This window comes from Oryza brachyantha, chromosome 6 (assembly GCF_000231095.2).
Source record: "Oryza brachyantha chromosome 6, ObraRS2, whole genome shotgun sequence".
NCBI lineage: Eukaryota > Viridiplantae > Streptophyta > Magnoliopsida > Poales > Poaceae > Oryza > Oryza brachyantha.
Genome location: NC_023168.2, coordinates 707,237 through 813,578, shown reverse-complemented (window position 1 = coordinate 813,578; position 106,342 = coordinate 707,237). Strand labels below are relative to the sequence as shown.

The 106,342-nt window shown below is 43.2% G+C and overlaps 15 protein-coding genes, 1 long non-coding RNA gene and 3 pseudogenes across 20 annotated transcripts; 9 read left to right on the top strand and 10 right to left on the bottom strand.

The window, feature by feature from the left end:
• Positions 1-244: 244 nt before the first annotated feature.
• LOC102711891 (BAG family molecular chaperone regulator 3-like) lies at positions 245-2,318 on the bottom strand. Its single transcript, XM_040525646.1, has 4 exons — positions 1,753-2,318; positions 1,393-1,649; positions 1,156-1,302; positions 245-1,060 (listed from the first exon to the last, which is right to left on the bottom strand). Exons 1-4 carry the CDS (start codon positions 2,048-2,050, stop codon positions 722-724), a joined length of 1,041 nt encoding a protein of 346 aa, XP_040381580.1. The 5' UTR covers positions 2,051-2,318; the 3' UTR covers positions 245-721.
• A 7,547-nt stretch (positions 2,319-9,865) lies between these two features.
• Positions 9,866-11,585, top strand: LOC121054783. Its single transcript, XM_040525477.1, has 3 exons — positions 9,866-10,006; positions 10,121-10,513; positions 11,185-11,585. The coding sequence occupies exons 1-3, from the start codon at positions 9,899-9,901 to the stop codon at positions 11,275-11,277; spliced, it is 594 nt and encodes a 197-aa protein (XP_040381411.1). The 5' UTR covers positions 9,866-9,898; the 3' UTR covers positions 11,278-11,585.
• Positions 11,586-12,982: 1,397 nt separating this feature from the next.
• LOC102702571 (probable receptor-like protein kinase At2g21480) lies at positions 12,983-15,710 on the top strand. The gene has a single exon (XM_015838899.2). It carries the CDS (start codon positions 13,103-13,105, stop codon positions 15,626-15,628), a length of 2,526 nt encoding a protein of 841 aa, XP_015694385.1. The 5' UTR covers positions 12,983-13,102; the 3' UTR covers positions 15,629-15,710.
• Positions 15,711-18,351: 2,641 nt separating this feature from the next.
• LOC102711624 (probable transcriptional regulator SLK2) lies at positions 18,352-24,666 on the top strand. The gene is made up of 10 exons (XM_040524876.1): positions 18,352-18,473; positions 19,356-20,119; positions 20,204-20,332; positions 20,697-20,745; positions 21,573-21,787; positions 21,892-21,960; positions 22,435-22,535; positions 22,688-22,781; positions 22,988-23,057; positions 23,545-24,666. Exons 2-10 carry the CDS (start codon positions 19,406-19,408, stop codon positions 24,447-24,449), a joined length of 2,346 nt encoding a protein of 781 aa, XP_040380810.1. The 5' UTR covers positions 18,352-18,473; positions 19,356-19,405; the 3' UTR covers positions 24,450-24,666.
• Positions 24,667-25,455: 789 nt separating this feature from the next.
• LOC102711353 (E3 ubiquitin-protein ligase BIG BROTHER-like) lies at positions 25,456-27,880 on the bottom strand. Its single transcript, XM_006655668.3, has 8 exons — positions 27,779-27,880; positions 27,253-27,453; positions 26,842-27,028; positions 26,653-26,723; positions 26,421-26,468; positions 26,182-26,306; positions 25,958-26,066; positions 25,456-25,803 (listed from the first exon to the last, which is right to left on the bottom strand). Exons 2-8 carry the CDS (start codon positions 27,403-27,405, stop codon positions 25,762-25,764), a joined length of 735 nt encoding a protein of 244 aa, XP_006655731.1. The 5' UTR covers positions 27,406-27,453; positions 27,779-27,880; the 3' UTR covers positions 25,456-25,761.
• Positions 27,881-29,413: 1,533 nt separating this feature from the next.
• Positions 29,414-33,850, bottom strand: LOC102711072 (pentatricopeptide repeat-containing protein At5g08510). Of its 3 annotated transcripts, none has more exons than XR_005811997.1 (3): positions 32,813-33,850; positions 31,714-32,598; positions 29,414-29,772 (listed from the first exon to the last, which is right to left on the bottom strand). XR_005811997.1 is itself a non-coding variant. In XM_015837952.2 (2 exons), the coding sequence occupies exons 1-2, from the start codon at positions 33,767-33,769 to the stop codon at positions 32,008-32,010; spliced, it is 1,548 nt and encodes a 515-aa protein (XP_015693438.2). In that variant the 5' UTR covers positions 33,770-33,850; the 3' UTR covers positions 31,369-32,007. The 3 variants fall into 3 exon arrangements, 1 of the variants encoding a protein (XP_015693438.2); XR_005811996.1 differs by lacking the exon at positions 29,414-29,772 and adding an exon at positions 30,000-30,660; XM_015837952.2 differs by lacking the exon at positions 29,414-29,772 and having other exon boundaries at positions 31,369-32,598.
• A 1,471-nt stretch (positions 33,851-35,321) lies between these two features.
• LOC121054811 lies at positions 35,322-40,322 on the bottom strand. Its single transcript, XR_005812097.1, has 3 exons — positions 39,577-40,322; positions 36,757-37,969; positions 35,322-36,290 (listed from the first exon to the last, which is right to left on the bottom strand). It is a non-coding gene; the product is annotated as an uncharacterized LOC121054811 (long non-coding RNA).
• Positions 35,579-39,351, top strand: LOC102702016 (annotated as a pseudogene).
• A 3,053-nt stretch (positions 40,323-43,375) lies between the features above and the next one.
• On the top strand, positions 43,376-47,696 carry LOC102710790 (oligopeptide transporter 7-like). Its single transcript, XM_015838700.2, has 7 exons — positions 43,376-43,590; positions 43,681-44,156; positions 44,391-44,488; positions 45,414-45,983; positions 46,066-46,321; positions 46,407-46,589; positions 46,693-47,696. The coding sequence occupies exons 1-7, from the start codon at positions 43,485-43,487 to the stop codon at positions 47,308-47,310; spliced, it is 2,307 nt and encodes a 768-aa protein (XP_015694186.2). The 5' UTR covers positions 43,376-43,484; the 3' UTR covers positions 47,311-47,696.
• Positions 45,343-49,805, bottom strand: LOC107304319 (pentatricopeptide repeat-containing protein At5g16420, mitochondrial-like). The gene is made up of 2 exons (XM_015837951.2): positions 47,995-49,805; positions 45,343-46,018 (listed from the first exon to the last, which is right to left on the bottom strand). Exon 1 carries the CDS (start codon positions 49,758-49,760, stop codon positions 48,156-48,158), a length of 1,605 nt encoding a protein of 534 aa, XP_015693437.2. The 5' UTR covers positions 49,761-49,805; the 3' UTR covers positions 45,343-46,018; positions 47,995-48,155.
• A 1,114-nt stretch (positions 49,806-50,919) lies between these two features.
• Positions 50,920-54,730, top strand: LOC102701457 (oligopeptide transporter 7-like). Of its 2 annotated transcripts, XM_040524950.1 has the most exons (7): positions 50,920-51,143; positions 51,217-51,695; positions 51,792-51,889; positions 52,527-53,096; positions 53,180-53,435; positions 53,531-53,713; positions 53,821-54,730. In XM_040524950.1, exons 1-7 carry the CDS (start codon positions 51,056-51,058, stop codon positions 54,436-54,438), a joined length of 2,292 nt encoding a protein of 763 aa, XP_040380884.1. In that variant the 5' UTR covers positions 50,920-51,055; the 3' UTR covers positions 54,439-54,730. The 2 variants fall into 2 exon arrangements, with proteins under 2 accessions (XP_040380884.1, XP_040380883.1); XM_040524949.1 differs by having other exon boundaries at positions 50,920-51,695.
• Positions 53,322-56,479, bottom strand: LOC121054666 (annotated as a pseudogene).
• Positions 56,480-58,366: 1,887 nt separating this feature from the next.
• On the bottom strand, positions 58,367-59,615 carry LOC102710500 (FCS-Like Zinc finger 15-like). The gene is made up of 2 exons (XM_040524951.1): positions 59,143-59,615; positions 58,367-59,027 (listed from the first exon to the last, which is right to left on the bottom strand). Exons 1-2 carry the CDS (start codon positions 59,310-59,312, stop codon positions 58,784-58,786), a joined length of 414 nt encoding a protein of 137 aa, XP_040380885.1. The 5' UTR covers positions 59,313-59,615; the 3' UTR covers positions 58,367-58,783.
• A 6,413-nt stretch (positions 59,616-66,028) lies between these two features.
• On the top strand, positions 66,029-71,377 carry LOC102710211 (putative disease resistance RPP13-like protein 3). Of its 2 annotated transcripts, none has more exons than XM_015838745.2 (4): positions 66,029-66,237; positions 67,754-70,649; positions 70,745-70,880; positions 71,347-71,377. In XM_015838745.2, the coding sequence occupies exons 1-2, from the start codon at positions 66,122-66,124 to the stop codon at positions 70,632-70,634; spliced, it is 2,997 nt and encodes a 998-aa protein (XP_015694231.1). In that variant the 5' UTR covers positions 66,029-66,121; the 3' UTR covers positions 70,635-70,649; positions 70,745-70,880; positions 71,347-71,377. The 2 variants fall into 2 exon arrangements, with proteins under 2 accessions (XP_015694231.1, XP_006655728.1); XM_006655665.3 differs by having other exon boundaries at positions 70,740-70,880.
• A 2,355-nt stretch (positions 71,378-73,732) lies between these two features.
• Positions 73,733-74,451, bottom strand: LOC102709933. Its single transcript, XM_006655664.2, has one exon. The coding sequence runs from the start codon at positions 74,349-74,351 to the stop codon at positions 73,926-73,928; it is 426 nt and encodes a 141-aa protein (XP_006655727.1). The 5' UTR covers positions 74,352-74,451; the 3' UTR covers positions 73,733-73,925.
• A 1,716-nt stretch (positions 74,452-76,167) lies between these two features.
• LOC102700906 lies at positions 76,168-78,838 on the bottom strand. The gene has a single exon (XM_006656517.3). The coding sequence runs from the start codon at positions 78,829-78,831 to the stop codon at positions 76,393-76,395; it is 2,439 nt and encodes an 812-aa protein (XP_006656580.1). The 5' UTR covers positions 78,832-78,838; the 3' UTR covers positions 76,168-76,392.
• Positions 78,839-86,237: 7,399 nt separating this feature from the next.
• LOC121054665 lies at positions 86,238-87,287 on the top strand. The gene is made up of 2 exons (XM_040524855.1): positions 86,238-87,124; positions 87,245-87,287. Exon 1 carries the CDS (start codon positions 86,277-86,279, stop codon positions 87,105-87,107), a length of 831 nt encoding a protein of 276 aa, XP_040380789.1. The 5' UTR covers positions 86,238-86,276; the 3' UTR covers positions 87,108-87,124; positions 87,245-87,287.
• A 3,139-nt stretch (positions 87,288-90,426) lies between these two features.
• On the bottom strand, positions 90,427-92,025 carry LOC102700348 (annotated as a pseudogene).
• A 6,366-nt stretch (positions 92,026-98,391) lies between these two features.
• LOC102709652 lies at positions 98,392-100,825 on the top strand. The gene has a single exon (XM_040525375.1). It carries the CDS (start codon positions 98,436-98,438, stop codon positions 100,713-100,715), a length of 2,280 nt encoding a protein of 759 aa, XP_040381309.1. The 5' UTR covers positions 98,392-98,435; the 3' UTR covers positions 100,716-100,825.
• Positions 100,826-106,342: the final 5,517 nt, after the last annotated feature.

The following is a 106,342-nucleotide window of genomic DNA, read 5'->3' as shown; positions in this document are numbered from 1 at the left end:
AACAGCTTGGACTCTGATGGTTTGATGCAACACCAAAATGTGGCACAGCAATAAAGTATTTTAGCTGCACACCAACCCCTGCACTATTTATTTCTGAAAGGAATCAAGCCTGACAGATAGGCGCCAACTAACTCAAGAACAGAGACCACAGCAACAACAAGAAGAAAGAAAGAAACATTTTTTATTTGTAACAACAAAAAAATTAAGAATTTGCTCATCCACAGTCCAAGTCCATGGCCTCCTATCAAGAACGGTATGTATTGGTATCTGTATCCATATGGGTACAACAATTCTTTTCTCCTTTCTTCAAACCCCAATTGGAGACAACCCTTTTGACTTATTCCCAATCTGAATACACTTCAATTTCCTTCCCCTAATTTCCCCTCTCTCTCTCTCTCTCTTTCTCAGAATATGCACACAAAAGAATTATCAAACATTTGATGGTGAAGAAGAAGAAGAAGAAGAAGAAAGAAAAAGAAATATAAAAAAGAAGATAAAAAAATTACTCTCACATGATGAACTCAACTCATCTAGAAGTGGTAGTACCATGTAATGTGGCCAACCAAATTGCAAGAATTTGATGCAATCATCATCATCTTCTTCTTCTCATCAGGACATGACATGACACCCTTGCTTTCAGATTTTCCGGACATGGGTGCAATTCTTGCCAAGCAAGCACCTTTTGCATTCTCTGCCCTTTCTTTCTGCTTCTGCGTCGTCCTCAGAACAGCATCCAGTCGAGCCGGTTCGCCGGCGGCGCGCCTGACGACGCCGTTGAGCTGACGGTGGTATTTGAGGAGGCCGATGACGTCGATGGCAGCGAGGACAGCAGGTCGAACATCTCCCACCGCGTCTGTGTCGGTTGCTGCTGCTGCTGCTGATGGTGTTGGTGAGGTTGCTGCTGCTGTTGCCTCGCCGGCGGTGGCTGCTGCCTGGCTGGTGGTGGTGGCGGTTGGTGGTGTTGTTTGGAGGACAGCTTCTCGCCGGACTTGCGCACGATGGCGGCGTTCTTGGCCATGACGGCGTCGAGCGTCTCCACGTACTTCTGCACGCGCTTCACCTGCAGCAGCGGCGTCGGCGTCAATTAACTCGTTGCGCCATTGATGGTGTGAGCCAGTGGAAGTGGTGGAGATGGGAGGAGGCAAGAAAGCTCACCTGCAGCCGCCTCTGAGCCTTGACGTCGCCGTCGGCGACCACCGCGTCGAGCTTGAGCAGCTCGTTCATGAGCAGCTCCGTCACCTGCACCACGTCGTTCTCCGCCACCTTCTCCCCCTTCCGCACCGACGCGTCCAGCGCCGCCACCTGCTCCCACCCACCGGAACAAGTGAGCCTAGCTACCTCGGCCGTCGCCATGGCTGGATGATGGAATTGTCCGGCAATGCGGGTGCTTACCTTGGGGGCGAGCTTGTCGACCTCGGCGGTGACGGCGGCGACGGCCTTGGCGGCTTTCTCGAGGTGGCCGTTGCGGCGCTCCTCGATGAGGCGGCGGGCGCGTGCCTCGGGGTCCTCGACGACGACCAGCTTGGACCTGTCCTTGACGCCGGCCATGTCGAGGAATGCCTTGGAGTCCCTCTCCTTGTCCTTGTACATCACCTTCTGGTCGTCGGGATGCAGCCCCGTCCGCGCCGCCACCATCTTCTTCAGCTCCCCTGCACCCATCAACACCAATCGAATCAGACATGGCTGTCGAATTGGCACCACAAAGATTGACCACACTTCGACGGCGGCGGCGGCGGCGGCGGCGGCACTGACCGAAGGACGCCTGCGAGTTGATGTAGATCTCGTGGGTGATGCCGGCGTGCTTCACCTTGACGCGGATGGTCGGCACCGGCTTCACGTTGACGGGCTCCTCGTCGGCCGCGCCGCCCCTCTTCTGCACCAGCATCCCACCCGGCCGCACCTCCCACACCTCCTCCGCCGGCACCTTCCCACCTGCCGCCGGCGCCGCATCCACGGCGGCGACAGCAGCCGCCGCCGGGGGAGGAGGATTCTTCATCGATCCGAACTTCACCGTGGCGCCTTTCTTGGCCTTCGGGCTCGCTCCCAGCATCGCCGCCGCCCTCCTCTCCCCTCTTTTGCAGCTGTAAAGAGCTCTTCGGATCTTTCAAACAGCCCGGGCAAGAAAGCAAAGAACCAATGCCGGAAAAGCAGCCGGAGCAAGCAAAAGCAACGGAGCTCGTGAGGAGAGAGTAGCAAGGGAAATGGCTACTGAATAAGAGAAAGCTCAAAGCTGAGGAGATGGACAGCGAGGAGGAGGAAGATGGAGAAGAAGAAGAGTAGAAATAATGGTGGTGAGGTTGATGAGAGAAGAAACGAAGACGCATGGACAAGCCGAATATATACGCCAATTAGATTACATGCCAACTCGCCACATGACAAATTCATTATCAAATTCGTAATTATGGGAGATTTTATTTATTTACTGAAAACTATGGCCATGTTCTTTCTTCTGAATACGATGGATTTCTGCGATATCTAATTTTTTATACCTATCTGAGAGTATAAAAGACTTGATTTAAGAACTTATGATGAACTTTTATATAAAAAATACTTTCGTATAAAAAAATTGTTTAGAAAATTAGGGTTTGTTTAGTTCACGAAAAATTTTGGGTTTAGGTGTCACATCGGATGTTTGACCTAATGTCAGAAGACTATTTCGGTAACTAATTAAAAAACTAATTATATAGAGTATTAGGAAACTAATTGTATAAAGATTTGGCGAGACGAATGAACACGAAAATTTTTGGAACTAAGAGCATGTACAATAGCAGGCTATAAGCCAGCTATAAGCATATTTTTAAAAGATAAGAGGGGAGAGAGAAGAGGGGTGAGCTACTAATTTGTAGCCAGCTGCACATGAGCACCAAAACAAGATATGTGTATGATATATGAGACTATGTATTGATGTTTTGTAGATAAATATTGTATGAGTTAGCTATTAGATTGACTATAGATAAATTGAAACCAGTAGTAACGTGCTCTAAACACGGCCTTGAAAGTCCTTGAAAGGCATACTCGCGAAAATATAAGATCAGCATAGAGACCAACCTGGCCGATATTGATATAATAATATATGTGTGCCCGTTCATGGCAGAGTTGATTTGATTCTACTGTAAAATGAGAGAGGGAGGAAGGATGCTTTCTAATGGCGCTATCGGAGATGAATACACTTCATTTATTTATTTATTTGCTAAATTATTTTTTGGTGTTTCCTCCTTGTCTCTACTGCTCCACATGGCTCAGAATTATTTATTTTATTTGGGTAGAATTTAAAACCAAGAATTCGCAGCAATGCAGGCTGGTCCAAGTTTTGATTCGTTTTCGTTTGGTTAGATGGTGATTCGTATTGTGTCGGCTGCGGCTGATGCAGAGCCTGCATTCCTGTTTGATTTGCTTGTCGATATAACGTCTCAACCATCGCCTAATTGAGATTTTAAATATACAAATTTTGGCGCGAGTACGTGTAATTAAAGCAAAAAAAAAAACAGAGATAACGATGTAACTACCACTTTAAAAACAGTTAGGAGTAGCCAGTGTAGTAGATTAGCAGTGGCAGTACAGTTCAGCAGATGATCATCAGTTGGGGAATACGCAGCAGCACATGCACGCAGCTTGAAATAATCGCGGGAGCATTATTCGCGCCACGGCTTGACAATAATAATTTGTTGGTGCTTTGTTAGCTAGATCCAACCACCGGTTACAAATTGGCTAAATTTGATTAGTTTGAATTGTCCAAGATAATAGGATATTTTTGCTTTTTTAGAAAAATATCAGCTAAAAATAAACCATTTCATAGGGTATGGTAGGACAACACTTAGGCCTCCTTTGAAATGCAGAAATTTTGTTGACGATCTTGAAGGAAATGAATTGTTTTCTATAAAAATCTTGGAAAAGTCTTGCGTTTCAAATGAGCCCTAGGTATGGTGTCAAGTAATGTACAGAAAAAAAAAAGAGAATATGTTTTTAAAGTTCATTTTAAAAGGTTTACAATCTAGTAACAATATAACATAATAGTGGTCATATAGGAAGGCTTTTGTGAGCCAGGAGGGACAGGAATAAATACAGAGATCACATGATCCTAGAAAAGAAAAAGACACTATTCAAGGGTCATGAATCATGCTTGTGGAATTCATCTTCTATGATTCAAAAGTGTAAGTGCAATCGTTCAGACATCAGTATTGGCCACAGCTAGATTTGTTGTTGCTGAAGGTTTGCAGGACAGCTACAGTAGCGCTGGCAATCAGCTTTTTGATGCATGACATGAATTGAAGTGGCTCCTGAATTATGGTTTCAGAACGAGCTACGTACCTCTTCGTTTATTTCAGTTCAAAAATCAAAATATATAAAAGAGTTATAACTTGGTGTACCTCTCAATCAGGGGCGGGATCCAGTCTGGAGGCTACGGGAGCTCCAGCCCCCCTATATGTTAGATCTCCCTTAGAAAAGAGGGGAAAGAGGATGGGGAAGAAGAAAGGAAGAAGAAGAGAGAGGGGCTAGAGGAAGAAGAACGTAACCAACCCTTTTAACCTTTAAATTCTGGATCCGTCCCTTCTCTCAATTGTTCAAATTACAAAGGAGCTATAAACTTATAACTTGGTGTGCATTTGTTATCAGCCAACCGGGTAAAACTACTCCTGTCTGTATGTGATTATGTGATTCTTACACAAACACAGCTGACAATATCAGCCAGTATGCAGTCTCTGTCTGAATGTGATATCATCCGCCTGATAATTACTTGTTTGTACCTCCATTTGTTAAGAGAAAAAGAAAACATGATTGGACCATAGATGTTTTCATGACAAAAGAAAGCAGGAATCATGCTAATGATCTCCATAATCAACCATTGATTCCCAAACAGTGGAGCAGGAAAAGCAAACAGTTGAATCCAATCAGGAACGCAAGGCATTCAGCGATACCGGTCAATCTTTAATGAATGGCCGCCACTCTAACAGTTCTACGAGTTCGCCACCCTCTCAATACTACAAATTAGTCTAAGTACATTTTCGTATTGATTATTTTCGACACTTGATCGTCTATCTTATTTAAAAAAGTTTTATGATTAGTATTTATTATTATTATACGATGAAACATGACTATTTTTTTATTTTTCATAAACTTTTTAATAAAAAAACAGTTAAAAGTTGAACGCGGAAATCCACGAATACAGTTATACTATAACGGAGTTTGTACAGTTTTAGTTGGTTTGTTGTTTTTATTTCACGGTGTCAGTCGCAGCTGAAATAATCAGAATTACAGTGTGTGTTTGTTCTATGTGAAGATAATCTAATAGGTAAAACACTAGTGCAAGATCGCTCGCATTGTTTTGTTAATCACAACTGTCACTGAATTTTAAATGGCAGTATTACATGTGCGTGGTGCTGTGCAGTAGTCGTTGGAGGGTGAGCTTAGTTTAACTGAAGTAACTACTATGCCCTCATGTGCACTGCATTCAAGTCAGCAGCTCGGATTGGTAAACTAAAGCCTCTGAATTCATCTAAGGTGTTGTTTAGATTGGAAAAATTTTTGGGAAAAATGTCTCGTTAAATGTTTGATCGGATGTCGGAAGGTGTTTTTGGACACGAATAAAAAAACGAATTTTACGGCTAGCCTAGAAACCGCGAGACGAATCTTTTGAGCCTAATTAATCTGTCATTAGCATATGTTGGTTACTGCAGCACTTATGGCTAATCATGGGCTAATTAGGCTCAAAAGATTCGTCTCAAGATTTCTTTCATAGCTATGCAATTAGTTTCTTGATTCATCTATGTTTAATACTTTATTTAGATATCCAAAAATTCAATCAGATGTTTTTGGAAAAAAAATTTGGGAACTAAACAAGGCCTAAAAATACTACGAAGATGAACAAGTTGCTAAAAATAATAAGAGATCAAATTCTCTTTCTTTTTTTCCTTTTTGTCACCAACTCTTGAGCAGTCCGAGGGATGTTTGGTTTCCAGAACTTTTTTTAAGTCACTGTCATATTAAATGTTTGGACACTAATTAAAAGTATTAAATATAGACTATTAATAAAACTCACCTTATACTCTGGACTATTTCGCGAGACGAATTTATTGAGCCTAATTAGTCCATGATTAGCGAATGTGATACTACAGTAAACATTTGCTAATTATGGATTAATTAGGTTTTAAAAATTTGTCTAATAAAATAGTCTTTATTTATGTAATTAGTTTTGTTATCAGTTTATATTTAATACTTCTAATTAACATCCAAACATTCCATGTGACAAATAACTATAAAAAAGTCTCTAAATCTAAAAAGCCACGAAAACACGCACGCAATTGGAGCACAAGGTAACAGACAGCCTGAGCTCCACCGACAGTCAGAAGTGTAGCCGGTGGGGCCCACATGGGCTGCCACGCTGGCACTGTCAGTTCTCTCCTTCTCTCCTTGCCTGCGTTGACCGAGGAAAGAGACGCTGTAACCCACGGGCCCACCATAGGGCCACGTCAGCTTCTTTCCTCTGCTTCCTTCCTTCCTTCCTTCGGTCCTTCCTCTCTTCTTCAGTTCTTGAGCTTTCTGATGAAGAAAAGACAGGCATCTGATTCGAAACGCAACCAACCACGTTTTGTTTTGATCTATTTGCCCATTGTTTTGGGCAGTTGCTTTTCTCTTCTGCCTCTCTTGTTCCTTTATTTGTTTGATTCCTTTCCTCTCCTTTTCGTTTTGCTGATTTTTTTATGGTTAGAGAAACTAAGTAATTTCAGTCAATGCGATCATAATTAAATGTGGTTTATGTATGTTCTGTTCTGACACTGCCATATTTTACAAAATTAAAACACACGCCTGATTGTTAAGTTTATGTGGTTCCTCGTTTGTGCAATTAATCTTAGTTTGAGATCACTTTATTGTTCTGAGTTTCTGACCTGCATTTTCCATTCAGAATCTCTCCTCGAATTCCTTTTTTTTTCATTCAGAATCAGAATACTCCATTTGGCACGTTTCGGTTAGTTGGTTTTCAAATATATATTGAATTGTCAGATTTTTATCAAGTTAATACTATATTGATAGTATCAAGACTAATCCAATATGGATACATGCATACAGAAAAAGTTCAGAACTACACAAGGAAAATCTCCAATTTTGAAATTCAATGCTGATGAGCCTTCCCATGATCAGTTGCAGCAAGGCTCAAAAGCCTTGTAGCTATACCGACACTGATGGTCAGACACTAATGCTGAACCATGTAGATTAAATTAAGCTATAACAGGGTGGGAATATGCAGAGCAGTATGTATGTATGTGCATTGCCAGTGTGACATAATAGCATATGGTTAGGGAGTCATATCAATCAGAGAGACTGAGAGGCTAAAGACAATAATAGAGCCCTCCAAAGCTGCCTCCCAGCACACAGAAAATACAGGTTAGCTATATATTGCGATGGATGGATGGTGCAGCTTCCCTGTCATTTGTCATGCTGCCCATAGCCTGGTTTGTGTGTCCATCCAAACGCACCAACTCACACCGTAGAATTTTCCCTTCCAAATGCATGATTATTCCAGCGAAATTCCAGTGAAATTCTTTTTGTTTCCAGCGGATCCGAATGTTTTTATGCGAAAAGGACGGTTATTGTATTTGTGTTAGAAAATTGTTTTTGGAAGGAATAATATAGAAACAATTCTCATGAAATTCTTTTTGTTTCGAGTGGAGCTCATAGTTTATGCTAATTACCTTTTTATTGCTGGGGTTGTTAAAAGGCAGAAGGTTCACATGCTGGCCATGCTGAAATTCAGAATGGTTTCCAAGACAGGCTGGATGCCTGAATACGACACAAAAGGTTCAGAGCAACCAAAATAAATTTATACAATACTGCTTATTAGCATGAACTAATTAAAATTAAGAGATATCTTGCGTGATCTTGGCAGGTTTGAATTGACCACAATTGTCGGTTAAATCATTGCGAGTGTTTGTCCTGCATTATAATCTGAATATAAACCTGAAGCCCTGAAAGGTCCGTAGTTCCATCATCATGCATGATAAGTATATAATAATGAGATACCATTAACAGTAGTGCAGTTGGTATGCGATCGTTGGAGTGTTAAACATACTGATCAAATAATTAATCATTTGTCACAGTTGCCTGGAAGTGAAGTGCTATTTAGTTATTTTAGAAGTATTCAGTTAGCAATTAATGAGCCCCAGAAAAAAAAGTAGAGGGAGCAATTGCCAGGTAGTAGTAGTAGTTCGTCTGGTGGTTTGTGCCATCTCTTTAATATAAAGCAGATCGATCCGGATCGGTTTAGTGAGGCATTACCATGTGCTTTGCTGCTCATTAGCTCGCCTGTTTAGCCTGGTTGCAACAACTGATCATGTGGAGGCCTGTACTGCACTCCTGCAGAGGCTTAACTTACATCTCAACTTAGGTTTTGGTTGCATAAATGCTGGTGAAATGTTGAGCTCAGGGCAGTGCAAATCAGTGTCCAACTTCTTCATACACTTCCAATGGTCTCAAGATGTAATCTAGTGCTAGTAGTGCAGGAGTTTGATAGAAGAAGTTTCAGTTCTTGGTGTCTGTGCAAGATTGTTCAGACAATTCCATGATGGAGATGAACATGAGTTTCTACCACATAAATATTATCTGGTGATGGAGCTAGCAACACCATTGAGCCTGGGTGGCCAATTTTTTAGGGATCAACCAATTTTGACGCAAATCAACAGAGATGGTATAGAAAAGTTGGTGTAAAAACTGTAAACTGCAAAGTGGGGTTGTGAAATTTGTAGTGGATCCCAGAACAGGAAGCATGATCATGGTTTATGTCGATCACGGGGCAAGATGATCCACAGATTTTGCTTTTAGCAACAGAAGAGAGATGCGTCCAGACCAATCATCTGATTCTGACTTTTTTTTTTCGCATGGTCCATACCCTCCAATGCTCTCTTTATTCGTACTAACAAAATATCCATACTTTGCTACGAAAATATATTACAAAATATCGTAGATTTTTTTTATCAACTATGCTACTATCACTTATTTGAACCAAATCTGAATTATTCCATAATATCAGGAAAAAGCAACGACTAATTTATATAAAAAAAAAGCTATACAAAGCAATGGGCTGGTAGATTTACTGCCACCGTCCACCGCCACTAAAGACATTTGAAGTATTATAGATTATAGATTTCAGAGAATTAGAAAATGATCATGTTGGTCTCCTGTTTGATTACTACTACTCACTGGGCCTTTAATTGGGCCTAGAGTTTATCTAGGCCGTCCTTCAAATGAAGCAATAAGTTCACTTGTCATCCCTCAATTTTACATCGAGTCTGCGAGATATCCCTGCGCCCTAATATCAGAAATCTTCACTCCTAAACTATATAAAACTATGCAATTTAGTCCCATAGCAGTATGTATTCCTGGTTTCGCTGACGTGACATCCTAGTAAGCAAAAAAGTTATGTGGAGCTCACATGTCACCTCTCTCCTATTCTCCTCTTTTCTTCTTGTTGACTAGGATGTCACGTCAGTGAAACCATCCGTGCATACTGCCATTGGACCTAATCTGCATGATTGCTAAGATTTATGGTATTGGTGTTTAGCGATGTCCACAGACTCGACGTAGAGTTAAGGGAAGACGGATGAACTTATTCCTCAATGAAATATGCAATGCAATTCAATCCAGGCCCAGCATGACAGTGTCTCTCCTGTTCGGCTAACTACTCTATGGGCCTTAAGTTGGGCCTGGAATGTAGCCCAGGCCCATCATGACGGTGTCCAAGTCAAAGCTGCGAGCCGAGCCGCGCGGGGCGGATCAGGTTGCCGAGTCCACGACTCGATCTTGGCTCCGGCCATGCAGCCACGCTCCGGCTGACGCTGACCTCGCCGCCGGCCTCTATATATGCTGCCGCACGGCGTCGCCTGCAGCGCACCGGTGCGCAGCCGCAATGGCCGACGTGCTGCTGGGCTCGGAGCGCCGCGTCCTCATCAGCGGCTACGGCCTCGCCCCGCCGCCGGAGAGCCTCCTCGGTCGCCTCGACCAGATCGACCTGCGGGTGAGCGGCGGCGGCGCCGCGGCGCGGCTTGATTGATCCGTTCGTCGGGTGGTCGGCGATCCATGTAGCTGTGTTGATCTTGGCGTTTGCTGTTTGTGTGTGTGCGTGTGACAGTTGCGGCAGCTGGAGGAGCAGCGGCGGCGGGGGGCGAAGGTCGACGACCACGACTGCGACTCCGACACCGCCGGCGACCATCGCGCCGTCCGCCGCGCGCCGGCGGCGCGCCACCAGCACACCAAGTCGCTGCCGTCGGCGCTGCAGCAGTTGCAGGTGAAGGGCGACCTCATGGACCGCCTCAACCTGCTCGAGTCCCGCATCAGGCAGCTCAGCTGCGAGCTGGACGGCGCCTTGCCGGCGGCGCGGCCGGCCGAGGACCGCGCGTGGTCCGAGCCGCCTCTGCCGGAGCCGTGCGAGGACCGGCCGCCGGCGTGCGCCGCCGGGAGCTGGAGCGCCACGCAGCTACTGGGTGCGCGGCAGCTTCATCGCACCAAACCAAACCCACACAAGGTGATAATTATCACATATTACAATATTAATATGTACTTGTATTGCACATTAATCTCTCGATTACTAGTAAAATTGCATAACCAATGCGCAAAGAAAAGATTGAATACTGTATTTACCGTATAATAACTTTATTCCAAAATATAACCATTTGTGTAGGTTGATTAAAAACTAAGGTTTAGAAAATACTGTCTTTTGGTTAGGTCCGCGGTCAAATTTAAATTTTAAATTGGTTAGATTCTCGTTACATGTACCAGATTGGTTGTATGAACATTATAATTGGAGAGATCATAGAATCATCATATAAATGCTAACATTACGATATAAATTTTGAACTTTAGACCCTGCTTAGTTTGGAGGGAAAACAATGTGTTTTGGTTCCTATGAAATTTCTACGAAACCATCCGGTTTGTAGTAGTGCAATATACCCAAACCAAAAAAAAAAACTTTTCTTTCCTATAAGTTTTAGAGATCAAACATAGAAAGTTTTCCATATGCTCCAAACTCTAGAAAAAATACATCTAAATCGATGTGTGCATGTATTTCTATTCATCTACATTTTCTACTCATATGAATTATAAACTTTCTAAACCGAACAAGCCCTCGTATTTTAGAATGGATGGAGTACTACCCCTGCATTTCATCTGAAACAAAAACTGTCTGAAATTAAACAGAGCCTGAAGGAGGCGAAGTGTGCGTGTGAGAAGGAGAAGAGGAAGGCGGAGCGCAGGAAGGCAGGAAGGAGGTGGTTCACTGTCGGATGCTAATCAACAAGACGCATACGGATTAACTCACCATATCATAATCTCCTTACTTATTTAATTATAGGCGCTACTATTACGTACTATATTTTATATTTATATATATACATATATATATACAGTAGCATCATGCAAGCGTTTTAATTATTATGTGTACGTATTCTGTCTTTTGCTCTGTGTGTCCGTCTGTTATTTGTTTTTTGTGATTTGTACTGGCTGTAACTTGTAAGACGTATAAAATATAAATTCTAAGTTGTTGCCATTTTTGGCGAGTTTTGATAATGGATATAAATTAGCAGTCTTCAGCTTCCAGTTCATTTGTTCAGTTCTTGATCAAATTGACCTATAATATGAAATGGATGAAGGTTATGAAAGTAAAATTTCTTCCACTCTGATCTGAGATTGTTAATACAAGGAGGTGTTTTGTGTTTGTGGAAAGGTACGAACAAAAATGGATTTGATCACCCCCCCCTCTCTTTCCCCTTAAAAACCTTTCAGACAGTTTATAGGGTTGCAAAATGATTAGGATAATTAAAGGGCTTGGGTGTCATGGTAACTCCAATTTAAAGGAAATTTTCTATAAAATTTCACCTCATGCTAAGAATACGTTGGAATTAACTCACCATGACATAATTCCAAGAAATTGGCTAGGGTCCATTTCCGTGAAATGAATGGTATTTACAGAAAAATAATAATCATGAGGTTTCAATTCCTATAAAATTTCTTTAGAAATCCATCAATCTACTAACATCACGAAACAATTACACGCATCACGTAGGTCGTAGCATAGGATTATTCGACCATCACAAACATATATTGATATATACATGTTCTTCCTAATTAATCGAATACGTTATACATGGAGATGTATTCCATCATCAAGTAGCGGGCGCTGCAGCACAAATGTTGTCCAAATTCATGCATTAGAACAACAAGAAGAAGAATAATAAAAGAAACTCATGAGTCATGAACTCATTCCGTTTCCAGGTCTGCACATCTGCACATCGGTCTCTCACTGTTTCATGGTCCATCCTTTGCCATACAATTAACATCGTCCATGCCAAAATTTGCATCTAAAATTTAATCTTGGAATTGTTTGGAGGGCTTTCCATCGCAGATTTTTTTTCAATATTGTATTTTAAATTTGATAAGAACACATATATATAAACCATAAATTATGTTTTATTTGTTGACACATCGTGAACACATTATCAACGATTGGCCAACCGACGAGGCCTTCGGAATTGGTAAAATCTAACAATTTTATCGAATCCTAGTGCGGTTATTATTACTTTATCTACTTCTAATGTATTTATTCTCTATTTTTATAAACTCAGATATAATAATTGTTTAAGAATAAATTTATTTTAGACCAAGAAGCTAAAACAAAATTAATCTTATTTTAGGATGGATATAGTAGAAAACATTATAACAACTTAGAAAAGCAAATGTTGTAGAGTAAATTATGGGAAAACAACCACGAGGTCATCTTCAAATTGAAATTTAAAATTCAATTTGTACTAAATATGAGCAGGATGAGAGGGTGTGCCGCGGCAACCTGGCCAAGAATAGGCGGTGCGGTGAGTGCGTGCGAGCGGTGGAGCGCGCGGCGCGGGGCGAGCCGGTAGCCGCGGCATGCTTAAACACGGCGCGCTCGCTGGCCCACATAACCCGCCCGCCTCTCGGCCCCCTGGCCCTCCCTCTCCTCCGATTGGCCCCACCAACCAGAGAGAGAGGCCAGAGGGCCCCGCACCTCGCCTCTTCCCCCACCCCAACCCCCACTTGCCAATAATAATAATAGTAGTAATAATAAGCGTCCCCGCCGTCCACCATGCTGGCCGTGGCGCTGCTGCTCGCCGCGGCGCTCACCACCGGCGTCTCCGGCCAGGGCCGCCCGGTCACCGACAGCGGCGCGCAGACGGCGCCCACGCCGTCCACCTTCACCCCCAAGGACAACTTCCTCATCGACTGCGGCGGCGCGGCCCCCGTCAACACCACCGACGGCAGGGTCTACAAGTCCGACGCGCAGTCCAACAACCTGCTCTCCGCCAAGGACGCCATCCGGGTCGCCGCCGCCGACGACAAGGCCGACGTGCCCTCGCCGGTCTACCTCACCGCCCGCATCTTCCGCGATGAGGCCGTCTACAGCTTCCCGCTCACCGTGCCGGGCTGGCATTTCGTTCGCCTCTACCTCTTCCCGCTCAAGAACGCCGACTTCGACCTCGCCACCGCCACCTTCACCGTCTCCACCGACGCCAACGTGCTCCTCCATAGCTTCACCGCCGAGAACAAGCCGGTCATGAAGGAGTTCCTCGTTAACGCGACCGAGAAGCACCTCGCCATCAAGTTTATCCCGCTCAAGGACTCCGCCGCCTTCATCAACGCCATCGACGTGGTGAACGCTCCCGACGAGCTCATCACCGACACGGCCATGGGGCTTGCGCCGATCGGCGAGATGGGGGGGCTCGCCGAGGCGGCGTACCAGGTCGTGTACCGGATCAACGTCGGCGGCCCGGCCATCGCGCCCGACAAGGACACGCTCGGCCGGCAGTGGGACGTGGACGCGCCGTACGTGCAGTCCAAGGAGGCGGTGAAGGACGTGTCGGTGCCGGTGGGGAACATCAACTTCCCCGACGGGACGTCGAAGCTGGTGGCGCCGGCGCAGGTGTACGCGAGCTGCGCCAAGATGGCGGACGCCGACGTGGGGAGCCCCACCTTCAACATGTCGTGGAAGATGGACGTGGACCCGTCGTTCAGCTACCTGGTCCGGCTCTTCTTCGCCGACATCGTCAGCAAGAGCATGAACGACCTCTACTTCAACGTGTTCGTCAATGGCCGCAAGGCCATCTCCGGGCTGGACCTGTCGACGGTGACCGGCGAGCTGTCGGCGGCGTACTACAAGGACATCGTGGTGAACTCGTCGATCGCGACGGACAAGCTGAGCATCCAGGTGGGGCCGATGGGGGAGGACACGGGGCGCGTGGACGCGCTGCTCAGCGGCGTGGAGGTGCTCAAGATGAGCAACTCGGTGGGGAGCCTCGACGGCGAGTTCGGCGTCGACGGGAGGAAGGCCGACGACGGCAGCGGCAGCCGCAAGGCCGTGGCGGCGGTGGGGTTCGCGATGATGTTCGGCGCGTTCGCCGGGCTGGGAGCCATGGCCGTCAAGTGGTACAAGCGGCCGCACGACTGGGAGCGGCGGAACAGCTTCTCGTCGTGGCTGCTCCCCATCCACACGGGGCAGTCCTTCACCACCAGCAAGGGCGGCTCCAGCAAGAGCGGCTACACCTTCTCCTCCACCATGGGGCTCGGCCGCTTCTTCACCTTCGCCGAGATCCAGACGGCGACCAAGAACTTCGAGGAGAGCGCCATCATCGGCGTCGGCGGCTTCGGCAACGTGTACGTCGGCGAGATCGACGACGGCACCAAGGTGGCCATCAAGCGCGGGAACCCGCAGTCGGAGCAGGGCATCAACGAGTTCAACACGGAGATCCAGATGCTGTCCAAGCTCCGCCACCGCCACCTCGTCTCCCTCATCGGCTACTGCGACGAGAACGCCGAGATGATCCTCGTCTACGAGTACATGCACAACGGCCCGTTCCGCGACCACATCTACGGCAAGGACTGGCCGGCGTTGACGTGGAAGCAGCGGCTCGAGATCTGCATCGGCGCCGCCCGCGGCCTCCACTACCTGCACACCGGCACGGCGCAGGGCATCATCCACCGCGACGTCAAGACCACCAACATCCTCCTCGACGACAACTTCGTCGCCAAGGTCTCCGACTTCGGCCTCTCCAAGGACGGGCCCGGCATGAACCAGCTCCACGTCAGCACCGCCGTCAAGGGCAGCTTCGGCTACCTCGACCCGGAGTACTTCCGCTGCCAGCAGCTCACCGACAAGTCCGACGTCTACTCCTTCGGCGTCGTCCTCCTCGAGACGCTGTGCGCGCGGCCGCCCATCGACCCGCAGCTGCCGCGCGAGCAGGTCAGCCTCGCCGAGTGGGGGATGCAGTGGAAGCGCAAGGGCCTCATCGAGAAGATCATGGACCCCAAGCTCGCCGGCACCGTCAACCAGGAGTCGCTCAACAAGTTCGCCGAGGCCGCCGAGAAGTGCCTCGCCGAGTTCGGCAGCGACCGGATCTCCATGGGCGACGTGCTCTGGAACCTCGAGTACGCGCTCCAGCTGCAGGACGCCAACCCGCCCGAGGGAGCCAACCAGCCCGCCGACGACGACGACGACCGCGCCGCCGCCCCGACCTCCTCCTCCTCCAGCTCCTCCGTCACCGTCGCGCCGCCCGACGCGTCCACCACCGACGCCGGCGAGATGTTCGCGCAGCTCGCCGACATGAAGGGGAGGTGATCGCCCGCAGTTCCATTAATCCAGCAGTGCACCGTACCGTAGTTGGCGGTTTCATCCAGCGCGCGCCACCTGCATGCATCGCGGTGGAAACTACAGAAGCTAATCAAATTCAAATTCAAATTCAAACTCAAACCTGTCGGTATTCTGTCCAAGGTGGTGGTCTGCAGTGTGTTTGGATTGGCGATGGCGAGAAGCTGATTCCGAATTGAAATTCCGTAAATATATACAAACGCAAATGTACTATAAATACGTGTTCATGAGGGATCATGGTGTGTTTACTTGTCTCTACGTTTTTTTAGATATAGGAGACGTGTCGCTTCAAATTTAATGTTTTTTTAAACTTTTTTGGGGGTAAAGGTTGATTGTACAATATCAGAAATCATACAAACATACATACATACACACTAATCGACGAGGCTCGTGTACTTCCTCAGCCTAGTTAGTTGTTAATTGGTCTTCAATTTGATGGCGCTTAATTAAGTTCCCACTTGTACTGCTAAGTTAAAGCAAATCACTCTCCGAATTTTTTTAATGTTTGACTAAACTTCATCGAACCTATTTAGGATATTTTCGAAAGAAAAACAGTTCAAATTACAACAAATTAATTAAGATATGGCGGTAGATCGTGAGAAGAACCTCGTATATATATATGCACATGGATGGGAAAGGTACAAGTAACAGATAATGACTTGTATCCTCGTCATGTATTCTTCCATGCGAAGAATGCAACCGGCACACGTCACGCAGACTAATCAACAAGTAAACCCGGTCTAGTTTGCCCGGTTTTGCAATGTGGTTAACCTGGAATGCACTCCATCACAAAAACGCTGGGGGAACCATTAATTATATATGCTGACTCGGAACAAAGTGGTTGTTTAGCTTTTCTACGGAAAAAAAGTCAAACGATATATTTGTAGATAAAAAATAATTTATAAATAAAAAATTTAATGCATGTATTCTTATAAATCTAACAACCACTAATAAATAAACACTGGTGAAAAAAAACTCAAAACCAACTCTAAAATCTAAATTTTAGGTTGAAAAATTAAATTTGTCTTATAAACATATATACAGAAGGTATGACTATGCATATTTTAAAAGCCATTCAAAAACAGGCAGAAAAAGCTCAGAGTCTCCCGGTCTATTTTTCTAAATGAAAATCTGCTTTCTATAGTTAGTTATGCATTAACAGGATATATTTGACAGGTTACTTTATCACGTAATTCCTGCGACACTACAGCGAGCATACTTATCTAAGTCCTCACAGATATATCATCCAAAATATTTGGTGGGTCAAAGAAGAAGAGCATATAAATCTTATCCAAATAAAACTGTAATCGATGCACATATTTCACGCATGTTACTATCAAGATCTCCCACATAACAACAATACTTATAAAACACCTCACACCTAAGGATGGAGTTGCAATGTTCTGCCGGGGTTAGGACGACCTTGACAACCCCCAACAAAATCATGATTAAATTATTTAGGAAACAAAGATGATAATAACAATCAAATAAGATCAGTGTATTTTGATACTAATGATATCGGTGGAACAATTTTATAGCTTCACCCTTGTTCACTTCATCACACTCTTACCATACACAACAACCCCTTTCTCCATGTCTAGCCTTCTAATAATTATTTTGTCCGTGTCAGAAGAAAACATAGTATTTATAAACAATAATATTACACTTGTTCATGTTTGTAGGCCAACTTATCGTCCATGCTTCATAATTTTATTTTTAGCGAAATACATATTAACAACAACAAAAAACCTTACCATAATCTTTCTTTTTTCTATTTTTCCAAAACACCAAAAGCATCCATATACATGTCCCATTACAATGATGTAGGCTATGTAAGCCACAATAATCAAGCTAAAGGAAAGCCTATTATGATAGTCATCCAGCCTTGCATAAACAATGCAAAGCCAGTCAAGCTCAAACAGCCATGTGGGCCCACCCTCCCTGCACAGCCACAAAAAGGAAGCTGCACTCTCGTGTGTAGCCCGGTTGTGTGCGCGGAGCAGATCCTCTTCCTAGGCAAACAGTGAGCAGTCGGTCCTAGAAAAATTAAAGGGCAGAAACTTCGCCGGTGACCCGAACACGCATAACCATACCCACGCACACGTCAACACTCACTGACAGGTGGGACAAGGATAATGCGGGCCCACCGCTCAGTGACAGTCTCGTCATCTATTAAAGTCATTCCTGTTCTGGAAAAGACCCTTCCCAATTCTCCAACCGACCAAAGCAGCCACCCGCCCTGCATGGCCCCTCGCTGACAACTCGGGCCCACTCGCTGTACAGCCGGGCCCACCGAGGGGATACCCGCGTGCTCCGAGCCAGGCCGGATCACCGAGGCTTCCGCCCCCGTACCCGCCCGCCTACGCAGCCACTGACGAGGTGGGCCCACCGCGGTGATACCCGCCCGCGTGTACGCCCCGCGGGGTGTGCGTAGCGGGGGGCCGACCTCCCGCCTCCCGGTTTCCCAGCCCCCACCGGGAGCCAATCATGCGCGCCCGCGTGTAAATATCCACCTCGCGATGCGAGCCCGGGGCGATCCGACGGCCCGGATCCGCCGCGTGGGCCCCGCCGCGACCGGTCAAGGCCGGTCAGCGCTGCGCACGCGACCGGGTGCAGCCGGTCGCCACCGCCCCCGGCCGCCGCGAATCTATTTAACCGGTTTGCTCGTCGGCGAGGACGCCGGCGCGGCGGCAGCAGCAGAAGCGGAGAGGAGAGAGGGAGAGAAACAAGGTGAAATTTGCAGCCGCGGGGGACGGGAGGAGGAGGAGGAGGTTGGGTTTGGGAGGCCATCGATTGAGCCGCCGAGGAGCACTTGGTGAGTTTGCTTTTGCTGGGGATTGATGGCTCCGGCCATGGGGGGGAGTAACCTAGTGGAGTATTATCTCGCCTTGCTCCCTTTTTTGGCGGCGATTTGTGTGGGGCTGTTTGGGTGATTTTTTTGGGTTGATGGGTGCCGATTCCTGCAATGCAGCGTGGTGATTTTTGGGGGGTCGAGATGGAATTTCTGTTCTTGGTTGATTGCTAGCTTGAAGCTTTTAGTAGCTCGGATTGGTTTTGGGGGGGCGAGTTTGGCTAGGGTTTTGTGTATCTGCTTTTGGGGGAATTTTCGCCTTGTGTTCATCTGCTTTGCTAGGGTTGGCGATCCAAACCGCCGCCCCTCCCGTTCGTTCTGGGAGAGATGGGTTCGCCGCCGTTCTTCGCCCATATGTCTCTCCGGCCCTCGGTTCTCTCTCTCCCCACCCTGCCCGGCCACCGCCGTGCGAAGCCGCCATCGATGTTTCCTCGCCCCCCTTCTCTCGCGTCCGTCGCTTGTCCTTCGGCTGGATTCGTCTCTGTGGCGGAAAGAATGCTAAAACTCTGCTAATTTCAACCAAAAGAGAAATTTTCAGTTGACATGCGGCATAACCAGCATCAATCCGTTTCAGTTCGCACTCTATTTTCTCTTCAAGGACGTATCTGTTGGATTCCAGCTTGATTTTCTGGTCATGCTATTGTGCTAACATAGTTGAAGAATTGAAATATGTTTTTTTTTTGTTTTTTCAACCATGGGAAAAATATCATCAACACTTGCATCTGTATCTGTGTGGCTAACAGTTCTTGCTGACAATTTCTCACCAGTTAGGCGATCTTAGTTCTCATCTAAGATGGAGTATTTGAAGATTTATTTTCTAAAAATGTGTGTTAATTCCTTGTGCAGGTTAGGTTCTTCAAGGTGATGATTGGGACCGAACCCTGGTAACATACTCCATGTCTGGGGCGCCACGCTCCAACCTTGGACTTGTTCCCAGGGATATGAATGGTAGCATCCCGATTAGCACTACAAATTCCTCTGGGCCAAGCATTGGTGTTAGTTCTTTGGTGACGGATGCTAACTCCTCGCTCTCCGGAGGTGCCCAGTTGCAGCCAAGTACGAGCATGAATGCTGATTCATTCATGCGCCTTCCTGCATCCCCAATGTCATTTTCATCCAATAACATCTCTGGCTCTTCAGTTATTGATGGTCCCATTGTGCAACAAAGTCCACCCCAAGAGCAGATGCAGAAGCGGAGGTCTTCGAGTGTAACATCACAGCCTGTTATTGAGGCTGCCGGTGCATTGCATGCTCAGAAGAAGTCAAGGATTGATATTAGGCAAGATGATATCCTGCAACACAATTTAATCCAGCAACTGCTCCAAGGCCAGAGTTCTCTTCATCTTCAGGGCCAACAGAATCCACAGATTCAAGCCTTGATCCATCAGCATAAACTGGCACAGATTCAGCAGCAACAGCAGCATCAGATGCTGCAGCCATTTACACAGATTCAACAATCTCAAGTTGGCATACCTCGGCAGCCACAATTGAGGCCTCCGCTAGCGCAGCCTGGAATGCAGCTAGCTGGACCCGTCAGGACTCCTGTCGAGAATGGGCTTTGTTCTCGAAGGTTAAAGCAGTATTTATACCATAAGCGTCATCGACCAGAGGTGAGGTTATGCGTTGCACCTGTTTATCACAAGCTGCATGTTCTTGGCTGTATGATTTACTATTTACTTGCTACCTTTTTGTAGAATAATCCAATAACATACTGGAGGAAGCTTATTGATGAATATTTTGCACCAAGAGCAAGAGAGAGATGGTGTGTGTCCTCGTATGAGAAAAGAGGAAATCCTTCAGGTCCTGTTCCTCACACGGCTCTGGTCAGTTCACGGTTCACGCTTAACTTTTTATCTGCATTTGTACATTGATACCATGTACTTTCCTGTTTCAACATACTTCTTATTTGATGTTCACAACAATATTGATTAGCATCTCCTGCAAGTGCTGCTTGGATATTGAACACAATATTTGTCAAATATGTTTCAATTGTAGTGAGAAATGAAATCATAGGTTTTCTATTGGAAGAATATTTTTAGAGCATGAAACAGTTATACATTTTCATTTCATTTGTTGTGATTAATCATCCACTGAGAACTGAGAAAGCTGATTTCTTGAGATTTTAGAAAAAAATGAAGCATTAATTCATATCCACACTTCACAAATCACTATTTCTCCATGTTGCAGGAGTCATGGCGCTGTGACATTTGTAATACACATGGGGGGAAAGGATATGGTTAGTTGACTTCTCTTCTGGAACTATGTCCAGCTTCCTTTTATCGTTTATGCATTTGACCTTTCAGTTTGCTCCTGTCACTACTCCTGAGTTCTTAGAGCAAGTTCAATAGTATAGTCAACTACTAGCTATAATTCATCTATAGTCAATCTAATAGCCAATTCATACAATAGCTAGCTACAAAACATACACTACTATGTCCCACATGTTATACAAATTAGTAGCCTACTGCTCTTCTCTCTCCTCTCTTATCTTTTTAAAATATGTTTATAGCTAACTTATAGCCTGCTATTGTACCCGCTCTAGAAGATCAATTACTGAATTGTGTTGTGCTTATTACTTGTTTAGTAGGTAAACTCAATATTCCAACATGTCTTGTGCTTAGATTGCCTTCTCATCTCAAGGCCAAAAAAATAAAAAATAAAATAAAAATCGAATATATCATACTATAATGCCTTGAACCATAGTGTATCTTTCATATGAAGCTTTGTGATAATGATTGGTTAGGCTGGCAGAAATTATTTTTCTTGGAACTACATAGTGATTTCCTAGTAATGCTATAGTTTTGGTTCTGCATTTCTGCTGTGCCAAGCATAGTGTATGTTATCTATCGTGCACTTAGCAAATCGCAACTACCATTTCTTCAAAATGTACCTCTCAACATCTTTTTCTTGTTCATCTTTGTATTGTGCTCCTTGCTTCTTTATAATATCAGTGTGTTCTTCTCATAAGAAGTCATGATCCATTTTTCCCTCTTAAGTCTAGTTCCATTGTATGATGTTGATCTCACTTTGTTATTGTTATTGCTCTTATCTCTTACTTGGCAGAGGCTACCTATGAAATACTTCCTAGACTCTGTCAAATTAGATTTGACCATGGTGTTATAGATGAATACCTATTCCTTGACATGGCGAATGAATTCCGGTTGCCCAATGGATTAATGCTGCTGGAGCATACGAAAGTTGTTCAAAAAAGCATTTATGAACATATGCATGTCATACACGAGGGACAGTTGAGAATCATATTCACACCAGAACTAAAGGTGAATGCTCATTTGTAATAGCTTGCTCAGAACATCTAGATTTTGCAAATAATTGGGCAGTTCAAAACCATTCTTATCTGCTGTTTGCATGTGAAAATATGCAGATAATGTCCTGGGAGTTCTGTTCACGGCGACATGATGAGTATATCACTCGGAGGTTTCTTTCACCCCAGGTAGAGTTCGACCAGCGTTCTGCTTTATTTGATTAAAGTACTAAACACTGGTCAATAGAGGGCAGATAGTAGATTAGCTGTTGTAGATTCATATAATACTCTTTACACATTAGGGGATAGTTGTTGACATGCATGCAAGTAGATTTTATAAAATGATTTAGTTCGATGAATATTGCGGATCTTGGCTAGCGGGGTTGTAAAAAGCCCTTTTCTTTTCCTGCAAGTCTGCTCCCAATAGTTCCTTCTCCATTTTTCCAATTTATGTTCTGGCTTCCTGAGGGTTGCATGCAAAAGCACAAAAGAACTTCAAATTTTAAGCCATGTTTCTTTAGTCATTGTCTAGTTTTTATCTTTGTACTGTAGTCCTGAGGGTTTCTCCCATGTTTTATCTGCACATATTGATCTATGCCATTCCGTGGTTTACTTCAGTTTTGGTGAATTGGTACCTTATCATTTAGATACTTTTTTTCCCAGGTTGCTCATCTGCTGCAAGTTGCCCAGAAATATCAAACCGTTGCCACTGAAAGCGGTCCAGCTGGGGTCTCAAACAGTGATGCACAAAACATTTGTAACATGTTAGTGAACCCGCCATGCCACTAGCTAGTTCCTTGACATGCATTTCTTAGTTCTCTTCTGGCATGACAAATCATGACTTCTATTAATTTTTTTATCTAGACCTTTTCTTTTTATTATCTAATTGATGTCATCATCCCATTTTGCTCTTTAGGTTTGTCACAGCATCACGACAGCTAGCGAAAAATATAGACCATCACACCTTAAATGAACATGGTCTATCTAAAAGATATGTTCGCTGCCTGCAGGTAAGCACAACAATACCTGTGATCATTTCCCTCATATAATATTATCCAGAATCTCCTGAATTTCCCCTTGTTATTTAAATCTTACAGCAAACAGTATCCATATTTTCCCTAGTTCTTGTGTTATTTAAGTTTTCCTGTAATATTGTCCAGATTCTCCTGTTATATACTTGTGCACCCAGCATATTGATTGAATGTGTTCTCTTCAGATATCAGAGGTGGTGAATCACATGAAAGATCTGATTGAGTTCAGCCACAAGAACAAGCTTGGTCCTATAGGTATGGTTAATGCAAATTCACCACTCAATTCTTTGTTGTTGGCCTAGGTGCTTAACTATATTTATCAATGTGATCATGTTTTCCAAGCCAGGTTTTTTCCTGGCCAATGTTTTTCATGAAAATGGTATATATAAGCATAAGAATAGAAGTTCTTTTAGTTTGGAGTGTTGAGGAATGTTCTATTGCACAGGAAAAACACTTGTGGGTCTAAAACTACAGTAAAGCCATGCCCACTGTATACAAACGTTGTTATGGTGCCACTTGATAAACATGGTTTTTGAAACACTAGTTAAGGTGTGTGGTTGCTGTATGGAAGGTTCTCTGGTATAAAAAATATTATTATTGCTGAATAGATTAAAACTACACAACAATTTAGAAAAAGAAAGTGATAACAGCAAAACAGCTATACTTTCCTCCTTAAGCAATTTTTTTGATTTACGCCTCATTGTGCTTTGAAATGTTTAATGTTTTCCCTTTTCATCTGCAGAGGGCCTGAAGAGCTATCCCAAGCAAACCGTACCAAAGCCTCCAGTACAAAATATGCACGAGTCAAAGCAACTAATGGCAGCTGCTGGCCTTCCTAATGACCAGGCTAGCCTCAAAGCCATGGGTGTCAAAACAGAAATGAACACCCATGCACATGAGACACACAGTATTGGACCCATTGGTAATGGCCCGCAGAATGCTGCTGCAATTAACAATTACCAGAATATCCTTAGAAGCTCCAGTGCAAACCAGAGTTTGCTTCAACAGGAGGCCTCGAGCATGTTTAAAGGTCCCACGGCAATACACAATGGCATTCAGCTGGAAGCATCTAGATCCTTCCGTGGACCTAACCAGGTGCAGCTTGCGCAGTTCCATCATCCGGGCTCGTTTCAGCAGCCTATGCCCCAGCAGAACAGCCTCCAGGGCTTAGGTGTGAGCCCACAATATCAGCAGCATGTGATCCACCAGTTGCTGCAAGAGGCCAAGAACACTAACAACCGTGTCATGGCGCAGCAGCAGCAGCATCAACAACTTCAACATGCTCCTGCTAACAGTGGCCTTGCATCAGGAACGGCTATCACCAGCAGCGCCGTTAGCGGAGATCATATGAATAACAATGGTGCGGCAAAGGGTGGCACCCCAATGGGCACAACAGGTCCTAGCAGTGTGATCAATAACACAGCCAGCATCCTCCCCAGTAGAAGTAACAGCTTCAAGTCAGTGAGCAGCAACCCCCAGGTTGCGGCTGCTGCTGCTGCCGCCGGCGGCGGTGGCCATGCGGCTGCCCCCAAGGCCGATCCTATGCATGAGTTGGATGATCTTGACAATCTGATCACTACTGAACTGGCTGAGAGTGGGCTGTTCCTGGGGGACCAAGCAGGTGGTGGTTACTCATGGAACATGTGAGGATTCATTGTTGGATGATGGAAACTGCCGTAGATTCTAGCTCCTCGTCTTTGTGTTCTTCTTTTCTTTTTTTTTGGTATGTGGAGTTTTTTGTTTGGCTGTTTGCAACAGTTTCTGATGACGATGATACACTGATGTAACTCCAGCGTTTATGTGCGCTCGTAAGTGAGTTGGCTTGGAACTCTGAGATCCAGAGTTGCCTCTATTAGTGCATCAAGATCATGCTCTGCTTGGCGATTACTATTTCTAAAGTATTTTCTGTATCTTTACACCACGCCTTAGATTCTCGATTAAGCTATGACTTCATTGGCCCTAAAATATAAGCATATCTATATTGTTCAGTAGAGATTAATGTTTAAGAAATTTTGTTGCTACTTAAATAAATATGTGATAATTTGAATAAAAAGTGATTGGTTGGACTAGCAGAACTTTAAATTGAAATGCTTATACTGGGAAACAATGTTAATTTGAAGTTTAAACCCTAAAAGTACTTATATTTTGACCCGTAAAATATTTATAAGTTGATGCGGAGGGAGTCTGGGAAGTGTAAGAGTTTTGCTGGAACTTTTTAAGGTTTAGTTTGTCGCTAAAATCTTACATATTGTTTGTATTTATGTATCGATCGTATAGTGTTTGTATATGCATATAGATTTATTAGAATTTATATAAATTTACATAATATTAAAAAAATATTACAATGAGCAATGGAGGTGGTAGAACGGAAGAGTTTATATGAAGTTTACGGTATTTCAATTCAGTTCCTCTACTATGAACGAGGGAGATCACAGCTGGAGGTGGCACGTGAAGTGGCATATGATATGCCGGCGTGTTGTTGACTAGCTGCTGGTGATGATCGAAAAGCACAAATTAGGAGTTGGTTACTCCTGACAATATGTTCTACTTCGTATGAACTTGACCAATTAGTCACATAAACATGGATGTACACATGCCTTTTTTTTAATGAGTGGGAGAGAAATCAATTTACCATGCATATCTAACCACACAATTGCACACTCATGAACATAAAAGCTTTATAAAGAACAAGCACGCTTGTACATTGTCGGAAATTACATGAAAAAAACACACATTGATGAAAATTCTCTTTCCAAATGCCTTCTCTCTCTCTTTTCCTTTGTTTTCTCTCTCTCTCTCTCTCTCTTTTGTTTTTTAGGTTAAGTTTTTTTTGGGTTAAGTTTTTTTGGGGGTTAAGTTTTTTTTTTTTCCCATTAACATTGCAGAGCAGAAGTTGCAACCACTACATGCCGTCTCATCAGGTCATGGTTTGTCAGCCTTTGTTGATCCCCTTCTCACTCTATGAAGGTCCAAACACTTCATATTTGCAAACTGGACAGGTCTGTTTTATAAACAAAAATGTCAGACAAACTCATAAATTCTTTTAAATTCAGAAGAAGCTTGACAAAGGGCATAATCTCTAAGATAGTATTAACCCATCTAATTTAGTTCAGAATTCAGAATTGCAAGCCTGGTGTCCTAGAAAAGGTGTTTACCCTGTCAATCTTGAGCCATCTAGCAACACAAGCTTCGTGGTAAGTATGCTTGCAGGCCAATGTTATGACAGTTTCTCGACGTCTGAAAGCGGACAGACATATAGGGCAGCTGCATTCAGGGTTGCAAGAAAGAAGAGGAAATCATCAGTGACATGATGAAGATTCAGATATCCTCTGTTAGAAATCAATATGTGATTGATTGAAAATTGAAATGGTAGACATACTCATCATGGTTGGCCTTTCTTGGGAAAAAGCCTGATTTGTACTTCCATGTCTCCAGGTAGGAGATGAGAAGATCAGATAAGCCTCTGTCCTCATTTCCTACAGATTCTACAAGTGCTTGCCTTTGCTGGATTACAGAAAGAAAAAGGGGGCAAGAATCAACAACCATTTCATAGCTGGTGTAGACCTGTTCACAAGAATTTTTTTAAAAAATTATGATACAGTTGAGTATAACACTAACCTCATATGTCATGTTGTCTGGATCATCATTATCATCCTGCACGGCAACCTGCAAACAAATGGTAGGGATCTTTACTTTTTCATACATGTTCATAAAATTATCCACTTAGAAAATGCTTATTCCGGAAAAGCTCATATTTTAGTGGATGCACAAAAGAATTGTGTATCTTTTGAAACGAACAACACAGAACGGCTGCAGGCAATTGCAATTCTGGAACAGTTGATATAATCACCTCTTCTTCGTTGTTGCCTTCTGACGGTTCATCAGTTTCAGAGTCAGATGGAGAGGGTACGCAGCTTATATCTGAACAAAACCAACACAGACAACACAAATCAGAGATGGAAATATTGAGATTAACAAGACTGGAAAATCATTTTGCACATCAGGTGCTCATCAGAACTGAATCATAAGCAATGCATACCGTCATCTTCATCTGCAGGTGTATCAATTGTCAGATTCTCTAACCCCTGCAGCTGCCTAGCGTACACCAAGTCATACGCAATCTGCTGGTCGATTTCTGATGCTGTCGAGGTTGTAGCTTCACCACCACTGCTGTTCTCTCCATGGTAGTAATGTGAACCATACAAGATTGATTGATACAGACCCTCCTAAAACAAAGTTTCAGGCAAAAAAAAATAAAATTCAGCTTTATCTCAAAAACAATTTCAGAAAACAGTTATGAGTTTACTGAACAATGTTGAGCTAAAGTACAAAGAGGCCACATCAAAGTCGCAAGATACAGATGTTTGATGATAATAACTCTCATCAACCTGCAAGACTGCAAGAACAGTATGCTTACACAATGAGGGGAGTGGTTGGATCAAAAGCATACCTGACCCTGAAGAACATCACCAATCACATAATCGAGAACTTGGTCGTCGTCGAGGCCATCGGCGGCGCTTACTTCTCCGGCGCCGGCGATAGGCGGATTGACGTAGTGAACGGTGATCCTTCGCATGGCATCAGGCTGCCCCACGGTGGCCATGAATGACCACCGGTCCGGGACAAGACGACAGGCGTTCGAACCAGTTACCTACAGGTCACGGCACACCATCACGCATAATTCAGCAGCAGTTTAACCAAGAACAAGATGCAGCCTTTCTTGATTTAACCTCTCCCCAACACCTAATTCTAAGAACAAATAGAGTAGCCAGAAATTGCAGAGGGCACACGAGAACAAACAGTAGCAGCAGAAGCTTCCAAGAACGAAAAAAAAAATGGAGATTGCAGGCAACAAACCAAGAACAGAATTGAAGCTCAAAACAGGTCTTGGCAGCAGCTCCGATGAAGAAAACAAAAGGAGAATCAATCAATCAAGGAAGGGAAAGGAGAACAAGAACATGCCAAGTGATTCTTACTCTGTTACTCTATGTATCTCTGTCTCTTGTTTCTCTTTTCTTCCTCCTATCTCTGCTTCTCAATGCTGGGTGCTGGACGGATTCTTTGTTAATAAGGGTGGTTGGCTCCATGAGTATTTATATATGTGCAGGTCGTTCTCTCTGTGTGTTCATATCTTTTTTTTACTGTCCAGTAGTTGTCTTGACTGAAAGGGGACTAGGCTAGTGTAGGTTCTATCAATTACAGTTGCTGTTACTGGTTTTTAAAACCTAGTATGTAATTAATGGTTTTGTTTAACTTTTTTCCCTCTTGTTTCTGCATGAATATTTGCATTTAGGATTGTGAGTTTGTGACTATGGATAAATATGTAACTACTGTGTTGCTAAAATTTATTCCTCTTGTTTCTGCATGAATCTTTGTATCAGGATTGTGACTATTTGATAACTCATTGTGATGGCCAAGAAAAACTTCTTCACTGTTTTGTTGACAAACTTACTCGTGCAGATTGCTTTTTCTTACTTGCAACTTGTAATATTAGCCATGTACTATCAGTGCATCACATTCACATCTAGTCCTTTTGTTTTTTTCCCCCCTAAAATCAGGTCGTGTAGTCCTTTTCTTGTTTATGACTCCAGAGAAGCAATAACAGACTGGATCACCATGTGAACCATTCATTAATTTTTTTAATTATTTTATTTGCGAATACCATTTCCCTTTTGATTTTTAAGTCAAGGTCTTCTTTGATGATGACATGTAAACATCAAGATGGATCAAAGCGTTACCATTTGCTACCCAAGAATTGACCTCAGCTTAGCGTCTCCATGGTTGCATCATCACAGAAAATGCAGCCCTTTTCTTCAGTCATCGGTGACGACCTGCAGTCTTCTGAAGATAATGATCAGCACATAATCGTGGTCTAATTGTCTGTCTCAGGACAGCTCCATCTCTTAGAGTAGGTCAGTAAATAGATAAAACATAGCTGGGCAATAAAAGTGACGAAGAAGAGGACCCCTAAAATTAGTCCTAAAGCCAAACTTCGAAATTCAAAATCAGCTTTGAATTATAATCCAGGGCAGAATCAAGCACAGCCGCAATGGAAAGGCTTGTAGTCTTTTAGGCCTGAAAAGTTGTAATCTCATTGGATGCTAAATTCTTGGAAGTAATATCCATATTGGAATTTTCATTGATACCTTATCCGAAGGTGAAGGTAAGTCTTAGAGGCTTATCTTTTGGCTTTTCGGTGAAAAAAAAACAAATGACATATTTACAAATAAAAACTAATTTGTGAATATAATTTTACATACAGGTTCTTAGTGATTTAAAAACACAGTCTGAAAAATAAACTATGATGACAAAACTCCAAAATTAACTCCAAATTTAAAGTTAAAAATTTAATTTTTGGCTTATAAGAATAAGCAAAAGTGAAAAGATGGAGGAGTTAGCATCTGAAACTTGCAACTGAGAATATTTTCTGTATTACAGCTGACACAAGAATATCCTAGTTGGTTCTCAACAAAATTTAGGAAAGATGTAACATCTCAGTGATGAAAATCGGCTTCATGCCATGTGCACATCCACAAAAAAAAAAAAAAAAAACTCTCTGATCACCAGTGATGATCTGCACAAGATCTGTAACAATGGTATAAATGTGGGAATCTGCAGGTTCCAACCACGCATCTGAATATTTTTTACACATCATTAGGTGGCAATCGTTTTCATGGCCATTAACATCTTAACACACACACACTCTCCCCCATCCAATTAGCAATTGTCTAGCAATTTCTCGTCTGGCTAAGAACCGACCATGATACTGCTCTCGTCAAAGAAATCTTAATGTCATTTTCATAGGGCGAAATTTCCAAGTAAGATCGATTCTGTGTCGACATGTGAGCAGATTGTGTGCCAATCAAGAAAGGCCAAAGACTTAGGTTCAGGTCAACCATTAAGTAATGCAATCCGTTGGAGTTGGCAAATCGATTCAGTTTCTTGTTCTTTATTTACATATTTATTTAACCTGAAAGAAACAAGAAGATAGATTTCCAACTGTTAGCTGATGGATATCAGACCCAAACCTTCTGTATGCACCGTACATTCAGAGTTGCTTTTAACTGAATTTTCTTTCTTTCAACTCTTCTCAAATGTTAACAATATGCTCCTACCACAGTGCCCAAGAATAAATAATTTTCAGAATATATGACAAGGTAATGACATCAAGAACCACTCCAACATAATGTCCTAATCTTTCTTTTTGATTGATGGTTCAAAAGGAACAGCCACCCAGCTGAGAACTCTTGAATGCAATAAGCTATCAATGATCACAAAGCACATGTGTGTTTTTAATTATACAGAAGAAGTCAAGACCCACAAGGCCTCTTACTCTTCCAAATTGTATCGAAGGAAAATGACAACGATGACCAGGATACGAAAATCTGGAATATAACAAACAAAGCTTGGTGCAAATAAAGGGACCACTCACAACTCTAACCGAGTAATAACAAAATGGTACTACTACAGCTCTAATGCAACTCTGTGCTACATTCTCCTAAAAGGACTGAAAATATGCTCTATAATGCACAGTTTTGTTTAACCAACCAAATCTTTCTCAGCTGAAGTACTCAGGAATATCCCAACTGTGAATTGTTCCAGCAAAAGAAACAGGCAACGTAAGTAAATGAAACTTAATGTATTATTGTCCCGTGTCAGTGCTTTGAAGACATGTTGAGTGTCTTTTTCTTCAATAGGTAAGCCCCTAATTTTGAAATTGGCCTGAATGGAAGTGTTTTCCACAACGGCGGACCATCCGAGTGCTGACTGAGTCTTTGGGTTTGTCTGTCTGAGATCAGACTTTTCAGCTTCTTTGTGCCTTTATGATCACAACTTAGCCAGGAGTTGCTTTCAGCATCTAGATTGATGTACAAAGGCAGAGCACATAAAAATCTGCAAATTGTCTCAAACACCAATCGGTGCCTTGATGGTATAACAAGAGAACCAAGTAATCCACACTAATTCCAAGCATGTGCAACAAAAATATAAAGTTGGTTCCATCACAAAGGGCTAAATGAGGCTGCTGATGTATGCTCCTTGCCCCAGCTCACAGCTAAGACAAGAAAGATTTCCAGGCCACTGCTGAAAATGATTGCAAAGACGGACTAGGAGAACACTATGAACACAAAGATATTAGCATATATGCTCCTCATCATACACCTGAGCAATCATAAGCACAAATTCCTATATCCTCAGAGTTCTAAATAACCATTTACATGAATTGAGAGCAGCATCCAAATAACAAGCATAAGTTGCCTAAGTCTAATTCTGTATTTTGTCTACTAGCTTATCATGTTGTTCTCTGTAATGAATATATAATGCATTCCAGCTAGTAATAACAACATATCAGCCTATAACTTTCTAGCATCAAGTCATCTTTTAAAAATGGTGTTCGAAAAAAATCAAGTTAAGCAGGGAAAAAAAACTGTAATGAGGCTTATAATACAATGGTTCAGGCTGCCGACTGTAAAGGGTAACTGAGATGATTAGAATACACCAGAGAACCCTCCCAAAAAGTCCGATGAAAGTTACTGTTCCTAGTTTCAGGCAGTGTGTCAGGGTTATTGCAGTTCCATGGTTCTTAAATACTACAGCAGGTAAAAAAATGTGTATCTTCTGTTCTAATGAGTGGGGATTTGAACCATGATCACGACCACAAGAAGTCAGCATGCATGCATAGCAACTTCTAAAAACAAGTTAAGTTTCTTCAAACAATCATCCATGCATAGAAACTTTTAAAAATATATCAAAGATCTTTGAAACAATCATCATAGATCTGAGGTATAATTATTGGGCACCAAATACACAAACATTGGAATTAGATGATTCAAGCCATGCAATAATACACGAGGAAAATCACTAAAGCATTATTCACATTCCTAATTTTCACTAGTGATCAGAAGAGATTAACCTTGTGGTATATCTGTGAATGACATACTTTAGCTGTGATATGCCTGGTAGTCTTGTACCACTGAATAACAAGAACAGAAGAGAGCCATTTTGGTCTACTGAAAAATGTGCCAGGGACTCAATATCCAGTCCATTATGTCTTTTGTCTCCATGGTACAGCCTTTTGCATGCCAATTTGTCATGAAAGATCAGAGCAAATAGTTCAGAGGAAATCTTTCACAACTTAATATTGCACTTTCTTCAAATTGCTTGTGCATTACAGCACTAAAGGCTACAACAAGTAATGACAGAAAAATTAGCCTTTCAATTCTTGCAGATTGTCCAAGCCAACCAGCTTCATGGTCATTGTGACACTGTTAAGGGTATTGTAGACCTCCTCAAATCTTGGATGCGACTTATCCTCAACAAGGAACCTGTGCATCTTACCATCTAACTCAATGAAGCTGTACCCAGCTGATTTCTTGTGGTCTTTCTCCTTCAGTAACTTCCACATTCGGGCAACACCGTCCCATTTACCATATAATGCATATATATTTGAAAGGATCACTAGGTTTGCTGTGTTATGTGGCTCAAGGTAGATGAGCTTATTCACGGCTAATTCTGCTAGTTCTATATTGCCATGGAAGCTGCAAGCACCAAGCAAGGCCCCCCAAATGACAGCATCAGGCTCCACTGGCATGCTCGCAATTAGACCGTATGATTCTTTCAGGAGACCAGCACGCCCAAGAAGGTCAACCATGCAGCCGTAGTGCTCAATTCTTGGTTTCAGGCCAAGTTCTGCTTCCATCGAGTCAAAGAACAGTTTTCCTTCATTTACCAAGCCTCCATGGGTACAAGCCAAGATGACCCCAACAAAAGTAATACCATCTGGCCTGAATCCTGCCATCTAAACACAATAAAATCAATTTCAAGCCTCTACATAAAAATGTGGATGACTATTGAACTGTTATAGTATTTGGCAATATGGTCTGCTAATTCTATGTTAAAACAAGTTTGATTTTCATCTGCCAAGTGAAAACATTGAAACCAATTTGCATGTAAATTCTCCGAGTTAGTGCAGATACTAAGAAGTAAGAACACAAGAAGAAAGAAATCCTCACCCTCAACTTATGGAACAAGGCAAGGGCCTCCCTCCACAGGCCATGCACAGCAAATGCCATGATCATTGAGTTCCAAGAACAGAGATCCCGCCGATGACCGATGCCCTGAAACACCTGCCAAGCTTGTTGAATGCTTCCACACTTGGAATACATCTCCAGTAGCGCATTAGCCACATACACATTCATCAGGAGGCCTTTTCCCCTCGCATACTCCTCCACCTTCCTCCCCAGCTCCATCGCGCCAACTGCTGCACATGCAGGAAGAACACTGCTCACCGTCAACTCATTAGGTTGTACCCCTGCCCCCTCCCACATCTCCAAGAACGTTTCCAACGCCTCCTCATGGCGACCGTTCTGCGCGTACCCGGACACCATTGCGGTCCAGGAAACCACATTCCTCTCAGGCATTTCCTCGAACAGCTTCTGTGCCGAATCAATGAGGCCACCTTTAGAATAAGCCGAAAGAAGCGCGTTGTACACAGCTGTATCCCTGCACGTCATTTCGTCGAAGGCCTTCCTGGCTTCAACCAGGCGATGGTTCTTGGCGTAGAAAGAGACAAGCGCGGAGGCGAGGAAGGGGTCGCTTGATGCGAAGTGGCCTGATTTGATGAGCAGGGAGCGGGAGCAGAGGAAGAAGCGGGTGGAAGAAGAGGAGGCGGAGGCGGCGGCGGCGGCGGCGGAGGAGGAGAAGAGTAGCGTGAATGACAGCGGAGTGAGGAGGCCAAGGCGATGGAGGCGGGAGAAGAAGGGCAGGAGGAGGGGGTGTGGACGGTGGAGGGAGGCGAGAGCGTGGAGGAGGCGGTTGTGGAGCGGCGCCGAAGGAGGCGCCGGGTAGGAGGCGAGCAGGCGGGCGGCGTAGCGGTGGTCTCCGGCGGCGAGGACGCGGAGGAGCAGCGGCTGCAGGCGGCGCACGCCGCGGCGGAGCGCGCGCGCGTGCAGCTGCTTCGCCCCCTGCATGGAGGACCATGGGAAAGCAGAAACGTGCCAGTCGTTTCAGAACGCAGGGGCAGCTGCCCGGCGAGGCCACTGACGGCGGCGGGGAAGAACGGGGCGGAGCAGAGGCAGGCGGCGGTCGCCGGCGGCGGTGCTTGGCGGCGGTGAGTGGTGAGAGCTTTGTGGCTGGAGGCCCAAGAGTAGAATCCGAAAAGAGAGGCCCAAGACCACATAAGGCCCATCTAGCAGATTTCTAGGAGAATTTCTACTGTAGTTCTCTCTCTCTTTTTTTCCTTCTCGTGGGATTATAGGACTATAGTTGTTGTTAAAGTTTGTTATATACAAATTACATTGGTCAAAGTGTGATATTAAACCATCATTTGTCTCAAACCATTTTTTTACATATGCAATGATATTAATTATCATGTACTCCCTCCGACTTTTTTGTTTGATGTCGTTGACCTTTTGATCTACGTTTGACCCTTCGTCTTATTCTTATTCAAAAAATTTATATAATTATTGAATATGTTATTATGATTTGGTTTATTATTAAAATAACTTTAAGTATGATTTAAAATTTTATATATTTAAATAAAACTTTTGAATAAGACGAAGGGTCAAACGTAGATAAAAAACAACGACGTCAAAAAAAAAACCGTAGGGAGTATGTAGTTGTTTGGATGAGTGAACAATAGAGTAAATGGATTTAGAGAAAAGGGAAAAGCATAAACAAATATGTCAAATTTCCAAATAATTCCAAAAGATTATGTACTTCTAGCACTGTTCTCAACACGAATTATCCCATCAATCACCTCTTATTTAAAATTCTTCCTAATTTATCCTCTACTTATCTTTCCAACCACATTCATTCCTCATTGTTAAAGGGTATTATAGTCTTTTCATTCAAACCTTAATCTTTGCTAAATAACTTAAGAATACTTATATTTTAGGACTAAGGTAATATATATATAACTATCACTTGTATTTTGGCTAGCATAACAAAGGAAGCCATTTGATTGAACTAGCCATCCTGCTATGCAAACGGATAGGTTAGCTAGCTAGGCATCCTCCACCTATATTCATTTATCATTAAAACCTACCAAAAAGACATGAGCTATAAATAAAAAGAGAAAATCTAACAAATACCATTGACAAACACTTAATTCTAAAAAATGTCATTGATGAGTGTGAGTTCTACGAAATACCATCGTACAAACGAATTTGTTTAAGAAATGTCATCGCCGTTAGGGTTCCGTCAACTTTTTCCGTTAAGTGTTATAGTATGAACAGTGTTTTTAACGGTGAAAATGAACGGAACCCTAACGACGATGGCATTTTTTAGATAATTTGTTTACGATGACATTTCTTAGAACTCGCATTCGTCAATGGTATTTCTTAGACTTGGACGTTTGTTAATGGTATTTTTTAGATTTTCTCAAATAAAAAACATGATTTGGCTAGCCTGTGCAATTGCACACAAGAAAAAGAAATATGGCCAAACGAGTTTAATTATTTATCTTTCTAGTGACAGTAACACTTGGCAAGTTTCTTATAGAGATTCTCCAATAGCTATCTTTTCACTCAATACGTACAAACCATTTTTAATGTATTTTCTTAGAAAGGTCAACATGCAAAAAGAAAAAAAAATAATGCTTTACCGTAAAAAATGGTTCTCCTACCGGTACAAGATACCAACCTCGTCGTGCGTCGCCTATTAAATATGGCACACAAGCATCCCTTTCGCCACTTTTTCAAATGAACAAAAATGATGAAGCCAAATATCTGATGAACCCGAGGAACCAAAAAAAAAAGTGAGCACATGCAACACAAACCATGACGACGACGACCCAAGAGGAAGCAAGTGAGCAACAGATGCAAGAAGAGGAAGAGGAGGAGGAGGAGGAGGAGCTCCGCCATGGCGACCGGATCACCTCCCCGCTCTGTAAGCGCTCGCCCTATCCAGCTAGTTCAGTTCTGGTTTCATATATGGCAATGGCTATGGCTGGCTGATGATGTTGCTCGATCGTGCGCAGTGCGGCCATCGACGTCGACGACGCGCGGCTCGCCGGAGTACGGATAGGGGAACTCGCCGGTGGAACAGGTGGCGCTGACGGTGCCGGTCGGCGACGAGCCGGGGACGCCGGCGCTGACGTTCCGGATGTGGGTGCTGGCCTGCTGGGGACGGCGTCGTGCGCCGCGCTGTCCTTCCTCAACCAGTTCTTCTGGTACCGCAAGGAGCCGCTCACCGTCACCGCCGTCTCCGCGCAGATCGCCGTCGTGCCGCTCGGCTGCCTCATGGCGGCGGCGCTGCCGGAGCGCGCCTTCTTCCGCGCCCGGGCATGGGAGTTCACCCTCAACCCGGGGCCGTTCAACGTGAAGGAGCACGTGCTCATCACCATCTTCGCCAACTCCGGCGCCGGCACCGTCTACGCCATCCACCTCATCACCGGCGTCCGTGTCTTCTACGGGAAGCCCCTCTCCTTCTTCATCTCCCTCCTCGTCGTCCTCACCACACAGGTGCGTGCATGCACACACAAGCTTCCGCCTAAACATTTTTAATCAATTTTATATGAGCCATATATTGGTTAATTAATCTCTCAACATGCTTGGTTGCAAGATAGTGCTCCCTTCGTTTTTTTAATAGACGGTACTGTGTGATCGTTTTAACATAGGTTTAACCATTCATTTTATTTAATTATTTGTTACAAATATATAAAAAATATTTCATGTTTAAAATATCTTTAGTGATAAACCAAATCATAACAAATATTTCTAATATAATTTTTTAAACAAGACGAATGATCAGACGTGAATCTAAAAGTTAACGGTATCATTCATTAAAAATCGGAGGGAGGAGGTATATTTGCAAATATTTTTTTTATATATGTATTCTTACCAATCCAAAAGTAGGCTGAAGAATAAACTACAGTAAAAACCATCAAAATCAACTCTAAATTTAATATTAAAAATTTAAAATTTAGTTTATAAGCATAAAGATGAGTGTTAATTACCTGACAATCCGAAGTGATTGCATTCATCTTGCAGTTTTACTTCTCAGATCCTATCGATATGCTAGCTTTTTATTTTTTTAATCATACTATCATCAGATGCTGGGGTTCGGCTGGGCAGGAATATTCCGGCGGTATCTAGTTGAGCCGGCGTCTATGTGGTGGCCGTCCAACCTAGTGCAGGTCTCTCTGTTCAGGTACTTCTTGACAACCAGAGAGTAGACAGTATGACAAAATAGTCTCACCAGAACTGAATCCTTACACCATTTTGATCTACTTCAGCCTCGACGCTAGCTAATCTGCACCATATGTTACACTTGTAAACACTCGGTGCTGCACCCAACTACAGAATAAATGGAAGAAAACAAGTGACATAGGAGCTGAGGGACTTGACTCTTATATGTTCTTTCTATTAATTTTACAAATAACTTCCCAAGCAATGAATGACAAGACAAACACACACCAATTTCTTTTGAGTTCATCAAGAAACCCAAGATTTAAACACAGATTAAACTAAAGATTTGCACCTATGTATGACCTCTAAAGCGACAAAGAAGTTGCATTTGCATTTCGTAATGAAAATAAGCGTAACTTACATTTTCTTTTTGTCCTAGTGCACTTCACCAGAAGGAAGCACGCAGAAAAGGTGGCTTGACGCGCAACCAGTTTTTCTTGGCGGCATTCATCTGTAGCTTCACATACTGCATCTTCCCAGGCTATCTGTTCCAGATGCTAACCTCCCTGTCCTGGATCTGTTGGATCTTCCCTGACTCTGTCCTTGCCCAACAGCTTGGCTCAGGTCTTCGAGGCCTCGGCGTTGGTGCAATCGGCCTTGACTGGTCAACTGCCTCCTCCTACCTTGGGAGCCCTCTTGCTAGCCCTTGGTTTGCCACTGTAAATGTTGGTGTTGGCTTCTTCATCATCATGTACGTAATCACACCAATTGCATACTGGTTTAATTTCTACAAGGCACAGAACTTCCCCATATTTTCTGATGGCATCTTTACCTCAATTGGGCAAAAGTATAATGTATCAAGCATTGTAGACTCTCACTTCCATTTCGACGCCAAGGCCTACGAGAAGAACGGTCCACTGTACCTCAGTACTTCCCTTCTTGTCACATATGGTGTTGGTTTTGCAACCCTTGCTGCAACAATTTTTCATGCTATCCTCTTCCACGGAAGGTAATTTCTTCTTAGATGTGCCAATCTACTATCTGCAATATTAAATGATGTAGCTAAGAGCCATGATGTTTGTCTCCAGTGAAATTTGGCTATTAAGTAAATCAGCTTTTCAAAGAAAGAACGATGGACATACACACGAAACTTATGAGGAGATATAAACAGGTCCCTGAATGGTGGTTCAGCTGCATCCTTATTGCTAACATCACAACAACCATATTTACTTGTGAATACTATAGAGAGGAACTCCAGTTACCCTGGTGGGGTGTTTTGCTTGCATGCACCATTGCTTTTTTCTTCACCCTCCCAATAGGGATAATCAAAGCAACAACAAACCAGGTATGTAGATTTAACACATTGTGCATATTATGCCATTCAGATCTAACCAGTTCAGCACTTCAGCCTTTTTTATTGTATACAGACTCCAGCCTTGAATGTCATCACAGAGTACATAATTGGGTATCTGTATCCTGGACGACCTGTGGCAAACATGTGCTTCAAGGTATACGGGTACATCAGCATGAAACAAGCCCTGGCGTTTCTGGAAGATTTTAAGCTGGGTCACTACGTGAAGATTCCACCTAGGACAATGTTTATGGCTCAGGTTAGTTCTATACTACTAGCTATATAACTTTTCTATGATTTCTCCTAAAGAGTACTACTACCTTTGGTCATGTTTGTAACGTGTGACTTAGAAACTTCTCCGAACATGGCAGGTGGTAGGAACTTCAATTGCAGCATTTGTATATGTTGGAACATCATGTTGGCTAATGGAGACAATCCCCAACATCTGCAATACTGAGCTCCTACCGTCAGATAGCCCCTGGACCTGCCCCAGTGATCATGTGTTCTATGATGCATCAGTCACCTAGGGACTTATTGGTCCACGCAGGATATTTGGGGACTTAGGCACTTACTCAGCTATAAATTGGTTCTTTCTGGGTGGAGCTATTGCCCCTCTACTTGTCTGGTTTGCACACAAAGCATTCCCAGGCCAGAAGTGGATCTTACTGATCAAGACTCCTATACTAATTGGTGCCACCTGCTACTGCCATCAACTACACAACTTGGGTACTTGTTGGGTTCTTGTCAGGTTATGTTGTCTACGATATCGTCGTGAGTGGTGGGAGAGGCACAATTATCTGCTCTCAGGTGCACTCGATGCAGGTTTGGCCTTCATGGCAGTCTTAATTTACTTGTGCCTAGGCTTGGAGAACATCAGTCTGAACTGGTGGGCAAATGACTTGGATGAATGCCCTCTAGCTTCTTGTCCCACCGCTAAAGGCATAGTTGTCAAAGGATGTCCGGTCTACACTTGAGGATCTCCTCTGGTTTCTTGTTTCATATTGCTAAATTGCTACCCTAGAACTGTAATCAGGCTGTATGGGTGCAAGCCAGAATCACATATAATTTGACAATGGCCATCTAAACATCAGTAGAACAACTTTAATGGATAGCTGGAAATTAGCAATACGGTTTTGTGGTTAGTGATTACTGGTTGTATCCTACCCAAATTTTAAATTTTGATCTCTGAGAAAGTCCATTCTTTCAAGGCTTCAAGCTGCAATCAGATTGAATGTAAATGGTAACAAGAAGACAGAAAGCATAAAAACACAATTCTAGTAAAGCAAGAAATGCTCACCATCAAGGACCAATGAGAGAGAGCCTTCATCCACAGATCATGCACGACGAATGTTATTTTGAAGAACACAGGTTTGGCAACGACTACTCCACCTTCCTCCCAGTTACATTGCCCCAACTACTGTGCTTGCAGGCAATACGGTGCTCACTTCTTCCCCTCTTTGGCATTTCCTCGAACAGCTTTGCAGTGCTCACCGTATCTCCTCTCCGGCATTTCCTCGAACAGCTTATCCACCTTGCCGATGAGGTTGCCCTCTGCGGACGCCGAAAGAAGGGTGCCGCACACGGCCGTGCCTGTGCACCTGTACCACACCGCTTCCCGTACCTCCCTCCCTGGGTTCATTCGATAGACGATTCTTGCATTGGCGTGGTGGGAAGAGAGACAAGCCCGGACGCGAAGTGGCCCGGATTTAACAGGCAAGGCGTCGGAGCAGAGGAAGAATGAGGCGCGGCAGGATGGGTGAGGCGGTTCTGAAGCGCCGCCTGGGTAGGAGGACGGCGTCGCGGTGGTCGCCGGCGGCAGCTGCAGGCTTAGTCTTGACGGCCTAAACCGCTCGTCCGTGGATGGACGACTTGGATTCACTGAAAATCGTGCGATCAGGATAAAACTTTGTGACAACGGCGTCGTCGTGTTCTCGCCCAGCGCCGGCCGCCGGCGCGCTCCACTGCCATGGCCTCGCCGCCGCTGGCCCCTTCCTCTTCCCCGATAGCGGAACCATGAACACCTGACTTCCTGAAGGATCCGGAGACTCTGTGCGCGCTCAAAAGCCTTTTAGGCCTCTTAGAGCAAGTATAGTGAGGCACAGTGAGTCAGATGGCGAAATGAACAGCCACGTCACCCGATTCCAACGTGGAGGAGCGAGATATTAGGAGAGAGAAGAAAGCGGGCGAGTCGCGAGTCGCTAGCTCGAAGCGTCGTACCCGAGGCGAAACGCCTACTCTGAGCCCGTTGCTGGCGATTGAGCCGGCGCAGCGCTCCACCAAGAGCACGTTAGAGCACTGTAAGAGGCCTTACATCTTTGACAGAAACATTCTCGATCTGCTGCTTGCTGAGCTCTTCGGGAGGCAGCAAAATTTCACATCATTTATTGGGTATCTATTCGTTTTTAAGGTAAAAGTCAAACACTATATTTATAAATAAAAATATATAATTAATACTTTTATACACGTCGTAAGTAAGCGATCTAAAAATAAAGGTTAGAAAAATAAAATGTGATAAAGAAAACGATAAGATTAACTTTAAATTTAAGTTAAATTTTGACTTATAAGCATAAACAAAAATAAAAAGACAGAGTGTCAGTGTGCTTCCGATATGTTTTACTTGTATTGAACTACGGATTGCCTTAGTTTATTTTCAATGCAAAATAATACACGAATCAACTAAAATATAAGCATGGTTTCTCAAACTGCCGGTTACCATAATTACCATAGGGTACAATTCCAGTACACTAAATCCAAACAAATTTTAAAATAATTTGAATTTGAATTCTCACGGTTTCTTATGATTTACCTTGATAACTGTGCAGGAACCATGATTACTGTTTGGTAATAGAGCAATTTTACAGTACTTGAGAAGATATCATGAGGTATCAAGGTATCAAAATTTCAGTGTAAAATTTTGGTATCTCTTGGTACCTAGGTACTACAAGGTACCAAATTTTACACTAAAATTTTAGTACCTCTCAGTACCTACTCAATACTGTAAAATTACTCTTGATAATATTAACCCCGTCCTTGACGGTATGGGAAACCCTGCACGAACATACAACATCCGTCTCAAAATAAATGAATTTCTGAGTTTTTCTATAGAATTTTTGACTCTTCACCTTATTTGAATTTTTTTACGATTAATGTTTTTATTATTATCACATGATAAAACATAACTCGTATTTTACGTGTGACTATTTTTTTCATAAAATTTTCAAATAAGACGGATGGTCAAACGCTAAACCTAGAAAACTCAGAAATGCACTTTTTCTCGGGCGGAGTAGTAAGACGGTTTCACTTACCCATGTTTCTTACCCATGTTTCTTGTAGAAGTTCAGAAGAGTTAAACGACAAGATATGTCCCTGTCCATGATCCAGCATCCCATGAGCCCTCCTGTGTTGCTGGGGCTCATTTGCATTTGCAACTTGTTGGTTCTTGGCAGAAGAGAAGAAGCTGTTGCTTGTTCTGCTAGGTTTGGACCATCTCGAGATGTTGATTGGTACTGAGGCTGCTCCCATTGGTTCAATGCTGCTCCTATGTGATTGGTTATGCTGGTTGAGATTCTCCTCCGCTCTGCTGTCAGTAAGGAACCGTCCAAAATTGCATATTCATTTGATTCTTCTTTGATCAGGAGTGTGTGATTTTTGCTCTGATTGGTCAGAGATTGAAGTTTACTGAATCTACAGAACAAGTAGTAACTGTGTTTGATACATCTACTGATGTACATGAACCATCTATTGCTATACTAAAAGACCAACAGAACTATGCTAACCCTCTCCAATTGAGAGGGCAGGGCTCCTACCATCCTTTTTCCAGAAAACTGTCTACATGAACTGAATGCACTATCAACAAGTACCTGACAATCCTGACCAAAAAATGAAATGAAATGAACCACTCTGGATTTCTTAATGTTGACAGTATTATCTTCTCCTACTAGATTACTACTGTTTCTAATCTTCAGAATACTGTTGAATTTTCAGATTTAGCTTACCGTGAAAGCAAAGAGAAAAAGAAGAGAAGAACAAGACGGTGCTTAATGTTTGCATTACACCTGTGCAGCAGTTGTTCGTCAAGTTTTTTTCACTTCATACTCACATCGCCTTATGACATGTTTTTTGGGGAAAAAAAAATCAAGGAATGCACCTGGGAAGTAAACACGTCTTGGATCATCCATGCATCAGAGGCTTCCGTAGTTGGTTCATTGAACCTGGCCGGGAATGTTTGATAAGAGAATTTGTCGGAATTTCGTCAGTGATGTAATGGATATTTTGCAGAGATACAGGCAAATATGAGAGCACATGTCTTGCTTGCCAAATGCATGATAACAACAACGAAAGCAGGCAAGAATGCTTGTCATTTTTCATCATTTCTCATACCACATCGATCTGGCGTGAAGCACGCACCTTAGACACTTTCATTAACAAAGAAGAATTCCAGCTAAGCACGTTATATACACCATCTCACGCAGTTGCATTAAGTCAACCATTTGAGTTTTCAGAGCTAACGTGAACAGTAAGATCAGGTACAATAGTAGACTATAAACCAGTTATAAACATATTTTAATAAGATAAGAGAGGAGAGAGAGTAGTGGACTACTAATTTGTAGCTAGTTACAACACGGACTCCAAGACGCAGTGTATGTATGACATGTGGGACCATGTATTAATCTTTTGTAACTAACTGTCGTATGAATTGACTATAGATGAATTATAGCTAGTGGTTGGCTATATTATTGAACTTCCTCTAATACTAGGCTAGTAGCAGTTACTCCCTCTGTTTTTTTAATGTCATTGACTTTTTGATTTATGTTTGACCATTCATCTTATTTAAAAAAATTATCCAAATATAAAATTATAAATTATACTTAAAGTTACTTTAGTAATAAACCAAATTATAATAAAATAGTCAATAATTATATAATTTTTTTGAATAAGACAAAGGGTCAAATGTAGATAAAAAATCAACGGCGTCAAACAAAAAGATCGGAGGGAGTAATAAGCAACAAGCATGCAAACAATGTTCAGATCTCATCATCACAAACTAAGTCCAAGACAACCAACTCGATAGCTTATCAATAATGGCACGCATCGTTTGCAGAATTGCAGTTGCAGAGGCGTCCTTTTCTTCCAAAAGATGAAAGAGTAAAAGGCTCAGCTTGCTAGCTATACGGCTCCAGAATTGAAGGCGTGACGAGCACACACATGGCAATGCATCCTCCGGCCATGGCATCCTCCCACCAAGAAGAGCGCGAGGAGGAGGAAGAAGAGGAGGAGCACCGCCATGGCGACGAGATCGCCTCCCCGCTCTGTAAGCTCAGCGTGATCGTCGGAGCTGCACGTACGCAAAATCGTTTCTTTTTGGTTTGACGTGGGTGCGCCGCGGCGTGTGTATATGCAGTGCGGCCGTCGACGTCGCGCCGTTCGCCGGAGTTGGAGGAGGAGGAGGAGAACTCGCCGATCGAGCAGGTGGCGCTGACGGTGCCGGTCGGCGACGAGCCGGAGACGCCGGTGCTGACGTTCCGGATGTGGGTGCTGGGCGTCGTGTCCTGCGCCGTGCTGTCGTTCCTCAACCAGTTCTTCTGGTACCGCAAGGAGCCGCTCACCATCACCGCCATCTCGGCGCAGATCGCCGTCGTGCCGCTCGGCCGCCTCATGGCGGCGGCGCTGCCGGAGCGCGCCTTCTTCCGCGGCCGGCCGTGGGAGTTCACGCTCAACCCGGGCCCCTTCAACGTGAAGGAGCACGTGCTCATCACCATCTTCGCCAACTCCGGCGCCGGCACGGTGTACGCCATCCACGTCATCACCGCCGTCCGCGTGTTCTACGGCAAGCACATCTCCTTCTTCGTCTCCCTCCTCGTCGTCCTCACCACCCAGGTACTCCATCGATCTCACATGATCAATGCCACACACACACACACACACACACCTTGCTTTCTTGCTACCATCCATGACACAAGCTCGATCAAAAGTGAATTTTGTCTTTTCTTGTCATCGATCTCTTCTTCTTCTCTTTTGGATTCATATGCATCTATCTAGAGATCGATCGATCAGGTCATGCACGATTGCTCTTGCTGTGTTCATGTCGTGTAACGCGAGCTCGTGGATCAGGTGCTTGGGTTCGGGTGGGCGGGAATATTCCGGCGGTATCTGGTGGAGCCGGCGGCGATGTGGTGGCCCTCCAACCTCGTGCAGGTCTCCCTCTTCAGGTACCTACCACTCTTCTCTCCAACAAGCAGCTCTTAGCCTCTTTCTAGTGTTATTTATTTATTTATTTCCTATTTTCTCTCTCTATATAAACGATGGAAAATTTAAAATTGGTATCATTATATATAACTACTCTTTGATTAGTTTGAGATGTTTTTAGCGTTGATTTGATACCCTTAATCAGATGGAACCTAGAGGTTGGACTTTGAATCAGTAATATGCAGTATAAAACATTAAAACTTAAAATGGATGGCTAGACAGAGCTTTCTGCCGGTAAAACCATGAAAACTAAATTAAATAAATGTATGAGATGCGTATGCTTGCACGTAGGTGTTTAATTTGATGTTAAGGCTCTCGCGTGCTTTGATAAGCGATTGATCGATCGATCGATCAAACGTAAGGTAGCTAGCTGTCAGGAATCAGGACACGTCAGACTGGTCCAGCAGTCCAGCTTGCATTCAAGAGCTTGAAAGAGGCCGTAATGATTTGGGACCTACAAGAAAATGAAGTGATGAAAACAAAAAAAGAGGAAAAAAATGGCACCCAGACCAGATATATACTAACATTTAGCAACCATTATTATTAATGGAAACAGAAAAACAAGATAAAATGCCATTATTAAGCTGGAAAAGAATGGTTTTTTTATAGGATTAAATTAGATTGGAAGTGAGATTTTATAGGTTCACGACTTGACTGAATTGGAAGGTACCCAGCCATGGAATCCGGCCCAATACCAAGGCCCAGCTTGGACAATTTCGTAGCCCAACACAAGCAACCACGCATCCACCAGCTGTCCAGCTTGTGCATTACATCACAAGTTCTTCCTCAACCATCAGCAAGATCAAACGAATTTCCGAAGACAAAGAACTTGTACATTTGCATTCACTAAATGAAACTTACAAATTTGCAAATGCATTTGCTCATCAGGGCGCTTCACGAGAAGGAACAACGGAGCAAAGGTGGCTTGACGCGCAACCAGTTCTTCCTGGTTGCATTCATCTGCAGCTTCGCATACTACATCTTCCCAGGCTACCTATTCCAGATGCTCACCTCGCTCTCCTGGATCTGCTGGGTCTTCCCTCACTCTGTGCTTGCACAACAGCTTGGCTCAGGTCTCAGTGGCCTTGGCATTGGCGCAATCGGTCTCGACTGGTCCACTGTCTCCTCCTACCTCGGGAGTCCTCTTGCTAGCCCTTGGTTTGCCACTGCAAATGTTGCTGCTGGCTTCTTCTTCATCATGTACATAATCACACCGATTGCTTACTGGTTCAATTTCTACAAAGCACAAAACTTCCCCATATTTTCTGATGGTCTCTTCACCTCAACCGGGCAAAAGTACAATATCTCAAGCATTGTGGATTCTCATTTCCATTTCGACACACAGGCCTACGAGAAGAATGGTCCGTTATACCTCAGCACTTTCTTTGCTGTCACATATGGTGTTGGTTTTGCATCCCTTACTGCAACAATTGTTCATGTTCTCCTCTTCCACGGAAGGTAACATTTTTTGCGTAGATTTGACAGTCTGTTACCTGCAACATTAAATGAAGTAGCTAAGTATCATAATGCTTGTTTTCAGTGAAATATGGCAGTTAAGTAAATCAGCTTTTCAAGAGAAAAGAATGGACATACACACAAAACTTATGAGAAGATATAAGCAGGTCCCTGAGTCGTGGTTTGTCTGCATCCTTATCGCTAACATTGCCATCACCATATTCACTTGTGAATACTACATTGAGCAACTCCAGTTGCCCTGGTGGGGTGTCTTACTTGCATGTGCCCTTGCATTCTTCTTCACCCTCCCAATTGGTATAATCACAGCAACAACGAACCAGGTAGGAATTTCAACACCCTTGTGCATATGGTGTCATACGTTCTAGAGCACTAGTCCAGCATTTCATTCTTTTGCATTGTATGCAGACACCAGGCTTGAACATCATCACAGAGTACATCATGGGGTACCTGTACCCTGGACGACCGGTAGCAAATATGTGTTTCAAGGTATATGGTTACATCAGCATGAGCCAGGCTCTGACATTTCTGCAAGATTTTAAGTTGGGTCACTACATGAAGATTCCACCAAGGACCATGTTTATGGCTCAGGTTAGCTTTAGTAACTATTATAGTTTATCTGTCATTGTCCTAAAGAACTACAAACATGGCCCTGTTGTATTGTGCCACTAAGAAACTTCTTGGAACATGGCAGGTGGTGGGAACTTTGATTGCAGCATTTGTATATATTGGAACAGCATGGTGGCTTATGGAGACAGTCCCCAACATTTGTAACACTGAGCTCCTCCCATCAGATAGCCCTTGGACCTGCCCAGGTGATCATGTGTTCTATGACGCATCCGTCATATGGGGTCTTATTAGCCCACGCAGAATATTTGGGGACTTAGGCACTTACTCGGCAGTAAACTGGTTCTTTTTGGGTGGAGCTATTGCCCCTGTCCTTGTCTGGTTTGCACACAAGGCATTCCCGAACCAGAACTGGATCTTACTCATAAACATGCCTGTGCTGATTGGTGCCACTGGCCAGATGCCACCTGCTACTGCTGTGAACTACACAACATGGATACTTGTTGGTTTCCTATCAGGTTATGTAGTCTACAAATACCGACGTGACTGGTGGGAGCGGCATAATTATCTACTTTCAGGTGCACTGGATGCTGGTTTGGCATTCATGGCAGTGCTAATTTACTTGTGCCTAGGCTTGGAGAACATAAGTCTGAACTGGTCGGGCAATGACTTGGATGGATGCCCTCTGGCTTCTTGCCCTACTGCTAAAGGTGTAGTTGTCGAGGGATGTCCAGTCTATACTTGAGGATCTCATTGTACATGGCAGTCCTGCAGAGAATTTGGACAGTCTTAAGGAGCATGTAGGAGTCAATGTAAATACTTGTTGTTTTTTTCCCCCAAAACATATAAAGGTGAGAAACTGGTGTTATGCTGTTGTATTCCTTCAATTTTCAGAAAGTTTGTAATGGCAGTTTTAAAAGTACCTTCTTCGGTCACCAAACCAATTGTTATTCATTGAAGTGTAGTAAAAAAAGAGGTACCGAATTTCAAACCAGCAATTTCTCACTCGTTTAGTGCACAACTAACTTCATGATTGAAATTTCTTGTTAATTTGTATAGATAAGATGGGAAACACTAAGATGACTCTGGTAAGGTTAAAAGGAACCATGTAACAGCATTCATTAAATAATAGAGACACTGACATTGTTTCCATGTAGATATATATCACTATATCAGTAAAAATGGAAATCTTATGCTTTGTTTTTTTTCTTGCAACTAATTAATAAGGGTTGCAGGATTCTTTTTCCTTTGGTTTTACTAATACAAAGAGTTTTCCTCAAATTTGTGATCTGACCTTGATGTACTATATTCATGCTCAACAGTGAAAATGAATGACAGTTATGTTGTCAAGTACAAATGAATAAATAAGAAAATAAGAATACCGATGCTTTGTCATCAAAAGGCATGTCCTAGAATGCTTAGTGCTTACTGGTATGACAGTGTCAATACAGCTCAAATCTTCCATTTATCCATTGTAATATACCGATCTGCACATCCCAGAAATAGTAAGCTCAGAGAACCGTGATACCCTGATTTCTCTGTAGGACACTGCCATTGATTTCCTCGGTTATATTTCTTTGCACCACAAGATTACATATCTAACACTAAATCAAGATGCTTCTTCCAAGTATCAGTTGTATTTACCACCTTCCTGATAAAAAATTCCCAATAATCACCAGTCAAGAAATCCCGACCACATAAAGCTGCAGTCTCAAGAATTTTGCTAACAATATCCTTATGTATTGGCTCAGAAAGGCTATCAAGCAAAATTTGAAAAATTAGCCTGCTCGGACTGCACCCTCTGGTCACCATCTCCTCAAAGAGTGCAGCCCCTTCATTTGGCTTCCCCGTTTTGCAAAATCCCTTGATCAAGGCCTCATAAGTCATGGCATTTGGCATGTATCCTCGTTCAACCATGTCATCCCACACCCGCCCAGCCTCTTGTAGCTCCCCATTTTCACATAATCCTGAAATAAGTGAGTTGTACGTCATCAAGCTTGGTTTAAAACCCCTCTCAAGCTCATCAAACAGGTTCCTCGCCTCACAGACCATTCCATTCTTGCACAACCAATAGATCAATGTACTTGTGACCGTGTTATCTGGTGGCACATTCTTCTTCACCATCCATCTCCACATTTGGTGTGCTTCTTCTGCTTTTCCATCCTGGCATAGAACATCAACCACCTTAGCACCTAGTGATATATCTGGCACATATCCTGCCACCAACATCTCCTGCATCAAATCACGAGCCTCAGAAGATTTTCCCTCCTTGCAGCATGCCTCGATGACCACGGAATATGTGACCTCATTTGGTTGCACCCCTACAGCCTCCATCTCGTCCATAATTCTGGCCGCATCCTGGAGCCTTCCATGCTGGCAGTATCCATCAATGAGCACAGTGTACATCATAACATCTGGTCTACGCCCATTGGCGATTATATCATCAAAGAGCTTCTGTGCACCCTCAAGATCCCCCTTCCCAGAGTAGGCAGTGAGAACCGTGGTGTAGGTGACGACATCCGGGGTGATCCCCAAGCCAGGCATTTCGTCGAGAACCTTGAGGGCGGCATCCAGGTCACCGATGCCAACAAGGCCCTTGAGCAGGATATTGCAGGAGACAAGGTTGGGCGTGATGTAGAGCTTGGTGGGCGCGGCGCGGAAGAGCGCGGCGGCGAGGCGGAGGCGGCGGGCGGAGACGAGAGAGTGGAGGAGGGCGTTGAAGGAGCGGACGGAGGGGTGGGAATTGAAGGAAGGGAGGGAGAGGAAGAGGCGGAGGGAGGGGAGGGGCGGGAGCGAGCGGAGCAGGGGCAGGAAGGGGCGGTCGGAGAAGGCGGGGAGGTTGGCGGCGCGGAGCGCGGAGAGGACGGGGGGAAGGAGTGCGGGGTCGGCAGCGGGGAGGCGGGAGAGGACGGCGGCGAAGACGGGGAGCGAGGGGGCCAGCGGCGGGGCGGCGTGGAAGAGCGCGTGGCGGAAGGCGACGACGGCGAGGTGCGGGGTCGGGAGGCGGAGCAGGAGGCGCGCGAGGCCGCGCGCGGTGAGGCGGCGCGGCCATGGGTGGACGGGCGGGGTGACGGTGTAGCGGGAGGCGGGGAGCGAGGTGGGCAGCTCGGCCAGGTGGGCCAGCGGCACGGTGGCCTTCGCGGTGGCGGAGAAGGCGCGGGCGTGAGGCCCCCAAGCGCAACGGCGCGCGGCCATGGCGGGCGCCGGCGCGGAGGAAGACGAGGAGGCAGGAGTACAGGGGGCGATTCGTAAAAATCCAGGATATATAGAAAAATGGATCGCTACACATTTGGTGGGCCTTCACGAAGTGGGCTTCCACCTTGGGCTGCGTAGAGGTCAAGCCCGGCCCAAAGTACGTCATCCATTTAATGGGCCGTGATTTCTTCCCATCTTGTTCATTTCGCCTGGCCCAATAGCATGAGGCTTATTGTTTTTAGCCCAGACTTAATCTTACAAAAATATTAACATTGCCAAGAAAGGTTTTGATTCATTTTGTTTTTTGTTTCCATACTTTTGGCAATGCCACTAGACTAACCAATGTTATCAAGAAAAAAAATTAAATTCAAAATCAAAACTCCATTAGGGGGGAGTCTGTCGAATATGCCTTTTTTAAAAATCAACTTTAAGTCAATTCTTTTGTAAACCCAAAACCACATATGCTGGCTATAAATAATGAGCTCTGCCTCTCGCAGGACAGCTTTGTTATCATCGTCTGTAATAAGACCAAATATATTCTGTAATTAGAGCTTTATTATCTTCTAGAAGAGAATTTATTCTATAAACAGCATCAGCCAATCCAATCGGAATAATAAAAACGCTCAACTTGAGATCGATCCTGTGGCCGGTGCAGAGTACTAGGTGACCCACTGAAGTCTGATTGGTTAGCAGATATATATATATATATATATATATATATATATATATATATATATATATATATATATATATATATATATATATATATATATATATATATATATATATATATATATATATGTGTGTGTGTGTGTGTGTGTGTGTGTGAAAGGAAACAAACATTTTTTTATTCAGAATTTTATTATAAACAAGTTGGCCTGACAACCAATATTCTACTTAGATTTTGGTTGGATTGCACGACATGAGCATCGCACCAAACAAAACCAAGAAATGATAGTATCTCTACGGAAATGAATTCTCGGTCAATCGGGAGACCACTCGGAAGTTAATTTATCAATTTAACTAATTAGTCATGGTTATAATACGATACTAACAAAATACAATAATTAACTTTTATAAATTGCCAGATTAAGAATCCGTGCCACTTCTACGGCAGGAGATTTTGATCTCATCGTGTACCTGTATGGATAAATGTCTTGATACATTTGTCTATGTAACTATGTTGTGCAAGGAAGTGAAGTAGTAGTAGTAGCAAGAACCTTTGACAAATCAAAAGAGGAGGCGCACAACCACGGCACAGCAGTGCAGACTGCACTGCACTGCACCGCCCCGCCATGGCAGCCTCCTCCCACCAAGAAGAGCTGGAGGAAGAAGAAGAAGCAGAGGAGGAGCGCTATGGCGACCGGATCACGTCTCCGCTCCGTACGCAATCTTCCCGCTCGTGGATGCATAAGGGCGTCGCTGATTTTGCTGACGCGTGTGTGTCTGCATCCAGTACGGCCGTCGACGTCGCGCGGCTCGCCGGAGCACGGAGGAGAGGTGGTGGAGAACTCGCCGATCGAGCAGGTGGCGCTGACGGTGCCGGTCGGCGACGAGCCGGGGACGCCGGTGCTGACGTTCCGGATGTGGGTGCTGGGCGTCGTGTCCTGCGCCGTGCTGTCGTTCCTCAACCAGTTCTTCTGGTACCGCAAGGAGCCGCTCACCATCACCGCCATCTCGGCGCAGATCGCCGTCGTGCCGCTCGGCCGCCTCATGGCGGCGGCGCTGCCGGAGCGCGCCTTCTTCCGCGGCCGGCCGTGGGAGTTCACGCTCAACCCGGGCCCCTTCAACGTGAAGGAGCACGTGCTCATCACCATCTTCGCCAACTCCGGCGCCGGCACGGTGTACGCCATCCACGTCATCACCGCCGTCCGCGTGTTCTACGGCAAGCCCATCTCCTTATTCGTCTCCCTCCTCGTCGTCCTCACCACCCAGGTACACCATATCCACAATCCCACAAGCCGCAGACCTTGCGAACTGCTATTTCCTCCATGAATTCTTGCCTACGCGCGCGCATCGTGTGTGGATCAGGTGCTTGGGTTCGGGTGGGCGGGAATATTCCGGCGGTATCTGGTGGAGCCGGCGGCGATGTGGTGGCCCTCCAACCTCGTGCAGGTCTCCCTCTTCAGGTACCTACTGCTAGCAATTCAAATTTTCTTTAGGAGGATGGAACGGCAAACTTCAGCCAAATTTCAAATTGGTTTCGTACATAGCTTCACCTTGATTGATTATAGGCCCTGTTTGGATCCCTTGATTTTTAAGAAATAGGTTCATTTTCATTTCAAGTTGAATTTAAACTCATCGTATAGCTACCTTGGTACCAGGTGGATGATTTTATAAAACCATGGTAAGGACCTTAATAAATTCATTTCATAATATAAACCTGAGAGATATCCACTTAAAAACACGATAATTTTATCCAAATATCAAATTTCTGTTTGCAGATGACTCTAGCGAAGAACTGCAAATTTGCGTTCACAAAATAGGAATTTAATTTTCTTTCACTAAAACAAGAACATATTATGTTTACTAGATGAAAGATGAACTTAGTTTGTGTTCACTAAAACTAAAATTTAATGCTAGAGTATACGAATTTTCTAACCAAGAATTAGATAAATATATTAGGATACGTTTGACTTGCATCTAATCTTTTTCCCTATCCTGTATTCTCTATATACACCAGTTTATGAGCCTCAATATATACACACACAAATCCACAATGTACATACTTCCATTTCATCATTTGCAAATGTATTTACCTGTCAGAGCGCTTCATGAGAAGGAAGCACGGAAGAAAGGTGGCATGACGCGCAACCAGTTCTTCCTGGTGGCATTCATCTGCAGCTTCGCATACTACATCTTTCCAGGCTACCTATTCCAGATGCTCACCTCAGTCTCCTGGATCTGCTGGGTCTTTCCCCATTCTGTTCTTGCGCACCAGCTCGGTTCTGGTCTCAGGGGCCTTGGCATTGCTGCAATTGGTCTCGACTGGTCCACTGTCTCCTCCTACCTTGGGAGCCCTCTTGCTAGCCCATGGTTTGCCACCGTAAATGTTGGTGCTGGCTTCTTCATCATCATGTACATAATCACACCAATTATATACTGGTTTAACTTCTACAAGGCACAGAATTTTCCTATATTTTCTGATGGTCTCTTCACCTCAACTGGCCAAAAGTATAATATCTCAAGCATCGTGGATTCCCAGTTCCAATTTGACGCAGTGGCCTATGAGAAGAATGGTCCATTGTACATCAGCACTTTCTTTGTTGTCACATATGGTGTCGGTTTCGCCACCCTTACTGCAACAATTGTCCATGTTCTCCTCTTCCATGGAAGGTAATTTGTTGTTAGATTTGCCAATTTGTAGTGTGCAATGTTAAACTCTGCAGCTGAGAACTGTATATGATACTTGTGCACAGTGAAATTTGGCAATTAAGTAAATCAGCTTTTAATGAAAGAAGGATGGATGTGCACACAAAACTTATGAGGAGATATAAACAGGTACCAGAATGGTGGTTCGTCTGCATCCTTATCTCTAGCATCGTAATGTCCATATTTGCTTGTGCATACAACATTGAGATGCTCCAATTGCCGTGGTGGGGGTTTTTGCTTGCATGCACCGTTGCCTTTTTCTTCACCCTGCCAATAGGGATAATTAAAGCAACAACTAACCAGGTATATGAAGTTATATTAGCACAAGTGCATACTATGCCATATTGATGTGGAGCATGTACATGTTCACAATCTCATCATTTTCCATTGGTACACAGACTCCAGCCCTGAATGTCATCACAGAGTACATAATTGGGTATCTGTATCCTGGACGACCAGTGGCAAATATGTGCTTCAAGGTATATGGGTACATCAGCATGAAACAAGCCCTGGCATTTCTGGAAGATTTTAAGCTGGGTCACTACATGAAGATTCCACCTAGGACAATGTTTATGGCTCAGGTTAGCTCTACTACCTCTATTTTATGTGTCATTTCTCCTAAAGAAATATATGTATGGTCCTACTGTATCTCATGCCACTACTAAACTTCAAAGTTCAAACGTGACAGGTGGTGGGAACTTCGATTGCAGCATTTGTACACATTGGAACAGCATGGTGGATGATGGAGACAGTCCCCAACATCTGCAACACTGAGCTCCTCTCATCAGATAGCCCCTGGACCTGCCCGGGTGATCATGTGTTCTATGATGCCTCAGTCATATGGGGACTTATTGGTCCACGCAGGATATTCGGGGACTTGGGCACTTACTCAGCTGTAAATTGGTTCTTTCTGGGTGGAGCTATTGCCCCTCTACTTATCTGGTTTACACACAAATCATTCCCAAGCCAGAGTTGGATATTGCTCATCAACATACCAGTATTGATTGGTTCCACTGTGCAGATGCCGCCTGCTACTGCCGTCAACTACACAACTTGGATATTGTTTGGGTTCTTGTCAGGTTATGTGGTCTATAGATATCGCCGTGATTGGTGGGAGAGACATAATTATCTGCTTTCAGGTGCCCTGGATGCTGGTTTGGCATTTATGGCTGTGCTTATTTACTTTTGTCTAGGCTTGGAGAACATTAGTCTGAACTGGTGGGGCAATGACTTGGATGGATGCCCTCTGGCTTCATGCCCTACTGCTAAAGGTGTAGTTGTTGATGGATGCCCAGTCTATACTTGAGGATTTCCTTGTGCAGTTTGTGCATGGCAGTCCTGCGGAGAATTTGGACAGTCTTAAGGAGCATGTAGGTGTCAATGTAAATATCATTGTTTTTTCTCCAAACCATGTAAAAATGAGAAATTGGTGTTGTGCTATACCTTCAATTTTCAGAAAATTTGCAGTGGCAGTTTAGTTTGGTCACGCCGATTGTTATGCAACTTCGGAAAATGAAATGATTCATACTCGCATGGTACATTGCAGTGTAATAAAAAAGAGGCACAGAACTTCACATGAGCAATTTCTCACTGGCTATTTAGCGCAAATATTTGAACTTAATGATTCAAATTTCTTGTTAATTTGTATAAATAAGACAGGAAGCACAAAAGATAACACTACTATGGTTAAGAGGAATCAAGCAGTGACAGTCATTCAAATCATACAGATGCTAACTGTTTCCATGTTAAGTTAATCTATATCTGTAAAATTAGAATCTTACTCTTTTTTCTTGCAACTAATTAACAAGGGCTGTACGAGAAAATGGTTTCTTTTGTTTTTACTAATAGAATGTGTTTTCCTCAAAATTCTGACATGACCATTATGTATTGTATCGGGATATTCATGGTTAACAGTGAAAGAAATATGCAGTTATGTTATCAAGTAAAAATAAATAAATAAAGGATACTGATGCTTTATTATCAAAACACATGTCATAGACTGCTTAGTGCTTACCAGTGTGACCGTGTGATTGGTGTCAATACAGCTCACATTCTTTCATTTATCCAATGTATTCCCATACTGTCTGCACATCCCAGAAATAGCAAACTCAGAGGGCCACAATATCCTAATTTCTCTGTAGGGCACTGCTGTTGAACTCCTTGATTACATCTCTGTGCAACATATGATTACATATCTAACACTAAGCCGAGGTAATATCCTCATGTCTTGGCTCGGAAAGGCTGTCAACCAAAACTTGGAAAATTAGCCTGCTTGGATTGCCCCCTCTGGTCACCACCCTCTCAAAGATTGCAGCCCCCTCGTTTAGCTTCACTGTTTTCGCAGAATCCATTGATCAAGCCCTCATAAGTCATGGCATTTGGTTCATATCCTCCATGTCACCCCACACCTACCTGCCTCCTGTAACTCCCCATTTTCACATAATACTGAAATAGGTAAGTGAGCAAGATTGGTTTGAAACCCCTCTCGAGCTCATCAAATAGGTTACTCAGCCACATTCTTTCTTGCATAACCAATAGATCAATGTGCTCGTAAGTCATAACCATGTTATCTGGTGCACATTCTTGTTGACCATCCATCTCCACATTAGGTATGCCGTATGCCTTCTCTGCTTCTCTGTCCTGGCATAGAACATCAATCATCTGAGCACCTAATGTTGTCTGTGGATGGCACATAACCTGTCCCTTGCGTCTCCTGCATCAAATCACGAGAACATAGCTCAATAGATTTTCCCTCCTTGCAAGATGAATATGACCTTGTTTGGTTGTGCCACCTGGTGATTATATCATCAAATAGCGCTTCTGTGCATCCTCATGCTATCCACTTCACACTACACTACAGTAGGCAGCAAGAACAGTGGCGTAGGTGACGACATCTCGGGAGATCCCAGCCCAGGCATTTCATCGAAAACCTTGACGACGGCATCTAAGTCACCGACGAGACGAGGTTGAGTGTGATGTAGATCATGATGGGCGCGGCCCGGCGCCCGGCGCGCCGTGGTGAGGAGGAGCAGGAGGCGCGCGAGGCTGTGTGCGGTGAGGCGGCGCGGCCAGGGCTGGACGGGCGCGGTTGCGGTGTAGCGGGAGGGGGTCGGGAAGCGAGGTGGGCAGGTCGGCCAGGTGGGCGAGCGGCACGGTGACCCTCGCGGTGGTGGAGAAGGCGCGGGCCGGAGGTCCTGAAGCCCAACGGCGCGCAGCCACGGCGGGCGCGTGCCGCCGGCGTGGAGGACGAGCGCAGCGCGGCGCAGCAGGATAAAAAGAGAGAAACGGAGGGATCGATCTGTAAAAATTAGGATCGAAAATGGGTCGCACGTAACTTCCAATCCCATTATCGGGCCGTACGAAATCGAAATGGAAAAGGCCCGCCTTAGGTCCACAGCTACGAGTCAAGTTTAGGGTACCATAGATTTTAAACCCAATGCAAATTGAGTTTCTACTTGGTATTGAGAGTGGTTTGGACTAATGTGTCTCTTACCTGGCTTGTTTGAGTTGGTCTTTGTCCCATATAACATAAACAGTGTCTACATGATATTAGAGGCAAACATTAAAAAATATAGAAAATATGAGTGGTCGACATGTTAGTACATATAAAATAATGGGACCCTCTATCATGACCCATCTCTCCTCACTTGTTATGGAAGAGACAAGGATGCCAACGGCATTGGTGATGAGCAACACGAAGGATGGGGGCAATAGGGGCTGGAACATACGAACAACAACTTATTGGCATGGGAAACAACATGCCGATACTTTTCTCTATCTCTGTGTGGATCGCCGAGGGCTATCATCCACGCCATCGACGCTGAGGCGCAACATCTAAGACAAAACATTCCGAACATGGAGAAGATTGTGTCGAGGACAGCTAGCCGCAATGGGATCCTCCAACTTCTCCTTGGTTTGGACTCGACAACGAAGACTTGTCCACCATTAGGGGTGGACAGAAAGCTCGTGGCTCGTTAGCTCGCTCGACTCGTGACAAACTCGACTCGGCTCGGCTCGTTTCATTTTTCTAACGAGCCGAGCTAGCATTTTAGTTTGTTAGAGATAACGAGTCAGCTCGAGTTGGCTCGTGAGCTGCTCGCGAGCCTAACGAGTTAGACCAAAGATACGCGATTCGTCGACATTCATTGATTCCACCTCGGAAAACATGTGTTCAATACTTTATAGGTTCACTATGTGATTTGTTGGTTCAAACTTTAATATTTAGATACAATTTCATATGATTTATATGTTTGAACTGAAAATTTGCTTATATAATCTATTAAAAAATTGTTTAAATTAATTTTTCATGCATGGCTCGCGAGCCTAATGAGCCAGCTCGAGCTTTGTAACGAGCTAAACTGAGCTGGGTTTTTAGCTCGTTACGATAACGAGCCGAGCCGAGCCGAGCTGGCTCGTTATCCACCTCTATCCACCATAGTGGTGGACCGAATGGTGTTCATGCTATCTCCTCTGCTAACGTACATCGTACATCATGTCACTGTGGCCACCACCCAACTAGATCCAAAGTCTGAAGAGAAAGTCGTGCCTACTACTAGTGTTGCCACTCATCTAGTCCTTCGCGCTGTGCAGAACAAGTTGTTTCCATTTAACGTGTCATGGTGTAGGTGGCTCCTTTGAGACTGCACATATAGCATCCACACCTCATGCCGTCATGTTCGTTTGACATTCATTCTTGGCTAAACAATACTAGGCTTTGTTGTTGTATTCGTTTCGGCTAAAAACAAGTATTATCGACCTCTTAACACTCTAAGATATCACATAGGATCGGATGATAAGGTAACTATAAAAAAGTTTATATATAAAAAACTTTTTATATTATATACTATAGTCATTCGTGTGAGTTGGCAGCAGCCGAACTGGGCTTGAAGTGCACGAGGCCCAATTTGACGACGCGGGCCAGTGGAGCCCAGAAGCCCAGAGACCTAATCTGTACCGCTCGTCGTCTTCGTCTTCCTCGGGACGACTCGGCTCTCGACCGTGGACCGACTCATCGCCGGCCGGGGAGCTCCGGCGATCAATAATTCCATTAAATAAACGGACTAAGGCAGGCATAGCGATCATGAGCTTAATTGGTTTCTATACTTTTTAGACGATGATATATAATTATCAACCGGATGGTTTTCTGAAAGGAAATTAACGATTTCTGTTCAGAGGAGAAACGCGGCGTAGATGACAGAAGAGATTAATTCGTCGCAGCAGCTCAAAAGGTAAATTCGAAGCGAAGTTCGTCGCTCTCAAGCAAAAGGATAAAGAAAGTTCGATCGTTGTGGGAGAGTTTAATCAAGAACTCAAACCACACCATTACAGCTAGTTAATTTCTACATATATGATCTCCTTCAACTTAGTACAGCATCCATGATTCCATCTCACCCTAATTATACATCTCTCGATCTATTTCAGTCCCTCCCTCTTCTTGATCATATATCTCATCTCCATGGCGAGGAGACCACTATACTAGTTTTCGCGTGGTCGTCTCGTCTTGTTTGGCATGAAGCTAGCAATAGCTGAGCCGAGCAAACACAACCATGAACCATCTTGCAAGGATGGCAAAAAAACATTCGCAGAGATCACAAACCGCTAGCTACGAGCGCGCGTCGACCGGACAGTGCTGTGACTGTACAAACGGGTAGCTAGCCAGACACGGCGGGAGCTGCAGCGTGGGTGGCGAGGTCAGCTGCGACGGTGGGGCGGCGGGGGATGACCGCGAAGAGGCCGGCCTCGTTGGCGGCGCAGGGCGCCGGCGCCAGCGAGGAGGAGGAGGAGGAGGGCCTGTTGCGCTGCAGCGTGCGGTGGCGGCGCGCGACGGCGGCCAGCGCGGAGTCCATGTCCATCTGGTCCTGCCTGCAGTCGTCGCTGCAGAACGCGGCGTTCCCCCTGCACACACACACACACACACACAAATACAGTAGAGAATCGATCAACACGAAGCAGATTAAATTCGACGAGAGATCGAATCCATTGATCTAAGATCATCGATCGTGCCGCGTACTTGTACATGAAGATGTGGCGGTTGAAGGTGATGTCGCGCTTGCAGAGGAAGCAGGCGTCGAGGTAGTGGTAGCACTCGCCGTCGGCGTCGCCGTTGCCGTTGCTGCTGCTGTTGCCGCCGTCGTCGACGAGGAAGAAGCGGGAATCCACCTTCACGTACCTCGACTCCATCGCCGGTCTCCCCTTGACCGCCGTCCGGATACGGTTCTTGATTAATTTTATGTGTAGAGTGATTAACTTCACTCAACCGAGTGATCACTCACTCAGTAGTAGGTACGTAGCTCATCACTGCACTGTTCACCATGGATGGCTTGGCTAGCTCGACGCCGGCGATGGATGGCTGCTCTGCTCTGGCCGGAGATGTATAACCATGGATGCTGCTAGTATCTCAGACTCAGACGAGATGGATTTCGATCGAGGCGTTTATATAGGTAGCAATCCTGTTGGTTGGTTAATTCGATGTTTGTCCGGAAACCACGGGTGCATGCATGGGAGAGGGTTGGCCGGCAGGCAGGAGGGCGATTTTCCGGCGGGCCGAAACAGACGGCGGCGCGCGCCCCTCCCACCGGTTTGGCTTCGCGCCGGATAGAGACGCGACCAGGATGCGACGTGCTCATCCATGCATCTATCCATCTGCTCGTACTGTGGCACACAGACAGGCTCGCAGGCATGCACAGGGTGATTTGTCTCGGCAAAAAGCTAAGCTAAACTGGGAAGCTAAAATAATTTATAAATAATATTATTATAAACACATTTTTAGTGATTTATTTCATACCAGAAAAAACTTTGGTTAAAACCCATAAAATTAATTTTAAATTTAAAAGCAATTTTCTCATCCTCGTGTGATCTCACAGTTTACTGTTTTCTATGATTTTACGTAGTGATACCTAATATTTTCTCTGAAAAATGAAAAAAATGCTCTAAATTTAATATTAATTAAATTTTGATGTACTACGTTATAAATAAAAGCGAGTAGACAGGGTGCATGCACGGGCATTATCGGTTTATCGCAGCGGCAAAAACGGCGGGCTATCCTGTCGGCCTCCGCGCGGGGACCCAAAGATTCCTTCCTCTCTGCTCGCTCGCTGATGTAAATTCAGGAAATTGACAGCGCCGCGAATAACATGAAACGCTCATCACTCCGCTCCAAAATAAAACAAATTTATACTGCATCCCCATCACCATACAGATCTTTATCTGTAGCTTCCATATTTATCTCAAAAAAATCATTTCTTAAGCAATTATTGTATTAAAGTTTAATAAAGCAGGAAACAAACACATTGAAATTAAAAAAATAAGGGATAAATATATTGGCATTTAAAAAAGTGAATAACATTTTAGTCCTTGTGAATTTGTATTGATGGACGGATTGAGTAGACTTTAAAATTTATTTGAAAATAAATCAATTTATATACCTTTACTATATAATACTGATACAAATTTTATTTCTTAGTTCTGAAAGATTCTAATCGGTTAAAAAGATAATAAGATGAAGAAGAAATTATATTTTAGGATAATTTTTTATTTTTGATGATACGTCGAACTACTTATCAAGATATGCTTTTTAAAATTTAAAAGGGTTCTTTTTGTTATGCTTAGTAGGGGGTATTCGGTTTAAATGAATTTTAACTTATAGGAATATAAAAAGTGTAGCAATAAGAAATATGACCACATCAATTCATACATATTTTTCCAAGAGATTTAAGTAGGCTGAAATTTTCATATGTTTTATCGGTATGATTTGAAGAAAAATAATTTGATTATATTTTCCTGTAATTTATTCATATCGACCTAATAACTTTTCATAGGACATAATTCTAACGAATTATTTTCACCAACCCTTAATGGAGCAGAGGACTCGATAGAGAGTACAAACTCTTTCAAGCTTCTGCCTCCTGCTAATTACCTCATATCAAAGGGAGTTTTTGCTTCTGCTGCATGCTCAAGGCTGACCTCGGCGATCTTGCGTCAAAAAGCGCCGAGCAGCGCTCTATTTTCAGCCAGCCATATTTGTGTCATGTTTATGGCCGATCAATTCCAGCTTGATTGATGTAATTAAGTTGCTCAAAATAGTTCAGTTAGTACTCTGCTCTGTACATGATAGAACTCCAGAGTCTCTTCATATTCTTCCACGTATTACGAACGTCTGAGTTTGTTCTACGTTTCTCAAAAGAAGACCAAACGAAAGGAAAAAAAGAGTAAAAGAGAGGCACGGGTGTTGCCCTGCATTGTGACTCAGACTGGTGTTGTTTATTTCGAAAAGATCCAAGATAAGCTGCATCAGCAAACTCACTGGAATATTATCCAGCGTCATGTCAGAGCAAAAGCACCTATTATATACAGCAATGCACATCATGAACTGAGCTGAATAAGATTACTGTCGCTGTCTCTGACTGGGTAGCTGTGTTCTTATTTGACACATATTTCTGCACATAACACCCACAAGCTGATAAACTGCACAAGCAAATCGAGAAAGATTATGCAGCATACTTTAAGTAAAAAAAGATACTGAACTTAAGATTGTTTATATGGTTGTATGACCCACTAAAGTGCAAAAGGTTGCTTTGATATTTACGGTGTCCCGTCAAATGAGACCACCTTTATTTAAATTAAGGATATCGACATCTCACACAAGTGGATGAAAACAAAGTAAAAAATGATTTGACAAACCAGTGGCTATCAGAGGCTAAAGCGAAATCGTCAATCATTTAGTAGAAATGCTGCACAGCATCGAGAAACCAGAGAGCTTGAGCCATGGGCATCGCGATTCACTGTGGAGATAGTTGGAGCTCAGAGAGCCAAAGCAACTGCTCCAGGAGGAAATTTTTTTCCCTTGTATATTGCCTTTGGCTAGTTCTGGTCCATTGCCACTCTGTCCTGCTGCCTAAGCCTCTCGCCTTCACGAGAAAGATAGCTCTGGAATTTCTCCTGCCAGAATGCAACAAATTAAGTGTAAAGAAACTCACAAGTATTGCAGGGTTATTACTTATTAGCATCCAAACCGAACGAAAAGAGACGGAAAAAAATACATGCCGCTTGGATCAGGCATTTAGTACACTTGGATTTCTTGTGAAAAAAAATGTGCAGTCACACTTTGATCAATTCTAGAAGGCAGCCCAAGAACAGGCGGCTGTGGGCAACAACTTGGCATCAACAGGTTGGTCACCAAGGGAAACTAACCTAGTTCTGGAACATGTCGGCATACTTCAGATAAAGATAACAAGACTAATGTCAAGCAGCACGATAAGAAACAAGTGTTGCCAACCATCGACTGAGCCCTCATGACTACAAACGTATAGATGTCAAAAGTAGGAGCCAAGCTGCACGATAAGAAACAAGTGTTTTCCAACCATCCACGGAGCCCTCACAAAGACATATGAATGTCAAAACTAGGAACTGAAAGCTAAAAGTTTGCAAGGACAACATGAATATATTCAATGCACAAGTATGAATCCTATGATACTGAAAATAGAAGTATACAGAATTAAGGATGACCAAGATACATGGCCGTTCTACCTCAACAGTGATGAACGATAAATTTAGAGGATCACAATCACAACACATTTATTAAATACGGACAATAGTTGCAACCCATTCCACTAAGAAGGGCCAATATAACAGAACTGTGCAGCCTCAAGCAACTAATATAGAAAAAATCTACCAACTCAACAATAGCAATTCTATCATGAGAACTTAAGAAGGCACGATGTAGTGGACTACATCTGAGAAAAAAGAACGCTTATTTCAGTTTACTAACTCTAAGAAACAGTCACCTGGTAACCTATGCACTAAAGACAATATGCCTTCAGAAGTTCAGATGCCTCAAGGAAATCACCAGAACAAATAACATTTCATGGCTATAAGCCTATATGGAGATTCTCATTACAAGTATTTCCCACAATACAACATCCCAATATTTCAGATCCAATATTCCCACAACGCACAGTTTTGACTTTCGAGGAATGCCAATAATTCTACTTGAATTTGCCTCATACATGGTTGGGATAAGCTTGAGGGTTATCATCTCATCAAAGATATGGTATTTGGCTAATATCATTGCTCGACTCCCAAAACTCTCTTTTTACACGCATGTGATTAAGGGAGCAGACCATCTAATCCTTTCATTCATCAAACAGTACTTACAGGGCAGCAGAAATATAACGGACAACACCTGAGGATTAATCAAATGACATAAATGAACTACTAAGCACTGACACATGTAATGACCATTACTGGTTCTTAGTGTCCAAATTCTCTGGTTTGCAGTGAATTGTTATGTTTCCCATAAGAATCACAAAATAAGACTAGAAATTAAGATTACATGGCATAAGCCAACTCTCCTGCTAGCCGTCGACTATAACAAAATGTAGTTACTCAACTTGATAAAATATCTCAGATACCCCAAGGCGAATACACATATTGTAAAAACTAGTTTTGTATATAGCTTCTGAACGAATCAATCAGAAGCCACGAGTCAAAGATCATTAGATGTGCTACCGAACTAGTCAATGCACCGTGAACTTATCGAACGAAAACTACTACAGTATGCTGAAAATACTACCGCGTTGCTTGCGCTTGAAATGAAACAATTTGTTATGCAAACCAAAAGGTGCAAAAGTATGCAACAATATCTTGCACCAGTCGAGATTCGAGAATTCCAGGAGTTGATAATGATGTACTTGAATCACCCACATGATGATGATCCTTAACTACATTTTACTTAAAATCAGCAACACACCATTGGTAATAGGCAGTCATAAATCAACATTTTTACATGTCTCTCCGACAGATCTGAACTAGTGAACCGAACCTACTAGTAACAGCAGCCAACAACACATGTTACTATCCTAACACACAAAATCTGCCCCAAACCTGAAGCCGCGGATCCAAGCTCACAACAACAGATATTCCACGTGTGGGGGGGAAGCAGGGGCCAGGGGGCATGACGATGGCGAGGAACCGCATGGGGTTGACCAAGTATATAGGGGGCATGGCGGTTACCTTGCCGCTGAGGAGGAAGATCCCGGTGAGGCCGGCGCTGGCGACGCCGCCCCAGATGACGACGGTGGAGGAGAGCAGCGACCAGCTGCGGTAGATCATCTTCGCCCTCCTTCCCCGTCCGGCGCCGGTGGATGGGAGATTGGAGAAGGAACAGGAGGAGAACAAGGGGGCTGCGAAACAGACTTGTTCCAAGAAGGGAAACGTAGCCGCTATGCAGGCCCAGCAGTGGATCTTCCGTAGTTTAGATGGGCCAGACATTATCTGGCCCAACGCATTCGAAGGCCTCGACGCATACAAATTTTCTTTTCTCGAGGAACGCATGGACAAAAGCTCGTGGGTCGATAGTTCACTCAATTTGTTCCTAGCTCGGCTCAACTTGAGAACAAGTCAATCCACCGTTTCAGCTCGTTTACAATAACGAACCATTTGGCTTGCATGCTACTCGTGAGCTAAAAAAAATCGTATTAAAGTAATTTTCTAGATTGCTTTATGGGTTGGTCATTAGAGTATATGCAATCTTGATCATCAAATTATAGAGGCATGAGATTAAATTAGATTATGTTTTTATATTTAAATTGAATTTATATTATGTTTTTGGTATTTACATTTTTATAGTAATGGTAGACTTGTCATGCAAAGAATTCATCTCAATGCAGTGAACCACGAGCCTAACGAGCTGCTGGCTCGAACTGTCTAATGAGCCGAGCCAAGCTGGGCTACCAGCACGCACATTGGTAAGTGCCATGAACCTATGCATTATAATCTTTGTTTTCTCGAGAAACCCATGGAACAAGTTGGCAGTGGTTCAAATGGATCGGACTAGCACGCACATTGGTTCTACTTATCCAAAAGGACCAAAACTATAATTTCTATTCGGTCAAAAAAATATAATTTCTAAATGGACTTGAAATGGATGATGTGCGGATGTAGATATGAACCGATTATTTCGGATGATAAATATGGTGCTGAGCCATCTTGGAAACAAAGTAAAATCATCGGATATGACACACACACACATATATATATATATATATATATATATGTATGTATGTATCTTTAGAATTCACATTTGATCAATTACTTTGTATTCAAATCTCTATCCATTTTATCTGTACTTCTCATTTCATGTTATCTCTTTATTTAATGAGAAACATTTGAATTATTTTTTCTTATAATTAATTTGTCTACGCATACATTTATATTGAAACTGAGTAAGTATAATCATAGAGATGAAGTTCCTCTTAATTTTCCCTGACTTGGTGGCTAATATGGACCGATGACTGTAGAACCTGTATGCCAGGAAGAAAGTAAAGTAGGAGGAGTCCAACCAATCATCACAAAAAACAAAGGGCGCGTTCGAAGTTGGTAGTGACAGCTAGTCTAATCATGCACGCAAAGCAAGAAATCTATTAGCATATGATTAATTAACGGTTAATTTTTTAACTTGAAAAATAAATTAATCTGAATTTTTAAATAATTTATATATGATTTTTTTGGTAAAAAACATCTCGTTGAACCGTGTAGAACAATATTATCTTCTCGTTTTTTATTTTTCGATTTATGTGTCTAACGTTTTGATCATTCATTTTATTTGAAAAATTTATATAAAAAATTAAAAAAATAGTCACACATAAAATACTATTTATATTTTATTATAAAAAAATAAAAATATTAATAATAAATTTTTTTCAAATAAAACGAAGAGTTAGAATATTACATCTAAAAATTACGATACGCAGAAGGTGAGAAGGCAGTAGAAACCATGCTTAAAGATAGAAAAATTTTGCTCGGCAATAATTGCGATATTTGCGATGGACAAAGGCTAGTGGAGTGGACAGTAGTACAATAATTGCGATCGTGATCGCTAAAGTGGCTGGCATATTTGTGCAAGCTGTATTCCTCTTACTCCTGCTGCCATTGCCATTGCCAGAGCCAGAGCTAGCCCAGAGAGCCCGAGTTTCGCAGGAGTAAGCGGCGAGATGGCGGAGACGGTGCTGAGCATGGCGAGGTCCATGCTGGGGAGCGCCATCAGCAAGGCGGCGGCGGCCGCCGGCGAAGAGATGAGCTTGCTCATGGGTGTGCAGAAGGAGATCTGGTGAGTATTTAGCTAGCTCCTTTAGACAAAATATCAGACGCTACTTCTTATTACCTGAAATATGGTGGATCTTCCATCCAAGTCTTGCCTCATTCCAAATCAGAGAGCAAGCAGCAAACAAATTTAACTGCTCCGTTCTTTGTATTTGACATTTTCCACTCAGAGTCAGAGCAGCCAACTCTGCCTAAAAGTGTTTAGTTGTATTTGTACCAGATCTATATCATTAGATTAAACATCACAGGAGTTTTTTTGGTCTGACAGTATCAAAGCTTGTCCTACTTTCGCTTTTTCTTATCTTTATAAGTTGAAATTTAAATTTTTAATCTTAAATTTAGAGTTTTTAAATTTCATTTTATTTTTCAGCTTTAGACTTTTAAATCAGTAAAAAACACATATATAAAAGTTTTATTCACAAATTTTTTCGTTTGCAAATACGTGGTTGGCTTTTCGTTAAAATGTGAAAAGATTATCCCTATATGTTAATACTAAAATAATGAAGAGAGTAAATAACTGCTCATAAGAGCAGCCCCCCTATCCTATCCCACCCTATTAGAGCCTTGGAGCATTCGGTCTGGGCAGGACCTGGGTGTTTTGCAGAAGCCTATATGTTAATGAGTAGTGTTGCACAGGATCATAAGAGCAAGTTCAATAGTATAGCCAACTACTAGCTCCAATTCATTTATAGTCAATCTAATAGTCAATTCATACAATAGTTACCTACAAAACATATACTACCATGTCCCACCTGTCATACACACACCGTGTCTTGGAGCCCGTGCTACAGCTGGCTACGAATTAGTAGCCCACATATTTTCTCTCTCCTCTTATCTCTTTAAAATATACTTATGGTTGGCTTATAGCCTGCTATTATGCCTGCTCTAACTCATCTTGTTATAGGGCTCATTTGTTAGCGCTCTAACTTCTAAATTTAATTGTAGGAGCGGAGTTTAGCGTAGAGCTGCTAAACCCTAGCTCCACATCTCTAATTATTTTTGTTGAGTACTGCAGTCTACCCTGCTTGTATTTTGTATGGAGTTCAATCCGTTAGGTTAGGTTCAAATTATACGAGAAAAGAAGTTGGAACCATGTCAAACATAACCTTATTGGTTATAAAGAGATACACATACATGGCATGTTCTGTCGTCACTGCCACCATTAATTGCTCCACGATTGAGCAAAACAGAGGGGAAAAAGATTTTAGAGAGGAGGTGGGAGCAGAGAGATTAGTATTAGGTGAGATTTCACCAAACTATCATAAAAAATATGATATCTGGAGCATTAACAAAAAAAACCTCCAACCAAAAACTTCGTTCTTGTTTCAAATTCTCTTTTTGAGATTTTTTTTACATGAGTAGGTCCTAAGGTATGTAAAGGTAGAGAAAAACAAGCTGAGTTACAATATCCTTACAAATTCTTCTAATCTGAATGAGTAAAAATATGAATTTATATTTCCACCCAACCCAATCTCACATGCTCAAGAGTGCTATATTTCATTTTTATTACCACTGGTTGATAGGTTCATGAAAGATGAGCTGGGAACAATGCAAGCGTTCCTGATAGCCGCTGAAGCAATGAAGAAGAAGGACCTACTTCTGAAGGTGTGGGCTGAGCAAGTAAGGAGCTTGTCCTATGATATTGAAGATTGTCTCGATGAGTTTATGGTCCATGTGGGAAACCAAAGTCTCTTGCAGCAATTGATAAATCTCAAAGGCCGTCACCGAATTACTGTCAAGATTCGAAACCTCAAATCAAGAGTTGAAGAAGTGAGCTGCAGGAACACACGCTACAACTCAATCAAGATGGAGGCAAGCAACACCTTTGATGAGACTGACTCCATGGACGATGTTTGCAATCATTCTCCTAGCAACATTGAAGAAGCAAAGCTTGTAGGCTTTGACACCTCCAAAAAGGAGCTACTTGACAAGATAAGCATCGATGCCGATGATGATGGTCATTGTTGGGTGCTTTGTGTGGTTGGCATGGGAGGATTGGGTAAGACTACTCTGGTAAGGAAGATCTTTGAAAGCAAAGAAGACATTGAAAAGAAATTTCAATATCGTGCTTGGATCGTGGTGTCACAGTCATTTTCAATGATAGAGATGCTCAAAGATATGATTAATCAACTTTTAGGTGGTCTTTCATTGATGGAATGCTTGGAAGGACTCAAAGGGAAGGCAATACGAGCACACGACCTTGGTACATATCTGCGAGATCAGCTGAAAGAACAAAGGTACTTCGTTGTTTTTGATGACTTGTGGAACACACATGACTGGGAAAGGATTAAGAAAATTGCTTTCCCTGGTACAAACAACAAAAGGAGTCGGATAATAGTAACAACTAGATTAGATGATGTAGCTAATTCGTGCACCACTGAACCATTTGTCTACCGCCTAAAACTCCTAGAGAAGGAATGTGCCATAGATTTGATGCTGATGAAAATAAGGAAAAACAAAGAAGACATGGAGAATGATGACAAGCTGAAGAACATAGTTACAGAACTAGTGAAAAAGTGTGGTTGTTTACCACTTGCCATAGTAACGATAGGAGCAATGTTTGCTAATAAACATTCATCAAAGTGGGAAGAAATGTGCAGCCAGCTTCCTTCAGAGCTTGAGAGCAACCCAAGTCCTGAGGCAATAAGGAGAGTGGTGACCCTAAGCTTTAACCATCTGCCATCTCATCTTAAGCCTTGCTTTCTATACCTAAGCATTTTTCCTGAGGATTTTGAAATTAAAAGATGGCATTTGGTAAACAGATGGATAGCAGAGGGGTTGGTTAGAGCTAGGGTTGGGAAGACCCTTAGTGATGTCGGGGAAAGTTACTTTGATGAGCTAATTAGCCGAAGCATGATTCAACCGTCAAGAGTAAATGTGGAAGGATGTGTTAAGAGGTGTCGGGTCCATGATATCATGCGTGATATTATAGTCTCAATTTCTAAAGAGGAGAAGTTTGTTTACTCAATAGGAGATAATTTGCCTGCAATAGTAGTGGATAAGTTCCGTCATGTGTCATACCATGGAAACAACTACCCAATAGTAGGAATGAATTTCAGCCGTGTTCGATCGTTAACTATCTTTGGTGAGTTTGGTCAGAGATCCATGGTGTTTGGCTCATCAATTTGTTCTCCTCAATTTACGATGCTAAGAGCCTTGGATTTAGAAAATGCAGACCTTCCATTGACACAAAAAGATATAAACAACATAGGGTTGCTACGACACTTGACATATTTGAATATGAGTACTGTAAGGTGGCCATATTTTTATGCACTCCCAAGATATATAGGGAAATTACAGAACTTACAAGTTTTGGACATAAGGTATAGTGAAGTTTCTATACTACCAACTGATATCAGTAAACTCCTTATGCTCCGTATCCTCCGTTGCAGCAAGGCAGGTTTTTACGGCTATTTTGACCCAGATGAACCGATAGAATGCTTGAAGTATACGTTTGGCATGCCCTTGCTTTTGACACCATTAGTTGGTTCTACAGAACGCAAAAGAATTATTGCTGAGCTTCATAGAGCCTACTCTAGCCATTGGTCAAAGACATGGGGTGTGAGGGTACCAACAGGAATCAGCAAATTAAAGGAGTTACAGGTCTTAGAGGTCATAGACATGAAACTAACTAAAAGCAAAGCAATTCAAGAGCTGGGTGAACTTCATCGGCTGCAAAAATTATGGGTGACAACAAAGGGTGCACAGGACAGCAAGCTCAAGATACTCTGTGAAGCTATAGAGAAGCTATCCTCCCTCCGATCTCTCCGTGTTGATGGGACACTTGAGTGGCTGGCTCCTTCCAATTTCTCACCTCCTCCCCTGCTGAGAAAGCTCAAGTTGAACGGATGTATGAGCGTTTTGCCTGAATCTTTTAGGGACCTCAAGCAGCTGCGGAAGATTTATTTGTATGAAAGCAAACTAGATGGCAGAGCCATAGAGATACTTGGGAGACTGCCCAACCTCATGCTTCTAGCTCTCGAGTCGGATGCATATGTTGGGAAGAAATTACCTCTCAAGGAGAAGGAGTTCCCAAATCTCAAGGTACTTTGTATTTGGCACATGGCAGAACTAAGAGGTATAAGATTTGAGAAGGGCGCCTCGCCCCTCATGGAAAGAATAGAAATGTCATGGTGCGAGTTGAAATCAGGGATTGTTGGCATCAAGCACCTTGAACAGCTTAAGGAGATTTCACTTGAATTTCGATGTAAGGTGGCTGCGCTCCATCTTCTGGAAGAGGAAGTGAAGGCACACCCCAGGAAACCAGCATTGTGGCTGCCTGAGGACCGAAACGACACTGACTTGGGGAGCCCGGTAGTCTTGACAGAAGATGAAGGCTCCGATGGTGAAGCAACGGAATCCATCCATAACGATGCCGGAGAGTGCTCGCAAGTGATCGTCTGATCACCGTGATGGCAGGTCAGTCATTTGTGCACTCCATCCATCTATCAACTGAGCTGACATACATGTTTAATCTTTTCTATCTCTTCTGTTAAACTCTGCATGCAGCGAAGATGATTGACGCGCGCGTTCTTCTTCACCTGGGCGACGACTGACCATGGTGGCTGCTCTCTATCGAGTTCCCTCTTGCTATACAACTCCTGCTCTGGTTTGGAGGCACTGCTCCAGTGAATCTCGCTGCTTTTGTTGGTACCATCTTATTTCTTTCTTCACCTTTGCTATGAACTGTCAATGGTAGTATTCCTATCAGCATCCTGGTTTGTTGTTCGATTAGCAGCCGCCATTGCAACACTTATGATTGGGAGATTAGAAGTGTACATTTTTTGTTGAGTCTATTCTCCATCAATTACTTTTTCAGTCTCTATATTTTAATAATATTTTGTTTCTGTTTTACTTTCTGAAATAAGATTAGAAGGTATGGTTGCACATACCATACCAGCGAAGGATTAGAGAAACCTTATTGGTCACTTCTAGACTCCTACTTGTAGTTCACATGTTAGATATTCCATACTTGAAATTTCGGATACCGATTTCATCTTGTGCCACATATTTTAATCCTGTGTTTGTCTGAAAGATAATTCATTTGCTGATAATCTGACACTGAAGTTTTCTTGTTGTTTCACTCCCTCTGTTTTTCATTAAATTTCTCTTATAGGGAACAGAGTTTGACATTCCATTTGGATGAAGCAAATGCATGCTTTGTAAAGGTTCTGCCGGAGAGGTGACACCGAAGATCTGAGTGCAAGTTGCCTTGCTGCATTTGTTCATCCACTACCCACTACCTTACATATATGAAAGTTGGATGCTTAACGGGGGTTCAAAACTTGTTTCATGTGGTTCCTCAAGTGAAGCTCTCTGCTGCTTGGTAGGCTACTACGGTACATAACGCTTGCAATATTTTAGGCAGGTTGGGTTTTGGTTAATCTCAATACTAACCCTGCAATTTTTTGTCAATTCAAGCAGAAATGAAGCTGCCATTCTGGGCTATAAGTCAGCAAACAACAACCAATGTTCAGGATCCAGTGCCATGATGTGTAGCGAAAAGAATCACGCCGAGGGCATCATCAACTGAACGAATGCAGCAACAGCAACGCCATTTTGCAACAACGCTTGATTACATGTTGCACTTTTTCATGGTTACTCGCGACTATTTCTAGAATCAGTTGCTTAATAGTTTGCCTGCTGCACTGTTTCATGAATTCACCTGATCAACTGCTTGCTCCAATGCCCAATGATCAGTGACTTTGTCCTTGCAACTGAACAATTTGAGGTTGTGTGATGCTACTGAGCTACTCTGCTTGCTTGCTGCTATTGATGCACTAGTACATGTTTTCTTTGTAAAGTGTTTTTGTTAGTACAGAAGCTGGAGTTTGAACAAAGATAAAACTCAGCTGCTACGACTGCATGCCCCGCCTTTCACAGTAATGTGTAGATGATGCTACTGCACTAACCCATATTACATCTTTTTCCATGTGCATGCTTTTTAAATGACTAAACTGTATATTTTTTACAACAAAAGTTATGAAAGTTACTTTACAAATTCAGATTTATCCATCTTTCTATTTTTTATAATCAATTACTAATTAATCATATACTAATCTGTTGCTATATTTTTCACACCGGTTACCAAACCAACACCTGAACGTGGCCTAAGGTCATGTTCTTCACTCCAGTTTTACAACACATATTTTCTCATTTTTTTACGAGTATATTTTTTAAACCGTTAAATGATGTATCTTTTATAAAAAAAGTTTCTATAAAAAGGTTGCTTTAAAAATCATATAAATCTAATTTATAAGTTTTTATAGCTAATAATTAATTAATTATATACCAATATATCATTATATTTTACGCATTGGTTACTTACCTATCAAAAGAACACGACCCTGACTTAAAAAGGTAGAACTAGAATGGAACAAAGTAGATATAGGGAGATTGGTCGACCGGGCTTGGGCTAGACAAGGAGAAACTGCAAACATGAGGGGTAAGAGAAGAATGGGCTAGGCCAAGATAAAAAATTAAAATGGGTTGAAAGCAAAAAATATAAGTCACATGTCTGATGGCAAAGCAGACTTGTCCACTATGGAATATTATTTTAGGGAGAAGATAAAAAGAGAGTCAACACAAATAAAGACAAAACACAAACTCTAACGTGAATTTTTAGAGTTCACAAGAAAAGAAAACAATTTTTTAAAACTAGTCATTTTAAGTCGTTACACCGTAGGGACACAAATATTATGTAGCTAGTAATATGCAAGTAATATGCTTATTGTTTGAGCTTTTTTACCATCCTTAAAAAAATACCTCGGAGTAACACACTTTTTAGTATAAAAATATGATATCTTGGGGTACCAAAAATTTATATTAAAATTCTTGATACCTTAATGTACTTTTAAAGGATGATAAAAAACCCTTATTGTTTTATTGATGGACTTTTTTATCATCCTTAAAAAGTATCTCAAGGTATGAAGAATTTTAGGTAACATGATGCATGCATGTCTAATAAGGAACTTGGATATCTCTAGGAGTTCTCTCTAGGATATTTCAAGAAACAACCGGAAATATCACATTGTGAAAGATTATATGTTTGCTATTTTATTTGTGCTATTTTTGTCATTTGCTCCCAACGTACTGGTTGACCAGATGCACTTTTTATTGCATTCTGACAATTATTTTTCTTGAGTAGGGAATAGAAGCACCTTGTGAAGAACATGTGTGTGAGGAAGACATTGTTGCTAGCTAGCTTGTTTTGTTCACCTCACCGAGAGGACATGTTTTTATATGTATTTTTTCTACTATGATATGAGCTATGATAGAGCTTGTTTCATCATTACCATGTCTTGAAGTTAGAGAATCTATCTTTGTTTTACCACTGTTGCGAGAATTGGTGAAATGAAGATGTGTTCTATGAGTTTTCAAATTAGTCTTGACGTTTCTACTAGCTATATGTATAAGCCTTGTTTTTCTTATCATGTGTATGCATAAGCCTTGTTTTGGGTACCTTGGGTAGGTAGGAAGGTATCGAGATAGGTAATAAAAGGGGCAATAATTAGTTTAGATATTCAATTAGCCCATTGTTGTTCATTAAAACCCCTCGGAGGAAAAATTGGTGACATCATAGAGTACATGGTACATCCTTGTCCCATAGAACTAAACATATATGCCAACCCTTAGAGGATTTAAATGCATGTACATATGCATAAAAATCATAGAGCCGATTCACATGGTCGTTTATCAACTCTGTATTGGCTTCTCCTCCTCGACGTTCTTGACCTCTGTGGCCCCCTTGGATACCTCAGTGTTGTTCACCTCTATTGTCTCCTCGACCACCTCGGTGTTGTTCACTTCGGCATTCTTCTCCTTGATTGGGGCTGAAGGTTTCTCCTCCTCGATGATCTTATCTTTGACTTCTTCCTCGACTTTTGCCTCCTTGTTTACCTTGGGAGTTGCCTCAACCTTCTGTGTGTCAATGTTAGTCGGTGGATCTGCTATCACAAGCTCCACCTTGGCCTCCTCCACCACCTTCTCAGGTGCTTGCACAACCACAACCTTAATGGAACTTGTGGTTTCTACTGCAACCTTAGGTGTCTCAATCGGGGTGGCCTCCTCAGGGGCCTTCCCGGCCTCGAGCGTCTTGGGCTTGGTTGCACAAGCACCCATGGTTGCCCCGACTACTATGTTGCAGTTGCAGCAAGCAGTAGAGGCAACCGGTTTATTAGTTAATGGAGGAGGAGGTCTATCGAGGAGGCCTTGAATGTAGAGGTGGTTTGAACGTAGAGGCAATGCTCCATATTTATAGGATGTTTCTTGTCTATTCATAAATCAACTAAATTTAGAAAAGAGTGGCGTTGATGGTTGTGAGGTGTTTACGAGTCATGGAAGCACTTCTTTCATGAACTCCTAAAAAAGGCTAACAGCTTGCAACTGTTATTTTTGGTGGGTTGACGTGAACGGTGACATGCAATTGGACTATAGGAAACACAACCAACATAATTGCTAAATAGGTTGTATAAAGCATTAATGGAGGAGGCTCCACCACATAATCATGCAAGCAAAGGACTTTTTAATTAGGGGATTTTATAAATTTGCCACTAGTTTTTCTATATTGCAAGGATGCCATTTTTGTAATTTTCTAGTGGACCGTTTTGCAATAACGATTCAAAACAATAACAAATTTGCAATTCTCCCTTTTAATTAAGGTGCTTCAAGTATATTTGAACCATTTATTATTGTTTGATTACCTTTTGCCAGAGGTAAGACCTTGTAACAAGGAAATGGAATATTTATGTTGCGAGCTTTTTTTCCCATCCTTGAGTAGGTACCATAAGGTACCACTCTTTTCAATGTAAAATTTGATACCTTCTATTACCTAAGATACCAAGAGTACCAAGTTTTACATAAAAAATAGTGGTACCTCTTGATACCTCCTCAAAGATGATAAAATTGCTCTTATGTTGCATGTGCCATTAAAAGTAACCAGCTAATAAGGCAAGTAAAATATTTGTAAATTGAACTCAGCCTATACATTATATTGACTTGAAATATTATGTACCAATTTCATGGTAAAATTATATGCACCAATATTTGAAAGATGTTTAAATTCAGATGGAATACTGCATGAAGAATTTAATTGAAAACCAATATAAATAAATAGAAGTGTTTGAAAAGTTATTTATGATACTTAATTTAATTTTGTGTTGTAACTTTTATAGTATCCAGATTTATATTTAAATCTGAACTCACATATTACAAAGTTGACATCTTCAACTTAATTACATGCAAGATCATTTAAAATTATGACTATCTGCTACGTTAGTATGTATATATCCCCTTGATTTGTTTGGTTGATGGCTAACTTTACCGTATCTCACCTTAGGAAAAATGTGTCTTGCCATAAGAAGTGTGGCTAGCAAAGTGGTGGCCACATTGTAGGCATGCAAGCTTAGCTTAAAATAATGTCTTTGAAGGTTACGTGGATTAAAAAGTATGGCTAGTCACAGCTAAGGGTGGGAATGGGCCAAGGCCCGTGGGTTCTATCACAACCCTATTTATATCACAACCCTATTTAGTTAAAAATATTTTAGCTTAAAACTCTATACAATTTTATTTTCAATCGGTTTTAAACCCAGCCTTTAAATTTTGTAGGCAAAATAGTTAGGCTAGTTCCCACCTCTAGTCACAACTATGTTATCATTCAAACAACTATGAAGAAAGTGTGCTGTGTCTGAGGTTTGGCTTGGCAACTTGAGGCATGAAAAAAAACAACTCGGAAGGAACAATTAAGAGCGTTGGTCTCTTTTCATTCTTCCAATGTGATCTTTTAATTGAGATAAATAAAGTATTTTTATTTGAAATAAAGGTCCACCTATTTGAAATAATGGACAAATATGATCAATGGCTAAGATTTGTTAGGAGATAAGTTGGAGCGATGTGAAAGAGCTCTCATGCAAACGCTGCACTTAATACTGTCCTGGAAAGAATATAATATATATTTTCTTGAGTTCATGATTGATTAATCAAGACACCCATATATGTAAACCACAAACTGCAGTCTAGTGTTGGATGAAAATATAGAGCCATGCTTGCCACAGATTAGTATCGAGAGAAAAAAAACATGCAAACCAAACTCGAACACACATGACATGCATGCATGCATGCATCTGCTTGAATCAAAGCAACAACTGGTCGATCGGTCTTGGCATCAAGCTAGGTTTTCGACCACGATGTTCTCCCATGGCTTACCACTTGGGCGTGCCACACCAGTATGGGTGGCTAGTACCCAAAGCACGGTGATGAACTCTGCGCCTCCCTGCGCCAACACATCGCCGTGTGCTTTCACGTGCAGTTCATCGTCTGATGGTGCCGAGTAGACAATGAGCTCCGTCCAAATGTCAGCCAAGATTTGCCACACGAACCCTTCTTCGTCCACCTCCCGCCCGGCCATGGCGAGGAGAGCGTCGGCGACCCTGGCGCCCTTCCACACCGGCGACATCTCCCTCTCTAGCTTCCCGGCCTGAACCGGCTGCTTCCCGACTTGCATCACCTTGCTGTACCTCCTCTCGGCTGCGGCGCTCGGCATCATCTCGTGCGGGCAGCAGTACCCGGAGCACCCGAGCACCGATTTGAGCTCCCGTTTCATGGCGTCGTACACGAGCTTTGTGCCGTCGACGACGTCGGGGAGTAGCTCCGGGTGGAAGGCGACCAGGTAAGCGCAGTACTTGGACAGCGTCGCCGCCACCGTGCTGTTGGATTGCTGGGACGTGGTGGTCGCCGCCGTCTGCTTGGGGTATTTTTCCTCCAGGAGGCCGGTGGCGACATGCCAGGTGAGCATCACCTCGGTGAGGCTGCTGCTGTGGCACGCCCATGAGAGCCGGGAGTGGCACCGGGGGTGCTTCTCTTGTAAGATGGACCATCCATTGCTGAGAGGAGCATGGCCATGGCCATGGCTGGACTCGACATCGACATGGTTCATGAGATATTCCATGACCGCCTTCTTCACTTCCTTGGGCACACTCTTGTAGGGCAGCGCCGTAGGATGCCGGCATGGGAGGAAGCCCTGGAGCACCGACAGCTGGTGGAAGCACAGCCTTGGCCGGCTCATGGAGTTCCGGATCCACATGATCCGGCCGACGACGCCCATGAAGGTGGGGCTCTTCCTCCTGTGCGGCTTGCTGGTGTAGTCGTGGAGCAGCGACACCATGAACCAGTTGGAGTTGATGAACACGACGAACTCCCAGAACTCCTCGTACACGAAGGCCATCACCAGCAGCGTGGTGATGGCGAGGTCCACGGTGGCGTAGAGCGCCGGCGCCGATTGGCTGATGTTGCGGAGGAGGCATTTGGTCAGGCTCGTCAGGCCGAACGATATGGCCAGGTTGTCACTCTTCAAGCTGTGGAACGCGAAGAACAGGTCGCCATTGTTGCAGATGATGATGGTGAGGAAGAACAAGGCGAGCACTATGATGGGGAAGAGGAAGTAGTTGGCCAGGAGGAAGAAGGGGCTCGAGAGCACGACGGGGAGGACGGAGTGGTAGTACTCACACACGAAATGGGTCTCGTCGTTGAGCACCTGGAACAGTGCGACGGCGATGGCTTCCCTGTCGGTGCCGTCATGGCACAAGCCCTTGAAGACGACGTCCCGGCAGCTGCGCACCTCCGTGTCGGTGAACTGGAAGCCCTCGAACCGACGGCGAAGAAGCTTGTGGAGTGCGAAGGAGAGGCAGAGTCTCTTCAGCCTGTGGTCTCTCTGGAAGAGCGGATCCGTCTCCGCGAGGGTCCAGACTTGTCCGACGGTGACGACGACCGGTTGCGCTGCTGCGGAATCAGTGACGGTGGACTTGTTCTCGCTAAGAAAATAGCCGTCGGAGCTGGCCTTCAACTCGAGGTCTTCTTCTCCCATCACGGCGAACTTGCAGCCCTTGAGCTGGTCGGCTCCGGTGGGCGCATTTCCTTGCGGCGGCGGCGGCTGGTCCTGCATCACAAGATCCATGTAGGAGTGGAGGCGCTGGGCGTTCTTGGCATACGCAAACGAACGCCTGAGCACCTCGTTGATGAGGACCCTCTGCACAAGCTTGGTGGCGGCGAGGACCCAGAGGAAGCCATAGATGGTCTTCTTGCCGGCGCTCTTGACGTTGAAGAAGACAAGGTAGCCAAGCCAGGCGATACGGCCGGCGCGATCGATGGTGGTGAGGTACCCCTGCGCGCCGGCCATGGCGATGAGGATCGCCTCGACCTTCTTGCGGAGGAGCTCGACGAGAAGCATCCAGGCGAGGATGGTGCGAGCTCGCAGCGAGAGCTCCTCTTTCGGGTCGCTGGCGGCGGCGGACAGGTCGCCGGAGTTGTTCTTGGCCTCGGAGAAGAGGTAGGACATGACGGGGAGGAAGAGGGAGAGCGAGGTGGAGAGGAAGAGGCGGACGGTGGGGTGCAGCACGGCGCTGACGTCGGAGACGCGGCTGAAGAAGTTGAGGATGAAGAAGAGCGCGGCGAGGATGAACATGACGACGGAGGTGGTGACGATGGAGGCCTCGTTGCTCTTGTCGGCGTAGGATGACGTCAGGTTTCGGACATACTCGCTCAGGATCACCGTGCAGTTTGAGCTACTATTGATACTGTATGGGTAGCTGCTCCATGTAATCGCCATAGCTATATTCTCTCTCTCTCTCTAATACTGCTATATTGCATGCATTGAGTCGATCATATATAGCATTTGAGTTATGCTACCTCCGTCCCTAAATGTTTATCGCAGTTGACTTTTTATGCACATTTGATCATTTGTTTTATTCAGAAAATTTATATGATTATTAATTATTTTTATATTATTTTATCTATTGTTAAGTATACTTTTATATATATATATATAACTTTACATATTTAAAAAAAATAAATAAGACGAATGGTCAAACGTATATAAAAAAATTGATTGCGTCAAACATATAGAAACGGACGGAGTATATATATATATATATATCCTCCTCCATCGATGATTTAGTAAACTTCACACCTGACAGATCGATCTTACATATGCTTGCCTGGATGCAAAGAAATGTATCGCTACTGACCGATCGATGCGATGCATGTATGGTATTCTTCTGTGAGTAATTTTATGGTCCTTATAAAGACACAAAATTTTACACTAAAATTTTGATATCTTTCAGTATCTACTTAACAACCGTAAAATTACTTGTCGTCCTTGTGAAGTTAATTTGATTTTCGCGTGCCTCAAAACGAAAGGCTGCTGGCGATCGATGTCCCATGACATGCTTTTGAAGCACAATTGAATTCGCATATGATACTTGGCTTAAATTGCTTGGCTATCCCTCCCATGGATTGCATGTTACAAGACTTTAATTACATGGCTTTGGTGAATAACAAGATTTCAAACGCTTTGGCTCCCGGTGGTCCATGTAATGATGCAAAACAGCCACACTTATTGATTGATTGATCGTATGATGTTTGGCATCATCAATGTTTCTCTTTCTCTCACGCAGTCACGCTGGCTTCCTTTTCTAATTAACAAAGCTGATGCCCAAAGCTTAAAATCAATTTTGATCATACCTTACCTAGCTAGGCACTCCCTCACAAAATACAACTATTTTATATACTTTTCTAATTATGTAATTTTTTTTGAATAAGATAAATGGTTAAACGTAGATCCAAAATTCAATGCTGCCAAAAATGAATGTGGATGGAGTATACAATATACGAATGTGATGGACATACCAAAATGCCCTTCATTAACCGTCCCCTCCTGCGTCCACCCTGTTCGTCCCATGCGACTATATACGTTAGAGAAGCTTAATCGACAAATGTGGGTAAAAGGCAAGGTAGAAACAACAGAGCCAAAGCTAACTTGTGTGCCTATGCGTTATATAGCTATAAGTTTTGATAAAAGGAAAAAAAAAGATGTCCTTAATTATTTCATAAGAAGATCAACATTTGAAAAGTTTTAAATAATAACTAGCTAGACTAACATTTTGTAGTGTCATCCATGCAATTCTTCTATGATTTGGTGATGAATGTTGTTGATTCTGTGATGTGCTTACTTGAATTTGTGACTCACTTTTTTGTTGGATTTGAAACATCGGCTTCAATCAAGCTGAGCGCTAACTATTTCTTTTGCAAATAGTACAACTCATGGACGTCGTTTGTCAAACGGAACGCCTATGAGTCCCTCTCATCAGTGTCGCCTCTATGGTGCCGATTGGGAATCCAAAGCCTACATGGGATTCCCAGCACCTACCTTGGGTTTTGTAGTAGTGTTCCTACATTGCTCATCTCTTGATAAAGAGGTTAGTATGAATAGTGCTTAGAGCGGTGAACTTGGGCTCGTCTCAAGTAGGAGTAGAACGGGTGAATTTTCAAACCTCGCTGAAAAATTTATGTCTTGTAACCATTCCATTGTGCATTTTACATTCTTGCAATTTAGTTACGAAAGACTACTTGAACCACTATTACCGTATAGTGTCAAACTTACTTTACTGTAGTTAGTAGTGTATATGGAGGCCATGGTGAGTGGATGGTGGATCTGGCCATGACGAAGATGGTGGGATGTCAGTCCATCCATTTTATGATCATGCGCCGCCAGGGGCGTCTATCTTGCCAAGCATGCAGCGTCAATGGTGGTGAGAACAACAATGGAAAAATCACAAATTGATTAAAAACAATTATCATCCTAACAATATAGATAATTTTCATGTAACTGCCTAATCATTGCCTCCAATGGCTTCTGGCTAGGAAATATAATCTCCAAAATTAACAGTCGATCACATGATCATATTTTATTCACACCACCACTGGTGATTTACATCAAACAAAAAGTATTTCGATGTACCGGTACCTCGAATCATTTCTGATAGTTAGATTACCCTACTCAGCTAGATTCAATGGTAAAAAATGATTTGGTACATCGAGGTACTGGTACTCGAGGTAATTTTATTAGACCGGAGCAAATCTCTTTTCCTATCTATAACGGTTCATCACCATGAACCATCATCAATCTGTATCGGCTCGCTCGACCGGCCGTTATAAATATCCTTCAACTATTATAGGTGAAATTAATGGTTCTCTAGTAGTGATATATGGATATATAAACTGCATTATTTTTTTTTGGAGTGATCGATAACATATAATTAATATGTTAAGGTGTAAAAAGATATCTATCTGAAATCATACGTATACATGCAAAAAGAAGAACAATTGCAAGAACAACAATAATACACTCAAGATAGGGTATAAATATATATAGGTACGCAGGTAGAGAGAAAAATTAAACCAGATACATACACACATAAGAACTGGTGGGGCGGATCAGCCCTTAACCCCCGTAATAAAACTTTTGGTATTACTGAAGAGAAGAAAGAGCTAGAAATAATTTTCTTTTGTTCAGTCTCTCCTAATAATTTTTCTGGATCTGCCACTGAATTGGTGGATGAATCAAGCCTTGCAACTCACCGGCAAAGTAGCTTTGCTAGGTGACAAGAAATAATCGTAGGTGCCATCGGGGCGGAAGATGATGAAGTTGACGGACAGACAGGAGACGACGACGCGGTACAGCCTCGTGCGCGCATACTGGCCGTACCTGAACCGCAGGTGTGCTCTGATCACAACCACCGGGTGGCGCTGCTCCTCGTCGTCGTCGTCGCCGGAGCTTGCTCCGTTCTGCTGCCCTCCTCCGGTGATCTCGTGACGACTCTCGTTGTTGAAAGACGTCAGTGGCGACGACACCTTGTAGGCGGTGAAGTTCCCCGCCGGCTGCCAACCCCAGCCGGCGGCGACGCTGTTGCTGATGTCCATCGGAAGCCAGTAGTCGTCGTTTCTCATCCACAGCTCCATCTTAATGGAGTGGTAGCTCACCTCGGCGTGATGGCTGGTGTTGTTGGCGACGAAGGTGATGTTGATCAAGTCGTCGTCGTCCGCCGCCTCATCCCCCAGCATGATGCTCGCGTCGGTGATGGAGAAGAACACGTGCGCCGGGCTGAGGGCGGCGAAGACGGCCGAGACGATGACGATGGCGGCGAGCGTCCCCATCAGGGCTGCCAGCACGCGCTGCTTGCCGCTCATCACCATTGCGCCGCACCGCCACCAAGAAGCCGCACGTATCCTCGCCGCCGCCGCCATAGTAATTAAGTACGTAGTACAATCAAACTTGCTAGCTAGCTAATTAATTATCTCAACTATGCTATAAATATGTGTGGATGCACACGTTTGTTGTCATCTCCAAAACAAACCGTGACCTGTTTGAATCTATGGACTTTTTTAGTGGCTTGTTACGTAAGATGTGTTAATAGAAGTATTAAATATAGACAGATAATAAAACTAATTGTATAAATAAAGGCTATTTTATTAGATAAAATTTTAAGCCTAATTAATTCACGATTAGTAAATATTTACCGTAGCATCACATTCGCTAATTTAGACTAATTATGTTTAATAGATCGTCTCGTGAAATAGTATAGAGTATGGGATAAGCTTTATTAATAGTCTATATTTAATATTTCTAATTAATATACAGACATTCGATGTGACATGACAGTGAAACAAACACCCCGAACAAGATTGAACTACATATATGCATGCAGGCCGGCCGGGGAGAAAGCAGTACGTAGTACTGTGCCGGATCCAGCGCCGACAAAATGTACACAGGAGCAAGTAGAGATGAGCCATTACAGTGATTTTAGAACCAATTAAATTCAACGTTTAAAAGTTAACCACTGGGATGATTAAAAAAAAATCTTTTAACATTTATTTAATCTATGCTAAACAATTTATTATTATTAGCTATATATTAGGTTGTTAATATTGTAAGATGACCGTCATCTTAACAAAGCATTCTGTGAATAAAAAATTATTATTCGTAGATAACGTGTCTTAGCTCTTAATCCATCCGATTGTTTTTGTTTGGGTCGTTGACTCTTTTATCTATGTTTCACCCTTCGTCTTATTCAAAAAATTTATGTAATTATTGATTGTTTATTATGATTTGATTTATTACTAAAGTAACTTTAAGTGTGATTTATAATTTTATATATTTGAACAAAATTTTAGAATAAGACGGAGGGTCAAACGTAAATCGAAAAGTCAACAACGTCAAAAAAAAAACTGATATAGGTTGAACTTTTTTCAAAAATATGTATATATTGTGCTGTGGGTTGTTAGGGCCGGGGTTCGTGGCAAATATAGCTATATATCCACGGTCTCGTACACAAAAGGACATCAAAGGTGTTTGACCTATATATTTTTCCAATCATCTCTAGTTCACATCTCTCTATTTTCTTTTGTATATCCATGTATATAATTTTATCATTCTTACGTATCAAAATGTACCCATAATTTTTTGTATGTCGAGGTGCAAAATAACTAAAGATACCAAATTTAGATTAGAAAACGGGATACCTCTAAGTACTTTCTAAAAAATAGTAGTATAGCTTTTGTCTCTATATATATAAACTGTAGATACACGATATATGATTATATTAATTAATTATAAAATGTAGATATATGATTATCTTAATTATATACTCCCTCCATTCCTAAATATTTTGACGCCATTGATTTTTTATATACGTTTGACTATTCGTCTTATTTAAAAAAGTTTACAAAATATATAAAGCAATATATATATATATGCATAAAAGTATACTTAACAATAAATAAAATAAACATAATTAATAACTATATTAATTTTTTAAATAAAACGAATGATCAAATATGTATAAAAAAAAGTCAACGACGTCAAATATTTATCTAGAAACGGTAGTAATATATAGCCTTGCCTTTTTCATGTTAAGATTCGCAGCGGGAGAAAGCATCGATCGATCACGTGAGCACAAATCATCATGATTACTGATTCCCGGCACATTTGTTCCTTTTGCAGGGCGTTTCATTTTGCAGACCAGGCGGCCGCTAGATCGACTTTTGTTCCTTGAGTATACCCTGTTTCTCAACACTATCACTTCAATTTAATTTTGTTTTTTACTGCGGTGGACTATATATCTATCTTTTTATATGCTCTTATTTTAAATATGCTTTTCATATACGTTTGGCAATTGGTCGTCTTATAAAAATATATATAATTATTATTTATTTATTATGATTTGTTCGTATTAATACATGTCGTTTTGAATATATACGACGAAATATCAAGCAATAAGAAAATGAACGGCATCAAACTTACGGAACCGGACGATCGAAGTATATACCTATTAACCTAAATATACTGGTTAGCCATTTTAAGTAATCTTCAACGTTAATCGCACGGATCTAACAGTTGATTAGGTACGTAGATCGTACACTGCTATTAGTGGTATAGTAAATCTGGTAATTCTTTAGTTCTTTAATTATTGAGATTTGCTCCGGTCCAACAAAAAATATGTTGAGGTACCGGTATCTCGAGATACCAAATTATTTCTCAACATTGGAAAGCTGAGTAGGATGTGTGCTGTTAAATCCAACGATCAGAAATGATTGGTACCGGTAACTCGAGGTACTTTTTGTTGGACTGTAAAATTGCTCTTAATTATTACTTCAAATACTCCAATAGAGTATAACTTGGTGGCTATTAATTACTTCCGAATATCAAAATTTTGAACTGAGACTCAAACTGTTATTCATAATTTCAGAACTATAAATACCATCTTCGTCCATAAATAGACATTATCCTAAAATACATGCAGTCAAACCTTGAAATCTTAAATGATTAATTAGTAAAAAAATATTAAGATTTGGCATCAGAAAATAATAGTAGATTCAACATGGAAAACACTTTCATACGGTTAGATTGTTAATAGCTTTAAGAAACATGTAGTTAGAAAATAAATGTAACGAAACATATGCATTCAAGACGTGTCAATTCTGAAACAACAAGTTAAAATTTTTTATATATATATATATATATATAGTTTTGCATTACTATATATATATATATATATATATATATATATATATATATATATATAGTAATGCAAAACTATTATCCTTATCTTTTCTCTTCTGTTTAAGCTTATAAGCTAAAATTTGATTTTTCAACCTTAAATTTGGAGTTGATTTTAGAGTTTTTTCATCGTAGTTTATTTTCTGCCCTTTGCTTGAGAGTTAACATGTATAAACAATTTTATTCGTAAACTATCTTTGTTTAACATGTATAGTAGTTTTCTTGTTTCAAATAAATTGTGATTTTATAATTCGTAGTTATGCATGTAACCTATGTAATTAATGATGGCTATAGCTTTTTCTTTAGAGAAAAAGCCTAGAATAAATTCCCTTATGAATAAAGCAACAATCACCTACTATTTCCAGATAGTGTATATTGTCTCTTCCTCGATTCGGGGTTCAAGAATATATCAACCAAAGGCTGCTTAAAGTGCATAGCATTACATTTACTGATCCGTTCGTCTTTTAATATTTGACTGTTTGGTCATTATTATTTTATTTTGACTTGATTTACTATTAAAGTTAATTTTAGCACAACTTACAATTTTTTCTATTCGTAAAAAACTTTGATCTAAAAAATCATTGACGTTATCTATTAAAAAACCAAATACACTCAATATATACTCCCTCTGTCCCTAAATGTTTGGCGCCGTTGATTTTTTTATACACGTTTGATTATTTATCTTTTTTAAATATGTAAAGCTATATATATATATGCATAAAAGTATATTTTACAGCAAATGAAATGATATAAAAATAATTAATAAATATGTAATTTTTTTGAATAAGACGATCGAATAGTCAAACATATATTAAAAAGTTAACGGCGTCAAATATTTAGGACAGATGAAGTATTAAGTATGGGTTGATCAAATGTTTGAAAATTTAATTTCATCAATCAAATCCGGTTACTATTGTTAGATGATAATTTAAAGGTATGCACGCAAGTCAAAAAGATTTTACACGTCCTCCCCTGAATTGCGCCCGTGTTTGACAAAAAAAAAAATCAAATAATTGATCGATAGCAAAAGTGATTAAGTATAGACCGTAAAGCATCTATTTGGACGCTATATAACTCGATCACGCAGGCATTACATGGTGTGGGGTTTGATTTGGAAACAAAATATCTGTCGATCGACACAACACAGCAGTTAACTGATGAAGGGCGTGGAAGACGACGGGCGCGGCAGATCAGTGCCGTGCCTTGTCGCGGTGCGCTGCGTGGTGGCCACCGCGGTGAGCGTGGTGGCGTTCGTGATGGTGGTCATGGTGATCATCACGGTGCGGCGGCCGGAGGAGATCCAGGTCGTCGTCGACCGTGGCTACGTCGCCGTGCATGGTATGGAGACGGCGGTGGTTGGAAACATGACGGCGTCGGTGGCGATGGCGCCGGCGCCCGCCGGCGGTCACCGCAGGTTGCTGTCGACCGCGGCTGCAAGAAAACTATCAGAAGTGCATGGTTCGGACACGCAGACGGTGGGTGGAGGCGAGGACGAGGACACCGAGGAGTACTACCCCACGTTCCGGATCGTCCTCAAGGTCAGCAGCCCCACCGGGCGCGGCGACGACGTGATCGACTGCAACACCACCATCGGCCTGGTCGACGTCCTGGCGCCGCCGTCGGCGCCGGCGGGGAGCACGGACGCCGCCATCGTGCTGTTCGGCGCCGTCAGGTTTTCGCTCGACAAGGAGTCGTCGCACACGTTGCTAGCGACGGCGACGATCGGCCACGACGAGGCGCAGCGGCGGTACGTGACGGAGCGGTACCGGAACAGCTTCGTCTTCCAGGTGGCCGTCAAGGTGCAGATGATCGCTACTAGGCATTCCTCTTCCACCACCTACACCTTCAATTGCTGGCCCGTCACCGTCGGCGATGGCTACGCCGCCGAACTCGTCGACGACGACGATGTCCTCTGCACCAAGACCACCAGTCATGATAAGTGGATTCCCAAGCTCCTCCACTTCCCGGCGCCCCCGCCGACCAGCTAGCGCACCTCATTACCTCGGTTTGTTGTCAAAATTACAATTTTCTCATAAATTACATAATTTACTATCACTGTACACCGTCCTTCGCTACGGAGATAAAAAAGAATTATTCTACAGTGTTGTGCTCGCACCAACTGCAGATCTGGAGTTTGGGGTTGCTGCCGCCCCTTGCCACCATGCCGAACGCTCTCCACCCAGCTCTAGGTCCCGGGATGGCGACCTCCATTGAGGACGGCGAGACGGTGGTGGAGGTCGCTTGCAATGAGGCCGGCCGGGGAAGGAAGCACGTGGCCCGTGGCGGCCTGGCGACGCAGCCAGACGGCCCATGACGGACGATATCTCCGCAGAATCATTATTGTTTTTTATTATTGTTTTTTATAATAGCAGAGAAGAGATAAGGATAGTAGTAAGTCTAAACACATGTATAAAAATATATTCATTAACCCATACATAAATCATCAAACCATTTTATAATATGAAATAGAAGAAATTAGTACCATGCACGTGTGTCGAGTACAACATTTCTTACTGATCCTCATGATTTCAATTGTTAATTATTCTAGAGCCAATCAACTACTTAGAAAGAGACAATAATCAATTTAAAATTCAAAAATTAATCATTACTAGAAGCGAATATTTTTATATCTTATTAGTCTATATCGAATAACCTAGAAATATTTATATTTTGGAAAGGATGTCGTATCATTTACCTAACAAAGTTGAGTTAGCATATTAGTACTTACCTATAGAAAAATGAATAAGAGACCAAACTACACATTCATAACTCGCATGGATATAAATTATTCCACCATAGTAACATATCCATGATTAGCATGCAACATTAATTGTTAACCAGATATTTGCGCACCCCAATAGGGTTGGGTTTTTCTGGTGATAAAATATAAAATATTATCTGATTTTTTAATAGCTATTTAATAATATAAGCGATGAAATTAACTCAAGTTAAAAAGTCTAGAGTAGAAGTTAAAAATCTACTCTAGACAGGTAATATGATGAACTTATGTATATAAATTTTTTTATAAAAAATACACCGTTTAGTAGTCGGAGAAGTTGGACACATAATCCGAGATAAAAAAAAGAGAATTAGTTGTGTAAAATCTAAGAAAATCCAGAGTCAATCAAATGCTTAGAAATAGAATCTAATCAATTTTAAATTAAAAAAATTACTAGCAAAATGTTTCAAAGTAAATCTTTTGGTACATTCTTAATTTCAACTTAGAAATGCTTATATTTTTGGGCTTGAGGTAGTAGTTTTTTCTTAGTTTTTACCTATGCTTTTGCCTGTGCTCTTCTCGAATTACCAAATGGTATATTTTTTAATTAAATCTTTATAAAAGTTTATCGTTTTAGCTTTGTTAAGAGCAAGTAGCTGGAACCTTCTGAACCAGCTCTAGTTGGACATAGCGGCAAGTCTAGCTAGAGATTTAAATAGCTGGAGATTTAAAAACCCTGATGTCTGCATAAAAATATTAAATAAGACCAAAGGTATGGTCAAACTTATATTAAAAGTTAACGATATCAATAAAAAAAATAGGGGAGCGCTGATTTTGCTAGACTAGTATTCTGAGATCAGTAACGAGTGTGTCGATACGTTGATGAGCATCTCCCACGCTGGGGCGCGGTGCTGCCGTTCTTATCTAGCGCTCTTGTTGATATCTCTATTTTATATTATAAAACTTTTAGTCTTATTAAAATTAATTAATTGATAAATATATAAAATTTATATATATGTCTAGATTTATTAGCATCCATATAAATATAGACAAATGAAACGGAGAAAACACGTCGGTGTGTCAGTACTCTCAGTGTGGGAGATTTTTGTTATTGTGCCGTGTGTGCTTTGGCGAGGAGCAGTAGCTCACATTACGTGGCTAATTTCGATATTTGTATTTTTTAAGGATGATAAATTTGTTCCAATCATATATGCATAGCCAGCCCACCAACTCCAATCCATAACGATGCAATATTATCGATCTTGTCGACCTCTAATTAATAAAAGAAACAGAATAAAGCGATCACATATCAGTTTTGTTAGACACTGATGACTGATCCCAAATAATTATCAAATTACTGACAAAATACTACTACCTATGTTTCATAATGTAAAATGTTTGATTTTCTTTGGTTGTAACGTTTAGCCATTCGTCTTATTCAGAAATTTAGTATAAATATAAAAAATAATAGGTCGTGCTTAAAATTCTTTTGATAATAAAGTAAGTCATAAGCAAAATAAATAATATTTTTATAATTTTTTAAATAAAAAAATGATCAAATATTATAAGAAAAAAGTCAAGAAACGGAGGCAGTAGCAAACATACTGCACATCAAACCGAAAACCAAGCACAAATAAAACGGAAAGGAATTCCACACGACTTGGAAAAACCAAAGTCCAAACCACAGGACACACTGGCTGCATGCATATATCCGCGCCGCGCACGTGGTTATCTGAAAAAAGATCGATACAATGTACGAATGCCACACGTTACTGCCTCGTCTCATAAAAACAAATTTACTCTCTTCCAATAAAAATAACTCGAGGTACCAGTATCTCGAGATTCTAAATCGTTTTTCACCGTTAGATTATAGGATGTGCACTGTTAGATCTAACGGTCAGAAATAATTTGGTACCGTAAGATATCGATATCTCAAGATACTTTTTGTTACTTTTTGTTGGAGCAAAGCAAATCTCCATAAAAAAGCGTATGTTTATACTATTTGACTGTACGTAATATTTTAAAAAAAACATTATTTATAGGGTCCACCTATTGATTAAGAGATTTGTTCTAGTTCAACAAAAAGTACCTTGAGTACCGTTATTTCTAATCGTTAGATCTAACTGTGCACCTCCTACTTAGTTAGATCTAATGGATAAAAACGATTTGGTACCTCGAGGTGCCGGTATCTCGAGATACTTTTTGTTGGACCAGAACAATCTAGTTGATTAAATGTTTAAAAATTTTAATTTTATCAATCAAATCCAGTCATTTCTATTATATAATAATTTAAAGCATGCATACAGTTAAAAATTTTATACACGTCCTTCCATTAATTTTCACATACATTGTGCGTGTGTTTGACAGAAAAATAAAAAAAAATCAAACGTTTGATCAATAGCAAAATTATTATTAATATTATTATTGTTATTAGATATAAAACATAAATAATAATTTGTGTTTGGCGTTTTATAGAAAACTTTTAAATAAAATAAGACAGACGGTTAAAATACTGAAATAATTTAAATTGGGACGGAGGCGGTCCTATGCTGGCTGACTAACGGAATGGCGGGCACGAAGAGTGGGCCCTACACAGACGGGTGGTGGTCGTCCGGGGAGGTGGTGAGGCCGGTGTGCGCGGCGAGCGCCCAGAGCAGGGTGATGAGCTCGACGCCCTGCACCAGCGCCCGCTCGTGCCCCTTGTCCTGCTCCGCCGTGCTCGACGGCGCCACGTACACCACGAGCTCCACCCACAAGTTCGCCAGCATCTTCCACACGGCGGCGCCGCCGTCCCTGTCGGCTTCGTCCGCCAGCACCTTCCCCAGCACGGCGCCCCTCTGGAGCATCGTCAGGCTTGCGTAACCCGGCAGGTCGATCGTCTTGTCGGCGATCTACCGCACCTTGTCGTGCCGGGCCCACTCCGACGACGGGTACCACGAGCTGCAGCTGAGCGCCGCCTCGATCTGCTCCTTCATGTCGCCGTAGATGAGCTCCGTGGCTTCCCGGTCGTCCGGCAGCAGCTCCGGCCGGAAGGTGACGAGGTAAGCGCAGTACCTGGACAGCCTCTCCGCCGTCTTGCGGCTCCCTCGCTCTCGCTCCTGATCCGCCCGCGGCGTGCTACGCAGCTTCGTCTCCAGGAGGCTGGTGGCGATGTGCCAGACGATGATGACCTCCGCGACGCCGCCGCTCTTGCTCTCGCACGCCCACGCGAGGCTCGAGAACCGCGGCTCCTCCGGGTTGCTCAACGCGGCACGGCCGTTGGTGAGCGGCGCCCCCGCTCGGAGGCGTTTCAGGATGGAACGCTTCGCCCGCTTGGGCAGCTTCGCCGTCGGCAGCGTCAGCGCGGTGGAGATCCTGGAGCCTCCAAGCACGGAGAGCTGCTTGATGGTGATGACGCTAGGGTACCTCCTCAGATGGCCCGAGAACCAGAGGACGCAGCGGAAGGCGGCGTGGAAGCTGGGGTTCCGGCGGCATTTGGGATCTGCGGCGTCGGTGCAGAGCAGCGACACGACGAACCAGTTGGAGACGAGGAAGACGACGATCTCCGACGCCTCCTCGTAGATGACGGCGACGAAGAGGAGGTAGCAGAGGGAGACGTCGATGAAGGTGTAGAACATCTTGGAATTGCTGACGGCATTGTTCGAGAGGCACCTGATCATGCTGGACATGCTTATGGAGAGGATTGAGTTGTCAGTCCAAATGCTTTTGAAGGCGTACAGGATGCCGCCATTGCCGCAGAGGACGATGGTCATGATGCAGAAGGCGAGCACCACGACGGGCCAGAAGAGGTAGTTGACGACGAAGAAGTAGGGGCTCGCGAGCATGACGGGGATGATGGAGTGGTAGTACTCGGTGAGGAAGGTGACCTCGTCCTTGAGCACTTGGAACAGAGCCACTTCCGCCGTGAGGCCGTCGGTGGCGGCGGCGGCGGCATTGCCGCAGAGGCCATCGAAGATGAGGTCGCGGCAGTCGTCGGTCTCTTCCTTGGTCATGGCCGGCACGTTCTCGAACCGCCGGCGCAGCAGTTTGAAGAGCGCGAAGGAGAGGCAGAGCCTCTTCAGCTTTGGGTGCTCTCGGCTGCTCAGCCAGATCCTGCCGACGGTGACGACGCCGGCGGTGGCGGCGGCGTCGTGCTCGACCTCGTAGCCGCGTGGCGTGACCTTGACCGCCATGTTCTCTTCTCCCATCACAACCGTACGGACACTTGTCCAGTAAGATGCTACCGCCGCCGCTTCCTCCAACGTTTAAATTTAACTTTTACAAATTGTAGTAAAAATAACAAAACAATTATGAATATGCGTATACTTAGTTTTAGTTTTATTTTTTAATACAATTTGTAGAAGTTAAATTTAAAATTGCATGTTTCTGAAGTGATATAACTCATATTAATCTATCTTATCAATTTTTTTATATTTTTTATGACTATTTAGATGACATACAAGTACACGGATATACATACATCCAGGTGCTAAAAATTGTTTCTAGTTATAAAAACTGTTTCTCCTTCAGTTTGTGGGTCCCAGCTACCTAGCTGGCCTGGCCTTAATGACAAATATATTCTACTCCCATACTGCATGCATGAGACAGCACTACAGCAGGTAGCTGAAACTTTGACACCGATCGAGCGGCTGATCATCAGATCGAGCAGCCATGCAGAATCATCGGCAGGAGGAGGAGGAGTTGGAGGAGGAAGAGGAGGAGGAGGAGGAGAAGCCGGCATTCCGGTGGTTCGATCTGGTGGTGATCATCGTGGCCGGCGCGGTAGGCTTCGTCGCCATGGCGGTGCTGGTTGGGGCCGCGGTGCTGATGCGGCCTCACACAGAACCGAGCTCGGCCGGCCAGCTCGAGATCCAGGTCGTCCGCGGCGCCGTGTTTGTGTCGATGGGCGATGGGCCGCGGCCGCCGTCGTCGATGACTTTCTCGTTCCACTTCGTCGCGTCCAACCCGATGACCAACCTGCAGCCGGGCAACGCCAAATTCACGGGCAACGGCGCCGCCAACCTCATCGGCATCTACATCCACATCATGAACTTCAACACGAGCATGCCTGGGTGCTTCCGCGTCGGCGGCGGCGAGGACGACGACATCGTCGGCGTGTCGCCGGGGAAGAAGGTGCGCGCGGACTGGGTGAAGACCGTGTCGTCGGACGGTGGAGTGCTGGGCAGCTACTTCCTCGAGGTGCTCCTAGGCCGCAACAGCACGTTGATCACGATGAGGCTCTACGGCAAGCTCAGCTCGGAGGAGAAGGTTTTCTCGTCGGACGGGTCTACCGTCACCCGCACAACCGCCGTGTACGTCATGTACACTTGTGAGGGCGTCGACCTCACCTCCGGCGACCCACGCTTGATTAACGACACCGGCATCGGCGTCGGCGACACTCCTTGCTATTTATCCGTGGAGAGCCACATCCCACCAGGTGGCAACAAGAACTGTACGTAAGTGATCGATCAATCTGTAAGCAAGGCATCAACTTAGTTAATTTACCTTTTCAAACCTTGATTAGGAGTATATATTTGTAATCGTGATTACTGTCTTAATTGTGCCCTTGATTTTCATCTGGTTTCAATGTATATGTATGTACGACCTCCTGAACTACATTCATGTGCAATTTTCCAATCCTTGAGCAGGTAATATGAGGTGCCACTATTTTCTATATAAAATTTGGCACCTCTTGTTATCTTAGATACTAGAAAGTATCAAATTTTGATTTTTTTTATTATTTTTGGAAATGTACCTCATGGTATCTTGAGGTACCAAAAATTTATATTAAAATTCTTGGTATCTTGAAGTATTTTTTAAAAATGATAAAAAAGCCCCCAAACTTTACATAGAAAATAGTGATACCTCATGGTATCTCCTCAAGAACGAGAAAAATGGTCTTAATTCATTGAGCAATTTTACCATTCTTAGTAGGTACGAAGAGATATCACTGTTTTCTATATAAAATTTGGTATCTCTCAGTGTCTTAGATGCTAGAAGGTACCAAATTTTACATAGAAAATAGTTGTATCTCATGGTACCTTTTTAAGAAAGGAAAAAAAAGCTCATATTCATGGATGTGTGTCATTCATTATATATGTACATATACTAGTTGTGCCTACAGTGCAACAATGTGGCACTGTTGATGAATCATTTATATTAGTAAGGTTTAGATGATGCAGCTACCGCAAAACAGAATTTCCATCCACGTGGAAAACTGTTACACCAAAACCGCCAAGAAAATGCTTTGTCGGTGAGCCGCCACGAAAAAGCAAGTAGAGCGATGAGAAAAAAAATGATTTTTCTTGGTGCTTAACTACCCGTTTTAATTTTCATGCCAGGCGCCAACGGTTACCTAGAACATCATGACATCATTAGATTCACATGACTCCATAAATTTGGATGATACTGCTATGGTAATAAACTAATTGTGGGGATACCCGGTTTAAGCACGACATCGTGAAATCACCATGTTTACGACCATGTTTATATGATTACTAATTCCTTGTAACGCGGGTAATAACTTTGACTAGAGATAGGACTTTTCTTAGCCATGCTTGGTACAACCTAGATCACATATCGATAATCACTTCACCTTATATCATGAATACTTCTGCAACTTCAAGCTGAAGGTTTTTCCTTGACCATGGTTTAATGGTCACCATTACTAAATTAAAATATGACTTAATGGTGGGTTGTTGATGCATGTTTTTTCTTTTGGCACCATGGCAAGTAATTAAGGACTAGTTCATGGATAACTCTTTTGAAACAAACTATACTTATTACAAGCCAATGAGTGCAACGACTGGCTTTAAACTATGGCTTGATCCTTTCCTAGGTAATGAGATGAGGGTAGGTGTGATAGAGTTCGGTTGGCTATGATAGGGTTGATTGGCTTTCGGGTCGATCTACCTAGCGCAAAGGGGTAGCTTGCCTACCAGGGCAACTGTGCATGGGTGTGCTGCCTCAGCTTTGTGTGAATGCTTGGAGAAGGGTTATGTGGAAGATCTTGTCACATCCTCTCACCGAGGTGTTATGGTGGCATGCTAGCGTATGGGAACATGCATTGAGGTTGTGTCTTATGGGTCAGTTGTGTACCTATGTCTAGAGTAAAATCGCTCAAATAGTTAAGCCTATGGTTATAGGCAATCGATCGAGCTTTGCTGTGGTTAATCTCACCATTTTACATTAAAATTAATATTACTTAAATGAACTGAGTATGTTCAGATGGATGAAGCATGTTCAATATGGTTTTACGATGTTCATGAGGAGAGCATTTTCTCATCCTTGAGAAAGGTACCATTATTTACTATATAAAATTTGGACATCTTAGTACCTTAGATACTAGAAGGTACGAAATTTTACATAGAAAACAGTGGTACCTCATGGTACCCCCACAAGGATGGGAAAAATGCTCTCATGAGGATGGTCGGGCTTTGTTTGACATGGTGTAGTGTTAGCTAGTGCTGGTTAATCTTGACACTTAACTAATGAACTATTTTTACTATTTTGAGATGCAATTGTTTATAAATGCCTTTATGCAAATTAGCCACTAGTCTACCTTGGTATCACATGCGCGAATGTATTCATTGGTCTAGCTTGTTGTGGGTGATACCCAGTTTTACTTCCACCCCCTATTAGGAGTGTAGTGCTTTAGCGATGAAGTTGAGTTAGAGAACCAAGGCTTATACCATAGTTGAGTTGCCTATGGAGTCGAGCTGAAGCCAGCTAGTTTCGTCCTTTCCCCTATTGTTATCTTCTATGTAAGGACTAAGTGTCTTTACTGTAAGTATTTTATGCTAATTTTCAGATGTAACTATTTATTGATTTGTCATTTTCACGTGCATGGACCATTAGCAAATGCTAGTAGGTCAATTGTAAAATCGATGTCTCTGGATCAACAATGAATAGACTCACGAAGAATCGGCTGGTTAAATATAATAACATCATGATTAATTAAAGGCGGGATGGATAGATAGATATATAGATGGATTCATGTGGAATGAAATTTTGTTTGCAAACACCATCTATATAGAGCATTTTTCTCATGCTTGATGAGATACCATGAGATACCGTTGTTTTCTATATAAAATTTGGTAACTTTTAGTATCTAAAATACCAAGAAATACCAAATTTTATATAGAAAACAGTGGTACCTCCTGATATTTTATAAGGAAAGTAAAATTGCTCATCTTGATTAATTAGCTAGCCCTAAATATCAGGTCTGAAGCACCACATTTAACAACAGTATTGTTGAGGCCGATGTTGAACAACGTGTTATCTAGTTCGCACAAGACAGCGATCTTATAGACCCTTGTTCTGGCCACCCAGATGGTGAAGCGCACGTGGGCCCACAGCTGCAGGAAGAGCTGCACCGCGTGGTTCTGCTTCCCCTTCATCGTCTTCGCCCAGTCGTCGTCGCCGACGAAGAGCGGCACCGTGATGTTCGTCGCGCTCCGCGGCGGCTGCGCCGTGATGCTCGTCGCGTTCACCTCGTTCACCCACGGGCGCCCCAGCTGCGGCGTGGGGATCGCCCTCGGGTACTCGATGTGGCCCTGACCGCTGTACAGCAGCGCGAGGTCGAAGCTCTTGTACTCAACGCCGGCGCGCCACCCGGGGTTGCCGGCGGCGACGGTGAGGTTCACGTACATCCCAGCGTGCCCCCCGTAAGTCTTGTTCGCGTAGGCGACGGTGAGGTTCACGTAGGCGGGGGGCGTGGCCGCGACGACGGAGAAATCGATCGCCGCGGGGCTGAGGATCGCGGAGACGGCGACCACGATGAAGGTGGCGGCTAGGGTTCCGGCGAGGAGGAGGAGGAGGTGCCGCTTCGGGCCCCACGATCCGCTAGCCGCCGGCGAAGTCGTCGGCTTCGACATGCTGGCCTAGCTTTCTCTCTCTCTTTTATTTTTTGGTAATTAGATAATGGAAATCTCTGCTAATATCATCTGCTACTAGCTAGCTAAGCTATTATATATCGCAAGCTCACGCGATGTTTCAGATTTGCATTTTAGAGCAAGTATAATAACAGACTATAAGTCAGCTAAATACTGATGTGGAAGAGAGAAAGGAGGAGAGAGAGGAGAAGCTGGCTATAAGCTTATAGCTAGCTCAGGCACAAAAACCAAAACAGCATGTGAGACAGACATGTGAGTCATATATTAAAGATAAAGAGCTAACCATTATATGAGTGGGTTATAAAAAATATAAGGAAACTTATAGCCAGTTTATTGACTATATTATTAGCCTTGCTCTTAAAAGAAGCTAGCTAATCAAAGTGATCTCTGGCGCCAGCGAACATATATGGCTTTGATTAAATTTGGGGCTTTGTAGCACCTAGGTAGCTTGCTAGGTGGTGCATCGTGATTCCTACCAATAAATGTAGACGAAGTTCATTCCATGTCATTCAAAATTTAGCCAACCCTAGATAACAAACTTTATAATGATACTAGACATGCAATATAGGTGAACCATACGCGGTCCATCATACTAGTTGATAATATATATAAAGAGAATCTCCCGATAATATATAAAAAGTAATTATTATCTAAATAATAGACTCTGTATAGATATAATTTATAATGATCCTAGACATGCAGTATTTACTGCTTGGACCACCAGTTGATAACATATACAAAGGGAGATAATGGGCCTGTTTGAGGGAAGGGAGATAATGGGTTTGTTTGATGGAGCTTCTCCTAGCTGCAGCGCTGCTCTAAACGGTTCACAGCTTCTGAGAATATGTAGTTACAGATTCTGGAAAATGAACTAAGAATCCAAAATCTGGAGGAGCTAGGTTTAGAAGCTTTTCCAGATTCTCAGAAACTGACTACCAAGCAGCTGCTTTTTAGAATCTAAAGCTCTCCAAATAGACCTAATATATAAAAAAGAGAATCGGGGAGGCTCATGCACTATGGAGGCATCTAAAAGGCCCAGTGGCAGCCAGTCAGCACAACTAGCAGAATCCTACAAAAAAAAAAAAATCCTTGAAACCAGCCCAATCCAGCTGCAGCCCAGGAATTTATTCGCCTAGGCCTGACCACCACACAAAAATCGAATAAATCAATCTAAAAATGCTCAGCCAGCTTGCTAGATTCACCTCAACTCATCGATCTATTAGCCGGTATTACTCTCCCATTTTTCCTTTCCTATTTATAGACCGTTTGAATATTTTTAATCATTCAATTCAATTCAATTTTTGTTGCTTATGTGCTAATTTGTTTGATTTTTCTTTTACCATTCGATTTTAGTCCAACGTTTCATAAAATCGATGAATGGATTCAGTTTCCTCGATCGATTAACTAATACTCTGCACTTTTGCTATTAATCAAATGTTTAACTTTTTGTTCTTCTGTTAAACACGTGCCTAATGCATGCAGGCAGTGAGGGGAAGACGTGTATAAGATTTTTGAATTGCATACATGTCTTTAGATTATCATCCAACAACAGTGACCGGATTTGATCGATGAAATTAAAATTTTCAAACATTTGATCACTAGACTAACCCAATACTCCGTAGTTGTCAGTGCCACCATTACTCTCCAAGTCTCCATTAACAAGTTGTTGTGCAGCAACGACGTCTCCTCCAACCTCAGCTCGTCGTCGCGAGCAGCTAGCAACGATGGACTACTTCAACGGCACCGACTCGCACTGCGGCGGCGCCGCCGGCGCCATGGGCTCCTACGTCTACAACCTCACCTCCTCCTACGCCGACCAGAAGAACGAGGTGTCCATCGTCGCCACCTCCCTCGCCATGCTCCTCCTCGCCGCGCTCCTCCTCGCGTTCGACCTCCTCACCGGCGCCGCCACCTTGCGCCCCGTTGCGCGCCTCGTCCTCTCCGTCTCGCTCTCCCTCTTCCTCCCGGTCACCTCCTACCTCTTCTCCGAGGCCAAGAACGTCCCTGGCGCAGACGGCAGCGGCGAGCTGCCGCTGCGGGCGCGTCTCATCCTCGCCTGGATGCTGCTCGTCGAGCTGCTCCGCAAGAAGGCGGAGGGCACGGTGACCGGGACTAAGGGCGCAGGCGGCGGCGGCGGCCCCGCTAGCCGTGCCGGCCGCGTCGCCTTCCTGGGATACCTCGTCTTCTTCAACATCCACGGTGCCGGGAGGAAGGCGGTGTTCGGCGCGCTCTGGGTCGTCGCCGCCGCCAAGCTGGTGCAGCGCGTCGCCATTGCTGAGTTTGTCAAGCGCTCCTTCGCCTTCGGCAAGAACCCGCAGCTTCTCGCGGGCTACATGCCGCAGACGCTGGAGCAGCACGAGCGGCGCCCGCGGCGAGGCGAGGAGCTCATGACGAGCTGCAAGTACGCCGTCCAGGGAGAGGAAAAACTGGAGAGAGAGGCTGGCCCGAACGGCTACCTTGTGTACCTGGACAAGGCAGTCGCCGGCGAGGACGCCGTCGTCACCGTGGGCAGAGTCTGGTCGCTCGCCGAGAGTGACCAGCTGCTGGTGTCCAACCCGAAGCTGAAGAGGCTCTGCCTCTCCTACGCGCTCTTCAAGCTGCTTCGTCGCGAGTTCGAGGAAACGGCGCCGTTGACGGCGACCGAGGCAGGCGACTGCCGGGAGCTCATCTTCCGAGGCCTATGCAACGACGGCGCCGCCGACAGAGCTACGGCGGCGGCGACACTATTCCGGGTGATCCACGACGAGCTCGGGTTCGCCACCGAGTACTACCACTCCGTCCTCCCCGTGATGCTCGCGAGCCCCTTCTTCCTCCTCGTCAACTACATCGTCTTCCCCGTCGTCGTGCTCGGCCTCTGCCTCTTGACCGTCGTGCTGTGCGGCAACGGCGACATCGCCTTCATCTTCGGCAGCATCAAGAGGGACAACTACGCCGTGTCGTTCGGGTTGATGAGGATGACGAGGTGCCTCCTGAGCAGAGTCCTCCGGTCACCGTCGGCGTTGTTCTCCTCCATTGACCTCTCCATCACGTTCCTCCTCTTCCTCACCATCATCTACGAGGAGGCGTGGGAGCTCTCCGTCTTCCTCCTCTCCAACTGGTTCACCGTGTCCATGGTGTGCGACTACGCCGCCAAGCCGCCGAGCAAGCTCCGCCGCGGCACCATCATGTGCGTCCAGTGGGTGACGAACAGGATAGGCCACCGCAACCTCCGGGTCAAGCAGTTCTCCGTGCTCTGGTTCTGCCGGCTCCCGTTCAAGCTGCCTATGGCGGCCGTGCCGGAGGAGGCGAAGCAGTCCATCATGGAGTACCTCGCGGCGTACGATGGCACCGTAACCCCGCTCAGCGCCGGCAGGTCAGCCGTTGCGAGGAACCCTCTGTGCAGCTCCTCCGGGCTGATCTCATCGGCGTGCGAGAGCGACAGCGTCGCCGAGGTGATACTCACATGGCACATCGCCACCAGCCTCCTGGAGGTGAGGTGCCCGCCACAGAAAGATCAGGCGGCGGCGGCGGCGGCGGTGGCTAGCTCGAGCATGGTGGCGACGCGGCTGTCCCGGTACTGCGCCTACCTTGTGGCGTTCCACCGGGAGATGCTCCCCGACGACGTCGACTGCTCGGCGCGCGTGTACCGTGCCATGACCACCGATCTCAAGCGGGAGCTGGGGCTGAAGGGCTACTACCTCTCGACGGACGCCACGCGGTACGGCATGATGATGGCTATCGCCGGCCGCGACGACGGCGACGAGGCGGGGGCGGAGGCGTCGACGGTGGTGCGCAAGGGCGCGAGGCTAGGGAAGGCGCTGATGGACGAAGCCGCCGGCGACGAGGCGGCCGCGTGGAAGCTTGTGGCCGACGTGTGGACGGAGATCGTCGTGTACGTGGCGCCGGCGAGGGACGCCGAGCAGGTGAGCGCGCACGAGCAGGCGCTGGCGCGCGGCGGCGAGTTCGTCACCGTGCTCTGGGCTCTCGCCGCGCACACCGGCATAGCCCGCCCCGCCGCCGCGTGATGAACTCGTAATTAATCCATCGGCCGGGTGGTCAAGGATGGTAATGATTCGTTTGCATATATGCATGGCTTGACTAAGTTTGTTGCCGAAAGCATGTATACACTCGTTGCTTGTATGTCATCTAAATAATTATTAAAAAATATAAGAAAAATTGATAAGATAGTTTAATATGATTTATATCACTCTACTAACATGCAAGTTTAAATTCAACTTCTACAAGTTGTAGCAAAAATAACAAAAACAATAATGAATATGCGTATACTTAGTTTCAGTTTTGTTTGTTTTTTTCCTACAACTTGTAGAAGTTGAATTTAAACTTGTATGTTTGTGGAGTGATATAACTCATATTAATCTATCTTATTAAATTTTTTTATATTTTTTAATGACTAGTTAGATAACATGCAAGCCGGATTGATTGATTGGTTGGTTAATGGTTCTTCTTCATAGGTGACCTACTGACCTGCATCTGTATGGATTGGTGTAAGTAACATCATAATATGTTGATCATGTAATGGGACATACATATTGTGTGCTTTTTCTTCATGTAATGGATTCACGTGTGGCATGTATAAGAGCATTTTTTCTATCCCTGAGAAGGTACCATAAGGTACCACTATTTTTTATATAAAATTTGATATCTTCTAGTATCTAAGGTATCAAGAGGTACCAAAATTTACATAAAAAATAGTAGCACGCACCTTATGGTATCTTCTCAAGGATAGAAAATTGCTCCATGTATAGTGTATCTCAAAACACAATAGTTTTCTTTTTTTGATAAGGACACAATTACATACAATTATATGTGGTTGGAGTATAAGTGAATTATCTATCTTTTCTTGTGAGTTTAAATCTTGGTCTTTTTTGTCATACTTGAGAAGCATCTTAATATATTAAAATTTTCAGTGTAAAATTCTAGTACCTTAAAATACATAGTCTCTTGAGCTACTAAATTTTTATAATATGGTACCACGATGTAGTTTCTCAAGTATACTAAAAGAAGCTCTTAAATCTTAGTGGCACAAAACAAAATAAAAATTGCACTTGACTCGTATTCCATGCTTAATGCTCGATGGACCTCACTCCAGGGGCTAGGATTGATGGAGTATAAGTAAATTTTACATCTTCTCTGACTAGTATAAGCTTTTAAATTGAATTGGATGGTTCACGCAACTCTCTGTTTTTGCATGGTCGAGTAACCAGCGCGGAAAATATAGCAATAGATTAGTATATGATGGATTAATTATTAGCTATAAAAAAAATTAAAATAGATTAATATAATTTTTAAATCAACTTTTTTATATAAAATTATCATAAAAATATACCGTTTTGTGATTTAAAAATCGTGCGTACGAAAAACAAGAGAATATGGTTTAGTAAACCTAGAGAAGGAACCGGGCCTCAGTGCTATGTGTACTAGTTGAACCATTCATGACGCTAGCCATATTATCATTGTTATAAATATTTTCTATTTATCGATTAACTCAAATTTCTCCTAATTTTAGTCGATTTTATAAATGCCATTGGATCACGTTCCAACAGTTTGGCAATCATCTTCCACCCTCCACCGGAGTGCTGGAGGGAAATGGTGAGGAATCACCGGCGACGGCAACAACCTCCTCAGGTAGCCTCAGCGGCGGTGGCCGCACCCGAACTCTGACAAGCTTCGCCGGATTAGGTTTCGGAGTTAGAGGGTGTGGAAGAACCGGGTGGTTATGCCATTTCCATATACAATAATTTTATCATACTTGAGAAAGTAACTCCATGTATCAAAATTTACTTTTAAAATTTTGAAATAATGAAGTACAAAGTAACCGGAGCTACTAAATTTTATACTAGAAAATATAATATATTTCCATGCTTTCTCAAGTATCTATAGTAAAATTACTATCAGTTGATATAAATATTATTTTTTAAAAAGTTCATAAAATTAAGCAACAACACAAATACCAATCACACAACAAACCAAACCACGTTTACCGCACAAATTCACGAAGCACACAAGGTAATTTAGCCATGGCAATAGATGGGTGTAAAAGCGGTGTTCTTCTTAGTAGCGACGAAGAAGAAGACGTCCGTGCAGGACACCTTGACGTTGTACGGCCAGGTGTACACCGGTCCGACCTTGAACCGCACCTGCGCCACCACCACCACGTTGAACGGCCCGGTGGCGCCGCCACTGCTCTCCTCGCCGCCGGCCGTGGCGATCTCCCGGACCCACCTGTCGTCGATCGTCCGCGCCGTCACCTCCACGGCCGTCTCGTTGCGCGGCGGCTGCAGGAGCAGCGCCGCCGCCTTGCCGCCGCCGTCGGAGAGGAGGCTGGTGATGTTGGGCAGGATGTAGTCGGTGGTGCCCTGCCAGAGCATGACGTCCAGCGCCGCGTACTCCACGGCGGCGCGCCCGCTCGGGTTGCCGGCCACCAGGGTCAGGTTGAAGAACGCCGCCCGGTCCTCCACGGTGACGCCGCTCCGCGCGTCGGCGACGGAGAAGACGAGCGGCGCCGGCCGGAGGATGAACAGCACGGCGATGACGAGGGCGGTGGCGGCGACGACTCCGACGAGAGCGCCGAGGAGGCACCGCCTGGGATGTCCACGGATCTTGTCCATGGCGCCCATCTTGACACAATGACACAACACGTAACTCGCTAGCTAGAGTGTACGTGCATACGACGTTGCATCGAACTAGAATTAAATGGCGCCATTGGACCAGCGGCTCATGGATTAGGGCATGTACAGTAGTCTAAACTAGTCTTATTTATTTGACGTACCGAGATAGCTAAATGGACAAATTATACGATGAATTGTCTATTTGGTCATCTGTATCATATTTAATATATTATTTATTTTATATTTTGTATTTGTTATATACAGACCCATAAATAAAGTTTTTTTTAAGATATATGGATTGCATCCTACCTAAGAGCACGTGCGCGAGTAGCAGACCAACGGAACCAACACGTACCGTTTTTCTGTAAGCCTGGCTTCACACAAACTGAGAAACGACAATATCAAGAAAAATTAATATTGTCATCTAGAGTGATTAATCTGATATGGATATATATATATATATAGATAACATTATCTCACTGCTTTAATTCGATCGAAAAAAGTGAAGTAATTTGATTTATTTCTCGAGTCTGCTCGATCGACAGCATATCAGAAACAGCTAATGCCAGTAGGATCGAATTATATTCGAATGAGCCTATTATTAGCTGTGCGTATAAGTTCTATTAGGACCATGCATCATCATGCATTTTAGCCCTAACCAACAATACACATAGATTCTCATCAACCTTTGCCTAACCCGTGACATGCATGTGAGCAGAATAGGTTCTTGCACATTATTATAGCAGATTAATTGCATTAGCAGTGGGTACGTGACGATCAGTTCAATCAGCTGTCACGGGAGAGATCATCATGCAAATTAATTAATTTTGCATCCATCCGTGTGAGCAGAACAAGTTCTTCCTCCTAAGCTACGGAGATCGATACATCTAATTAATGAGATAGTTCCATAGTTGAGTTGTCATTAAGTGCTGTCAACGTGATTAGGAACGAAAACAGATCGAATATGGTCGAAAACAAGCTCTATCATATTTGTTTTTATATTTTTTTTCGGAATCGAAATCAGAATCAGAAACTCGGATATGAAAACGGAATCGAATATTATTGGATACAAATACGGAGTGAATACGGATCAAAACGAATACGGTGATGAATATTAATCGGAACATAAAAACCTCTTAAACTAAGCTTCACGTATCGTTAAAGAAATATAACTTGTTATTTTTTAATATAAGTATATAACTTATCAATATTTTTAAATATAAGTAATTACTAATACCATAAAAAGAAAAATCGGTTGCGATTGTATTGTCGTGGACGTCTAGACTACTTGAAGCCAGTTAATCAGAATCAGCTAAGATTAACACTAGTTTGGCTGTTGGGATGGACTTGTTTAGGTCGAGCTGATTTGATTGAATGGATAATGCATAGGTCCGGATATCCAGAAAAAAAATCCGGATACCATCCGACGGATATCCGAATCCGACGGATATCACCCGTACTGTATTCGTTTCCGTATCCAAAAAAAATATCCGAATCCGAAAATTTTCGGAACTATCCGACCGAAGCTATTCCGAATCCGAAAAACGATCCGGTCGGAAGAAAATTATCCGAATCACTTTCAACAACCCTAAACGTGATGCATGTAAGTGGAGTTAGCAATATTTATATGGCTGGATCTTCTGTCGTTTAGTTAGTTCATCTTGTCCATTTTTTAAAAAGCTATGTAATAACATATCCAAGATATGTCTAAATTGATCCTTATACTAAATTTTAGGAATTGAGATAGAAAATATATCTCCAAGATGTTACCAAATAAATTCCTAATATTTACACATGCCTAAAATTAGCTCACATGTGTCCTAAATTTAGGGCAAGAATACTGTTCCTAATACAAGTTATTTATTTTTAGATTTTTGTTAAAGGAGTGTGTAATTTTTATGCCTAATATTTTTTTACATGAATCCAATATAAATTTTTGGAAAACAAAATATATATTAGCATTCTCTTGGAGATGCTCTGATAGTCCTATATGTTGGTTGCAAAACTTTGTAATAAGGTGGCTTTAGCTTCCCTTGAAGTAAAGGTTAGGTGATATCATTTACTTCTTCCATTTTAAAATATAACTTTTAAAGATTTAAGTCTTGTACTAAAATATAAATATTTCTGGCACTATTTATAGTATTAGTTATCTAATCAATCGATTTGTAATTCAAAATTCTATCTATTTTACCCTCGCCTACTCTCTTATCCTCATTCATTTCACATTTATCATATATATTTTTTATTTTTAACCTTAATATTTACTAAACAACATTAAATGTTTATATTTTTACGACGGAGATAATATTATCTATAAATATTATATGGCTGGTGCCCTCAAAAAAAGAAACGGCATGTTAGACGAAAGAAATGGGCCGGCCTATTAAGGCGGTCGAATAGCGTACTCTTTGGCCCAGGCCCGCCCATGGACGTGCTGCCCCCAAATTAATTCCTAGTTAAGGGTTGGATACGATGCCACTACTATACATACAGCGTGAATAATTCAATGTGCTTTTGATTAATTATGGTATTTTGCTGAACCAGATTGCCCTAATTGCCAGGTACCGCGCGGTGTTGACTACCGATGTGGGACGACGACGCAACAGGTGCTTAGCCTAGATGATGCATGCATGCATGTTTGCGCCGCCTAGCTCGCCGCCGGCGCCGTCGCTGTGGCTCTGCGCCTCTGCCGTTGGGGAGAGAGGGGGACGGGGACACCGTGCTGGGGCAATATTATTGTCCTTTCGCATGTCAAACGCTTCTTCATCACCACCTGGCATTACATATGTTGACCCTGGAATACTGGCCACGTTGAAAATACATGCTAGTTATATTATAACTACGTACTATCTTTGTCTCTAAATGTTTGACATTTGACACTGTTGATTTTTTTTATACATGTTTGACAGTTGTTTTTTTCAAATTTTTATTAAATATGTAAAGCTATATATATATATATATATATATATGCATATGCATAAAAGTATATTTAACAATAAATGAAATGATATAAAAATAATTGA

Bases quoted from the DNA above. Each gene is read 5' to 3' on its own strand.
- LOC102700906 (XM_006656517.3), bottom strand. From the start codon at position 78,831: ATGGCGATTACATGGAGCAGCTACCCATACAGTATCAATAGTAGCTCA.
- LOC102711624 (XM_040524876.1), top strand. From the start codon at position 19,406: ATGTCTGGGGCGCCACGCTCCAACCTTGGACTTGTTCCCAGGGATATG. The intron at 20,333-20,696 runs GTCAGTTCACGG...TCCATGTTGCAG, and splicing joins CTGTTCCTCACACGGCTCTG to GAGTCATGGCGCTGTGACAT. The intron at 21,788-21,891 runs GTGAATGCTCAT...GAAAATATGCAG, and splicing joins TATTCACACCAGAACTAAAG to ATAATGTCCTGGGAGTTCTG.
- LOC102710211 (XM_015838745.2), top strand. From the start codon at position 66,122: ATGGCGGAGACGGTGCTGAGCATGGCGAGGTCCATGCTGGGGAGCGCC. The intron at 66,238-67,753 runs GTGAGTATTTAG...ACTGGTTGATAG, and splicing joins GGTGTGCAGAAGGAGATCTG to GTTCATGAAAGATGAGCTGG.
- LOC102711072 (XM_015837952.2), bottom strand. From the start codon at position 33,769: ATGCAGGGGGCGAAGCAGCTGCACGCGCGCGCGCTCCGCCGCGGCGTG. The intron at 32,599-32,812 runs GTGAGGATTTCT...TATTGTGTTTAG, and splicing joins CCTTGTTCCATAAGTTGAGG to ATGGCAGGATTCAGGCCAGA.
- LOC121054665 (XM_040524855.1), top strand. From the start codon at position 86,277: ATGAAGGGCGTGGAAGACGACGGGCGCGGCAGATCAGTGCCGTGCCTT.
- LOC102709652 (XM_040525375.1), top strand. From the start codon at position 98,436: ATGGACTACTTCAACGGCACCGACTCGCACTGCGGCGGCGCCGCCGGC.
- LOC107304319 (XM_015837951.2), bottom strand. From the start codon at position 49,760: ATGGCCGCGCGCCGTTGCGCTTGGGGGCCTCACGCCCGCGCCTTCTCC.
- LOC102711891 (XM_040525646.1), bottom strand. From the start codon at position 2,050: ATGCTGGGAGCGAGCCCGAAGGCCAAGAAAGGCGCCACGGTGAAGTTC. The intron at 1,650-1,752 runs GTCAGTGCCGCC...TGATGGGTGCAG, and splicing joins CAACTCGCAGGCGTCCTTCG to GGGAGCTGAAGAAGATGGTG. The intron at 1,303-1,392 runs GTAAGCACCCGC...GGGTGGGAGCAG, and splicing joins TCGACAAGCTCGCCCCCAAG to GTGGCGGCGCTGGACGCGTC.
- LOC102710790 (XM_015838700.2), top strand. From the start codon at position 43,485: ATGGCAATGCATCCTCCGGCCATGGCATCCTCCCACCAAGAAGAGCGC. The intron at 44,489-45,413 runs GTACCTACCACT...TTTGCTCATCAG, and splicing joins GTGCAGGTCTCCCTCTTCAG to GGCGCTTCACGAGAAGGAAC. The intron at 46,590-46,692 runs GTTAGCTTTAGT...GGAACATGGCAG, and splicing joins GGACCATGTTTATGGCTCAG to GTGGTGGGAACTTTGATTGC.
- LOC102701457 (XM_040524949.1), top strand. From the start codon at position 51,117: ATGGCGACCGGATCACGTCTCCGCTCCGTACGCAATCTTCCCGCTCGT. The intron at 53,436-53,530 runs GTATATGAAGTT...ATTGGTACACAG, and splicing joins TTAAAGCAACAACTAACCAG to ACTCCAGCCCTGAATGTCAT. The intron at 53,714-53,820 runs GTTAGCTCTACT...CAAACGTGACAG, and splicing joins GGACAATGTTTATGGCTCAG to GTGGTGGGAACTTCGATTGC.
- LOC102709933 (XM_006655664.2), bottom strand. From the start codon at position 74,351: ATGGGTGCTTGTGCAACCAAGCCCAAGACGCTCGAGGCCGGGAAGGCC.
- LOC102702571 (XM_015838899.2), top strand. From the start codon at position 13,103: ATGCTGGCCGTGGCGCTGCTGCTCGCCGCGGCGCTCACCACCGGCGTC.
- LOC121054783 (XM_040525477.1), top strand. From the start codon at position 9,899: ATGGCCGACGTGCTGCTGGGCTCGGAGCGCCGCGTCCTCATCAGCGGC. The intron at 10,007-10,120 runs GTGAGCGGCGGC...TGCGTGTGACAG, and splicing joins TCGACCAGATCGACCTGCGG to TTGCGGCAGCTGGAGGAGCA. The intron at 10,514-11,184 runs GTGATAATTATC...GAAATTAAACAG, and splicing joins CCAAACCAAACCCACACAAG to AGCCTGAAGGAGGCGAAGTG.
- LOC102710500 (XM_040524951.1), bottom strand. From the start codon at position 59,312: ATGGAGTCGAGGTACGTGAAGGTGGATTCCCGCTTCTTCCTCGTCGAC. The intron at 59,028-59,142 runs GTACGCGGCACG...GTGTGTGTGCAG, and splicing joins CGCCACATCTTCATGTACAA to GGGGAACGCCGCGTTCTGCA.
- LOC102711353 (XM_006655668.3), bottom strand. From the start codon at position 27,405: ATGGCCACCGTGGGGCAGCCTGATGCCATGCGAAGGATCACCGTTCAC. The intron at 26,469-26,652 runs GTGATTATATCA...ATTTGTTTGCAG, and splicing joins AAGGCAACAACGAAGAAGAG to GTTGCCGTGCAGGATGATAA. The intron at 25,804-25,957 runs GTAAACACCTTT...TTTATAAAACAG, and splicing joins GATGGCTCAAGATTGACAGG to ACCTGTCCAGTTTGCAAATA.